Source organism: Rattus norvegicus, chromosome 19 (assembly GCF_036323735.1).
Source record: "Rattus norvegicus strain BN/NHsdMcwi chromosome 19, GRCr8, whole genome shotgun sequence".
Taxonomy (NCBI): Eukaryota; Metazoa; Chordata; class Mammalia; order Rodentia; family Muridae; genus Rattus; species Rattus norvegicus.
The window spans coordinates 49,636,093-49,780,271 of NC_086037.1; the positions used below are offsets into that span (position 1 = coordinate 49,636,093).

At 39.8% G+C, this 144,179-nt stretch overlaps 1 pseudogene; it reads left to right on the forward strand.

The window, feature by feature from the left end:
* The first annotated feature begins 100,971 nt into the window (after positions 1-100,971).
* Positions 100,972-101,588, forward strand: Myl6b-ps1 (myosin light chain 6B, pseudogene 1; annotated as a pseudogene).
* Positions 101,589-144,179: the final 42,591 nt, after the last annotated feature.

A 144,179-nucleotide genomic window follows, 5' to 3' on the forward strand; every position in this document is an offset into this window, starting at 1 on the left:
TGAATATTTTGTGGAGACAGTTGGGCTTGAGTCACATAATAATAGGTGGCTTTTGTCAAATCCAATCAAGAATATGACTCCAGCATACACTCAGTACACATGCAGGCAAGAAACATACACATTTTTTCAAACTTAAAATTTTTTAATTTTGAAAAGCAAAATGGCTCCAGGGAATGAAGCACTGAAAAGACACTGAAAAGGTCCATACTTCTCAGAGGAACCAAATATGGTTCCCATCATCTGTGTCAGGAGCTCATGACCACTCAGAACTCCATTCTAAGGGAGTTTGTCTGGTCTCCAAGGGCACCCGCATATAAATGGCAGAGAGAGAGAGAGAGAGAGAGAGAGAGAGAGAGAGAGAGAGAGAGAGAGAGAGAGAGAGAGCGCCACATGTAGACATATAAATAAAAAAAGCCCTCTTTTTTAAAAAAAGACTATGGCTTTATTTTAAGCCCTTGGCTTTAATTGAGGACTACATATTTATATTTCACACCAATCCATCCCACCCTAAATTGACTTTTTTCCCCTTCTTCACCCTATTTTATTTCTTATTGTGGTAAAATACTGTTAGGTTTGCCATTTTAACTATTTGAAGTGTGTGTTTCAATTGAATTAATTACTTTATGGTGTCATTATTATTCGTATGGTATCATCATAGCAGTGCCTAGGACTCCATCACCCTGTGTTGAATTGAATCTGGTATGCCCCTAGTTGGCTCAGACATTCAAACTCTTGGTCCCAGCCAGGAATAGGCCTTGAAGTGTGATCTAGCTGGAAGAAATGGGTTGCTGGGATAGACCTTACTTCCTGTCCTCTCTGTTTCCTCAGCTGCACATCAAATGTGACCAATCATCTCACTTTATGTTCCTTGGCCCTGCCTTCCCCACCATGATAGCCTGCATCCCCTCAAACTACCAAGATAAGCCCTTCTTTCCATAAATGGCTTCTTGTCCTGTCCGACAATACGAAAAGTAACTAATACGGAAGAAAAATAATACAGCTCAATTGAAAGCGGCATGTGATGAGAAACAAGTTCCCAGTACCGTTCTCAGAACTCCTATCTGTCTATTCTATTATCTTATATAAATGGAATCATACAATACAGACCTTTCTGTGCCAGGCTCATTTCACTTAATGTGTAGCATATATCAAAATTTCATTCCGTTTCACAACTGACTAATCTTCTGTAGTGTGCAGATATTACATTTTTCTGACACTCTTCATTATGGCCTCCTGTTGGTGCCTGATTCCTTGTTGCCACCTGCTGGCTATTATGAGTAATAACATGATGAATTACATTGGTGTACAAGAATCCAGTTGACTGTTTTCAATTTCTCCTATTTTCTGTATTGGGAGTTGTGGCTTTAACTCGTTCGAGGACCCAACAGACTTTTCAAGACACTGTACAGATGTACTATGTGTATGCCAGAAAGGGGTAAGGAACTAGCCTGTGTCTTGAGAAGCTAGACTTGGTCATCTTTAATTAACTTGTTACCTTGTCCCCTGACTCTGATAAACAGCCTACAAAATGGCCCCCATTTTCACACGTGGCTTTATGGCTTTGTTTTCTCTTTCTATTTCACAACCATGTTAAATTAAGTGCATATTTCTCCACTTAGTTCACTAGTCCATGTCATTTCCATTTTCCATGGCAGGCCTGCAGGAAAACATTACTTTGCTTGAATGGAAGGAAACATGTCTAGAGCCTATTATTAGTTGCATTTCATGTACACTGGGGATCACTGTCTACTCCCTGGAGCTATTTGACCTCATCAGACTGTGCTTACCCTTTCTAGTCTTCCTCCTTTTCTAACCAGTTCTCCCAGGTCATTTCCAAGAGCAATTGAAAACGCCGCTCCTGCATCTTACCAAGGGATTGTCTTGCTCATTGCCATGGTTTTGCTTTGCCTATAGGAAGAGTTCCTGATGTGTCAATCTTTTGCCTAAATTTTTAGAAATAACTCCACATTGTATACAATTCAATAGTTGAGAGGAACATAAATCGCATGTGACTACAATAAATGGTGCCTATGATAGCGTTTTGTAAAATCTCACAGGATACTAAATGTTTTCAGTTCATTGCATGCCTTCTTACATGTAGTCAGACAGTTGCGCCCATAAGGCACAAGAACCCCATGAAAAGACATATTCTTTTCTCATTGCTCACCCACACTTAGCCCACAGTGACCCTGTCACTACTGAATGGCTAGTAGTTCCAGGCTTAGAGATGTATGTGTTTGAAATACTATCTTTAGTGCAAATTTTAAAGTGTGTCAAAAATTGTGATAATTGTGATAAATAGTATTTTAGTGAAATATTTTTAAGGATGAAAACCAGTGCAAAAATATCTGTGACAAGAAACACATCAGATTTTTAAATAAAGATGGTATTAGTCCTACTGACTTTTCTGTTTTGTCTGACCCCATTATGGCTCAGCCCAGCACCCAGAGGTAGGAGGATATCCATCATAACAAAATAAAAACAGAATCAGTGTCACATATCTGTAACTACATAATTCTACTTTTTCAAATCTCTCGACTATGAGAACCACAGAACTCTGGGAAAACAGAACCAGCAAACATTTGCTTTATGTGGCTTCCATCTTTTTGGCAAATGCTCTCATGATGCCTCCTAATCTTTTAGGGCCTTCTACTTGGGCACCTTAATTAGACCTATTAACCCCTCCCAAAAAAGTGCCACTATGCAAAAAAGTACAAACTATCCTTTGTGGAATCTCAACCCACAAAAATTCTACCCAAAGGGGGAAAAAACTTAATATCAAGTTTAATTTTGTTTAATATCAGTGTATTTTGCTATTTCATATATTAAATTATCAAGCCATGTAGATTCTTCATAACAGGACTGTTGGCTGTTGATGTGGCATTTTTAGGAACAAGCAGAAAATGTCAAAAGCCAGTTTCATGATGTCCTATAAGCCTAGTGAGAGAAAAAGAAGACAGAAAAGTGAGTCATATGATCTCAAAATTAGGTCACAGATACCCATCAAGCCCAATTACTTTTATTTTTACTAATAAAGAGAACAGGCCAAATATTTAAAATAATCTGTGTGAGTAATTCCTAGACACATAGTCAAGACTAGAATTGCACCTCCCTATTCCACCCACCAGACAAAGCCAACAGCACTTAACCTTTACTCCAGATCTTGACATTTTTAGATGAATATTTTAAAATTCTAAGTACTGGGACATAGTATCTTTTGGTCTCCTAGAGCTTATGACATAGTTATCATAACTAGTTTATTTATCTAACCATTGAGGATGGATGAAAAGTCAAAAGCTAGGTCTATGAGGTGAAATTTCAAATAATTCATGAAAAATTTTAAGAAAAGTCCACAGTGAAAAGAAAATGAGGATACTGAAAAAAAACAGGCAGTGCATGAATATACCATAATCTTCATATTACAAAACAGTTGCAATATTGGTACACATAAGTGGGTTGTAAATTATGTGTACTACAGCCAACTGCAGAGCAGTCTTTCAACAATAAAGTGCCAAAGATGTCAAGACAAAACTATTCCTTATTTCATGGCTGAGATATATGTTAAATGTTAAATATATACATATCATAATATTAATATCATATATAACATAAATGTTAAAAATGACTCAACAGCTGTTTCTTCATAATCAATGTCCTCTGAACTACATTCTAGTATGCAAAAATTATAAGATCAAGACAAACAGACTTTAAATGACTCAAATTGCTGGATAATATAGAAATGCAGATAACATTGTAAATGACTGACATGCAAATTAATCTTTATTCAAATAAAATTTCCTGGAAACTTCTAAATACTTAGTTCATAAATCAAACATAGGAATTCTTGAGTGATATTTTCTGATAATATTGCTCCTGGTTAAATAAAACAAAGGTAGCTTCACTAATAAACTATAAAAGTGCTTGAACATAAAGCATTCTACTAATTTTCCGTCTTTGAATGGAAGAGAGTCATAGTAACACATTTACTCCAACAAGGCCACACTTACTTCAATAAGGCCATATGTCCCAATAGTGTCACTTCTCATGGGCCAAGCATTCAAACACATGAGTTTATGGGAAGCATACATATTCTAACCACCACAGTGGCATTCCTAATAGTCTTATATGATTTCCAAGAAGCTGAATGTGGCCTATTGCATATTGGTACCATACCATGATATCCATGTTTAAAGTGGTACTGACTAGAGCAAACAATTCTACTGTGCTGTGCCTAATATAAAAGCATCACACATTCAATCGTGTGCAGCACCTAGTACTTGATAAATTACTTAACCGCTGGTTTATGTATTTACCATCATTCTCAAGTGTACTCTTCCTTTAAAAGAAAGTGTCAGGCAGTGATAGTGCACACCTTTAATCCCAGCACTCCCAGACCTACACAGGGAAACCATGTCTCAAATAAAATAATAATAAATAAAATAAACAAAAAAGCGAGACCATTGACATAGCTCATCAGGTAAAGACTTTTGCCACCGAGCCTGATAACCTAAGTTCAGTCCCTGGAACCCATATGGTAGAAGGAAAGAACTGATTTCCTGAAGTTGTCTTCAACCTCCATATATACACCATGTTGCCCACTTTTCCCACAAAATAAATAAATAATAAATAAATAAATAAATGTTTTTTAAAAGTAAAGAAAACCATGTCATAGTGACAGCCTCAGACACCTTATATTCTTTCATCTCTTGAAAATTTCATTTTCTTTGTGATCTATTTTATCATTTGTTGTTTTGTGTGTTTCCCCTAAGCACACAGAAATAACCTCTAATTATTCCCACGAAGAGAGACACATCAAGCCATTGATCAATTGAGGACTGTAAAGACAGAAGGCAGCAACTCCTTACCAATCAGGCCTGCCCTATATCCAATCTATAATCTTGACAAAGAGAGCAAAGGAACAGAAGCTATTAGAATCTTCTGCATTGAAGGCAAGAAGACTAGCAACATTTGCCATGAATCTGTACCAGATATGAAGAACATTAAGCAGCAAAGATTGAAGATTAAACACTGAAGAATGTCTGTCTAAGCACTGTGATAATCACAGACAAAAGGACGGGAATGATTGGAGAAAGCAAAGTAATCAATGAATCTGCTAGGGCTGACATAAAGGCAACTGAGGAATTTTTGTAAAGTTTAAGAAAGTCATGAAGACATTCCCAGAACGAGTCTTCAATCTGGATAAAACCTGTTATAAAAACAGATATCTAAGAATTTTTATCAATAAGCCCACGTTAGTGTTACTGGGAAATTGGCCATTCTTCTTTGGGTTTTTGTTCTCATTAATCAGAGAGTTTAGAAACAGAGTTGGAAGAAAACTCAAGGACAATTTTATTGGAATTTGAGAAAAAAATAACAACTCAACTGGGGGGGTAAATTGCATACTTTGCTAGGAGAGAGATTGAGAAAGTTGCTAGGAGAGAGATGGAGAAGAGGAAAGAAAAAGAGTCACACCTTTACAACAGCAAGCAGGTTCAGTTGTGGGGAACAGCAAGCAGCTGCGTGGCAGACAAGCAGTGAGTGTGCCTTAGAGAAAAACAGAAAGCAAAAAGCATGCCCAAGCTGACCAAAATCTGAAAAAAATTAATAGGGAAAAAAGAGAAAAAGTTTGACTTCTGAGTAACTCAGGAGACTGAGCAAACCACTATTCTATATGGTGGAAGCTCTGGGAATAACTGCACTGAGGGAGGGAATTCTGAGAAAGATATTCTTTCATTATAAAGATACTCAGTCCTGCCCTCTCCTTAGCATGTGTCTCAGATTTATGTGTAAGATGATGAATACCTGGCCAATCAGTGACTGATCGGTCTAGAAAGAATGCACCAGGAACAAAGTGTGAAGAACAACTTTTGAAACCCCACTCTTAGTGTCCTCTTTTTACCAACCAAGACACAGTTTTTTCTTCTTTTTATTGAAAATAGATATTTATACAATATATTCTGGTTATGGTTTCTCCTCCTCCAACTCCTTCAAGATTCCCCACCTCCACTTCCATCAGAATCTACACCCTATCTACCTCTCATTTAGAAAACAAACATGCATCTAAAGAATAATAAGAAAATAAGGTAAACACTTCCTGTGTTTACCGGGAGTCCCGGACCCGCGGATCCCGGCCCGCAGCAGCTCTCTGCCCCCAGACCCCGTGGGAGAGAGACCTCACCACCTGGTCAGGTGGGCACTCCCGAGGCTGCAGAGCGGAAGAGACCACCAACACTGCCCACCCCTGCCCACATCCCTGGCCCAAGAGGAAACTGTATAAGGCCTCTAGGTTCCCATGGGGGAGGGCCCAGGAGCGGCAGGACCCCTGCGCCTGAGACACCGCTGGAACCTGAAGGAACAGACCGGATAAACAGTTCTCTGCACCCAAATCCCGTGGGAGGGAGAGCTAAACCTTCAGAGAGGCAGACACGCCTAGGAAACCAGAAGAGACTGCACTCTGCACACATCTCTGACGCCAGAGGAAAACACCAAACGCCATCTGGAACCCTGGTGCACTGAAGCTCCCGGAAAGGGCGGGGCAGATCTTCCTGGTTGCTGCCGCTGCAGAGAGCTCATGGGCAGCAAGGGCGAGCGAACTTGAGCCTCGGGACCACAGGTAAGACCAACTTTTCTGCTTCAAATGACCTGCCTGGTGAACTCAAGACACAGGCCCACAGGAACAGCTGAAGACCTGTAGAGAGGAAAAACTACACGCCCGAAAGCACTCTGTCCCCATAACTGGCTGAAAGAAAACAGGAAAACAGGTCTACAGCACTCCTGACACACAGGCTTATAGGACAGTCTAGCCACTGTCAGAAATAGCAGAACAAAGTAACACTAGAGATAATCTGATGGCGAGAGGCAAGCGCAGGAACACAAGCAACAGAAACCAAGACTACATGGCACCATCGGAGCCCAATTCTCCCATCAAAACAAACATGGAATATCCAAACACACCAGAAAAGCAAGATCTAGTTTCAAAATCATATTTGATCATGATGCTGGAGGACTTCAAGAAAGACGTGAAGAACTCCCTTAGAGAACAAGTAGAAGCCTACAGAGAGGAATCGCAAAAATGCCTGAAAGAATTCCAGGAAAGACCAAACCCCGTGGGAGAGAGACCTCACCGCCGGGTCAGGTGGGCACTCCTGAGGCTGCAGAGCAGAGGAGACCACCAACACTGCCCACCCCTGCCCACATCCCTGGCCCAAGAGGAAACTGTATAAGGCCTCTGGGCTCCCGTAGGGGAGGGCCCAGGAGCGGCAGGACCCCTGCGCCTGAGACACTGCCGGAACCTGAAGGAAAAAGACCAGATAAACAGTTCTCTGCACCCAAATCCTGTGGGAGGGAGAGCTAAACCTTCAGAGAGGCAGACACGCCTGGGAAGCCAGAAGAGACTGCACTCTGCGCACATCCAGAAGCCAGAGGAAAACACCAAACGCCGTCTGGAACCCTGGTGCACGGAGGCTCCCGGAAAGAGCGGCGCAGATCTTCCCGGTTGCTGCCGCCGCGGAGAGGACTTAGGCAGTACCCCACGAGCAAACTTGAGCCTTGGAACCACAGGTAGGACCAACTTTTCCCCTGCAAGAAACCTGCCTGGTGAACTCAAGACACAGGCCCACAGGAACAGCTGAAGACCTGTAGAGAGGAAAAACTACACGCCCAAAAGCAGAACACTCTGTCCCCATAACTGGCTGAAAGAAAACAGGAAAACAGGTCTACAGCACTCCTGACACACAGGCTTATAGGACAGTCTAGCCACTGTCAGAAATAGCAGAACAAAGTAACACTAGAGATAATCTGATGGCGAGAGGCAAGCGCAGGAACACAAGCAACAGAAACCAAGACTACATGGCATCATCAGAGCCCAATTCTTCCACCAAAATAAACATGAAATATCCAAACACACCAGAAAAGCAAGATCTAGTTTCAAAATCGTATTTGATCATGATGCTGGGGACTTCAAGAAAGACATGAAGAACTCCCTTAGAGAACAAGTAGAAGCCTACAGAGAGGAATCGCAAAAATCCCTGAAAGAATTCCAGGAAAACATAAATAAACAAGTAGAAACCCATAGAGAGAAGACACAAAAATCCCTGAAAAAATTCCAGGAAATCATAAATAAACAAGTAGAAGCCCATAGAGAGGAGTCACAAAAATCCCTGAAAGAATTCCAGGAAAACACAATCAAACAGTTGAAGGAATTAAAAACGGAAATAGAAGCAATCAAGAAAGAACACATGGAAACAACCCTGGATATAGAAAACCAAAAGAAGAGACAAGGAGCTGTAGATACAAGCTTCACCAACAGAATACAAGAGATGGAAGAGAGAATCTCGGGAGCAGAAGATTCCATAGAAATCATTGATTCAACTGTCAAAGATAATGTAAAGCAGGAAAAGCTACTGGTCAAAAACATACAGGAAATCCAGGACTCAATGAGAAGATCAAACCTAAGGATAATAGGTATAGAAGAGAGTGAAGACTCCCAGCTCAAAGGACCAGGAAATATCTTCAACAAAATCATAGAAGAAAACTTCCCTAACCTAAAAAAAGAGATACCCATAGGCATACAAGAAGCCTACAGAACTCCAAATAGATGGACCAGAAAAGAAACTCCTCATGTCACATAATAGTCAAAACACCAAATGCACAAAATAAAGAATATTAAAAGCAGTAAGGGAAAAAGGTCAAGTAACATATAAAGGCAGACCTATCAGAATCACACCAGACTTTTCGCCAGAAACTATGAAGGCCAGAAGATCCTGGACAGATGTCATACAGACACTAAGAGAACACAAATGCCAGCCCAGGGTACTGTATCCTGCAAAATTCTCAATTAACATAGATGTAGAAACCAAGTATTCCATGACAAAACCAAATTTACACAATATCTTTCTACAAATCCAGCACTACAAAGGATAATAAATGGTAAAGCCCAAGATAAGGAGGCAAGCTATACCCTAGAAGAAGCAAGAAACTAATCGTCTTGGCAACAAAACAAAGAGAAGAAAAGCACACAAACATAACCTCACATCCAAATATGAATATAACAGGAAGCACTAATCACTATTTCTTAATATCTCTCAACATCAATGGCCTCAACTCCCCAATAAAAAGACATAGATTAACAAATTGGATACGCAACGAGGACCCTGCATTCTGCTGCCTACAGGAAACACACCTCAGAGACAAAGACAGACACTACCTCAGAGTGAAAGGCTGGACAACAACTTTCCAAGCAAATGGTCTGAAGAAGCAAGCTGGAGTATCCATTCTAATACCAACTAAAATCAATTTTCAACTAAAAGTCATCAAAAAAGATAAGGAAGGACACTTCATATTCATCAACGGAAAAATCCACCAAGATGAACTCTCAATCCTAAATATCTGTGCCCCAAATACAAGTGCACCTACATACGTAAAAGAAACCTTACTAAAGCTCAAAACACACATTGCACCTCACACAATAATAGTAGGAGATTTCAACACCCCACTCTCATCAATGGACAGATCATGGAATCAGAAATTAAACAGAGACGTAGACAGACTCAGAGAAGTCATGAGCCAAATGGACTTAACGGATATTTATAGAACATTCTATCCTAAAGCAAAAGGATATACCTTCTTCTCAGCTCCTCATGGTACTTTCTCCAAAATTGACCATGTAATTGGTCAAAGAGGGGCCTCAACAGGTACAGAAAGATAGAAATGATCCCATGTGTGCTATCGGACCACCACGGCCTAAAACTGGTCTTCAATAACAATAAGGGAAGAATGCCCACATATACGTGGAAATTGAACAATGCTCTACTCAATGATAATCTGGTCAAGGAAGAAATAAAGAAAGAAATTAAAAACTTTTTAGAATTTAATGAAAATGAAGGTACAACATACCCAAACTTATGGGACACAATGAAAGCTGTGCTAAGAGGAAAACTCATAGCGCTGAGTGCCTGCAGAAAGAAACAGGAAAGAGCATATGTCAGAAGCTTGACAGCACACCTAAAAGCTCTAGAACAAAAAGAAGCAAATACAGCCAGGAGGAGTAGAAGGCAGGAAATAATCAAACTCAGAGCTGAAATCAACCAAGTAGAAACAAAAAGGACCATAGAAAGAATCAACAGAACCAAAAGTTGGTTCTTTGAGAAAATCAACAAGATAGATAAACCCTTAGCCAGATCAATGAGAAGACACAGAGAGTGTGTCCAAATCAACAAAATCAGAAATGAAAAGGGAGACATAACTACAGATTCAGAGGAAATTCAAAAAATCATCAGATCTTACTATAAAAACCTATATTCAACAAAACTTGAAAATCTTCAGGAAATGGACAATTTCCTAGACAGATACCAGGTACTGAAGTTAAATCAGGAACAGATAAACCAGTCAAACAACCCCATAACTCAGAAGGAAATAGAAGAAGTCACTAAAGGTCTCCCAACCAAAAAGAGCCCAGGTCCAGACGGGTTTAGTGCAGAATTCTAGCAGACCTTCATAGAAGACCTCATACCAATATTATCCAAACTATTCCACAAAACTGAAACAGATGGAGCACTACCGAATTCCTTCTATGAAGCCCCAATTACGCTTATACCTAAACCACACAAAGACACAACAAAGAAAGAGAACTTCAGACCAATTTCCCTTATGAATATAGACGCAAAAATACTCAATAAAATTCTGGCAAACAGAATCCAAGATCACATCAAAACAATCATCCACCATGATCAAGTAGGCTTCATCCCAGGCATGCAGGGATGGTTTAATATACGGAAAACCATCAACGTCATACATTATAAACAAACTGAAAGAACAAAACCAAATGATCATTTCATTAGATGCTGAGAAAGCATTTGACAAAATTCAACACCCCTTCATGATAAAAGTCCTGGAAAGAATAGGAATTCAAGGCCCATACCTAAACATAGTAAAAGCCATATACAGCAAACCAGTTGCTAACATTAAACTAAATGGAGAGAAACTTGAAGCAATCCCACTACAATCAGGGACTAGACAAGGCTGCCCACTCTCTCCCTACTTATTCAATATATTTCTTGAAGTTCTAGCCAGAGCAATCAGACAACAAAAGGAGGTCAAGGGGATACAGATCGGAAAAGAAGAAGTCAAAATATCACTATTTGCAGATGATATGATAGTATATTTAAGTGATCCCAAAAGTTCCACCAGAGAACTACTAAAGCTGATAAACAACTTCAGCAAAGTGGCTGGGTATAAAATTAACTCAAATAAATCAGTAGCCTTCCTCTATACAAAAGAGAAACAAGCCGAGAAAAAAATTAGGGAAACGACACCCTTCATAATAGACCCAAATAATATAAAGTACCTCGGTGTGACTTTAATCAAGCAAGTAAATGATCTGTACAATAAGAGCTTCAAGACACTGAAGAAAGAAATTGAAGAATACCTCAGAAGATGGAAAGATCTCCCATGCTCATGGATTGGCAGGATTAATATAGTAAAAATGGCCATTTTGCCAAAAGCGATCTACACATTCAATGCAATCCCCATCAAAATACCAATCCAATTCTTCAAAGAGTTAGACACAACAATTTGCAAATTCATCTGGAATAACAAAAAACCCAGGATAGCTAAAGCTCTCCTCAACAATAAAAGGACTTCGGGGGAATCACTATCCCTGAACTCAAGCAGTATTACAGAGCAATAGTGATAAAAACTGCATGGTATTGGTACAGAGACAGACAGATAGACCAATGGAATAGAATTGAAGACCCAGAAATGAACCCACACACCTATGGGCACTTGATTTTTGACAAAGGAGCCAAAACCATCCAATGGAAAAAAGATAGCATTTTCAGCAAATGGTGCTGGTTCAACTGGAGGTCAACATGTAGAAGAATGCAGATCGATCCATGCTTATCACCCTGTACAAAGCTTAAGTCCAAGTGGATCAAGGACCTCCACATCAAACCAGACACACTCAAACTAATAGAAGAAAAACTAGGGAAGCATCAGGAACACATGGGCACTGGAAAAAATTTCCTGAACAAAACACTAATGGCTTATGCTCTAAGATCAAGAATCGACAAATGGGATCTCATAAAACTGCAAAGCTTCTGTAAGGCAAAGGACACTCTGGTTAGGACAAATCGGCAACCAACAGATTGGGAAAAGATCTTTACCAATCCTACAACAGATAGAGGCCTTATATCCAAAATATACAAAGAACTCAAGAAGTTAGACCGCAGGGAGACAAATAACCCTATTAAAAAATGGGGTTCAGAGCTAAACAAAGAATTCACAGCTGAGGAATGCCGAATGGCTGAGAAACACCTAAAGAAATGTTCAACATCTTTAGTCATAAGGGAAATGCAAATCAAAACAACCCTGAGATTTCACCTCACACCAGTGAGAATGGCTAAGATCAAAAACTCAGGTGACAGCAGATGCTGGCGAGGATGCGGAGGTAGAGGAACACTACTCCATTGTTCGTGGATTTGCAGACTGGTAAAACCATTCTCGAAATCAGTCTGGAGGTTCCGCAGAAAATTGGACATTGAACTGCCTGAGGATCCAGCTATACCTCTCTTGGGCATATACCCAAAAGATGCCCCAACATACAAAAAAGACACGTGCTCCACTATGTTCATAGCAGCCTTATTTATAATAGCCAGAAGCTGGAAAGAACCCAGATGCCCTTCAACAGAGGAATGGATACAGAAGATGTGGCACATCTACACAATGGAATATTACTCAGCTATCAAAAACAATGACTTTATGAAATTCGTAGGCAAATGGTTGGAACTGGAAAATATCATCCTGAGTGAGGTAACCCAATCACAGAAAGACATACATGGTATGCACTCATTGATAAGTGGCTATTAGCCCAAATGCTTGAATTACCCTAGATGCCTAGAACAAATGAAACTCAAGACGGATGATCAAACTGTGAATGCTTCACTCCTTCTTTAAAAGGGGAACAAGAATACCCTTGGCAGGGAATAGAGAGGCAAAGATTAAAACAGAGACTGAAGGAACACCCATTCAGAGCCTGCCCCACATGTGGCCCATACATATACAGCCACCCAATTAGACAAGATGGATGAAGCAAAGAAGTGCAGACCGACAGGAGCCGGATGTAGATCGCTCCTGAGAGACACAGCCAGAATACAGCAAATACAGAGGCGAATGCCAGCAGCAAACCACTGAACTGAGAATAGGACCCCCGTTGAAGGAATCAGAGAAAGAACTGGAAGAGCTTGAAGGGGCTCGAGACCCCATATGTACAACAATGCCAAGCAACCAGAGCTTCCAGGGACTAAGCCACTACCTAAAGATTATACATGGACTGACCCTGGACTCTGACCTCATAGGTAGCAATGAATATCCTAGTAAGAGCACCAGTGGAAGGGGAAGCCCTGGGTCCTGCTAAGACTGAACCCCCAGTGAACTAGATTGTTGGGGGGAGGGCGGCAATGGGGGGAGGGTTAGGAGGGGAACACCCAGAAGGAAGGGGAGGGGGTAGGGGGATGTTTGCCTGGAAACCGGGAAAGGGAATAACACTCGAAGTGTATATAAGAAATACTCAAGTTAATAAAAAAAAAAAAAGAAAGAAAATAAGGTAAAACAATAACAAACTAACCAGAATAGAATAAAACAACCAAATAGAAGAAAAAAGCCAAAGGGGGAAAAAGCACAAAATATGCATGTGGACACATGCTCATACACACAGGAATTACTATAAACTTTAGTCTATTTGGGGTGAAGGCTCTAAGTGAAAGCAACACAACTCCATTATCAATGAGTTTCATGGGTGTTGTCTTCAGCGATGTGGCTTTACCAGCATTGTGTGGTAAGAAATTGTTTTGGCAATTTTCTGGGTTGCTGGAGGACTCCCATGGGACCCCTACAGCCAACAGCCCCATTAGGTATATCTCATTCCTGGTGAGGAAACTTATTTGGTGACGGGAGATGTACGGTTGGGCTCTGTCTTCCCTGGTATTTGGCAATTTCATTTAGATTAATTTCATATGTGCATATATTTTAGGAAACTTCTAGTCTATTAGGTTTCTATATGACCCCTCAAATGACCCTGGTTTTAGTTGTCCCTCCCCACACCCGTTCCCTTACCCGGTTGTCCCCTCTCCCTCCCCAATTGATCCTCCCAATCCCCTTCATATACCTCATCCATCCATAACTATTTTATTTCCTCTTCCTTGGGAGATACATCCCTCTCCCTTAGTCCCTTACTCTTTATACCTAACCTCAGTGGTTCTACAGATTGTAACTTTCTTATCAATAACTTAATTGCTAATATCCACTTATAAGTGAATATATATGTATATGTATGTATATATAATATATATATATATTTGTCTTTCTGGGTCTAGGTTACTCAGTATGATTATTTTTCTAGCCCCATCCATTTAACTGAGAATTTCATGATTTTAATTTTTTAACAGTTGAGCATACATTGTAGAAATGGACCACATATTCTTTATCCATTCATTGGTTAAGGAACATCCATGTCATTTTCAGTTTCTGGCTCTTATGAATAGAAAAGTAATGAGCACAGTTGAGGGCATGTATCTGTGGTAAAATAAATTGTATATGCCTGTAAGTATATGCCAAAGAGTGGATGGAACTTGAGGTAGATCAATTCCCATCTTCCTAAGGGATTTCCACACTGATTTTCATAGTGATTGTACAAGTTTTCAGTCTCACCAGCAGTGGATGATTGTTTCCCTAGCTCCACATACTCATCAGAATCAGATGTCATTAGTGTTACTGATCTTGGTCATTCTCACAGGTGTAAAATCAAAGTGGTTTTAATTTGCATTCCCTTGACAGCTAAGAATGTTGAGCAATTTTTTTAAGTGTTTCTCAGATATTTGAGTTTTTCTCTTTGAGAATTCCTACATAGATCTGTACCCCGTTTTTAAATTGGATTATTTGTCTTCTTGATGTCCAAATAATCTCTATCCAATACTACTGCCTATAATTTATATTCACTAAAACTGAAGATAATGGAGGATAAAGTTGGGAACAACTTTAGACTGAGCATTAATGAGGAATTTCAATGATCATTTATTCCCTGCCACAGGTAAATTTCATGGGCCTCTGGCTGTTCATAGATAAGTAAGCCCTGTCTTTTCTCCATTCTACCAGGACATCATTCTAAACTTCCATGTATATGAGTGAAGTTAGATAAAATAAATGGGAAAAGGCAAATGTAAAAATAGCTTATAATTTCACTAATAATTTCTTTGAATATGTGATGTCCTAAGTCTTGCATCTCCAAAACTTTCATCTTATTTAATATTACTAGTCAATACAATAAGTATATGTGTGGAGTTGTAAGATGAGGAATGCAAATGGTTAGTGTTTTTTTTTTTTTTTTTTGAGTTGGTTTGAGACAGTGAGTAGAGGAAACAACTTGTCTTCTCCCTATAATAGTTACTGATCTGCCCCAGCCAAGAAAGATGCAAGCCCCAAATCAATGGATTGTCTAACTTTGAAAGAGGATCTGGAAATCCACTGCATATACATCTAAGTTTAACTATTCTGGTGATTCTATTTTTTTTCAGTATTATATGGGCCACATGTAATCCATACACAGCACAAAGGTCAGCCATAGGCTTTTATTCCTTTATTACAGACTCTAGGGTTCTTCTATACTATGTGAAATGCCAGAATATTGTCTAAAATATCTGTTTTAAATATGAATTAGCAGTTTTTCTGCCTGCACCAAAAGCTAAAAGCCTGTCGCCTAGAGCACCTACACTAGAGAGCAAAGGTAAGACCAACTTTTCTGCTCCAAGTGACCTGCCAGGTGGACTCAGGACACACACATAAGTCCTCTGGGAGAGGGCACTTCCAGTTTCAGGCTGTGCCCAGAACTGAAGTTAATTGAACTGAATCCCCAAGTCCCCTGCACCCAAACCCATGGAAGAGAGAGTTAAATACCCAGACGTGCGGACCATCCTGAGACCGCAGGACAGACTGCCACTTCTGCCCACCCTTGCCCACATCCCTGGGCCAAGAGGAAACTGCATAGTGCTTCTGGACACAGGAATAATAGGAGCAGTCAGCTGCAGGAACCCACCTTCCAGGTCTGCACCCAGAACTGAACTGAACTGAACTGAACTGGTCAAACAGCTCCCTGCACCCAAATCCAATGAAGGAGAGAGTTGGAACCTCAGAAATGCGGACACTCCTGAGAAATCAAGGAAGACTACCCTCTGCCCACATTCCCGACCCAAGAGAAAATCATCTAGTGCCATCTGTGTCTCCTAGGGATCTAGGAGCAGTCAGGGAAAGGACCCTTCAGGTTTCTGCCTGTACTAAGAGCTGAAAGACAGGTGCCAGGAGCTCCTACACACCTGAGAGCAGAGCTCTCTGTTCCCAGATCCAGTTGAAAGAAAACAGGTCTATAGGAGTGCTGGCATACAGGTCTACAGGAGAGTTAGGCCACCTTCAGAGTCAGAAAGCTAACACCAGAGATGTTCTGGTGGCGAGAGGCAAGCACAAGAACGTAAGCAACAGAAACCAAGATTATTTGACATTATCAGAGCCCAGATCTCCCACCAAAGCAAATATTGGCTATCTAAACACACTAGAAAAGCAAGATTTGGACTTAAAATCAAAGTTTATGAAGATGATGGAGGACTTTAAGAAGGATATAAATAACTCCCTTAAAGAAATACAGGACAACACAAGTAAACAAGTAGAAGCCCTTAAAGAGGAAACACAAAAATCCCTTAAAGAATTACAAGGCAACACAACCAAACAGGTGAAGAAATTGAACAAAAACTTTCAGGATCTAAAAATGGAAATAGAAACAATAAAGAAATCACAAAGGGAGATAACCCTGGAGATAGAAAATGTAGGGAAGAAATCAGGAGTCATATATGCAAACATCACCAGCAGAATACAAGAGATATAAGAAAGAATCTCAGGGGCAGAAGATACCATAGAAAACATCAACACAGCAATCAAAGTTAATGTAAAACACAAAAAGCTCCTAGCCCAAAAACATCCAGGAAATACAGGACACGATGAGAAGATCAGACCTAAGGATAATGGGTATAGAAGAGAGTGAAAACTCCCAACTTAAAGAGCCGGTAAATATCTTCAACAAAATTATAGAAGGAAACTTACCTAACCTAAAGAAAGAGAGGCCCATAAACATACAGGAAGCTTACAGAACTCCGAATACATTGGACCAAAAAAGAAATTTCTCCAGTCACATAATAGTCAAACCCACAAATGCACAAAACAAAGAAAGAATGTTAAAAGCACTAAGGGAAAAAGGTCAAGTAGCATATAAAGGGAGACCTAACAGAATTATACCAGACTTCTCACCAGAGACTATGAAAGACAGAAGATCTTGGGCAGATGTTATGTAGACCCAAAGAGAATACAAGTGCCAGTCCAGGCTACTATATCCAGCAAAACTCTCAATTAACATAGATGGAGGAACCAAAATATTCGATGACAAAACAAAATTTACACAATATCTTTCTACAAATTCAGCCCCACAAAGGATAATACATGGAAAAATCCAAAACAAGAAGGGAAACTATACCTTTGACAAAGCAAAAAAGTAATCTCCTTGCAATGAAACCAAAAGAAGATAGACACACAAACATAACTGCACCTCTAATTACAAAAATAACAAGAAGCAACAATCACTATCCGTTAATATCTCTTAACATCAATGGACTCAATTCCCCTAATAAAAAGACATAGATTAAGAGACTGGATATGTAAAGAAGACCCAGCATTTTACTGCATACAAGAAACACACCTCAGAAAAAAGACAGACACTAACTTGGAGTAAAAGTCTGGAAAAAAACTTTCCAAGCAAATGGTCTAAAGAAACAAGCTGGAGTATCTATTCTAATATTGAAAAAAATTAACTTTCAACCAAAAGTCTTTTTCATCAAAAAAGAAAAAGAAGGGCACTTCATATTCATCAAATGAAAAATCTACCAAGATGAACTCTCAATTGTAAATGTCTGTGCTCCAAATGCAAGGGAACCTATATTCATAAAAGAAACCTTACTAAAGCTCAAATCACAAATTGCACCTTACACAATAATAGTAGGTGATTTCAACACCCTGTTCTCATCAATGGACAGATCGTGGAAACAGAAATTAAACAGAGACATAGAGAAACTAACAGAAGTTATGAACCAAATGGGCTTAACGTATTTATATAACTTTTGATCCTAAAACAAAAGGATACACCTTCTTCTCAGCACCTCATGGTACCTTCTCCAAAATTGACCATATAATCAGTCACAAAATAGGCCTCAATAGATACAGAAAGATAGAAATAATCTCATGCATCCTATCAGACCATCACAGTCTAAGGATGGTCTTCAATAACAACAAAAATGATAGGAAGTCCACATAGACATGGAAGTTGAAGAATGCTCTACTTAATGATAACTTGATCAAGGTTAAGAAAGAAAGAAAGAAATTAAAGACTTCTTAGAATTTAATGAAAACGCCACACCCGCGGATCCCGGCCCCCAGCAGCTCTCTGCTCCCAGACCCGGTGAGAGAGAGACCCAACCGCCTGGTCAGGTGGGCACTCCTGAGGCTGCAGAGCGGAAGAGACCACCAACACTGCTCACCCCTGCCCACATCCCTGGCCCAAGAGGAAACTGTATAAGGCCTCTGGGCTCCCGTGGGGGAGGACCCAGGAGCGGCAGGGCCCCTGCCTGAGACACCGCCGTAACCTGAAAGAAAAAGACCGGATAAACAGTTCTCTGCACCCAAATCCCGTGGGAGGGAGAGCTAAACCTTCAGAGAGGCAGACAAGCCTGGGCAACCAGAAGAGACTGCTCCCTGCACACACGTCTAGGACGCCAGAGGAAAAAGCCAAAGACCATCTGGAACCCTGGTGCACTGAAGCTCCCGGAAGGGGCGGCACAGGTCTTCCTGGTTGCTGCCGCTGCAGAGAGCCCGTGGGCACCACCCCACGAGCGAACTTGAGCCTCAGGACCACAGGTAAGACCAAATTTTCTGCTGCAAGAAAGCTGCCTGGTGAACTCAAGACACAGGCCCACAGGAACAGCTGAAGACCTGTAGAGAGGAAAAACTACACGCCCGAAAGCAGAACACTCTGTCCCCATAACTGGCTGAAAGAAAACAGGAAAACAGGTCTACAGCACTCCTGACACACAGGCTTATAGGACAGTCTAGCCACTGTCAGAAATAGCAGAACAAAGTAACACTAGAGATAATCTGATGGCGAGAGGCAAGCGCAGGAACACAAGCAACAGAAACCAAGATTACATGACATCATCGGAGCCCAATTCTCCCACCAAAGCAAACACGGAATATCCAAACACACCAGAAAAGCAAGATCTAGTTTCAAAATCATATTTGATCATGATGCTGGAGGACTTCAAGAAAGACATGAAGAACTCCCTTAGAGAACAAGTAGAAGCCTACAGAGAGGAATCGCAAAAATGCCTGAAAGAATCGCAAAAATCCCTGAAAGAATTCCAGGAAAACATAAATAAACAAGTAGAAGCCCATAGAGAGGAGACACAAAAATCCCTGAAAGAATTCCAGGAAAACACAATCAAACAGTTGAAGGAATTAAAAATGGAAATAGAAGCAATCAAGAAAGAACACATGGAAACAACCCTGGATATAGAAAACCAAAAGAAGAGACAAGGAGCTGTAGATACAAGTTTCACCAACAGAATACAAGAGATGGAAGAGAGAATCTCAGGAGCAGAAGATTCCATAGAAATCATTGACTCAACTGTCAAAGATAATGTAAAGCAGAAAAAGCTAATGGTCCAAAACATACAGGAAATCCAGGACTCAATGAGAAGATCAAACCTAAGGATAATAGGTATAGAAGAGAGTGAAGACTCCCAGCTCAAAGGACCAGGAAATATCTTCAACAAAATCATAGAAGAAAACTTCCCTAACCTAAAAAAAGAGATACCCATAGACATACAAGAAGCCTACAGAACTCCAAATAGATTGGACCAGAAAAGAAACACCTCCCGTCACATAATTGTCAAAACACCAAACTAACAAAATAAAGAAAGAATATTAAAAGCAGTAAGGGAAAAAGGTCAAGTAACATATAAAGGCAGACCTATCAGAATCACACCAGACTTCTCGCCAGAAACTATGAAGGCCAGAAGATCCTGGACAGATGTCATACAGACCCTAAGAGAACACAAATGCCAGCCCAGGTTATTGTATCCAGCAAAACTCTCAATTAACATTGATGGAGAAACCAAGATATTCCATGACAAAACCAAATTTACACAATATCTTTCCACAAATCCAGCACTACAAAGGACAATAAATGGTAAAGCCCAACATAAGGAGGCAAGCTATACCCTAGAAGAAGCAAGAAACTAATCGTCTTGGCAACAAAACAAAGAGAATGAAAGCACACAAATATAACCTCACATCCAAATATGAATATAAAGGGAAACAATAATCACTATTCCTTAATATCTCTCAATATCAATGGCCTCAACTCCCCAATAAAAAGACATAGATTAACAAACTGGATACGCAACGAGGACCCTGCATTCTGCTGCCTACAGGAAACACACCTCAGAGACAAAGACAGACACTACCTCAGAGTGAAAGGCTGGAAAACAACTTTCCAAGCAAATGGTCAGAAGAAGCAAGCTGGAGTAGCCATTCTAATATCAAATAAAATCAATTTCCAACTAAAAGTCATCAAAAAAGATAAGGAAGGACACTTCATATTCATCAAAGGAAAAATCCACCAAGATGAACTCTCAATCCTAAATATCTATGCCCCAAATACAAGGACACCTACATACGTAAAAGAAACCTTACTAAAGCTCAAAACACACATTGCACCTCACACAATAATAGTGGGAGATTTCAACACCCCACTCTCATCAATGGACAGATCATGGAAACAGAAATTAAACAGTGATGTCGACAGACTAAGAGAAGTCATGAGCCAAATGGACTTAACGGATATTTATAGAACATTCTATCCTAAAGCAAAAGGATATACCTTCTTCTCAGCTCCTCATGGTACTTTCTCCAAAATTGACCATATAATTGGTCAAAAAACGGGCGTCAACAGGTACAAAAAGATAGAAATAATCCCATGCGTGCTATCGGACCACCACGGCCTAAAACTGGTCTTCAATAACAATAAGGGAAGAATGCCCACATATACGTGGAAATTGAACAATGCTCTACTCAATGATAACCTGGTCAAGGAAGAAATAAAGAAAGAAATTAAAAACTTTTTAGAATTTAATGAAAATGAAGATACAACATACTCAAACTTATGGGACACAATGAAAGCTGTGCTAAGAGGAAAACTCATAGCGCTGAGTGCCTGCAGAAAGAAACAGGAAAGAGCATATGTCAGAAGCTTGACAGCACACCTAAAAGCTCTAGAACAAAAAGAAGCAAATACAGCCAGGAGGAGTAGAAGGCAGGAAATAATCAAACTCAGAGCTGAAATCAACCAAGTAGAAACAAAAAGGACCATAGAAAGAATCAACAGAACCAAAAGTTGGTTCTTTGAGAAAATCAACAAGATAGATAAACCCTTAGCCCGACTAACGAGAGGACACAGAGAGTGCGTCCAAATTAATAAAATCAGAAATGAAAAGGGAGACATAACTACAGATTCAGAGGAAATTCAAAAAATCATCAGATCTTACTATAAAAACCTATATTCAACAAAATTTGAAAATCTTCAGGAAATGGACAATTTCCTAGACAGATACCAGGTATCGATGTTAAATCAGGAACAGATAAACCAGTCAAACAACCCCATAACTCCTAAGGAAATAGAAGCAGTCATTAAAGGTCTCCCAACCAAAAAGAGCCCAGGTCCAGACGGGTTTAGTGCAGAATTCTATCAGACCTTCATAGAAGACCTCATACCAATATTATCCAAACTATTCCACAAAATTGAAACAGATGGAGCCCTACCGAATTCCTTCTACGAAGCCACAATTACTCTTATACCTAAACCACACAAAGACACAACAAAGAAAGAGAACTTCAGACCAATTTCCCTTATGAATATCGACGCAAAAATACTCAATAAAATTCTGGCAAACCGAATTCAAGAGCACATCAAAACAATCATCCACCATGATCAAGTAGGCTTCATCCCAGGCAGGCAGGGATGGTTTAATATACGGAAAACCATCAACGTCATACATTATAAACAAACTGAAAGAACAGAACCACATGGTCATTTCATTAGATGCTGAGAAAGCATTTGACAAAATTCAACACCCCTTCATTATAAAAGTCCTGGAAAGAATAGGAATTCAAGGCCCATACCTAAACATAGAAAAGCCATATACAGCAAACCAGTTGCTAACATTAAACTAAATGGAGAGAAACTTGAAACAATCCCACTAAAATCAGGGACTAGACAAGGCTGCCCACTCTCTCCCTACTTATTCAATATAGTTCTTCAAGTTCTAGCCAGAGCAATCAGACAACAAAAGGAGATCAAGGGGATACAGATCGGAATAGAAGAAGTCAAAATATCACTATTTGCAGATGACATGATAGTATATTTAAGTGATCCCAAAAGTTCCACCAGAGAACTACTAAAGCTGATAAACAACTTCAGCAAAGTGGCTGGGTATAAAATTAACTCAAATAAATCAGTTGCCTTCCTCTATACAAAAGAGAAACAAGCCGAGAAAGAAATTAGGGAAACGACACCCTTCATAATAGACCCAAATAATATAAAGTACCTCGGTGTGACTTTAACCAAGCAAGTAAAAGATCTGTACAATAAGAACTTCAAGACACTGAGGAAAGAAATTGAAGAAGACCTCAGAAGATGGAAAGATCTTCCATGCTCATGGATTGGCAGGATTAATTTAGTAAAAATGGCCATTTTACCAAAAGCAATCTACAGATTCAATGCAATCCCCATCAAAATACCAATCCAATTCTTCAAAGAGTTAGACAGAACAATTTGCAAATTCATCTGGAATAACAAAAAACCCAGGATAGCTAAAGCTATCCTCAACAATAAAAGGACTTCAGGGGGAATCACTATCCCTGAACTCAAGCAGTATTACAGAGCAATAGTGATAAAAACTGCATGGTATTGGTACAGAGACAGACAGATAGACCAATGGAATAGAATTGAAGACCCAGAAATGAACCCACACACCTATGGTCACTTGATTTTTGACAAAGGAGCCAAAACCATCCAATGGAAAAAAGATAGCATTTTCAGCAAATGGTGCTGGTTCAACTGGAGGGCAACATGTAGAAGAATGCAGATCGATCCATGCTTATCACCCTGTACAAAGCTTAAGTCCAAGTGGATCAAGGACCTCCACATCAAACCAGACACACTCAAACTAATAGAAGAAAAACTAGGGAAGCATCGGGAACACATGGGCACTGGAAAAAATTTCCTGAACAAAACACCAATGGCTTATGCTTTAAGATCAAGAATCGACAAATGGGATCTCATAAAACTGCAAAGCTTCTGTAAGGCAAAGGACACTGTGGTTAGGACAAAACGGCAACCAACAGATTGGGAAAAGATCTTTACCAATCCTACAACAGATAGAGGCCTTATATCCAAAATATACAAAGAACTCAAGAAGTTAGACCGCAGGGAAACAAATAACCCTATTAAAAAATGGGGTTCAGAGCTAAACAAAGAATTCACAGCTGAGGAATGCCGAATGGCTGAGAAACACCTAAAGAAATGTTCAACATCTTTAGTCATAAGGGAAATGCAAATCAAAACAACCCTGAGATTTCACCTCACACCAGTGAGAATGGCTAAGATCAAAAACTCAGGTGACAGCAGATGCTGGCGAGGATGTGGAGAAAGAGGAACACTCCTCCATTGTTGGTGGGATTGCAGACTGGTAAAACCAATCTGGAAATCAGTCTGGAGGTTCCTCAGAAAATTGGACATTGAACTGCCTGAGGATCCAGCTATACCTCTCTTGGGCATATACCCGAAAGATGCCTCAACATATAAAAGAGACACGTGCTCCACTATGTTCATCGCAGCCTTATTTATAATAGCCAGAAAATGGAAAGAACCCAGATGCCCTTCAACAGAGGAATGGATACAGAAAATGTGGTACATCTACACAATGGAATATTACTCAGCTATCAAAAACAACGAGTTTATGAAATTCGTAGGCAAATGGTTGGAACTGGAAAATATCATCCTGAGTGAGCTAACCCAATCACAGAAAGACATACATGGTATGCACTCATTGATAAGTGGCTATTAGCCCAAATGCTTGAATTACCCTAGATCCCTAGAACAAACGAAACTCAAGACGGATGATCAAAATGTGAATGCTTCACTCCTTCTTTAAATGAGGAAAAAGAATACCCTTGGCAGGGAAGGGAGAGGCAAAGATTAAAACAGAGACTGAAGGAACACCCATTCAGAGCCTGCCCCACATGTGGCCCATACATATATAGCCACCCAATTAGACAAGATGGATGAAGCAAAGAAGTGCAGACCGACAGGAGCCGGATGTAGATCGCTCCTGAGAGACACAGCCAGAATACAGCAAATACAGAGGCGAATGCCAGCAGCAAACCACTGAACTGAGAATAGGTCCCCTATTGAAGGAATCAGAGAAAGAACTGGAAGAGCTTGAAGGGGCTCGAGACCCCAAAAGTACAACAATACCAAGCAACCAGAGCTTCCAGGGACTAAGCCACTACCTAAAGACTATACATGGACTGACCCTGGACTCTGACCCCATAGGTAGCAATGAATATCCTAGTAAGAGCGCCAGTGGAAGGGGAAGCCCTGGGTCCTGCTAAGACTGAACCCCCAGTGAACTAGTCTATGGGGGGAGGGCGGCAATGGGGGGAGGGTTGGGAAGGGAACACCCACAAGGAAGGGGAGGGGGGAGGGGGATGTTTGCCCGGAAACCGGGAAAGGGAATAACACTCGAAATGTATATAAGAAATACTCAAGTTAATAAAAAAAAAAAAAAAAGAAATGTATATAAGAAATACTCAAGTTAATAAAAAAAAATTAAAAAAAAAAAAGAATTTAATGAAAACAAAGGCACAACATACCAAGCAGCCTGACAGCACACCTGAAAGCTCTAGAGGAGTAGAAGTCAGGAAATAATCAAATGTTGGGCTGAAATCAACCAAGTAGCAAAAAAAAAAAAAAAAAAAAAAAAAAAAAAGCTGGTTTTCTGAGAAAATCAACAGGATAGATAAACCCTTAGCTAGACTAACCAGAGGGCACAGAGAGTGTATCCAAGTTAATCAGAAATGAAAAGGGAGACATAGCAACAGAATCTGAGGAAATTCAAAAAATCATCAGAGACTAGTATAAAAGCTTATATTCAACAAAACTGGAAAATCTGGAGGAAATGGACCAGATGAAATTCAGTGCAGAATTCGTTCAGACCTTCATAGAAGGCCTCATACCAATACTGTCCAAACTACTCCACAATATAGAAACAGAGGACGCACTACCCAATTCCTTCTAAGAAGCCACAATTACACTTAAACCTAAACCATACAAAGACCCAAAAAAGAAAGAGAACTTTAGACCAATTTCCCTTATGGATATCTATGCAAGAATAGTCAATAAAATTCTTACAAACTGAATCCAAGAACGCATTAAAACAATCATCCATCATGATCAAGTAGGCTTGATCCCAGGGATGCAAGGATGGTTCGATATATTGAAATGTATCAATGTAATCCACTATATAAACAAAATCAAAGGAAAAAAAAGATCATTTCATTAGATGCTGAGAAAGCATTTGACAAAATTCAATAACCCTTCATGTTAAAAGTCCTGGAAAGATCAGGAATTCAAGGCCCATATGTAAACATAGAGTAAACCAGTAGCTAGCATTAAACTAAATGGGGAGAACCTTAAGCAATTCCAGTAAAATCAGGGACTACACAAGGATGCCCACTCCCTCCCTACTTATTCAATATAGTACTTGATGTTCTAGCCAGAGCAATCAGAAAATGAAAGGAGATCCAAGGGATAGAAATTGGAAAGGAAGAAGTCAAAATATCACTATTTGCAGATGATACGATAGCATACTTAAGTGACCACAAAAGTTCCATGAGAAAATTACTAAGCCTGATAAACAAATTCAGCAAAGTGGCTGGGTATAAAATTAACTCATACAAATCAGTAGCCTTTCTCCACTCAAAGAATAAACAGTCTGAGAAAGAAACTAGAGAAATGACATCCTTCACAACAGTCCCAAATAATATAAAATACCTTGGTGTGACTTTAACCAAGCAAGTAAAAGATATGCATGACAAGAACTTCAAGTGTCTGAAGAAAGAAATTGAAGAAAATTTCAGATGATGAAAAGACCTCCCATGATAATGGATTGGCAGGATTAATATGGTAAAAATGGTAAAAAAAAAAAAAAATGGCCATTTTACCAAAAGCAATCTACAGATTCAGAGCAATCCCCATCAAAATCCCAACTCAATTCTTCATAGAGTTAGAAAGAGCAATTTGCAAATTCATTTGTGTTGTGGTTTGCCCTGGAGTTATCTGTATTTTGATGCTAATTCCACTGCCCCATGGACAGCTGCCTAGTCAAGACTCAGGAATCAGATGACTTCACCAGAAACTTCTCCCCATTGAATTTGTAAAATACAGGCAGGTACTGGATAGAAGGAGGCCTGTCATTGGAGGAGAAGGAAGGATGGGTGGAGAGAAGTTTGAAGGAAGAGGAGGAGGAGACTGGAATGGAAAGGAGGAGAGGAGAGGAAGAGAGGGAAGCCCTGGCAGAACAATATGGCAGATGATGTTAAGATTCTACACTGTACATTTACAGGTTGTTACAAATGTTTTTAAGGGATGTATGGTACTGGGCTTTGTATGTTTAGGTGGGCAATTATATCTTTCCAATTGGGTCTAAGATTATTGTGTTGTGTGTTCTTTTATGTGACGATTTGAGTGTAACAAAGTGTGTGGCGGCAGGAGACACTGGGCCGCCAAGGAGTTGGGATGTGTTTGCACCAAGCTATCTAGCAGATATCTTGGGACACTGTGGTGTGGACCTAGCGAGGTAAACGAAAACATACATTTTATTTTTATATTTTTATAATATATAACACTTGGAATGACAAAAGAAAAACAGAATAGCAAATACTATACTCAACAATAAAAGAACTTCTGGGGGAAATCACCCACCCTGACCTCAAGCAGTACTACAGAGCAATAGTGATAAAAACTGTATGGTACTGGTAGATAGATCAGTGGCAGGTAGATCAGTGGAATAGAATTGAAGACCCAGAAATGAACCCACACACCTATGGTCACTTGATCTTTGACAAAGCAGCTAAAACCATCCAAAGGAAAAAAGCATTTTCAACAAATGGTGCTGATTAAACTGGAGGTCAGCATGTAAAAGAATGCAAGTCAATCCATTTTTACACCCTGTGAAAAAGCTTAAGTCCAAGTGGATCAAGGACCTCCACATCAAACCAGATACATTCAAACTAATAGAAGAAAAACTAGGGAAGAGTCTCGATCACATGGGCACTAGAAAAAATTTCTGAACAAACCACCAATGGCTTATGCTCTAACATCAAAAATGGACAAATTGGAAATCATAAAACTGTAAAGTTTTTGTAAGGCAAAGGACACTATCATTAGGACAAAACGGCAACCAACAGATTAAGAAAAGATCTTTACCAATAATACATCTGATAGAGGGTTAATATCCAAAATATGCAATGAACTCAAGTAGCTAGACACCAGAGAGACAAATAACGCTATTAAAAATGGCGTACAGAGCTAAACAAAGAATTCTCAGCTGAGGAATATCAAATGGCTGAGAATTACCTAAAGAAATGCTCAACATCCTTAGTCATCAGGGAAATTCAAATCAAAACGACCCTTAGATTCCACCTCACACCAGTCAGAATGGCTAAGATAAAAAACTCAGATGACGAAAAATGCTGGCTAGAAAGTGGAGAAAAAGGAACACTCCTCTATTATTGGTGGGATTGCAAACTGGTACAATCCCTCTGGATATCAGCCTTGAGGTTCCTCAGAAAAGTGGGCTTTCCACTACCTGAGGCCCCAGCTATACCTCTCCTGGACATATACCCAAAAGATGCTCCAACATAACAATAAAGACACATGCTCTGCTATGTTTATATGTTCATATAAAACTTATTTATAATAGCCAGAAGCTGAAAGGACCCAGATACCTTTCAACATCGAAATGGATACAGAAAATGTGGTACATCTACACAATTGAGTACTACTCAGTTATCAAAAACAATGACTTCATGAAATTCATAGGCAAATGGATTGAACTAGAAAATATCATCCTGAGTGAGCTAACCCAATCACAGAAAAATACACATGGTTTGTACTCAATGATAAGTGGATAGTAGCCCAAAAGCTCAAATTACCCATAATGCAATCCACAGACAATATGAAGCTCCAGAAGAAGGATGACCAAAATGTGGATGCTTCACTCCTTCTTAAAAGTGGGAACAAAAATATCCACAGGAGGGAATATGGATGCACAGTTTAGAGCAGAGACTGAAGGAACAGCCATTCAGAGCCTGCTCCACATGTGGCCAATATATATACAGCCACCAAACCTAGATAAGACTGATGAAGCTAAGAAGTGCATGCTGACAGGAACCAGATATAGATCTCTCCTGAGAGACACAGCCATAGCATATAAAATACAGAGGTGAATGCTAGCAGCAAACCACTGGACTGAGAACAGGACCCCCATTGGAGGAATTAGAGAAAGGATTGAAAGAGCAAAAGGGGCTAGTGACCCCATAAGAACAACAATGCCAACCAACCAGAGCTTCCAGGGACTAAACCACTACCCAAAGACTATACATGGACTGACCCATGGCTCCAGCTGCATATGTAGCAGAGGATGGCCTTATTGGGCACCAGTGGAAGGAAAGGGCCTTGGTCCTGCCAAGGTTGGACTCCCAGTGTAGTGGAATGTACCGGGGGCGGGGAGGTTGGATGGAGAGGGGAACACCCTTATAGAAGAAGGGAAAGGGGTATAGTGGGCTTATGTTTGGGAAATGGAGAAAGGGAACAATATTTGTAATGTAAATTTAAAAAGAATACTTACAAAGTAAAAAAAAAGGGAAAAAAGCAAACAAAAATTTAAATAAATAAATATTAATCAGCAAAATTTATCTTACAAAAGAATTATGAAATACATGTTTTATCAATAAAGTTATAAATACTATAAATAAAATTACAAACATATAAGATATATTTTATAAAATAAAATTAATCAATAAAGGTTTTATATGCATTTATATATGTGCACCATGTATGTATCTGGTGCCCAAAGAGGCCAGAAGATGGAATCAGATCCCCTGGGAGTGGAGTTACAGACAATTGGAAGCTACCCTATGGGTGACAGTATCAAACCTGGGTCCTCTGAAAGAGCAGCCACTTTTCCTAACTGCTGAGTCATCTTTCCTACACCTAAACACATCCTTTGAGAACCAAGCTGAGAAGTGAGGTTGAGTCTTAAGAACATTGAGTACAAGCATTTAAATTCCATCAAATTTTTCAACTGGTCAAGGGTTATTTTCTTAGCTACTTTCTGTATCCCTTTCTCCTTTCCTTCCCTTCATCACTCCCTGCCTGCCTCCCTTCCTCATAGTCTGAATATCTGCATGATATTCCAATTAAACAAAGCAGGAGTAAAGTAAAATAAATAATGAGAAGATAAGAGCTTGCAAAACCACCTGTTAGGAAACAACAAACTTTTAAAAATTGAATCATACATTTTTTTTACAATCCAGATCAAGTTGAGGTTCTCTTCAAGTCTCTGTTCACTACGTCCCTAAAACTCACCAGAGTATGCCCACACCTGATTCAGTCTTCTTTACTGGCCCTGGCTCTGATTACTCTCAGACCAATGGAAATTAGTTCACTGAAGACTGGGATATATTTTGCCTTTATTCCACCAAATACTCTTTTCCTAAGGCTCTGGTTCTAGCATAATACACTCATACTCTTTCTTTTTTTTCCGTCTTCTTGTTTGTAATTCGGTATGCTATTGAAGAACAAAATGAATCTCCAGTATAGCTCTCTTTGAGACTCTTGGTGGAGCAGAGTTGAGTTGTTTTCTCTTCAGCATGTCATTTACCACCCGATGATAATTTTCATCTTTAAATAAAGCTCTTCATCTAGATGGCCACTGGATGGTAATAGCTAAATATGGAATTGACAGTGCTGCCGAGCACAGGAGCACAGAAATTAAAAATGGTATCCGCCTAATAGAATATTATCTGGCTCTTAAATTAAATGAAACTCTATTATAGTGCAAAGTGGATGAAACTAAAGAACATCACATTGAGTGCAAAGTCAGACACAAAGGCAAGTACTCTCCATTCTCCATCATGTGTGGGCACCTTAACCCTAACCCTAACCCTAACCCTAACCTTAAACACAATAACCCTATAATCCACTACATCTTTCAGAAATAATTAAATGAGAGGAGCCCAAAGCTACAAACACAAAGTTATGGTAAGGATTAAGAACTATTGCCCTATCTGAATCAATACACTGCATATGCATATTGAATACAATACTGAACCTCATAAATAGGCACAACTTCTATTTGTTACTCAATAGTTTAAGTTTAAAAAAGCTATACATTTTGTTTTAATTAGGGTTTTACTACTGTGAAGAGACACCATGACCAAGGTAACTCATAAGGACAACATTTAATTGTAGCTGGCTTGCAGATTCAGAGGTTCAGTCCATTATCATCAAGGCAAGAACATCACATCATCTAGGCAGGCATGGTGCAAGAAGGGCTGAGAGTTCTACTTCTGCATCTGAAGGCTGCTACAATTCCAAACAGCTAGGAGTAGGGTCTTAAAGCCCACACCCACAGTGGCACACCTACTCCAACAAGCCCACACCTCCAAATAGTACCATTCCCTGGCCCAGGCATATACAAACCACCACACATTGTCAATACAAATTGTATAGAGTTGTTAATGTACTATAATGCACATGTATATGTATACATATTTCATCAATACATATTGTATAGATTTGATCACATACTATAATGAATTCCATAACTGTGAATAATATTTTGGTTGTGAGCCTAGCCTTTAACGGCTGAACCATCTCTCCAGCCCGTGAATAATAATTAATACAATCATTCAACGAAACTAAGGTGTTTGTCTTAGGATTTTTATTGCTGTGAAGAAACACCATGGCCATAGCAACTCTTCTAAAAAAATCATTTAACTGGGGCTGTGTGGTATTTTGAATAAAAATAGTCTCCATAGACCCATAGGGAGTGGCACTATTAGGAGGGATAATTTGTTAGAGTAGGTGTAGCTTTATTGAAGGAAGAATGTCATTGGTTTGAGGCCTAACATGCTCAAGTCAGGCTAGTGGCTCACGGTCTCTTCCTGCTGCCTGTAGAGTCAAACATAGAGCTCTCAGCTCCCTTTCCAGCACCTTGTCTACCTGTAGAGCAACATGCTTTCCTCTGTGATGATAATAGAATAAACCTCTAAAACTGAAAGCTAGCTCCAATTAAACATTTCCTTCATAAAAGTTGTGATCATTCTGTCTCTTTACAACAATAAAACTCAAACTGAGATAGGCTGTCTTAAACTTCAGAGGATTAATAGTCCATTATGAACATGGAAGCAAGCATGGTAGCATGCAGGCAGACATGGTGTTGGAAGGGATCTGGGAGCTCTACATCCGGATAAACAGGCAGCAGTAAGAGAAAGTGACACTGGACCTGGCTTGAGTGTCTAGATGCACACTCACACACAGTGACACACTTCCTCCAACAAGGCCACATCTCCTAAAAGTGCCAGTCCTGGTGGGACTATGAGGGCAATTTCCATTCAAACCACCACAGTATGAATGCAGTTGTGCCTCCCATGTACTTTTTACTATAAAAAGATAAAACCGGATGCCCTTTGAAGATTCATATAAACTATAAATGCAAGGTTGCATATGAAAAGGTAAGACAGCCATTCTGACTGGTGTAAGGTGGAATCTCAGGGTTGTTTTGATTTGTATGTCCCCGATGATGAAGAAGGTGGAACATTTCTCTAGGTGCTTCTCAGCCATTCAAGTTTCATTGGTTAAGAATTGTGTTATTGGCTAAGATCAAAAACTCAGGTGACAGCAGATGCTGGCGAGGATGCGGAGAAAGAGGAACACTCCTCCATTGTTGGTGGGATTGCAGACTGGTACAACCATTCTGGAAATCAGTCTGGAGGTTCCTCAGAAAACTGGACATTGAACTGCCTGAGGATCCAGCTATACCTCTCTTGGGCATATACCCAAAAGATGCCTCAACATATAAAAGAGACACGTGCTCCACTATGTTCATCGCAGCCTTATTTATAATAGCCAGAAAATGGAAAGAACCCAGATGCCCTTCAACAGAGGAATGGATACAGAAAATGTGGTACATCTACACAATGGAATATTACTCAGCTATCAAAAACAACGAGTTTATGAAATTCGTAGGCAAATGGTTGGAACTGGAAAATATCATCCTGAGTGAGCTAACCCAATCACAGAAAGACATACATGGTATGCACTCATTGATAAGTGGCTATTAGCCCAAATGCTTGAATTACCCTAGATTCCTAGAACAAACGAAACTCAAGACGGATGATCAAAATGTGAATGCTTCACTCCTTCTTTAAATGAGGAAAAAGAATACCCTTGGCAGGGAAGGGAGAGGCAAAGATTAAAACAGAGACTTAAGGAACACCCATTCAGAGCCTGCCCCACATGTGGCCCATACATATACAGCCACCCAATTAGACAAGATGGATGAAGCAAAGAAGTGCAGGCCGACAGGAGCCGGATGTAGATCGCTCCTAAGAGACACAGCCAGAATACAGCAAATATAGAGGCGAATGCCAGCAGCAAACCACTGAACTGAGAATAGGTCCCCTATTGAAGGAATCAGAGAAAGAACTGGAAGAGCTTGAAGGGGCTCGAGACCCCAAAAGTACAACAATGCCAAGCAACCAGAGCTTCCAGGGACTAAGTCACTACCTAAAGACTATACATGGACTGACCCTGGACTCTGACCCCATAGGTAGCAATGAATATCCTAGTAAGAGCACCAGTGGAAGGGGAAGCCCTGGGTCCTGCTAAGACTGAACCCACAGTGAACTAGTCTATGGGGGGAGGGCGGCAATGGGGGGAGGGTTGGGAGGGGAACACCCATAAGGAAGGGGAGGGGGGAGGGGGATGTTTGCCCGGAAACCGGGAAAGGGAATAACACTCGAAATGTATATAAGAAATACTCAAGTTAATAAAAAAAAAAAAAAAAAAGAATTGTGTTAGCTCTAAACAAAGAATTCACAGCTGAGGAATGCCGAATGGCTGAGAAACACCTAAAGAAATGTTCAACATCTTTAGTCATAAGGGAAATGCAAATCAAAACAACCCTGAGATTTCACCTCACACCAGTGCGATTGGCTAAGATCAAAAACTCAGGTGACAGCAGATGCTGGCGAGGATGTGGAGAAAGAGGAACACTCCTCCATTGTTGGTGGGATTGCAGACTGGTAAAACCATTCTGGAAATCAGTCTGGAGGTTCCTCAGAAAATTGGACATTGAACTGCCTGAGGATCCAGCTATACCTCTCTTGGGCATATACCCAAAAGATGCCTCAACATATAAAAGAGACACGTGCTCCACTATGTTCATCGCAGCCTTATTTATAATAGCCAGAAAATGGAAAGAACCCAGATGCCCTTCAACAGAGGAATGGATACAGAAAATGTGGTACATCTACACAATGGAATATTACTCAGCTATCAAAAACGAGTTTATGAAATTTGTAGGCAAATGGTTGGAACTGGAAAATATCATCCTGAGTGAGCTAACCCAATCACAGAAAGACATACATGGTATGCACTCATTGATAAGTGGCTATTAGCCCAAATGCTTGAATTACCCTAGATCCCTAGAACAAACGAAACTCAAGACAGATGATCAAAATCTGAATGCTTCACTCCTTCTTTAAATGAGGAAAAAGAATACCCTTGGCAGGGAAGGGAGAGGCAAAGATTAAAACAGAGACTGAAGGAACACCCATTCAGAGCCTGCCCCACATGTGGCCCATACATATACAGCCACCCAATTAGACAAGATGGATGACGCAAAGAAGTGCAGACCGACAGGAGCCGGATGTAGATCGCTCCTGAGAGACACAGCCAGATTACAGCAAATATAGAGGCGAATGCCAGCAGCAAACCACTGAACTGAGAATAGGTCCCCCGTTGAAGGAATCAGAGAAAGAACTGGAAGAGCTTGAAGGGGCTCGAGACCCCAAAAGTACAACAATGCCAAGCAACCAGAGCTTCCAGGGACTAAGCCACTACCTAAAGACTATACATGGACTGACCCTGGACTCTGACCCCATAGGTAGCAATGAATATCCTAGTAAAAGCACCAGTGGAAGGGGAAGCCCTGGGTCCTGCTAAGACTGAACCCCCAGTGAACTAGTCTATGGGGGGAGGGCGGCAATGGGGGGAGGGTTGGGAGGGGAACACCCATAAGGAAGGGGAGGGGGGAGGGGGAATGTTTGCCCGGAAACCGGGAAAGGGAATAACACTCGAAATGTATATAAGAAATACTCAAGTTAATAAAAAAAAAAAAAGCCATATAAAAAAAAAACAAATAGGCATCTGGGCAATCATTATGGAGATGATTTGAATGGCTTAAAATCTCATGACCTCCATTGTATCCAATGAATGATTTTCTTAATCACACCCCAATAAAAGCATGAATCTGAGGCTGTAAAAAAAAAAAAAAAAGAAAACGTTTCCAATAAAAATGTACACGGGAATTTTCATGTTTCACAAGATTCTCCTTTTCATATGAGGAAAATCTATTTTTAAAATGCCATAATGACATTTAATATCTGGCATGCTATTTTAAAAAGGAAACCCATGTCCAAGTGGTAATAAGCCTTTTGTCTTAAAATAGATTCATCAACTATTTGTTTTGAAACATTTCTGAAATTGTCAACAACAGAGAGTTAACTTGAATCAACTTAATAATTTAAAAATAAAACAATGTTATCGATGGTACAGAAAAAAAAAAAGAATTGTGTTAGCTCTCTTTCCCATTTTTTAAATAGGGTTATTTGGTTCTCTTGAATCCAGTCTGTTAGTTTATGTCTTTTTATTGGGGAATTGAGTCCATTGATGTTAAGAGATATTAAAGGATAGTGATTATTGTTTCCTATTATTTTGTTGTTAGAAGTGGAATTAAGTTTGTGTGGCTCTTTTCTTTTGGATATGTTACAAAAAGATTACTTTCTTGATTTTCTAGGGAGTAGTTTCTCTCCTTGTATTGGAGTTTTCCATTCATTATCCTTTGTAGGACTGGATTTGTGAAAAATATTGTGTAAATATGGTTTTATCATGGAATATCTTGGTTTCTCCATCTATGTTAATAGAGAGTTTTGCTGAATATAGTAGACTGGGCTGGCATTTTTGTTCTCTTAGGGTCTGTATGACATCTGCCCAGGATCTTCTGGCTTTCATAGTCTCTGGTTAGAAGTCTGGTGTAATTGTAATAGGTCTGCCTGTATATGTTACTTGACCTTTTTCCCTTACTGCTTTTAATATTCTTTTGTTTAGTTCATTTGGTGTTTTGACTATTATATGACTGGAAGAAGTTCTTTTCTGGCCTAATCTATTTGGAGTTCTGTAGGCTTCTTGTATGCTTATGGGAATCTCTTTTGTTAGGTTACAGAAGCTTTCTTCTATAATTTTGTTGAAGATATTTACTGGCCCATTAAGTTGGGAATCTTTGCTCTCTTCTACACCTATTATCCTCAGTTATGGTCTTCTCATTGTGTCCTGCATTTCCTAGATGTTTTGTGTTAGGAGCCTTTTGCATTTTGCATTTGCTTTGACTGTTGTGTCAATGGAATCTTCTGCCCCTAAGATTCTCTCTTCTGTCTCTTGTATTCTGTTGGTGATACTTGCATCTATGACTCTTGATCTCTTTCCTAGGTTTTCTGTCTCCAGGGTTGTATCCCTTTGTGATTCCTTTATTGTTTCTATCTCCATTTTTTTAGATCCTGGACGTTTTTGTTCAATTCCTTTACTGTTTGGTTCTGTTTTCTTTAACGGATTTTTGTGTTTCTTCTTAAGGGCTTCTACCTGTTTTCCTGTGTTGTCCTTTTATGTCCTTCTTAAATTACTCTACTGTCATGAGATGTGATTTTAAATCAGAATCTTGTTTTTCTGGTATGTTGGTGTATCCAGGACTTGCTGTGGTGAGGGAACTGAATTCTGATGATGCCGACTGGTCTTGGTTTCTGTTGCTTATGCTTTTGCACTTGCATCTTACCATCTGTTTATCTTTAGTGTTAACTGGTCTTGCTGTCTCTGACTGTGGCTTGTTTATCCTGTAAGCCTGTGTGTCAGCACTCCTGGGAGACTAGCTCTTTCTGGGCAGAATTTGGGTGTGGAGAGCTGTGGTACAGGGTCAGCTCCAGGGTTCAGACAAAAATCCAAAGGATCCTGTCCCCGCTGTTCCTTGGCTCAGAATGACTAAGATCAAAAACACAGGTGACAGCATATTTTGCTGAGGATGTAGAGAAAGATGAACATTCTTCCATTGCTGGTGGGATTGCAAGCTGGTACAACCACTCTGGAAATCAGTCTGGTGGTTCCTCAGAAAATTGGACATAGTCCTACTTGCTGACCCAGATATACCACTCCTGGGTATATACCCAAAAGATGCTCCAACATGTAATAAGGAAACATGCTCCACTATATTCATAGTAGCCGTATTTATAATAGCCAGAAACTGAAAAGAACCCAGATGTCCCTCAACAGAGGAATGTGTACAGAAAATGTGTTACAACGACACAATGACTTCATGAAATTCACAGGCAAATGGATGGAACTAGCATATATCACCCTATGAGAGGTAATCCAATCACAGAAAAACATACATCATAGTATGTACTCATTGATAAGTGGATATTAGACAGAAAGTTTGGAATACCCATGATACAACTCACAGACCACATGAAGCTCAAGAGGAAGGGAGACCAAAAAGTGGATGCTTCAGTCCTACTTAGAGGGGAGAACAAAATAATCAAGGGAAGTATAATGTGGGATGGACTTGAGAATAAGAAAGGAGTGGGAGGAAGAGGGACAGAATCAGGTATGGAAGGAGATGGAGGAGATGTACAGAGGGTCAGGGAATTGACAGAGGTGTACAGCAATGGGGGATGGGAAGTGGGCATTGCAACCAGAAAGCCCCAAATGCCAAGAAAGCAAGAGCCTCCCAGGACCCCATGGAGATGATAGTAGCTTAAATATCCCACAAAGGGGAGGGAGAACCTGTGAAGATCATATCCAGAGGTTAGGCATGGTCCCCCAGTTGAGGGATTGGACCACCCACCCATCTCCAAAATTTTAATCCAGAATTGCTCCTGTCTAAAGGAAATACAGGGACAAACAGTAGAATAGAGACTGAAGGAAAGGCCATCCAGAGGCTGCCCCACCTGGAGATCCATCCCACATGCAGTTAGCAAACCCAGACACTATTGATGATATCAAGAATTGCTTGCTGACAGGAGCCTGATATAGCTGTCCCCTGAGAGACTCTGCCAGAGCCTGACAAATATATATTCAGAACCTCGAAGCCAACTATCGGACTGATGGCAGGGACCCCAATAGAGGAGTTAGGGGAAGGACTGAAGGAGTTGAAGGGGCCTTATCTGGCATCAATAGGAGGGGAAGCCCTTGGTCTTGTGAAGGCTTGATGCCCCATTGTAGAAAAATGCTAGGGTGGTGAGGTGGGAGTAGGTGGGTAGGTAAGTGAGCACCCTCATAGAAGCATGGTAAGCGGGGTACAGTGGGGGTTTGCAGAGGGGAAACCAGGAAAGAGGATAACATTTGAAATGCAAATAAATATCCAATTTAAGAGAAAAAAAGTAAGACAGATTATATTCAATTACAACGTTCTACAGCTGAGACCTATAACACTGAAATAGTTTTAAGGATCCATAAAGTCTCTGCTTCCACTGCAAAGTTGCCTGGTTTTACTACACTGTGCTATATGCAGTTTGAAGATACACTCTTTCCCTTATTATGGCTGTTTTGTACAGTATAAAAACTAAACTGTTATGCATTAGTACTGTGTAGCGCACCTGGCTCAACTTTCATGTTTTTTCATTCAGACCTCAGCTCATGGCACAGGATCTCCTCATTTTATTCCAGCCTTCTGCATTAATTTTATGTTTCTTAACTGTCCTTGATGTTACTTCTGCCTTTAAAAAGAAGAGTTCAAAGGAACTTGTCTGAGAAGTAGGAGCCACTAAGTATTGGACCTTCACTTTTCCTTATGATCCCTTAAAATATTTATGAAAGATAAAGCTGTCTAACAGCAAAAGTGAAATTTTAAACCCTTTGTAAGCAGAAAGGTAAGAAATACAAAGATTTTTACACTCAATATTTCCAGGATTTTCCACACACAGTATGTTTCTCAAAGTTTACTGAACCTACATTTAGTAATAAAGTCCATGAGATGTCTGGCAGAAACTCCCTGCCACAACAGTTTACATGCCATCTGTGTCTCCAAGAAGCTTGCAGACATTCTGCCACCTGATTCACCATCCTGATGCTTCTCACATCTATTCACAGGCTTCTTTCAATTTCCAGTGTCTATATATCCACCCTAAGAGGAAGAAAATATTACCAAAACAATGTTACATATTTTAGCAACTAAAGTAAGGTTGAAAAGCTTTTAGCAACTAATTCCATTTGTAATGGAAGGACAAATGATTCAGAATAAATAAGCCAGAGGCTAGTAGGAGAATGGGCAGTGTGATGTCCATGGGCAGAGACTGACTCTCCACTGGTGTTTTCCCATCTGGACACTCAAATTCAGTCATCCTACATATCTCGTGATTTGCTCCATTCAGAGATTCAGAGGAGTCTCTCAATTTGCAACTCCCTGTAGAGAGTAGACATATAACCAGGAAGGAGCAAATAGCCAAGTGCCATAAAGGATGGCTGACCTTACAAGCTGCTTCACTGAATCCCTTTGCTAACCAGCACTCCATCCCTATAAGAAGGTAACCAAGGCAATCAGCTGATGAAGGAAGGTTTATTTTGACTCAGGAGTTTTCAAGGTGCAGGTCTATGATCACTCTGCCCCATACTTGTGCTCTGGGATATGCTGTCCATCAGTGCAGAGGCACATGGTGAAGTAAACTCATGTACTTCATAGCCAGAAACAAAAGAGGAACAAGAATTGCAGTCCACTGTTCCCGTCAAGCCACACTATCAGGAACTGAAAATTCTTCCACTGAGCTACACCTATTAAAAGCTCCATCATCTTCCTGTGGAGTTACCCTGATGACCAAAGGGCCAAAAGAAAATATTCAATATCCAAACCATCACACACCCAAAGTCCATTGTCTTTCTTTATAATGCAGTGAGATGACAGACACAAAGAATCCCCCTACATGCTTCTATTCCCTTCTTTCAAGAGGACCACAAGTTTGACCTGTGTGTCAAGGAAAAGTCTGATTAAATCATAAAAGACTATGTTTCTCCACCCTAATATGCAAAGGCTAGTTTACAGACTCCTTTCTCACAATTCACTACTCTCTGCCCCAGGATCCTTTTATCTAAAAGAAAAAGAATGAAGGCGGCCTCTGTGCCAAACAATGAGTCCCCATTACAATACTGCTCCTCTCTACGAAGTTGCAGAACAACTCAGTTAACCTGTTAACTTGTTCCATCTGTAACCTAATGTACCACGTTATTTTGAGGTTTTCCTGTAAGATGTTTTGAGTTCCATGCATGTAAAAAATATTAAGTCCGTTACTTCTTTGTATAATTAAAATTGAAGTTTAATCCAGAGCACACAAAGAAATAGTGAAGTCTTAAAAAAATAAATAAATAAACAGCTAAGTAACTGTAGGGATGCATGTCAGTTTTTAAGGAAAGCAATTTCAACTTCAGCTGCTATTGTCAACACTCCATCCAATTAAGACTGAACATTCCACCATAAGGTAGGTGGGTGCTTACAGGTAAGAGAAACAGGTAAAATTGAGAATATTGAGTGTCTGCTGCATGTGAGAGGCATATTAAACATTGTTTAGCACAGATATAATATCCTTTGAACTTTATAGGTTCTTGACTTTAGTGATTAAGATTTAGCTATGATGAAAATGTGGCAATGTTTTTAACAATTCGGAGTTAAATCGGTGCAAACACTGGAGAGAGAAGTGGGGACTAATGAATAATTTTATGAGGTGTCAAAAGCAGCTGACAAAAAATAGTCATATTAATTAATACCAACTGGCTTCTCAAAATATACCCAGAGCCCCCTCTTGGGGTACGTGATTACTGGGTCATGTCACACAGGCTTGTGTTGCATTTGGAGCTAGTTCTCTATCTCTGAGCATTCTGGACTGTGAAAAGCCCTCAGATAGAACAGCAATCTCACTTCACTTAAATCGTATCAAGCTCAGGTGACCTCTATCCTGTACTTTTTAGAGAGTTGTCACCTCCCAATGCTGTGTGATATAACACATTGATGTCTCATGAGATGGGAGGAGTGGAATTTTCTAAACAATGTTAAACTGAGTATGAGTTCAAACATCTAAATAAAGATAACTGGAACTCTTCAGGGAAATTCATCACTGTTTTTTTTTCTTTTCAATGACTTTTCTAATTGAAAAGATATTGTTTCTATATGGAAGTTGAAGATGATAGAAAAGCACCACTAGTAGTCCTTTCATCCTGAAAAGTTCAGTCATAATCTACTATGGATTATGAAATATAGAAGTTTAACTAGAAATATGATGATGAGATTAGTGACTGTCTTAGTTCGGATTTACTGCTGTAAACAGACACCATGACCAAGGCAACTCTTGTAAGGACATTTAATTGGGACTGGCTTACAGGTTCAGAGGTTCATGGTAGCATCTAGGCAGGAATGGTGCAAAAAGAGCTGAGCGTTCTACGTCTTTAACTGCAGGCAGATAATGGAAGACTGACTTCCTGGCTGCTAGGATGAGGATCTTAAAGCCCATGCCCACAGTGACTCACCTACTCCAACAAGGCCACACCTCCAAATAGTGCCATTCCCTGAGACAATCATATACAAACCATGACAGTAACCAAGGAGAAACTGGCTCAGACAGATGCATGATGCTCAGGGCAGAACAAAGGAAGTAAAAAGTGGTTCTTTTTTATTTTTCATGTATGTACGTGGAGGTATGCATATGCATATGAATTTTTGGTACACATGTTGTTTGCATATGCACATGAATATATGTTCATGTGGATGTCCATAATTAATGTCAGAAATCTTCCTTGTTCATTGAGCCAAGTTCTCTTGATCATATCCAGTACTCTTCAGTATGGCCAGTATATCAATCAAATCCAGTGCTCACCAGTATGGCCAGTCTATCAAACTAGCCTGCTAATCCCCTTCTGTGGCTAGATTTCCAAGAAGACTTCTGTGACTACACAGCACTTTCTATGAATTTAAAGGAATCTAAACTCAAACTTAAATTGCAAACACTTTAACAATTAAGTCATCCATTAAGCACCAAAAGTAAAAACAAAAACAAAAACAACAACAACAAAAAACATGCTTTAAGAAAGCAATGAAATGATCTGTGCCCAGAATTGACCCTGTGCCACAGGTCTGTATGGTGATCTTTAGAGCAATAGAATGATAACTAAAATACTTATAATAAATATAATAAACCCCTATCTAAAAATCCCTATATTCTTTTTGGCTTAAAATATTTATAATTTTTATTTTTGTGTGTGAGACAAGAACCCACAGCTACCAACTCAGTAGAAGTTGTGTGCGACTGTGAGTTCTTAGCACCCTAACTCCTGAGTTAGGCTCCCCTGAGGCTATGAAGCCTTCATTGTACTCAGGAGCCCACTCCTCCCAGTTTTGACACTGGGTGTGGACTTCTTAGACGTTTATTATCCTCCTAGGCTCCTGGCACTATATGTGCCAGTGGTAGAAAGAGTAGCAAGTGAGGTCTCAGAACTGCTGTCAGGAATGTTGTTCCATGATTTTAAGGGTACTTTCTTGTTTCCTTGTACTTACTTATCTATCCTAATATCCTAATACAGAGCAGTAGATTGAACATACCCCTGTTTCCTCTGCTAAACAGAAGTTGTATGGCGGTTGCAAATTTTCCTAATCTCTGTATTCTGTTTTTCCTTTTGATTACAATGTTGTCATTCTCTCATTTCTTTTCACATATTGTTATAAGCAGTGACAGGAAGCCAAGCAGTTCTCATCACTTCTCTCCCATAACTATCTTGCTAGTCCCAAACTGTGAGCAAATCATGAGTGGGAACATACCTGCCACCAGTGAAAGCCAGGGCTTCCTTCCTTCCTTCCTTCCTTCCTCCCTTCCTTCCTTCCTTCCTTCCATCCTCGGTCCCTTCCCCTCCCTCCTTCCAAACCTTCCTCTCTTACTTTCTGGTGAGCTAAGCACAAAAGGTACAAAGCTGAATAGCATGGCCTCTGCCCCTGTGAGCTGATTTCTTATGGAAGTTAGGATATGAAAATCCTAACTCAGTCTACCTAGTTTTCGCAAGAATAACATAATTCATTGTTTTCTTTATTATTTAATTTTTGAATTTTTTATTTTTTTCTTTTATTGGATTTTTTTTAGAGATATGTCAAATGTTATCCCCTTTCCCGGTTTCTAATTGGATAGTTTAAGCTTCTTTGTCAAAGATCAAGTGAACATACATGTGTGGGTTCATTTCTGGGTCATCAATTCTATTCCATTGATCTACCTGTCTGTCTCTGTGCCAAAACCATACAGTTTTTTATTATGATTGGTCTGTAATACAGCTTGAAGTCAGGAATAGTTATTCCCACCCAGTAGAAAAAAAGATAACATTTTCAGCAAATGGTGTTGGTTTAAGTGTTGGCCAGTATGTAGAAGAATGCAAATTGATCCATTCTTCTCACCTTCTACAAAACTCAAGTCCAAGGGGATCAAGGACCTCCACATAAAACCAGATCCACTAAAACTAATAGAAAAGAAAGTGGGTAAAAGCCTCAAACAAATGGACACAGGGGGAATTTTCCTGAACCAATGGCTTATGCTGTAAGATCAAGAATCAGCAAATGGGACTTAATAAAATTGCAAAGCTTCTATAAGGCAAAGGACACTGTCAATAGGACAAAACAGCAACCAACAGATTGGGAAAAGATTTTTACCAATCTTACATCCATTAGAGGGCTAATATCCAATATATACAAAGAACTCAGGAAATTAGACTCCAGAGTATCAAATAACCCTTTTTAAATATGGGCTACAGAACTGAACAAAGAATTCTCAACTGAGGAATATCAAATGGCTGAGAAGCACCTAAAGAAATTTTCAACATCCTTAGTCATCAGGGAAATGCAAATCAAAACAACTCTGAGATTCCATCTCATACCAGTCAGAATGGCTAAGATCAAAAACTCAGGTGACAATAGATGCTGGTGAGGATGTGGAGAAAGAGGAACACTCTTCCATTGTTGATGGGATTGCAAGCTGATACAACCACTCTGGCAATAAATCTGTCAGTTCCTTAGAAAATTGAACATAGTTGATACCTGAGGACCCAGTTATACCACTCTTGGGCATATACCCAAAAGATGCTCTAACATACAGCAACATATAACATGTTCCACTATGTTCTTAGCAGCCTTATTTGTAATAGCCAGAGGCTAGAAAGAACTCATATGTCCTTCAACAGAAGAAGGAAAACAGAAAATATTGTTCATTTACACAATGGACTGATAGTCAACTATTGAAAACAATGACTTCATGAAATTCTTAGGCAAATGGATGGAACTAGAAAATATCATCCTGAGTAATCTGATCACTAAAAACATACATGGTATGCACTAACTGATAAGAGGATGTTAGCCCAAAATCTTGGATTTCTCAATATACAATTACATGAAGCTCAAGAAGAAGAAAGACCAAAGTGTGGCTGCTTCAGACCTTCTTAGAAAGGGGAACAAAAATACTCACAGGAGGAATTATGGAGACAAGGTATGGAGCAGAGACTGAAGGAAAGGCCATCCATAGACTGCCCCACCTGGAGATTCATCCCATATATAGCCACCAAACCCAGACAATATTGCTGATGCCAAGAAGTGCTTGCTGACAGGAGCCTGATATAGCTGTCTCCTGATAGGTTATGCCAAAGCCTGACAAATACAGAGGCAGATGCTCACCGTCAACTACTGAACTGAGAATAGGATCCCCAATTTAGGAGTTAGAGAAATAACTGAAGGAGCTGAAGTGCTTTGCAACCCCATAAGAAGAACAATATAAACCAACCAGACACTGCAGAGCCCCCAGGGACTAAACCACCAACCAAAGAGTACACATGTATGGCTCCATGGCTCCAGCCACATATGTAGCAGAGGTTGGCCTTGTTGAACATTAATGGGAGGAAAGGCCCTTGGTCCTGTAAAGGCTTGATGCCTCCGTGTAAAGAAATGTCAGGGTGGGGAGGTGGGAAAAAGTGGATGGGTAGATGGGTAGGTGGGAGAGCACCCTCACAGAGGCAGGGGGTGGGAAGCAAGGATGGTATAGCAGATTTCTGGAGGGAAACTGTTAACATTTGAAATGTCAATAAAAGCATCCAATAAAAGAAAAAAAATAAATGTTTTAAAAATTAAATAAAAAAGGAAACAATGAAATATGCTATTCTTGTAAAAACTAGGTAGACTGAGGTAGGATTTTCATATCCTAACTTCCATAAGAAATCAGCTCACAGGGGCAGAGGTCATGCTATTCAGCTTTGTACCTTTTGTGCTTAGCTCACCAGAAAGTAAGAGAGGAAGGTTTGGAAGGAGGGAGGGGAAGGGACCGAGGATGGAAGGAAGGAAGGAAGGAAGGAAGGAAGGAAGGAAGGAAGGAAGGAAGGAAGCCCTGGCTTTCACTGGTGGCAGGTATGTTCCCACTCATGATTTGCTCACAGTTTGGGACTAGCAAGATAGTTATGGGAGAGAAGTGATGAGAACTGCTTGGCTTCCTGTCACTGCTTATAACAATATGTGAAAAGAAATGAGAGAAAGACAACATTGTAATCAAAAGGAAAAACAGAACACAGAGATTAGGAAAATTTGCAACCGCCATACAACTTCTGTTTAGCAGAGGAAACAGGGGTATGTTCAATCTACTGCTCTGTATTAGGATATTAGGATAGATAAGTAAGTACAAGGAAACAAGAAAGTACCCTTAAAATCATGGAACAACATTTCTGACAGCAGTTCTGAGACCTCACTTGCTACTCTTTCTACCACTGGCACATATAGTGCCAGGAGCCTAGGAGGATAATAAATGTCTAAGAAGTCCACACCCAGTGTCAAAACTGAGTACAATGACGGCTTCATAGCCTCAGGGGAGCCTAACTCAGGAGTTAGGGTGCTAAGAACTCACAGTTGCACACAACTTCTACTGAGTTGGTAGCTGTGGGTTCTTGTCTCACACACAAAAATACTAATAATAAATTTTATAAACTAAAAAGAATGTGGGGATTTTTAGAAATGAGGTTATTGTATGTATCTCAGTTATCATTCTATTTCTCTAATGAAATATAATGGCCGAGGCAGCTTATAAAAGGAAAGAAACATTTATATTGAGGTCTTATAAAAGGTAGAAGTATACTTTAGTCCCAGCATTTGGGAGATAGAAGCAGGGGGATCTCTATGAGTTCAAGGCCAGCTGATCTACAAAATGAGTTTCAGAACAGCAAGCAATACACAGAGAAACCCTCACTCAAAACACACACACACACACACACACACACACATACACACACACACAATGGGGACTTGCTTACAGCTTTGGGGATGTAAGTCATGATAATCATGGTAGGAAGAATGATTGGACAGCAGGCAAGTAGGTATGGGACTGGAATAGTTGCTAACAGCTCAGCTCAATCCGGCTGGATTGGAGGGTCTGGTATACACCCATGCCTCTGGCTAGAACATTTCTGGCATGCCTAACCTCTACCCAAGGCAAACCTAAAACCAGATTATGAAGCAGTATCTCAGTCAGAACTGATCACTTGAAAGACCTGAACCAATCACCATGGCAAGTATCTATCTCCTCAATGCCATAATCAATGGGGAAAAACTGAAAGGTGTTTGATTCAGAATAAAACAAGAATGCCAACTCTCAAACTTCTCCACTTCTGTTCAACTTATCATTAAATAATAGCTATAAGATAAGAATTGGAAATAAAAACTATTCAAGTTGGAAAGGAAAAACAATATTATATATACCTGTTTGGGTTGCCACCATCCCATATACTAACAGTCAATGACTCAAACCCTTATAGTCCCCAAAATTAGAAAAACATAATAATTCATTAATTTGCTGGATTCAAAATCAACATAAAAATCAATTGTAGTTTATGCTTATAACTTCCTATCAGAAAAGGAAACTCAGGAAACAATGTGATTTAAACTATAATTAAAAGAATAGAATACTTTAAAGATGTAGAAGTTGAGACAGATAGCTGACCTCAAATAACAAATCTATGAAAATGATAAAGTTAATATTCAAATCCTGGTCTCTCTCAAGAAATTCGCTCTCTACTCTCAGTGTGATGGCTCATGGCTACTGATTGTACCCAACTGCTATTAAATGTATATTGCTGTAAAATTATTAAAAAAAAAAAAAGCTTTCTTTTACCGCCACTAGATCCGTCACCACAGTGCTCCAAGATATCTGGTAAATATCTTAATCTTAATCAGCAAAGCCTGTCACCCACTTTGCTCCATTCTATATCACACTGCCGATGGCCTGTCTCTGAGCCTAACAACAATCTCTCTACCTATCCAGTTCCCAAGGAAGGCTGCCACCATGACAGGAATACATATCTCAATTCTGTTGTTGGTTTCTTTCATACTCTCTTAAACTTAATTAGCCATAAGAAAGAACACCCAACACAATAACCTCTGATCCAATTGATAAGATATAATTGCCCACCTGAACATACAAAGCCCTATACATGTCCGTCCTTTAACAAAATTAATAACACCCGCGGATCCCGGCCAGCAGCAGCTCTCTGCTCCCAAACCCCGTGGGAGAGAGACCTCACCGCCTAGTCAGGTGGGCACTCCTGAGGCTACAGAGCAGAAGAGACCACCAACACTGCCCACCCCTGCCCACATCCCTGGCCCAAGAGGAAACTGTATACGGCCTCTGGGTTCCCCTGGGGGAGGGCCCAGGAGCAGCAGGACCCCTGCGCCTGAGACACCGCCGGAACCTGAAGGAACAGACCGGATAAACAGTTCTCTGCACCCAAATCCCGTGGGAGGGAGAGTTAAAACTTCAGAGAGGCAAACACGCCTGGGAAACCAGAAGAGACTGCACTCTGCACACATCTCAGACGCCAGAGGAAAACACCAAACGCCATCTGGAACCCTGGGGCACGGAGGCTCCCGGAAAGAGCAGCGCAGATCTTCCTGGTTGCTGCCTCCGCAGAGACATTGTAGGCAGCACCCCACGAGCAAACTTGAGCCTCGGGACCACAGGTAAGCCCAACCTTTCTGCTGCAAGAGACCTGCCTGGTGAACACCAGACACAGGCCCACAGGAACAGCTGAAGACCTGTAGATAGGAAAAACTACACGCCCGAAAGCAGAACACTCTGTCCCCATAACTGGCTGAAAGAAAACAGGAAAACAGGTCTACAGCACTCCTGACACACAAGCTTATAGGACAGTCTAGCCACTGTCAGAAATAGCAGAACAAACTAACACTAGAGATAGTCTGATGGCGAGAGGCAAGCGCAGGAACCCAAGCAACAGAAACCAAGAATACCTGGCATCATCGGAGCCCAATTCTCCCACCAAAGCAAACACGGAATATCCAAACACACCAGAAAAGCAAGATCTAGTTTCAAAATTATATGTGATCATGATGCTGGAGGACTTCAAGAAAGACGTGAAGAACTCCCTTAGAGAACAAGTAGAAGCCTACATAGAGGAATCGCAAAAATCCCTGAAAGAATTCCAGGAAATCATAATTAAACAAGTAGAACCCATAGAGAGGAGTCACAAAAATCCCTGAAAGAATTCCAGAAAAACACAATCAAACAGTTAAAGGAATTAAAAATGGAAATAGAAGTAATCAAGAAAGAACACATGGAAACAACCCTGGATATAGAAAACCAAAAGAAGAGACAAGGAGCTGTAGATACGAGCTTCACCAACAGAATACAAGAGATGGAAGAGAGAAACTCAGGAGCAGAAGATTCCATAGAAATCATTGACTCAACTGTCAAAGATAATGTAAAGCAGAAAAAGCTACTGGTCCAAAATATACAGGAAATCCAGGACTCACTGAGATAATAGGTATAGAAGAGAGTGAAGACTCCCAGCTCAAAGGACCAGTAAATATCTTCAACAAAATCATAGAAGAAAACTTCCCTAACCTAAAAAAAGAGATACCCATAGGCATACAAGAAGCCTACAGAACTCCAAATAGATTGGACCAGAAAAGAAACACGTCCTGTCACATAATAGTCAAAACACCAAACGCACAAAATAAAGAAAGAATATTAAAAGCAGTAAGGGAAAAAGGTCAAGTAACATATAAAGGCAGACCTATCAGAATTACACCAGACTTTTCGCCAGAAAATATGAAGGCCAGAAGATCCTGGACAGATGTCATACAGACCCTAAGAGAACACAAATGCCAGCCCAGGTTACTGTATCCTGCAAAACTCTCAATTAACATAGATGGAGAAACCAAGATATTCCATGACAAAACCAAATTTACACAATATCTTTCTACAAATCCAGCACTACAAAGGATAATAAATGGTAAAGCCCAACATAAGGAGGCAAGCTATACCCTAGAAGAAGCAAGAAACTAATCATCTTGGCAACAAAACAAAGAAAAGAAAAGCACACAACCATAACCTCACATCCAAATATGAATATAACAGGAAGCAATAATCACTATTCCTTAATATCTCTCAACATCAATGGCCTCAACTCCCCAATAAAAAGACATAGATTAACAAACTAGATACGCAACGAGGACCCTGCATTCTGCTGCCTACAGGAAACACACCTCAGAGACAAAGACAGAAACTACCTCAGAGTGAAAGGCTGGAAAACAACTTTCCAAGCAAATGGTCAGAAGAAGCAAGCTGGAGTAGCCGTTCTAATATCAAATAAAATCAATTTCCAACTAAAATTCATCAAAAAAGATAAGGAAGGACACTTCATATTCATCAAAGGAAAAATCCAGAAGATGAACTCTCAATCCTAAATATCTATGCCCCAAATACAAGGGCACCTACATACGTAAAAGAAACCTTACTAAAGCTCAAAAGACACATTGCACCTCACACAATAATAGTAGGAGACTTCAACACCCCACTCTCATCAATGGACAGATCATGGAAACAGAAATTAAACAGAGACGTAGACAGACTAAGAGAAGTCATGAGCCAAATGGACTTAACAGATATTTACAGAACATTCTATCCTAAAGCAAAAGGATATACCTTCTTGTCAGCTCCTCATGGTACTTTCTCCAAAATTGACCATATAATTGGTCAAAAAACGGGCCTCAACAGGTACAGAAAGATAGAAATAATCCCATGCGTGCTATCAGACCACCACGGCCTAAAACTGGTCTTCAATATCAATAAGGGAAGATTGCCCACATATACGTAGAAATTGAACAGTGCTCTACTCAATGATAACCTGGTCAAGGAAGAAATAAAGAAAGAAATTAAAGACTTTTTAGAATTTAATGAAAATGAAGGTACAACATACCCAAACTTATGGGACACAATGAAAGCTGTGCTAAGAGGAAAACTCATAGCGCTGAGTGCCTGCAGAAAGAAACAAGAAAGAGCATATGTCAGCAGCTTGACAGCACACCTAAGATCTCGAGAACAAAAAGAAGCAAATACACCCAGGAGGAGTAGAAGGCAGGAAATAATCAAACTCAGAGCTGAAATCAACCAAGTAGAAACAAAAAGGACCATAGAAAGAATCAACAGAACCAAAAGTTGGTTCTTTGAGAAACTCAACAAGATAGATAAACCCTTAGCCAAACTAACGAGAGGACACAGAGAGTGTATCCAAATTAACAAAATCAGAAATGAAAAGGGAGACATAACTACAGATTCAGAGGAAATTCAAAAAATCATCAGATCTTACTATAAAAGCCTATATTCAACAAAACTTGAAAATCTGCAGGAAATGGACAATTTCCTAGACAGATACCAGGTACCGAAGTTAAATCAGGAACAGATAAACCAGATAAACAACCCCATAACTCCTAAGGAAATAGAAGCAGTCATTAAAGGTCTCCCAACCAAAAAGAGCCCAGGTCCAGACGGGTTTAGTGCAGAATTCTATTAGACCTTCATAGAAGACCTCATATCAATATTATCCAAACTATTCCACAAAATTGAAACAGATGGAGCACTACCAAATTCCTTCTATGAAGCCACAATTACTCTTATACCTAAACCACACAAAGACCCAACAAAGAAAGAGAACTTCAGACCAATTTCCCTTATGAATATCGACGGAAAAATACTCAATAAAATTCTGGCAAACCGAATTCAAGAGCACATCAAAACAATCATCCACCATGACCAAGTAGGCTTCATCCCAGGCATGCAGGGATGGTTTAATATACGGAAAATCATCAACGTGATCCATTATATAAACAAACTGAAAGAACAAAACCACATGATCATTTCATTAGATGCTGAGAAAGCATTTGACAAAATTCAACACCCCTTCATGATAAAAGTCCTGGAAAGAATAGGAATTCAAGGCCCATACCTGAACATAGTAAAAGCCATATACAGCAAACCAGTTGCTAACATTAAACTAAATGGAGAAAAACTTGAAGCAATCCCACTAAAATCAGGGACTAGACAAGGCTGCCCACTCTCTCCCTACTTATTCAATATAGTTCTTGAAGTTCTAGCCAGAGCAATCAGACAACAAAAGGAGGTCAAGGGGATACAGATCGGAAAAGAAGAAGTCAAAATATCAGTATTTATTGTTGAGGATAGCTTTAGCTATCCTGGGTTTTTTGTTATTCCAGATGAATTTGCAAATTGTTCTGTCTAACTCTCTGAATAAATGGATTGGTATTTTGATGGGGATTACATTGAATCTGTCGATCACTTTTGGTAAAATGGCCATTTTTACTATATTAATCCTGCCAATCCATGAGCATGGCAAATCTTTCCATCTTCTGAGGTCTCTTTCAATTTCTTTCTTTAGAGGCTTGAAGTTCTTATCATACAGATCTTTCACTTGCTTGGTTAAAGTCACACTGGGGTATTTTATATTATTTGGGACTATTATGAAGGGTGTCATTTCCCTAATTTCTTTTTCGGCTTGTTTCTCTTCTGTGTAGAGGAAGGCTACTAATTTATTAGAGTTAATTTTATTCCCAGCCACTTTGCTGAAGGTGTTTATCAGGTTTAGTTCTCTGGTGGAACTTTTGGGATCACTTAAATATACTATCATATGATCTGCAAATAGTGATACTTTGACTTCTTCTTTTCCAATCTGTATCCCTTTGATGTCCTTTTGTTTTCTGATTGCTCTGTCTAGAACTTCCAGAGCTATATTGAATAAGGAGGGAGAGAGTAGGCAGCCTTGTCTTGTCCCTGATTTTAGTGGGATTGCTTCAAGTTTCTCTCGATTTAGTTTAGTGTTAGCTACTGGTTTGCTGTATATGGCTTTTACTATGTTTACTTATGGGCCTTGAATTCCTATTTTTCCAGGACTTTTATCATGAAGGGGTGTTGAATTTTGTCAAATGCTTTCTAAGCTCTAAAGAAATAATCCTGTGGTTTTGTTCTTTCAGTTTATTTATATAATGTATTACATTGATGGTTTTCCATATATTAAACCATCCCTGCATGCCTGGGATGAAGCCTACTTGGTCATGGTGGATGATTGTTTTGATGTGCTCTTGGATTCGGTTTGCCAGAATTTTATTGAGTATATTTGCATCGATGTTCATAAGGGTAATTGGTCTGGTTTTCTTTCTTTGTTGGGTCTTTGTCTGGTTCAGGTATAAGAGTAATTGTGGCTTTATAGAACGAATTTGGTAGCGCTCCATCTGTTTGAATTTTGGGGAATAGTTTGAATAGTATTGGTATGAGGTGTTCTATGAAGGTCTGATAGAATTCTGCACTGAACCCAACTGGACTTGGGCTTTTTTTGGTTGGGAGACCTTTAATGACTGCCTTTATTTCGTTAGGAGTTGTGCGGTTGTTTAAATGGATTATCTGTTCCTGATTTAACTTCGGTACCTGATATCTGTCTAGGAAATTGTCCATTTCCCACAGATTTTCAAGTTTTGTTGAATATACGTTTTTATAGTAGGATCTGATGATTTTTTGAATTTCATCTGATTCTGTAGTTATGTCTCCCTTTTCATTTCTGATTTTGTTACCTTGGACAGACTCTCTGTGTCCTCTTGTTAGTCTGGCTAAGGGTTTATCTATTTTGTTGACTTTCTCAAAAAACCAACTTTTGGTTCTGTTGATTCTTTCTATGGTCCTTTTTGTTTCCACTTGCTTGATTTCAGCTCTGAGTTTGATTATTTCCTGCCTTCTACTCCTCCTGGGTGTATTTGCTTCTTTTTGTTCTAGAGCTTTTAGGTGTGCAGTCAAGCTGCTGATATATGCTCTCTCCTGTTTCTTTCTGCAGGCACTCAGAGCTATTTGTTTTCCTCTTAGCACAACTTTCATTGTGTCCCATAAGTTTGGATATGTTGTACCTTCATTTTCATTAAATTCTAAGAAGTCTTTAATTTCTTTCTATTTCTTCCTTGACCAGGTTATCATTGAGTAGAGCATTGTTCAACTTTCATGTATATGTGGGTGTTGTTCCCTTATTTTTATTGAAGACCAGCTTTAGCTCGTGGTGGTCTGATAGGACACATGGAATTATTTCTATCTTTCTCTATCTATTGAGGCCTGTTTTATGACCAATTATATCGTCATTTTGGAGAAAGTACCATGAGGTGGTGAGGAGAAGTTATATCCTTTTGTTTTAGGACAGAAAGTTCTATATATATATTTGTTAAGTTCATTTGGTTCATGATTTCTCTTAGTCTGTCTATGTCTCTGTTTAATTTCTGTTTCCATGATCTGTCCATTGATGAGAGTGGGGTGTTGAAATCTCCTACTATTATTGTCTGAGGTGCAATGTGTGCTTTGAGCTTTAGTAAGGTTTCTTTTATATATGTAGGTGCCCTTCTATTTGGAGCATAGATATTTAGGTTTGAGAGTTCATCTTGGTGGATTTTCCCTTTGATGAATATGAAGTGTCCTTCCTTATCTTTTTTGATGACTTTTAGTTAAAAATTGATTTTATTCGATATTAGAATGGTGACTCCAGCTTGCTTCTTCAGGCCATTTGCTTGGAAAGTTGTTTTCCAGCCTTTCACTCTGAGGTAATGTCTATCTTTGTCTCTGAGTTGTGTTTCCTATAGGCAGCAGAATTGAGGGTCCTCATTGCATATCCAGTTTGTCAATCTGTGTCTTTTTATTGGGGAGTTGAGACCATTGATGTTGAGAGATATTAAGGAATAGTGATTATTGCTTCCTTTTATATTCATATTTGGATGTGAGATTATGTTTGTGTGCTTTTCTTTTCTTTGTTTTGTTGCCAAGATGATTAGTTTCTTACTTTTTCTAGGGTGTAGCTTGCCTCCTTATGTTGGGCTTTACCGTTTATTATCCTTTGTAGGGCTGGATTTGTAGAAAGATATTGTGTATATTTGGTTTTGTCATGGAATACCTTGGTTTCTCCATCTATGTCAATTGAGAGTTTTGCTTCATACAATAACCTGGGCTGGCATCTGTGTTCTCTTAGGGTCTGTATGACATCTGTCCAGGATCTTCTGGCTTTCATAGTCTCTGGTGAGAAGTCTGGTGTGATTCTGATAGGTCTGCCTTTATATGTTACTTGACCTTTTTCCCTTACTGCTTTTAATATTCTTTCTTTATTTTGTGCATTTGGTGTTTTGACTATTATGTGACATGAGGAGTTTCTTTTCTGGTCCAATCCATTTGAAGTTCTGTAGGCTTCTTATATGTTTATAGGCATCTCTTTCTTTAGGTTAGGGAAGTTTTCTTCTATGATTTTGTTGAAGATATTTACTGGTCCTTTGAGCTGGGAGTCTTCACTCTCTTCTATACCTATTATCCTTAGGTTTGATCTCAGTGAGTCCTGGATTTCCTGTATATTTTGGACCAGTAGCTTTTTCCGTTTTACATTATCTTTGACCATTGTGTCAGTGATTGCTATGGAATCTTCTGCTCCTGAGATTCTCTCTTCCATCTCTTGTATTCTGTTGGTGATGCTTGTATTTATGGCTCCTTGTCTCTTCCTTTGGTTTTCTATATCCAGGGTTGTTTCCCTTCGTGCTTTCTTTGTTGCTTTTATTTCCATTTTTAATTCCTTCACCTGTTTGATTGTGTTTTCCTGGAATTCTTTCAGGGATATTTGTCATTCCTCTCTATAGGCTTCTACTTGTTTATTTATGTTTTCCTGCATTTCTTTAAGAGAGTTCTTCATGTCTTTCTTGAAGTCCTCCAGCATCATGATCAAATGTGATTTTAAATCTAGATCTTGCTTTTCTGGTGTGTTTGGATATTCAGTGTTTGCTTTGGTGGGAGAATTGGGCTCCAATGATCCCATGTAGTCTTGGTTTCTGTTGCTTGGGTTCCTGCACTTGCCTCGCCATCAGGTTGTCTCTGGTGTTACCTTGTTCTGCTATTTCTGACAGAGGCTAGACCGTCCTATATGCCTGTGTGTCAGGAGTGCTGTAGACCTGTTTTCCTGTTTTCTTTCAGCCTATTATGGGAACAGAGTGTTCTGCTTTCAGGCGTGTAGTCTTTCCTGTCTACTGGTCTTCAGCTGTTCCTGTGGGCGTGTGTCCTGAGTCCACCAGGCAGGTCGCTTGGAGCAGAAAAGTTGGTCTTACCTGTGATCCTGCGGCTCAAGTTGCTCGTGGGTGGCTTCTTTTGAGCTCTCTGTGAAAGCAGCAAACAGGATGGCCTGTGCTGCCTTTTCCCTGAGTCCCCGTGCACCGGGGTCCCATATGGCGTTAGGTGTTTTCCTCTGGAGTCAGAAATGTGGGCAGAGTGTAGTCTCTTCTGACTTTCCAGAAGTGTCTGCCCCTGTGAAGGTTTGGCTCTCCCTCCCACAGGATTTGGGTACAGAGAACTGTTGACCAGGTCCCTTCAGGTCCAGATCCTGGTGGTTTCTGGATCACAGGGGACCTGCTGCTCGAGTGCCCCTATCTTCCGGTACTCAGCGACCCTATACAGTTTTCTCTTGGGCCAGGGATGTGGGCAGGGGTGGGCAGTATTGTTGGTCTCTCCTGCTCTGCAGTCTCAGGTGTGCCCACCTGTCCGGGCAGTGAGCTCTCTCTTCCAAGGGGTTTGGGAGCAGTGAGCTATAGGCCGGGACCAGCGAGGTTGGGGCTCCAGCTAAAAACTGGAAGTGTCCGGTCCCAGAGGAATTTTGCTTCTGTGTGTCCTGAGTTCACCAGGCAGGTCGCTTGGAGCAGAAAAGTTGGTCTTACCTGTGATCCTTCGGCTGAAGTTGCTCGTGGGTGGCTGCTTTTGAGCTCTCCGTGAGGGTGGCAACCAGGAGGGCCTGCGCCGCCTTTGCCAGGAGCCCCCGTGCACCAGGGTCCCAGATGGCGTTAGGTGATTTCCTCTGGAGTCAGAAATGTGGGTAGAGTGTAGTCTCTTCTGGCTTCCCAGGCGTGTCTGCCTCTCTGAAGGTTTAGCTCTCCCTCCCATGGGATTTGGGTGCAGAGAACTGTTGACCGGGTCCCTTCAGGTCTATGCTGTGTCTGGATCGCAGGGGACCTGCCGCTCAAGTGCCTGGATACAATATTTTAATCCTTAAATTCTCAGTTACATTTATCTCGGCTCCAAACTAAAAAGAAAAAAGTTGACACAGTACTGCTACACAGCTGTAAGTCAAGAACAGAAGGCAAGGGAAAGAGATAATTGTGAGCTCAGGAACATGGTAAACTCAAGGTTAGCCTAGGTTATGAAAGTGAGAGTCTGTCAGAGAGAGAAAGAGACAAACACAGAGCAACAGAAGGCAGGCAGAGACAGAAGCAAAGAGTAAATTTACTGAAAATTCTATTTTGTTGTATTGTGGGTTCAGATTAAAATAAATCTTAAAATCAAATATAATGACATAACTTTTGTATAGGACAGAAATTACAATCCAGTTTTGATTTATTTTAATTGCATTTTAGAAAATCCATCTACATGTAATATAGAGTTAGAAGATACAAATTATCAAAATTGACTAAGTTATATTTTTAGAACAAGAGCTTACCATTCTTGTTGCATATTTTAGCACCTATGAGAATGATATGTGAGAACATTTTTCTTAAAATCCATTTTCAACAGTTCAGATAAGAAAATACTTTACTGAGATATTTGTTAGCCATATTTTCTGTCTCTGTTAGCAAGAAAGTAAATTAGATCACCAAGAAGATGCCCGAGAAAGGGACCCGATGAGCAAAAGAAGAGCCTTGAACTTTTAGGAGATACAGAGTCATTTCCGAATCCCTTTGTTTCTTCTGAGCATCCATGATGCTGCATAGCAACAGACCTGGAGTTTGTCAGTCCAAAAGAGATGGATGGAAATGTTGAAATTTACTTCGTAACCAAAATGTAAATGTTGTACAAATGCATCAGAAAAGGAAGCAAGCCAGAGAGTGGGTGAGTGCAAAAAAAATCTGAAAATGAAAAGGAAACTATTCAGGCTACAGCTACTCTTTAACTCACATTGAACTCAATCTCTCTTCAGCTCCCTTTTCTGTCCTCTAAGCGTGTTGCATGTATCACTACATTTTACAGTTACTTAAATGGCTGTATCAGGCTGTATTACTATACTCCCTTCACAATTAAGGGATTACAGCACAATAAAACAAAACAAAATGCCCAGAATTACATAACTAGCTGATAAAGAAATCAGGAATCAGGGCATATAACTCCAGACTCTAATTTCTCCAGAATGCTTTCTTTTGCTACACTTAAATGTCAACCTCCCTGGTTAACAAGAAAAAGGACAGAAGAAAACACTAGGGGTAAACTACCCCAGAAACACCAGAAGAACATAAGCACATGTCTCCAAATGGAGTGAGCATCTTCGAAGTAGAAAACTCATGTATGGGGAGCCTCCTGGACAGAGTGTAAAAAAGATTGTTTTGACTGATGATCCCAATAAGAAGACAGCCTGGCCAGCCCAAAGGTCTAAACCTCAGCCCTGACTCCTCCATGGTACATATGCTCCACCAAAAATGGGAGAAGAAATTTCTTCTTCAAGCTCCTTAGTGATTTCAAATGCACAGCCACTGGAGCTGTTTTAGCTGCCACATTGTATAAAGCAAGGTATGGTGACAGTTATAAGAAAAGAACACGTGAAGATAACCCACTATACCAAAGATCCAGTAAAGACTGTGACCAACACACTCGATGCCATCAATAAAATATCAAAGGACCCACAAAGACTTCTTCAAAGTAAGAATTTGAAGCAAAGGCACAAGAGTCAACATGCTATCAAGAGGTCCTTACAGATTACTTATTCTTGGAAAAGAAAGAGTATATAGGTCAGTTTCAGGATCTTCCTGTTGTTTATATTGAAGGAGCTCCCTGCATAGTAGTCTGTTCTGTATCCCTTTAGAACATCTCATTGTTTCGCTTCCTTTGTAATATCTTATGTGTCTTAACCAGCTTCCTTCCAATATGAAAGGTTTTAATCTTGAATGAAGATGTTATACAACAACCCAGAGACAAGTTTATTACATCAGAGAAATATTTAATTTTACCGGTTTGCCTTCTTTTTTTTTTTTACCAGTTTGTCAATAAAAGGCATGTTACATTCTTATATTGAATTCTTTTCTTCTTCCATTTCTATTAAACTGTGTATTTCTTATTTACATTTCAAATGTTACTCCCGTTCCCAGTTTCCTGTCCATCAGCTCCCAGCCCCTCCTCCTCCCCTTCTATATGGATGTTCCACTCTCAATCCACACCCAATTACAGCCCCCCCAAAAAAATCCCCTACACTGGGGGTCCAGCCCTGGCAAGACCAAGGACTTCCCTCTCCACTGGTGCCCCAACAAGGCTATTCACTGCTACTTATGGAGTTGGAGCCCAGAGTCAGTCCATTTATAGTCGTTGGGTAGTGGTTTAGTTCCTGGGAGCTCTGATTGGTTGGCATTGTTGTTGTTATAGGGTTACAAGCACCTTCAGCTCTTTCAGTCCTTTCTTTGATTCCTCCAACGGGGGTCCCATTCTCAGTTCAGTGGTTTGCTATGGTATTTGACTCTGTATTTGACATGTTCTGGCTGAGTCGCTCTGGAGAGATCTATATCCCGTTCCTGTCAGCATGTACTTCTTGGCTTTCTCCATCTTATCAAGTATTGGTGACTGTATATGTATGGGTCACATAGGGGGGCAGGCTCTGAATGGATGTTCCTTCAGTCTCTGCTTTAAACTTTGCCTCCCTATACCTTCCTATGGATATTTTTGTTCCCCTTTTAAAGGAGTGAAGCACCCACATTTTGGTCATCCTTCTTGAGTTTCATGTGGTCTGTGCATCTTGGGTAATTTGAACATTTAGGCTAATATCCACTTACCAATGAGTGCATACCATGTGTGTTTTTCTGTGATTTGGTTACCTCACTCAGTATGATATTTTCTAATTCCATCCATTTGCATATGAATTTTATGAAGTCATTGTTTTTGATAGCTGGAGTAGTACTCCATTGTGTAGATGTACTACATTTTCTGTATCCATTACTCTGTTGAAGGGCATCTGGTATCTGTCCAGCTTCTGGCTATTATAAGTAAGGCTTCTTTGAACATAGTAGAGCATGTGTCTTTGCTGTATGTTGGAGCATCTTTGGATGTATGCCCAGGAAATGTATAGATGGGTCCTCAGGCAGTCCGTTGTCCAATTTTCTGAGGAACCTGCAGATTGATTTCCAGAGAGATTGTACCAGTTTTCAATAACACCAACAATGAAGGAGTGTTCTTCTTTCTCCATATCCTCACCAGCATCTGCTATTGTATGGCTGGTGTGAGGTAGAATCTTAGGGTTGTTTTGATTTTTATTTCCCTGATGACTAAGGATGTTGAACATTTCTTTAGGTGCTTCTCAGCCATTTGATATTCCTCAGGTGTGAATTCTTTCTTTAGATCTGTACACCATTTTTAATAGGGTTTTTTGACTCTCTGGAGTCTAACTTCATGAGTTCTTTGTATATTTTGGATATAAGCCCTCTATCAGTTGTAGGATTGGTAAAGATCTTTACCCAATCTGTTGGTTGCCGTTTTGTCCTAATGACAGTGTCCTTTGACTTACAAAAGATTTGCAGCTTTATGAGGTCCAATTTGTCCATTCTTGATCATAGAGCATAAGCCATTGGTATTCTGCTCAGGAAATTTTCTCTAGTGTCCATATGTTCGAGATTCTTCCCCACTTTTTCTTCTATTAGTTTGAGTGTGTCTGGTTTGATGTGGAGGTCCTTGATCCACTTGGACTTAAGCTTTGTACAGGGTGATAAGAATGGATCGATCTGCATTCTTCTACATGCTGACCTCCAGTTGAACCAGCACCATTTGTTAAAAATGTTTTCTTTTTTCCATTGGATGGTTTTGGCTCTTTTGTCAAAAATCAAGTGACCATAGGTGTGTGGGTTCATTTCTGGGTCTTCAATTCTATTCCACTGGTTGATTTGCCTGACTCTGTATCAATGCCATGCAGTTTTTTATCACTATTTCTCTCTTGTACTGCTTGAGATCAGGGATGGTGATTTCCTCCAGAAGTCCTTTTATTGTTGAGTATAGTTTTAGCTATCCTGGGTTTTATGTTATTCCAGATGAATTTGCAAATTGTTCTTTCTAACTCTAAGAAAAATTGGATTGGAATTTTGATGGGGATTGCATTGAATCTGTATATTGCTTTTGCTATAATGGCCATTTTTACTATATTAATCCTGCCAACCAATGAGCATGGGAGATCTTTCAATCTTCTGAGATCTTCAATTTCTTTCTTCAGAGACTTGAAGATTGTATCATACAAATCTTTCACTTGCTTGGTTAAAGTCACACTGAGGTATTTTATATTATTTGGGACTACTATAAAGGGTTCCATTTCCCTAATTTCTTTTTCAGCCTGTTTATCTTTTCTGTAGAGAAAGGCTACTGATTTCTTAATTTTATACCCAGCCACTTTGCTGAAGGTGTTTATCAGGTTTATCAGGAGGAACATTTGGGGTCACTTAAGTATACTATCTTATTATTTGCAAATAGTGATATTTTGACTTCTTCCTTTCCAATTTCTATCCCTTTGATCTCCTTTCATTTTCTGATAGCTCTGACTAGGACTTCGAGTACTATATTGAATAAGTAGGGAGAGAGTGGGCATCCTCGTGTAGTCCCTGATTTTAGTGGGATTGCTTCAAGTTTCTCTACACTTAATTTATTGTTAGCTATTGGTTTGCAGTATGTTGCTTTTACTATGTTTAGGTATGGGCCTTGAATTCCTGTTCTTTCCAGGACTTTTATCTTGAAGGGATGATGAATTCTGTTAAATGCTTTCTCAGCATCTAATGCAATGATCATGTAGTTTTTATCTTTGAGTTTGTTTATATCATGGATTATGTTGACAGTTTTCCATATATTGAACCATCCCTGCATACCTGGGATGAAGACTACTTGATCATGATGGATGATCGTTTTGATGTGTTCTTGGATTCTATTTGCAAGAATTTTATTGAGTATTTTTGCATCAATATTCATAAGGGAAATTGCTCTGAAGTTCTCTTTATTTGTTGGATCTTTGTGTGGTTTTGGTATAAGAGTAAATGTGGCTTCATATACGGAATTTGTTAGTGCTATGTCTGTTTCAATTTTGTGAGATAGTATTTGGACAGTATTGATATGATGTCTTCTATGAAGGTCTGATAGAACTCTGCACTAAATCCATCTGGTTCTGGGCTCTCTTTGGTTGGGAGAGTTTTAATGACTGCTTCTATTTATTTAGGAATAATGGGGCTGTTTAAATGGTTTATCTGTTCCTGATTTAACTTTGGTACCTGGTGTTTGTCTAGAAAATTGTCAATTTCTTGCAGATTTTCAAGTTTTGTTGAAGATTGGCTTTTGTACTAGGATCTCATGGTTTTTTTAATTTCCTCTGATTCTGTTATTATGTCTCCCCTTTCATTTCTGATTTTGTTAATTTGGACATACCTTCTGTGCCCTCTGGTTAGTCTAGCTAAGTGTTTATCTATCTTGTTGATTTTCTCAAAGAACCAACTTTTGGTTCTGTTGATTCTTTCTATGGTCCTTTTTGTTTCTACTTGGTTGATTTCATCCCTGAGTTTGATAATTTCCTGCCTTCTACTCCTCCTGGGTGTATTTGCTTCTTTTTGTTCTAGAGCTTTTAGTTGTGCTGTCAAACTGCTAGTGTATGCTCTCTCCAGTTTCTTTCTGCAGGCACGCAGAGCTATGAGTTTTCTTCTTAGCATAGCTTTCATTGTGTCCCATAAGTTTGGGTAAGTTGTACCTTCATTTTCATTAAATTCTAAGAAGTCTTTAATTTCTTTCTTCATTTCTTCCTTGGCCAAGTTATCATTGAGTAGAGCATTGTTCAACTTCCATGAATATGTGGGCATTCTTTCCTTATTGTTGTTACTGGAGACCAGCCTTAGTCCATGGTAGTCTGATAGGAGGGATGGGACTATTTCTATCTTTCTGTATCTGTTGAGGCCTGTTTTGTGACAGATAATATGGTCAGTTTTGGAGAATGTACCATAAGGTGCTGAGAAAAAAGTGTATCCTTTTGTTTTAGGATGGAGTATTCTATAAATATCTCTTACATTTATTTGGCTCATAGCTTCTATTAGTCTTTCTATGTCTCTATTTAATTTCTGTTTCCATGATCTGTCCCTTGATGATAGTGGGGTGTTGAAATTTCCTACTATTATTGTGTGAGATGCAATGTGTGCTTTGAGCTTAATAAAGTTTCTTCTATGAATGTAGTTGCCCTTGTATTTGGAGCATAAATATTTATGCTTGAGAGTTCATATTGGTGGATTTCTTATTAATATGAAGTGTCATTCCTTATCTTTTTTGATGACTTTTGGTTGAATGTCTATTTGATATTAGAATGGCTACTCCAGCTTGCTTCTTCAGACCATTGATTGGAAAGTCATTTTTCTGCCTTTTACTCTGGGGTAGTGTCTGTCTTTATATCTGAGGTGTGTTACCTGTAGGCAGCAAAATGCTGGGTCCTCTTTATGTATCCAGTCTCTTAATCTGTGGTTTGAGTCCATTGATGTTGAGAGATATTAAGGAATAGTGAATGTTGTTTCCTGTAATTTTTGTATTTGGAAGTGGGATTATGTTTGTGTGCTTCTCTTCTTTTGGTTTTGTTGCCAAGATGATTACTTTCTTGCTTTGTCTAGGGTGTACCTTGCCTCCTTGTGTTGGGCTTTATCATTTATTATCCTTTGTAGGGCTGGATTTGTAGAAAGATATTGTGTAAATTTGGTTTTGTCATGGAATACCTTGGTTTCTCCATCTATGTCAATTGAGAGTTTTGCTTCATACAATAACCTGGGCTGGCATTTGTGTTCTCTTAGGGTCTGTATGACATCTGTCCAGGATCTTCTGGCTTTCATAGTCTCTGGTGAGAAGTCTGGTGTAATTCTGATAGGTCTGCCTTTATATGCTACTTGATCTTTTTCCCTTACTGCTTTTAATATTCTTTGTTTTGTACATTTGGTATTTTGACTATTATGCGACAGGAGGAGTTTCTTCTCTGGTCCAATCTATTTGGAGTTCTGTAGGCTTCTTGTATGTTTATAGGCATCTCTTTCTTTATGTTAGGGAAGATTTCTTCTATGATTTTGAAAATATTTACTGGTCCTTTGAGCTGGGAGTCTTCACTCTCTTCTATACCTATTATCCTTAGGTTTGATCTTCTCATTGTGTCTTGGATTTCCTGTATGACAGGAACTTTTTCCATTTTCCATTATCTTTGACAGTTGTGTCGATGTTTTCTATGGTATCTTCTGCTCCTGAGAGTCTCTCTTCTATCTTTTCTGTTCTGTTGGTGATGCTCACATCTATCACTGCTGATCTCTTCTCTAGGTTTTTTACCTCCAGGGTTGTCTCCCTTTGTGCTTTCTTTACTTTTTCTATTTCCATTTTTAACTCCTGGATGGTTTTGTTCATTTCCTTCTCCTGTTTGGTTGTTTTTTCCAGTAGTTCTTTAAGGGATTTTTGTGTGTCTTCTTTAAGGGCTTCTACTTGTTTACTTGTGTTGTTTTATATTTCCTTAAGGGAGGTATTTATGATCTTCTTAATGTCCTCCATCGTCATGATAAAATGTGATTTTAAATCTAGATCTTGCTTTTCTGGTGTGTTTGGATATCCTGTGTTTGCTTTGTTGGGAGAATTGGGCTCTGATGGTGCCATGTAGTCTTGCTTTATGTTGCTTGGTTTTCTGTGCTTGCCTCTAGCCATCAGGTTGTCTTTGATGTTAGCTTGTCTTCATGTTTCTGATGTTGGCTTGATCCTCCTGTGGCCCTGTGTGTCCTGAAGACCTGTTTTCCTGTTTTCTTTTAGCCAGTTATGGGAACAGAGTGTTCTGCTCTCAGGCATGTAGTCACTCCTTGCGGCTGGATTTCAGCTCTCCATGAGGGCAGCAACCAGAAGGGTCCTGCCCCTACTGCTCCTAGGTTCCTGTGTGCTGGGGGCCCGAATGACACTAAGTGTTGTTCTCATGAGTATCTGCCCCTCTGATGGTCTAGCTCTCACCACCATGACATTTGGGTGCAGGGAGCTGTTTGACTAGTTCAGTTCAGATCCAGGCACAGATCTTGTCCTTAGGGCTCCTGCAGTTGACTCTTCCTATATTCCTATGTCCAGAGGCACTATGCAGTTTCCTCTTGGGATGGAGATGTGGACAAAGGTGGGCAGAAGTAGCAGTCCATCCTATTCTGCAGTCTCAGGATTGCCTGCACTTCTGGGTGTTCAGCTCTCTCTCCCCTAGGATTTCTTATTTTGAATTCTGATTTTCTCACTTTTTATTTGTTCCTTAGAATTCCATGTGTGTAATGAAGAATTTTATTTTGAAGAAAATTGGTTCTGTGACTACATATAAACCACCAACAAACAGTTATAAAGGTCTGGGTAAGATGGTGCAGACCTTTCATCCCAGGATGTGGAAGACAAAGGCATGCAGAGGCCAGTTTGCTCTACAAAATGAGTTCCAGGACAGCTAGGGTTACCCAGTGAGTCCTGTTTCATATACAAAAATTAATTAATAAAATTAATAATAAAATTAAATCAAATTTTTAAAATCCAACATGGAGAAAGAAAGTGGACACAAGGTCCCACCCATAATTAAGAGGTTATTTGAAAATGACAGTTGCTGGGAGAGGAAAAATCAGACTACAGAGCAGGTCCAGTGTTCAAGAGTATTTGCTGATATGAATCAGACTTTTTGCAATTTTGTGAATCTTGTTTGGTTTTGTTTTGATTTGGTTTTCAGGTTTTGTTTTACCCATGCTCTTGTTTTAAGAAAGAGAAATAGCATGCAGTTAGGTGGGCAAGGAAGTTGGTAGGATCTGGAGTTGGGAAGGAAAAATAACATGATCAAAGTATAATGTATAAAATTCTAAAAGTAAATAAATTAAAACATAATTTTTAAGAACAAGGTCTTGCTGGGGAGAGAATGAGTATAGCATCTTCTGTACACATAGAGTTTGAAGCCAGCCCTGCCAGCATGTAACATAGTCATCAACCCTGATGCTTCCTGAAGCCTGTATTTCACATGAAGTAGAATAAAGTTTTAAAAATTATGATATACTGATTTTTTGGTTTATTGTTTTATTTGGTGATTTATTTAAAGCATTGCTTGTACTGTCCATTTGCTAAGCATGGCTTCCCTTGTTACCTGAGACAGACTGACCAAGAGAAATAGCTAAGACAATGAGCTGTTGCCCTTAACAACCTACTGCCTCCAGTGTTCCCTTTTGTAAAATATTTGCCTGCTCTACCTGTAGTGTTAGAGTACAATGGAACCCGAGACCAAGACCTTTGAGGAACTCTTCTGGTTTCAGTCCACTAGTGACATCTCCTCTCCTCCACTCTCAACAGTGTTGGATGCTTATTAAAGAAAGATCCCCCACAACACAAGGATTTTATGGTTGGATTCTCATTAAGCATAATTAACCACTCCATTTCTGCTCTTGTCTCCAGAGACTAGAGATTGAAGCTGAAAGTTCCAAGCTTATAACCACAGCTTGGTTTTTCTGGTTACCAACTCCCACCTAGGCAATTAAGATTGGGTTCACTAGAACAAGAGATGCTACTGTTGCCCAGAAAAACATTATTTGCTCATTTATTTTAAGACAACAGGTCTCACTATATAAACAAAGCTTTCCTCTAGCTCATAGAGATCTACCTGCCTCTGACCCGTGAGTATGGGGACTAAAGGTGTACACCACCATATCTAACTTGCTCAGGAAATTCTAATGCTATGTTTCAGAAACCAAAATCAAAGACTATATAAGAGAATAAAAAATTCTCCTAACACCTCTGTTGCCTAGGAAATCAGTAAGAGTTTCAAGAGCTCTGTACCAGACATGGAAAGCAGAGACCAGATATATTAGTTCATAGTATTCAAGAATAGTTATTATTTCACAGTTATCCAATGGTTTAACCCCTGCCCCAAATCAAAAAGAAGCCTCAGATGTAAAAGTTTTATTAAAACTTCACTGACTTTCTAAAAAAAGTCAAGTTAAAGAGCATATTTCTTCCTGAGTCTTTCTGGAAGATACTGTTAGAGAACAAACTTCCCAGTGGAGGGAAGAACAGAGAGCAGTTAGTAAAAATGAATTTAGAGCAGGCATGGACTTTGTTAGAAAGCCCAGAAGTCACATGGGCAAGAAAGTTCAGAGTGGAGCTAGCATTCATGCCCACAGGCAGAAATCCAAACAGAGCATTGAAATTGAATGAGTCAGGTACACAGCTCCCTACTCACCTGGGAAGATGGAGCCAAAGTCAGCCAGTGGATGCATGGAAGTATGCCCAGTATTGAGTACTGAGGCCTGCATTGCAACACAATGTTTTTGTGTACATGCATTCAGTTAGAGCACTTTCTGCCCATGTTTTCCACTTCAAATGGGATGCCTGTTCCATGTTAGCTAAGTAGTAATGCACTGTGATGATAACTTTCACAAGCTGAATGTACAATAAGAATAACCACAATAACAAAAACAAAAACCTGAAGTTTCTCTCTTCATTCTTCAAAATTTTATGGATAAATTTGATAAACTTAGCAACCTCAGCACAAGATCTTTATTCTTTGTTAAACAGAAACATTTACCTTTCTACTTTTCAATTTTCTTTGGCATATACAAACCAACAGCATCAGTTCTCTTGAATTTGGAACCATGCTTGACTGCAAGCACTGTGGTATAGTGACATTAGAAGAGACACAAATAGAACACCACAGTGTGAATGCTTCCCAGGAGCTCCACTGCATGCAGGGTAATAGGTAAGGGACTCTTCCAAATAAACTCAGAAGCTGGGAACCCTGAGAAACCAGGCAGACTCAGAACCTATCACTCCCCAAGTTTTCTTCCCCCAACTGCTGGGGCAGATCACCAGCTTGTCTGCTCCTTTGAAGACCCCACAGTCTGAAGGCCTCCCAAGAGATCTGCTGCAGCCAGTACAACAGATAAGCAGCTGGGCTGCCTGTCTGATGACCCCATAGTCTGAAGGTTTCACAGGAGTTCTGCTACAGACAGGGCCACAGGCCTCCCAGGAGACCTACAGCAACCCAGGGATATAGAAAGTAGGTTCCAGACAGAAACTCCCAGACCAGCTGTATTAGGGTTTTACTGTGGTGCTGTGAAGAGACACCATGATCAAAGCAAATTTAATAAAAGACAACATTCAATTGGGGCTGGCTTAGTAGTTGAGAGATTCAGCTCATTATCAAGATGATAGCATCCAGGTAGGCATGGTGCAGGAAGAGCTGAGGGTTTGACATCTAAGAGCTGCTAGAATACTGAATTCCAGGCAGATAGGATGAGAGTCTTAAGGTCAATACTCATAGTGGCATACCTATTCCAACAAGGCCTCACCTCCAAATAGTGCCTCCAAATCACTCCCTGGGTAAAGCATATTCAAACCACCACACCAGCTAACACTAGAGATAACCAGATGTCAAGAGGTAAAAGCAAGACCATAAGAAATAGAACCCAATATACTTTGGCATCACCAGAACTCAGTTCTTCCACCATAGCAAGTCCTGGATACGCCAACACACTTGAAAATCATGAAGTTGACCTAAAATTCTAGCTCATGAAGATACTAGAGTCCTTTAAGGATGATATAAATAACTTACTGAAAGAAATATAGGAGAACATAGGAAACAAATAAATCCCTTAAAGAAATACAGGAAAGCACAACCAAACAGGTGAAGGAATTGAACAAAGTTCTCCAAGACCTATCAGTGGAAATAAAGAAAACACAAATGGAGGCAGTCCTTGAAATGGAAAACCTAGGAAAGAGGTCAGAAATTGCAGATGTAAGCTTCACCAACAGAATAGAAGAGAGAATCACAGGTATAGAAGGTATCTTAGAAGATATTGACACAACTGTCAAAGAAAACTCAAAACAAAAAACTCCTAACCCAACACATGCAGGAAGTTCAGGATACAATGAAATTACTAAATCTAAGAATGATTGGAACAGAGGAGAGCAAAGATTACCAGCACAAAGGACTCAAAAACATCTTCAAAATCATAGAAGAAAACGTCTCCAATCTAAAGAAAGAGATGGCCATAAATGTACAAGAAACCTGTAGAAAACCAAATATATTGGACCAAAAAGGAAAATCTACTTGTCACATAATAAGCAAAACACTAAATTCACAGAACAAAGAAAGAATATTAAACGCTGTAGGGAAAGATGGCCAAGTAACATATAAAGAGAGACCTATCAGAAATTACACCAAACTTCTCAACAGAGACACTAAAAGCCAGAAGAGCATGGACAGAGGTCATGCAGACCCTAAGAGAACACAAATGCTAGACCAGGCTACTATACTCAGCAAAACTCTCAACATACATGAAGAAACTAAAATATTTCAGAACAAAACCAAATTTAAACAATATCTTCCAATTGAGTACTTCAGAGAATTTTAGAAGAAAAACTCCAACACTAGGAGGGTACCTATACCAAAGAATAAAACAAAATATTAATCACTTTACAAAAAAGCAAAAAGGAGAGAATCACATGCACTTAATGCCACCTGCAACAACAAACTTAAGAAACTAACAATCATCTGTCTTTAATATCTCTCAATGTCAGTGGACTCAATTCCCCAGTAAAAAGACATAAGGTAATAAACTGGATTCACAAACAGGATCCAACATTTTGCTGTATACAAGAAACACACCTCAATAACAAAAACAGACACTACCTCAGAATAAAAAGCCAGAAAAAAATGTCTTCAAAGCAAATGGTGCCAAGAAACAAGCTGGAGTTGCCATCCAAAGATCCAATAAAATAGACTTTCAACCAAAAGTTATCAAGTGAGATAAGGAAGGATACTTCATATTCATTCAAGGAAAAAGCCATTAAGAGAAAGTCTCAATTCTGAATATCTGTGCCCCAAAACCAAGGGCACCCACATTTATAAAAGAAACTTTAAAGCTCAAAACACATATCTAATCCCACACATAATAATGGAAGACTTCAAAACCCCATTCTTACTAATGGACAGGTCACTGAAACAGAAACTATACAAAGACACACTGTAACTAATAGAGGTTATGAACTAAATAGATTTAATAGATATCTACAGAGCATTTCATCCTAAAACAAAAGCACATATCTTATTCTCAGCACATCATGGTATCTTCTCCAAAATTGACCATATAATTAGTTACAAAAGAAGCCTCAACAAATATAAGAAGATTGAAATAATTTCATGCATCCCATCAGATCAGTACAGCCTATGACTGGTCTTCAATAACAACAAAACCAACAGAAAACCCACATACCCATGGAAACTGAACAATTCTCCACTCAATGATAACTTGGTCAGGGAAGAAAGAAAAAAATTAAAGACTTCCTGGAGTTCAATGAAAATGTTGGCACATCATACCCAAACTTATGGGACACAATGAAAGCAGTGCTAAGAGGAAAATTTATAGCACTTAGTAATTATATAATGCCACAATTACTCTGATACCTAAACACAAAGACCAACAGAGATCTTCAGTCATATTTTGCTTATGAATATTGATGCAAAAATACTCAATAAAATTCTAGTAAACTGAATCTAAGAACACATCAAAATGATCATTCACCATCATCAAGCATGCTTCATCCCAGTTATGCAAGGTTGGTTCAATACACAAAAATCCATTAACATAGTCCACTGTATAAACAAAGAAAAAAATCACATGATTATCTTATTAGATGCTGAAAGAGCATTTGACAAAATACAATACAAATACAAGTACACAAATACAAAAGTATTGGAGAGATCAGGAATTCAAGGGATATACCTAAATATAATAAAAGCAATATATAGCAAGCCAACAGCCAATATCAAATGAAATGGAGAGATAATTGAAATAATCCCACTAAAATCAGGGACAAGACAAGGATGCCTACTCTCTCCATATCTATTCAATATAGTACTTGAAGTTCTAGCTAGAGCAATAAGACAACAAAAGGAGATCAAGAGGATACAAATTGGCAAAGAAGTAGTCAAGACAACACTATTTGTAGATGATATGATAAGCAACCCCAAAATTTCTACCAGAGAATTTCTATAGCTTCAGCAAAGTGGCTGGATATAAAAGTAACTCAAATAAATTAGTAGCCTTTCTCTATGCAAATGATAAACGGGCTGAGAAAAAAATTAGGGAAACAATACCCTTCACAATAGTCACAAATAATATAAAATATCTTGGGGTAACTCTAACCAACAAGTGAAAGATCTGTATTACAAGAATATCAAGTCTCACAAGAAAAAAATTGAAGAAAACCTCAGAAATTGGAGAGACCTCCCATGTTCTTGATTGATAGAATTAACATAGTAAAAATGGCTATCCTTCTAAAAGCAATCTATAGATTCAATGCAACCTCCATCTTCCTCAAAGACATGGAAAGAGCAATTCTCAAATTCATCTGGAAAAAAAACCCATAATAGTGAAAACAATAATTAACAATAAAAGAACTGGGGAAATCACCATCCCTGACTGTAGGGTTGTCCGCTCCACCACAGGGCACCTCTGCTGCAGGTTGGACATGGAGAGGTTGACTGCACTTATCCCATGTGGTCACTGGGAGGATGCCCTGCTTTAGGGAAGCCCCAGACAGTGCTCTAGGGATGGGAAAGTTCCAGTCTGAGGTGCAGGATCAGTAGGAGGCTGGGGACATCTGGTTCTCAGGCTTTCAGACACCCAGGAAACACTAGATGCCATGGAAGATCTGAGAACAAAGTGAGGGTCCGCAGGCTGAATCTTCCAGGGCTGAGGGGAAAAGGAAGGGAGCTCCAGGTGGTCTACCTGGGAGAAGTCCTTGGCTTCCCTGGTGCCCTCTATTGACTTGAGTTTGAGCTTAAGTTTGGTGGCAGTCATGGCTGGGCACACAGAGAGGCTTTCTACAGGAGATTAGACAGCAGTGGCTCTATAGGTGAAGGCCTTCGCCATGACTTCCCACCATCACAGTGAAAAGAGACGGTCCATGGCTTTAAGGCATTTATTGTCAAGGCAGAAAGTGGATGTGTAGAACCATATTAAATACCCTTTGTAGGAAGGAATGTCTGGGAAGGAAAGCTTATCAGTTAAGCTTCAAGGTGTTTAGATACTTCATTAAAAAGGAGATCTGTCTTGAGCCTAAGTGACCACAGATCATGTCCTCTACCTGTGGAGGAGCTTGGGGCGTTGCCCTTATGTGATTAATGACCGCAAATCTATGAAGGGCCGTGGCTAGTGACAGAAGACTGGTGCCCAGGTATCAGGCAAAGTGTCTACCATCCTGTCAGGGTCACCAGTATTTCTAGCCTTAGTTCAACCAGGAACCAGGCTGCCTTTCATAGTACTACATCAGACTTCAAGTTATACTACAGAGCAATAGTAATAAAAAAAACTGTATGGTATTAATACAGAGACAGACTGGTTGGTAAATGGAATAGAATTGAAGGCCCAGAAATAAAATCACACACTTATGGACACTTGATCTTTGACAAAGAAGGCAAAAATATACATTTCAAAAAAGGAAACATCGTCAATAAATGGTGCTGGTCTAACTGGCAGTCTGTAATGTAGAAAAAAATGAAAATAGATCCATATTTTTCATCTTGCTCAAAGCTCAGGTCTAAGTGGATCAATAACCTCAACGTGAAATCAGATACACTGAATCTAATAGAAGAGAAAGTCAAACATGCCTTAAACTCATTGGGGATGGGGAGGTTGCGGGAGGGTGTGGGGGCTGTAAATGGAACTCCAATGGCTCAGGCTCTAAGATCAAGAATTGATAAATGGGACCTCATGAAACTGAAAAGCTTCTGTACAATAAAAGAACATTGTCAATAGGGCAAATTGGCATCAGTTCCTGCATATACCAATCAGTACTTTCTCTCCCGGGCTCCCTCTGACCTAGACGGTCCTTGAGCCATTTACTCACAGTTTCCTTGGTGGGTTGCCTCCACTCCAGGCATACACATCTCAATTCCATGGCAGGCCAGGTGTGTCCAGCCACCATCCACTCTCTTGAACACAATTAAGTCACCACATGAAAGAACACGCCACACAATAACCTCTGATCCAATTGATAAGAATTTGCCCATCTAGACAGAACAAAATCCTCTATACACTCATCCCTTAAAAATATTCATAAGGAAGGGGAGGGGGGAGGGGGATGTTTGCCCGGAAACCGGGAAAGGGAATAACACTCGAAATGTATATAAGAAATACTCAAGTTAATAAAAAAAAAAAGAAAAAAAATATTCATATCAACCTGTATTTATGCACAGAAAAGCTGTGCTGTGTTCTCCCAGCTCCTTCTCCTAGATCCGGTCCCTTCTCTCTGCTTCTCCCTCCCTTTTCCAATCTCTGTTCCCACCTCCCTTCCTTCTCATTTAATAACAGGCTTCATTTTATCTTGTTTGCTTTCATGTGCATAATGGCATCAACCTACAAGGACTAATATCCAAAATATATAAAGAACTCAAGAAGCTAATCACCAAAAAACAAACAAACCCAGTCATAAAATTCACAACATAGAATTCACAACAGAAAAGTCTCAAATGGCCAGGATGCACTTAAAGAAGTGTTTACAAAGTCCTTAGTGATCAGGAAAATGCAAATCAAAACAATTCTGAGATTCCACCTTACATTAATCAGAATGGCTAAAATCAAAAACACAGGTGACAACACATTTTGGTGGGGATGCAGAAAAAAAGGAACACTCCCAATTGGTGGGATTGCAAACTGGTACAACCACTGTGAAATAAATCTGGAGGTTCCTCAGAAAATTGGAAATAGATCTACCTGAAGACCCAGCTATATCACTCTTGTGCATATACCAAAACAATGCCCCACCATGCCACAGGGGCACGTGTTCCACTATGTTCATAGAAGACTTACTTAAGATAGCCAGAAGAGAGGTTGGGAATTTAGCTCAGTGGTAGAGCACTTGCCTAGCAAGTGCAAGGCCCTGGGTTCGGTTCTCAGCTCTGAAAAAAAAAAAGAGACAAAATAACAAAAAGATAGCCAGAAGCTGGAAATAACCCAGATGTCCCAAAATGGAAGAATGAATACAGAAAAAAAATTCATTTACACAATGGAATACTACTCAGCTACTAAGAATGAGGACATCATGAGTTTTGCAAGCAAATGAACAGAATTGGAAAATATCATCCTGAGTGAGGTAATCCAGACCTACAAGGCCATGCATGGTATGTAGTCACTAATAAGTATATAATAGCCAAAAAAGTACAGAATACCCAGGATACAATCCACCAAAGTCAAGAATGTTAATAAGCCGAAGGGCCCAAGTAAGGATGCCTCAATCTACTTAGAAGAGAGAAGAAATCAATCATGGAGTGTAGAGGGAGGGAGGGAGGGACCAGGCTTGGAGAGGGAACAGGGAGGGGAAAAGGGGAACATAATCAGGTATTAGGGGAAAATAGGACTGTAGACCTGAGGGTCAGCAGAAAGAATAGAAACAGGCAACCTTGGAAAATACAAGGTGGGGGGGGGGGTGTCCACTAGAATGTACTAGAGACCTGGGAGGTGAACGACTCTCAGGACTCAAAGAGAAGGACCTTAGATGAAATGTACCGTGGTGGGGAGAAGGAACTTGTATTGTCTACCTCCAATAGAAAGGCAGGGCATTCCAGAGTCAAAAACACTGACCCATAATTGTTCCTGTCTAAAATAGCTGCAGGGACAAAAATAGAGAAGAGACTGAGGGAAATGAGGTCCAGTGGCTGGCTCAGATTGGAATACAGCTCACGGGGAGGACCCAAGGCCTGACACCATTACCAATGCCTTGGTGTGCTTACAGATAGGAGCCTAGCATTGCTGCCCTCTGGGAGGCCCAACAAGGAGCTGAAAGAGTCAGATGCAGATACTTAAACCCAACCAATGGACAGAAGCCGGGGACCCCTGTGAATGATTTAGGGAAAAGCTGGAAGAAACTGAGGAGAACCACAATCCCATAGGAAAGCCAGCAGTCTCAACTAACCAGGACTTCAGAGATCTCTTGGAAACTGACACACCAATCAGGCAGCATACACCAGCTAAGATGAGGCCCCTGACACTTATACAGCAGAGGACTGCCTGACCTGTTCTTAGTGAAAGAAGACACACCTAACCCTAAAGAGTCTTAAGGCCTCAAGGAGCAGGGAAGGTATGGTGGGGTTGATGGAACAACATCTTGGAGATGGGGAGGCACAAGAGGGGGAAGAGGTATGGGATAAAGAACAGTCAGAAGGCAGACCGGGAGGGGGATAACAACTGAAAAGTTTAAAAAAAGAGTTAATAATAATAATAATAATAATAATAATAATAATAATTTAATATAATTTATTACTATCGTTATAGAAAAAAGACACCAACACAGCCGCTAAGTGACTAATGGTCAGGAAGCATACACGGCTAGGATGAAGTGGATAATACTGGAATGATTTACACACGGGTGGGCAAAGAAGGGCACTGTGTCAGTTCACTACACTCGTTAGAATGCCATCAAGGGGATACAGATCAGAAAAGAAGAAGTCAAAATATCACTATTTGCAGATGATATGATAGTATATTTAAGTGATCCCAAAAGTTCCACCAGAGAACTACTAAACCACTTCAGCAAAGTGGCTGGGTATAAAATTAACTCAAATAAGTCAGTAGCCTTCCTCTACACAAAAGAGAAACAAGCTGAGAAAGAAATTAGGGAAATGAAACCCTTCATAATAGACCCAAATAATATAAAATACCTCGGTGTGACTTTAACCAAGCAAGTAAAAGATCTGTACAATAAGAACGTCAAGCCTCTGAAGAAAAAAATTGGAGAAGACCTCAGAAGATGGAAAGATCTCCCATGCTCATGGATTGGCAGGATTAATATAGTAAAAATGGCCATTTTACCAAAAGCGATCTACAGATTCAATGCAATCCCCATCAAAATACCAATCCAGTTCTTCAAAGAGTTAGACAGAACAATTTGCAAATTCATCTGGAATAACAAAAAACCCAGGATAGCTAAAACTATCCTCAACAATAAAAGGACTTCTGGGGGAATCACTATCCCTGAACTCAAGCAGTATCACAGAGCAATAGTAATAAAAACTGCATGATACTGGTACAGAGACATACAGATAGACCAGTGGAATAGAATTGAAGACCCAGAAATGAACCACACACGTATGGTCACTTGATTTTGACAAAGGAGCCAAAACCATCCAATGGAAAAAAGATAGCATTTTCATCAAATGGTGCTGGTTCAACTGGAGGTCAACATGTAGAAGAATGTAGATCAATCCATGCTTATCACCCTGTACAAAGCTTAAGTCCAAGTGGATCAAGGACCTCCACATCAAACCAGACACACTCAAACTAATAGAAGAAAAAAAAGTGGGGAAGCATCTGGAACACATGGGCACTGGAGAAAATTTCCTGAACAAAACACCAATGGCTTACGCTCTAAGATCAAGAATCGACAAATGGGATCTCATAAAACTGCAAAGCTTCTGTAAGGCAAAGGACACTGTGGTTAGGACAAAATGGCAACCAACAGATTGGGAAAAGATCTTTACCAATCCTACAACAGATAGAGGCCTTATATCCAAAATATACAAAGAACTCAAGAAGTTAGACCGCAGGGAGACAAATAACCCTATTAAAAAATGGGGTTCAGAGCTAAACAAAGAATTCACAGCTGAGGAATGCCGAATGGCTGAGAAACACCTAAAGAAATGTTTAACATCTTTAGTCATAAGGGAAATGCAAATCAAAACAACTCTAAGATTCTACCTCACACCAATGAGAATGGCTTAGATCAAAAATTCAGGTGACAGCAGATGCTGGCCAGAATGTGGAGAAAGAGAAACACTCCTCCATTGTTGGTGGGATTGCAGACTGGTACAACCACTCTGGAAATCAGTCTGGAGGTTCCTCAAAAAATTGGACATTGCACTGAGGACCCAGCTATACCTCTCTTGGGCATATACCCAAAAGATGCCCCAACATAAAACAAAGACACATGCTCCACTATGTTCATACCAGCCTTATTTATAATAGCCAGAAGCTGGAAAGAACCCAGATGCCCTTCAACAGAGGAATGGATACAGAAAATGTGGTACATCTACACAATGGAATATTACTCAGCTATCAAAAACAATGATTTTATGAAATTCACAGGCAAATGGAGGAAACTGGAAAATATCATTCTGAGTGAGGTAACCCAATCACAGAAAAACACACATGGTATGCACTCATTGATAAGTGACTATTAGCCCAAATGCTTGAATTGCCCTAGGTGCACAGAACACATGAAACTCAAGACGGATGATCAAAATGCGAATGCTTCACTCCTTCTTTAAAAGGGGAACAAGAATACCCTTGGCAGGGAATAGGGAGGCAAAGATTAAAACAGAGGCAGAAGGAACACCCATTCAGAGCCTGCCCCATATGTGGCCCATACATATACAGCCATCCAATTAGACAAGATGGATGAAGCAAAGAAGTGCAGGCCGACAGGAGCCAGATGTAGATCGCTCCTGAGAGACACAGCCAGAATACAGCAAATACATAGGCAAATGCCAGCAGCAAACCACTGAACTGAGAACGGGAGCCCCGTTGAAGGAATCAGAGAAAGGACTGGAAGAGCTTGAAGGGGCTCGAGACCCCATATGTACAACAATGCCAACCAACCAGAGCTTCCAAGGACTAAGCCACTACCTAAAGACTATACATGGACTGACCCTGGACTCTGACCTCATAGGTAGCAATGAATATTCTAGTAAGAGCACCAGTGGAAGGAGAAGCCCTCGGTCCTGCTAAGACTGAACCCCCAGTGAACCTGATTTTTGGAGGGAGTGCGGTAATGGGGGGAGGATCAGGAGGGGGAGGGGTTAGGGGGATGTTGGCCTGGAAACCGGGAAAGGGAATAACAATCGAAATGTAAATAAGAAATACTCAAGTTAATAAAGAAAAAAAAAAGAATGCCATGTATTTTGAAACTTACAAATTATTTATTGAATTTTTCATTGATGTTTCTGCCTACATTTGTTGAATATAACAAACCACAAAAAATGAGGTTACAGATAGTAAAACTATAGATATATAGTGAAATCATAGAATAAAAAGAATTACTAAAACACTTAAAATATAAACAGAAACCAAGAGGTGGGCTACAAGTAATCATCACAAGTCCACATAAATCTACACTCATTCTGCCATTGTGTATGTGTCAAGAATCGGTTCCTGAAAAAATAGATTGTTAAGAGGTGAAGCACAACAAAAGACTGAAGTGTCTAGCATGTGCATTGTCCTGAGTTCAGTATACAGAGCACAAACACACACACACACACACACACACACACACACACACACACACAAACTTTACTTTGATAGTTTCAATAAAACTATAGCAATCAAGCAAAATATCAATCTTTAAATTTATAAAAAGAATTATTTAAGTGCCAAGCAAAAGCATGTTATTTATGAGGCTTTTTCTTTTTTAGTTATATTTTTATTATTTAAAACAACTTTAAATTTTAAATACCTTTTGATCATATTCTTTCCCTCTCCCAAGTCCTTCCAGATCCTCTCCCTTTCCTACCACCCAACTTTAAGTTCTTTTGTTATGCCCAGATCAAGAGCACTCCAATCATCATCAGAGACCACCAAGATTACAACTCATATGCAAAAGCAAAGATTTTTCCAGCTCAAGCTTGGACCTCCAAGCCTCACCAATGCAGTGGATGGGTGTGCAAGGTTCTCAGCTGGTAGAGCTGTACCTTTTTTATTATGTTTACAAGCAGGGTGAAGAACTTTCCAAATTGGCAGTTACATGATTGGTTGACATTTAAAGGATATAACCTTGGTGCAAACCTATTGATTGGGTAGTAACAATTTCAACTGGCTATGAACAGTGAGAGTCAGCTTGAGTAATCATATCTGGAATGTTAGATACTATCCTGTTTGATGGTGACTGGTCATAGCTAGGGTGTTATGACTGTTGCTTGGGTCTGAATAAGGATGGAGTGGTTCCTGAAATAAGTTATGGTTTTTCTAGTAAGTGAGTTCAAACTATGGGCAAGCTAGACATAAGATGGAGTCTAGGTACAAAATGGAGTCTATTATTAAAGCTAGAACAGTAACACTGGGCTCTTCCTCAAAAAACAAACAAACAAAACCTCAATACACCCAAACCCCTAAATCCAAACAAACAAACAAATAAATAAAAACACGCCCCAAAATAAACAAAACAACAAACAAAACCCATTAAACTGTAACTTAAAAAATAGTACAAACACACACACACACACACACACACACTGTAGACTCCATTATATATTGGTGAACTACTGCTGAACATGAGGCCTGACCTAGAGGTAAGGTACCCAGTGTCACACTATTGGAGAAAAATGATTTTCCCTCTCCTAGCAGGTATAAATGACTACTCAATTGTTAACCTTTACCCTAGTGTCTAAGATTTCACTAATTTATTCATTCATTTGTGAGTTAAACTACACAAACAGGAAACAAAAATAATAAACAGAACTATACTGATGGTTTGAAGTCAAATGTCCCCTATTAGTTCATGTACTTGAATGCTTGGTCTCAAGCTGGTGCCAAGGTGGAGAGAGGTAATGGAACTTTTAGGAGGTGGGCTGTGGGTATAGGAAGTGCATCACTGGAGGGCGGGATTTGAGAGCTGCTAGACGCATCCCTCTTCCTGCTTCCTTTCTGCTTCCTGTGTATAGTTGAGATGTGATCTCTCAGCCTCTTACTCTGACCACGAGCTGCCATGCCTATCTATCTCTCTATAGACTCCCTTTTGGAACTGTAAGACAAAATAATTTATTCTTCCTTACATTGATTTTGGTCATAGTGTTTATCACAACAGGAAAAGAGCCAATATAACTAAAAATAGATAAAGAAATTATTTTTTTCCATGCAGACAGAAAAAGAAACTCATAGACCAGAAGAGATATAGAAAAAGAGTGATAAAAACCTCTGACATCACTTAAGTGAAATAAATGTTGGGCAAAAAATGTGCCAGACATGTGCATATGTATAGATAAAACTGTAGTAGTTATTTTAATGATCAGATATACTTGAATTCAAGGATAAACTGCTTATCTAAAACAATGAGAATATTTTATCATAATAAAGAGCATATTCTACACTGAGTATAGAATGTAGTATGAAACTAATATTTGTCTGAGCACAAAGTAACCAATAATCCACAAGCATTAAGTAAAGATAAGAGGATTCTCAAGAAGAAATATACATGGCTCTCTTGGCTCAAAAGGCCATGTATCAATTTCATAACAAAAGTCATAACAGTAGAACTTTTAAATTCATCTTTTCTAGATGATGATGAAAGACAAAGTAAATAAAAATAGCAATAATTTGAAAACATGCCTTAAAAGATGCTTTTGTCCATTTTTAAAAGTCTAAGCATGGTGGCAGTCCAAGCTAAGGAGACAGCAGCAGAGCACATGGAATTTAAGACTAGCCTGGACACAGTCTCAAAACAAAAATAAAAAACTAAATCACTTGTATATCCCAGAGAGACACAATACAGAATTGTTATAAGAGGCTACCATGGTTCATTTTTAAACTCCTGGTCTCACTTTTTTCCATTCCTCATGGGCTGACACAGCACAAGAGCCCTGACCAGATGTCAGCACTGTAGTCTTTGTGCTCCCAGGCTCCAGAAATATATAAGCCAAATAAATTTCTAATTATAATAAATTATCCAATCTATTCTAACTGAAAAAATATAGAATTAAACATGAGACATCAAATTCATGAATAAAATCTTAAAATCCATAAATTAATATTCATATATTATCTAGTCAAATTGTTTATTTAATCAGATTTACTAAACTAGAAACAGTCACATAATGAAAAAGATAAAAATTATAATCTATAATGTCTAGTTATACATATCATCCTAATATTAGCTTTCAAACCTTCAATAGGGATGCCACAATCCATGTATCTACAGAGGATAGGTATAAAGCAAGGGTTTATGGGGTTGGATAGGATCTCTCATAGAAGAGGAAATGGGAAATATAGTTATAGAGAGACAAGAAGAAACATCAAGATTAAATGGAGAGAAGGGAATGGGGGTTAAGGGAAGGAGTATGAGAGAGACAGAAAACACTAAGGGCCATCTGAGGGGTCATACGAAACCTAAAACAGTAGAATCTTCTTAAAATATATACATATATGAAACAAAGCTAAATGGAGTCACCAAGTAATGGGGGAGACAAAGCCCCAACTAGACATTTTACATTACCAAAAAATGAAACTTCCAGTGCTAGGAATGGTTTACATCTAATTGGCCAATGGGGCCCCATAGCAAACCACAGACAACTTGGGCCATTGATTGCTTTCTACAAACTGATGGTAAGGCTCTACTGCTGAAGACAGTACTCATGTAATTTATTGAATAAGTAGAAGCCAAACTAGTGCCTAACTAGAATCTTTACCCCTCCTGACTAGTGTTCATAGTACTGGAAAGCGCTCTACATACCAATGAAGAAAGTAAACACCAACCCAGCTACAAGCCCTTTGATCGGCAATGGTGATCTGCTTGCATGATACACTGGAGCAGCAGTGACACAAAAATTCTAAGAGGAAACAAATCATTATCTGGATTTAACATCTACTCCACAAGATGGAGCCCATGCCTAGCACTGCTCTGATGGTCAAGAACTTAAGACTAGCTGGACCATGGCCCTAGGAGAACACCAAATACTATTAGGAAAATAGTAAAAAAAAAAAATGACTAACAACATTCTGCTATACTCCTAGATACTGCCTTGCTCAGACATCTTCAGAGAACTTCCTCCTGCAGATGGGAACTAACACAGAGACCCACAGCTGGACAGTGTGCACTGAATGAGCAATCTTGAAACACTGAATTCTAAATGAGATGTCTCCTTCAAAACCCTCCCCTGAGGACTCAGAAAACTATGTGGAAGAGGAGACTGAACGATTATAAGAGCCATAATGAATAGAAGGTACCAAGGAAACAATGTCTTCCAGATACAAAAGGACAGACGTACACATGAACTCACAGAAACTGTGGTTGTGTACTGAAGCATGTATAAGTCCAGGAAAGAAGGGGTCTCAGCTCTGAGATGAGGAAATGGACATGATCTCCCATCACTAACCAAGAAGCTTTTTCCCAATAGAAAACTGCTCACAAAAGAAAAATTTAAAAGATATTTAGTATCAGGGGACATTTGAAACAGAAGTTGACTCTCCAATGGAGTCTCACAAACCACACTTAAGGGCAGGCCCCCATGCCCAGGAGTAAACAGCCAATATAAAACTAATTCAATATTATTTTTGTGGATTTTTTTCTCAATTGATTTGTTTGGGCTTTTTTTTTTTGTTACTGTTTGGGTCTTTTGCTCATATATTGTGGCTTAAATTTTTGAGATCTTTATGATGTGTGTGTATGCGTGTGTGTGTGTGTGTGTGTGTGTGTCTGTGTGTGTGTGTGTGTGTGTGTGTGTGTGTGTGTGTGTTTCCTGTGCTTTTTCTTTGGTTTTGTTTTATTCTAGTTAGTCTGTTACTTTCTTGTTTGTTTTCTAAAAAGAAGGCACACTGTTGGATGGATGGGAGGTGGGAAGATCCGGAGGAGATAAGAGAGGGAAAACTGTAATAAGAATATATTGTATGAAAAAATACTTTCAATAAAAGAATAAATGTATAGTCCCAGAATAATAAACATTTTTATTATTTAGTGCCAGGATACATTTGAAACAAAAGTTGAAAGGCTTAAATTCCATAATGATATACAGTGTTGTTGATTAGACCAATGTTAAAATAATTTATTATAATTGGAATCTGACATAAAGATGATGGTACTTTGTTTCAACAGTTTTGTCCTTTCATTTAAGGAAAATTAATAAACTCCTTAAGAAATGAACTCCCCAGAAATGAACCCACACACCTATGGTCACTTGATTTTTGACAAAGGAGCCAAAACCATCCAATGGAAAAAAGATAGCATTTTCAGCAAATGGTGCTGGTTCAACTGGAGGTCAACATGTAGAAGAATGCAGATCGATCCATGCTTATCACCCTGTACAAAGCTTAAGTTCAAGTGGATCAAGGACCTCCACATCAAACCAGACACACTCAAACTAATAGAAGAAAAACTAGGGAAGCATCTGGAACACATGGGCACTGGAAAAAATTTCCTGAACAAAACACCAATGGCTTATGCTCTAAGATCAAGAATCGACAAATGGGATCTCATAAAACTGCAAAGCTTCTGTAAAAGAAAGGACAATGTGGTTAGGACAAAACGGCAACCAACAGATTGGGAAAAGATCTTTACCAATCCTACAACAGATAGAGGCCTTATATCCAAAATATACAAAGAACTCAAGAAGTTAGACCGCAGGGAGACAAATAACCCTATTAAAAAATGGGGTTCAGAGCTAAACAAACAATTCACAGCTGAGGAATGCCGATTGGCTGAGAAACACCTAAAGAAATGTTCAACATCTTTAGTCATAAGGGAAATGCAAATCAAAACAACCCTGAGATTTCACCTCACACCAGTGAGAATGGCTAAGTTCAAAAACTCAGGTGACAGCAAATGCTGGCGAGGATGCGGAGAAAGAGGAACACTCCTCCATTGTTGGTGGGGTTGCAGACTGGTACAACCATTCTGGAAATCAGTCTGGAGGTTCCTCAGAAAATTGGACATTGAACTGCCTGAGGATCCAGCTATACCTCTCCTGGGCATATACCCAAAAGATGCCCCAACATATAAAAAAGACACGTGCTCCACTACGTTCATAGCGGCCTTATTTATAATAGCCAGAAGCTGGAAAGAACCCAGATGCCCTTCAACAGAGGAATGGATACAGAAAATGTGGTACATCTACACAATGGAATATTACTCAGCTATCAAAAACAATGACTTTATGAAATTCGTAGGCAAATGTTTGGAACTGGAAAATATCATCCTGCGTGAGCTAACCCAATCACAGAAAGACATACATGGTATGCACTCATTGATAAGTGGCTATTAGCCCAAATGCTTGAATTACCCTAAATGCCTAGAACAAATGAAACTCAAGACGGATGATCAAAATGTGAATGCTTCACTCCTTCTTTAAAAGGGGAACAAGAATACCCTTGACAGGGAAGAGAGAGGCAAAAATTAAAACAGAGACTGAAGGAACACCCATTCAGAGCCTGCCCCACATGTGGCCTATATATATATATATATATATACAGCCACCCAATTAGACAAGATGGATGAAGCAAAGAAGTGCAGACCGACAGGAGCCGGATGTAGATCGCTCCTGAGAGACACAGCCAGAATACAGCAAACACAGAGGCGAATGCCAGCAGCAAACCACTGAACTGAGAATAGGACCCCCATTGAAGGAATCAGAGAAAGAACTGGAAGAGCTTGAAGGGGCTCGAGACCCCATATGTACAACAATGCCAAGCAACCAGAGCTTCCAGGGACTAAGCCACTACCTAAAGACTATACATGGACTGACCCTGGACTCTGACCTCATAGGTAGCAATGAATAGCCTAGTAAGAGCACCAGTGGAAGGGGAAGCCCTGGGTCCTGCTAAGACTGAACCCCCAGTGAACTAGATTGTTGTGGAGAGGGCGACAATGGGGGGAGGGTTGGGAGGGGAACACCCATAAGGAAGGGGAGGGAGGAGGGGGATGTTTGCCCGGAAACCGGGAAAGGGAATAACACTCGAAATGTATATAAGAAATACTCAAGTTACTAAAAAAAATTTAGAAATAAAAAAAAATGGATTCTTCTTCTTAATCTTTATCTCCAGAACCTACGTTTTATTTTACCTATCTGAAGTAGATAGTCACAAAAAATAAAGAGCAAATTAGAATTATAAACTAAAAGAAATAGCAAAAGGAAGAAAGGAACAAAGAAGGAAGGAAGGAAAGGAAGAAGGAAGGAAGGAAGGGAGGGAGAAAGGGAGAAAGAAAGAAAGAAAGAAAGAAAGAAAGAAAGAAAGAAGGAAGGAAGGAAAGAAAGAAAGAAAGAAAGAAAGAAAGAAAGAAAGAGAAAGAAAGGAAGGAAGGATCAAAGGAAGGAAGGAAGGAAGGAAGGAAGGAAGGAAGGAAGGAAGGAAGGGAGAACTGGCCTTGAGGTCATGAGAGCAGAAGAGCTGTCCTTCACCAGCTACAGCACTCAGGAGGGCTGGACTACACCTTGCCTGGGCAGCACAGGTGAGCTAACCCTGATAGCACAGGTATATGTGAGGGGCTCCAATAGCATGAGAGCTGGAGAACTAGCCATGTCCCTTACAGGCTGAGCACTGGGTAAGCTAACTAGAGTAGTGCTGGAGAGCTCGCCCTGGTTGTAAGAGTACAGGAGAGTTGGTGGGCTGACTAGCTCAGCTATTACCCAAGCCCAGATCCAGAGCTTTGAGTTGGCCCACCCGAGCATCTACTCCAACTTCTGGAACTTGTTAAGAGACCAGTTCTGCAGATCCAAAACTGCAGGATCTACATAAGGCAGGGCAACAACAGGATATCTGAGAGGAACCCTATATAACAGAGGCCAGAGGTCAGTGACTCATTGTCATGAACATTTGCAAGTAAAGATGTGTGAACAAAAGTGTATACTTTGTGACACACTACAGCTTCCATAATGAGATTTTTTTTTAGGTTTTTTGAGGGGAGGGGTGGGTGTTGCAAAGGCAGAGGGCTGATGAGATGTGGATGATGGGGAAAGATAGGGAGATGAGTGAGATTGGGGTACATGATGTGAAATTCACAAAGAATCAACAAGTTTTTTAAAGGTATGCCACAATGTGTCTTTGAAATCCATTATAAACCATTTTGCATACTAATCCAACTGCTTTTCTAATTTTCATGATGTCTGGTTCTTACGGCCTCTTTACCTGGTGCATTAACTGTACCAGTATCTCTGATGAAAAGACGGTTAGGTTTCAGTTTGCTTGGGAAAATTATAATGCTGTAGCACTTGGTCTCTTACACACACACACACACACACACACACACACACACACACACACACACACACTTCTCATTTACACATTACCAGGCTGCTCACTTCCCATACCAGCTGCTCTTCCCACCTGTTCCACAAAAACATAATGTAAAGGCTCCATCTGATGCACAGGAATCTCTGAGATTTATTCTTGACTGAGACAGAGGGTGTTGAAAGGGCCCAGAGACTAGGTAGCAAGCAGATGTTATTTCAGTTCAGTCATGAAAACAGCAACACTTGGGAATCTCTCAAAAGTCAGAGAAATAAGGATCTAGAACAGAAGGACAGAATCCTAAAACCCCTGCTGAGAACAAAAAACATTTAGTTATGAAGACTTGAATGTCTTCTGAAAAAGTCACCAATCTCCCATTAAGAATTCTTCCCTTAATTTCTGTCTTGGGTTCCAAATAGTAGTTGAGGTTTTATAAGATCATTTTAGGTATATTTCTCATATATAAATTGATTTGAGAATTTAGACATACTGAGTTTCTTGAAGGTTACAATGTGAATTTATTTTTTTCCTGGAGCTTGAGAAATGTCTCATCAGTAAAGAATACAGGATGTTCTTGCAGAAGACCCAGATTCTATTCCCATCACCCATATAATGTGTCACAACCATTTTTAACTCCAATTCCAGGGGACTTGAAACCCTCTCCTGGCCTCCACAGTTACCAAGCGCACGCACACAGTGCACAGACATGCATGCCAGCAAAACATATAAAGCAAAAACTAAAGAATAGAAATTTAATTTTTTCTGTAAAAACATCTGTGTTACTCACAATAAAGTAGATTTGTGAAGCCTTAACAATTAGAATATGGAATTAAAATACACATCAAAGCATTCTGGACGACAGTGTTTAGTTTCCATATGATTGTCGCTCCCTGCATTTCCAATGTTGCAATCACTGTCACTTTCAGGAGTCATGCCTGTGAAACAAAAACCACTGCCCCATTGGCTCCAAGGGATATTACCATCTTCTGTACTTCTCTGAACCAAATGACACTCCAGGAAACAGAAAAGGGACACAGTGTTGGAGGCCACCTGTTCATCACACCACCACTGGCTGTCATGGATGCCTCTTCTACAAGTGACTCCTTTAGGCCAAGAAGCATTGGTCACAGAGTGAAAAGGTCGCATCTCTGAGGCCCATGCATTCAGCAGGAAGAATGGAGTCTATGAAATGATCTCTGCCTCTTGGTTAATGTTGGCAAAGTCCTCACTATCCTTGGTTCAAATGTTCATGACCTTTGCCCAACATTATTTCCTTCTGGATAGAAAGCCACATCTTGTCCCAGTAAGATAACATTCTAGTAAAGAGAGCCAATTCCTTACTTTTAACTGAACTTTAACTTCTCCATAATGATAAAGAAACCTTTTTTGCCCCTTACACGTGGACCTGAAGCAGGGTGAACAGGGGTGGGTGGGGGTGGGGAGGGATGTTGCAGCTATCACTACATGCAGGTAACCTTTACTGTGGTACATAGCTACTATTGTGTAACAAAGGAGGCTAGCTCTGTGCCATCCTATGGAAGATGGGTAAGGAAGTAACATGTTTCCAGGGCATGAGTGTGCAATTTCGGGTCTAATGTTGTACTTATCACTGCTTTCCCATAGTTTAACATCTCGGCTTCAGTGAACGCCAGTTCTAGTCTCTGCTCACAACTTCTTGCTTTCAGGTTATTTAACCTACCCTGAATCTCAGTCTCCTTATATCATGATAATAATAGGACCTTAAGGACATCAATCGTGTATGGTGCCCAGAAACAAAGGGCTATCCCAGAGTAAGCACAGGACTCACAGACAAGAATTTGAAAAGCAACCGACCCCTTGTTTGTGTGTCAAGTTCACAAGGGGTTGATTGTACTGGCTGATTTTGTGTGTCAACTTGACACAGATGGAGTTAACAAAGAGAAAGGAGCCTCCCTTGAGAAAATGCCTCTATGAGATCCAGCTGTAAGGCATTTTAACAACTATTGATCAACGTAGAAGGGTCCATTGTGGATGGTGCCATCCCTGGGCTGATAGTCCTGGGTTCTATAAGAAAACCTGAGCAAGCCCAGGGAAGCAAGCCAGCAAGCCGAGTCCCTCCATGGCTTCTGCATCAGCTCCTGCCTCCTAGTTCCTGGCCTGTGTGAGTTCCTATCCTGACTTCCTTCCTGTTGAACAATGTGAATATGGGACCAGACCTCCCAACTAAGCAAAGCTAGAGCCCTGCCCTAAGCAGATTCCTGAGAAGGGCTTGACCTTTTCAAAGAACTTGTCCCCGGAAGACTGTTGCCTCTTTGTCTAAGGAGGATATCTTGCAGTTTAATGATTCACCTTATATCCTTGGGCACTTCCCAGTACTCCCCCCACCCCCACCCTAAGCTTCAGTTCCTGCTTCAGAGCTTTAAATGCTGTACATTCCTCTCAATAAACAGACCTTGACAAGGACACTGCTTGGTCTTGCTCCTCTTTCTCGCCCTTTCTCCCGCAGGTATGGGTCCCCCTTGACCCCCACAAATAACTGGGTCCCTGCTGGCGGGGGGCATGGAAGTATAAGCTGAGTTAACCCTTTCCTCCCCAACTTGCTTCTTGGTCATGATGCTTTGTGCAGGAATAGAAACCCTAAGACAAAAATTAACTGTTTTCAAGTGCTCACTTGGTATGAGGCCTAGAATTTAGCATATCATATGTTTGTTTTCTCTCAGCTCGTCTTTGTAATTTGCATAGAAAAAAAACATTTGTTTCCTCATCCTAACATGTGGAAAGTAAGACCGGAAAAGGGAAGTAACTTTCTCAAGGTAAAGGCTAAAGCCACAGTCCTATGTGCAACGTCTCCATGGACTCACAGTAGTTTGTTTGTACATGAGCCTAGCTTTTCTCTAGGAGCCATGATCAACCTCAGAAACCAGAGTTCTTTTACTTCCAAACTTTGTTTCCTTTACTTCTGCCTCTTTGGTCCTCTATTAGCCCTCCCCTACCTGTTTGTCTCCCTATCTGGCCCCCCATCTAACAAATCTTTTCTGAATATTCACCAACCAATTCAGGATTTTCTCCTCCAAGGCCTGAAAGCCTACTTTATAAGGGTGATGCCCAAAATTCCTACTGCCAGTAAATCACTCTTAAAAACGTTCAAAGTCATTGTTTTTATCTTCCCCCTTTATCACCGGGATGTAGACAGACTCTCGGACTCAACGGTCAAAAGGAAATCATTTTTAGCTTTGCCATGATGTATTTACTGTTCCAGAATCTTATTACTTTTGTATTGGTACAATTTTATTTGGATTCTAATATGACTTTGGGGAACTGTGGAACCTGTAACGCATATTTATGCTACTGCAAAATAATTGAAAAAGCTACAAAGGGGTCAGAAAGAATGAAACATCAAAAGGTGGCTGGAGTTTTACCATGAACACTCTATCTGCATCTTGGAGGGAATTGGTCCAGAACCTATTTTCTAAAGCATATAGATAAAAACTGAAAAACCAAAATATAATTTCAGCCGAGAATAAAACTGCGAGAAGTGTTCCTTTACATTTTTTCTGTCCTAGGCAGATGACATGTGAGTTTAAGAGAACAATGCTTTCCAAGATCAAGGGCATCTCCTTAAAGCAACTTTAGATTTTCACTCCACTACAAAACATAAAGGCATAATTTATCTTTTTGAGAACTATTTTTTAATTTTAATTTCATCAAATATATTATTTTATACCTTTTTCTTACTATTCTGTCTAATTAATATTCCCTAAAGCTTTCTGTTGTTGGTTAGTTGATTAATTTTTTGGGGGGTATATGTTTTTATTTTTTAGACAGGGTTTTACTATGTAGCTCTAACTCTCTTGGAGCCCCCATGTAGACCAGGCTGGTCTTGAACTAATGAACTCACAGAGATCCACCTGCTTCTGACTCTGCCTTCCAAGTGTAGGGTTCTAAGGCATGCACTACCACACCCAGCCTTACTCTGCAAAGTTTTATAGAAAAGGTTTATGGATTTTAATGTTTCGTGTTAAACTTAAACCTTTAATAAAACAGTTGTATACAGAATATGTGTTAACATGATGAAGCCTCTACCTCCCAGTTCTGATGCACTGCTCTCCAACATAATGAGTAAGGGTAAACCCAGAGAGCAAATAAGTCAAGAAAGAAGAACCCAAACATGCCAAATACCACTATGTTCCTGGATGACCAAGAAATACTGAGTAGAGAATTTCTCATAGAAGCTGAAGAGATTGCTCAGGAGTTTAAAGCAAACTCCTTGTGGAAGATCCAGGTTCAGTTCCCGGCACCCACATAGTGACTCACAGACATCTTTAACTCCAGTTACAGAGAATCTGACTCCCTCTTCTGACCTGCAGTGACACCAGGCTCAGGCATAGTGCACAGATATACATGCAAGCAAGCATGAATAATCATAAAATAAAATAAATATTAAAAAATAATTTTTTCAAAAAAGCATTTGTGAACAAGTAAAAGTTAAAGTGAGAGAGCTAAATAATGAACTATGATAGATGGTTCTTATCTATAAAAAGAGTAAGTGAGCAAACTAATAAGGACCCAGAAACGGATAGTTCTTATCTATAAAAAGAGTAAGTGAGCAAAATAATGAGAACCCTGAAATGAATGGTTCTTATCTATAAAAAGAGTAAGTAGGAAATGCATCCACTTTTTACCACAGAAACATTGCCAAATGCACGAGATCTGATAAGAAATATTTTAATTATTTAAGACCTGAAATTTTGAAAGAGAGAATACTTAAACAACTAGAAAGGCATCATATTCTTTAAAAGGAGTACTATGTTTCATGACAATAACATGTATATAAACTTAATATACTATTAAAATATTCAAATAATTTTGAAGTACTCGAGTCATTTCTAAAGTTCACATAAGAAAGACAATGCACAAAAATAATGAGAAAAATTCTGCAAAAGATGATGGAAAAGGAAAGATAGCCTAAAAGCAAACCTAATATATATATATGTAATATACATATGTGTATGTAATATATGTAATATATATGTAATAGTAATTAAAAATGAGATATTGAAGGACATATACAGTAACTGATCAGATTAGAAATGTCAAAATAAAGTTTGAACACATGCAAGAATTTGTTGTAAAGTAATATATCCCTTAAAATGGCAACCAACAAGACTAAATACATATAAGAAATACAAATTTAAATTTATCCTCTATCATAAAATCTATATGAATGCTATCAAGGCAGAAAAATAGAACTGAAAAGTATTTAAAGAACATGTAAAATTTATTCTTGAAATAGTGTATGAAAAACCATTTTTTAAAAGTATAAACCAAAAGTAATTTTTTAAAGGCTGAAAGGTCCAACTTCTAAAAATCAGAAGCATTCAATGTCAGGCTCTACCCATACCCTAAAACAATAAAATAAAATGAAAGATATATTTGTTGGGAAAAGAGATGAAATTGCCGGTTTTCGTACGTAACAAGAGTATCTAAACACAAAAGTTGAAGTAACAGAAAACACTAATCTCCACAATTAAAAAACAATTATAGAAAATTGCCTGATACAAAGTTAACATGCAAAAACTATTCATTTTCTTATTTATGGGCCATGAACAAGTGGATCAAAACTTAGTAGCAAACTGCTAAGTGCTAGTGTTGGAAATAAAACTAAAGAGGTGAAAATTCAGCCATTTGTAGTATACCATCCTGCAGGAAAAGACACCAGCAGGGAGAAAAAGGAAAAAATGGCTGGCACGTTGATCTGACAAAAGACAATGGTTTTTAAGGTCCTGGGAAATTCCTGTCCTTTTCTCCTATAAACCAGCAGTACTTGCTGACTTCCCAGATTACCTCTCACTGGTTTAGGACACACAGTTTTATCTGGTGATTTGGGGGTTAGGACTGCCCCCTTTTCCTAATGGTGGGCCCAGCCACTTGGCACACTCTCTGTAACATTTCATCTATCTGATTTCTGAAACAAGCAAGCAGGCACCAGCCACCAGCTAGGTAGAATGGGGCAGAGCATACCTGAAAATGGATCATATCAATCTATTTATCACAATTAGAATACACTTTTTAAAAAAAAAAAAAAAACAGTTAACTAAGCAAAATATATCTAAATTATTCAAGGGAAAAACAATAAAACTCTCATTTCAAAAATGAAAAGAAAAATTCTCCACATTCGTGGATTGAAAGAATCAGTATCAGGGCTGGAGAGATGGCTCAGCAGTGAAGGGCACTGGCTTCCCTGCCAGAGGACCAGGGTTCAATTCCCAGCACCCAAATAATGGCTCGACACTGTGTGTAACTCCAGTTCCAGGGCTTCTGACCCCTCCCACAGACATACATGCAGGCAAAACACCAATCAGTGCTTATAACATTTAAATAAATAAATAAATAAATAAATAAATAAATAAATAAATAAATAAATAAATAAATATTTTTAAAAGACTCAGTATTGACAAGAAGACATACATGCAGGCAAAACACCAATCAGTGCTTATAACATTTAAATAAATAAATAAATAAATAAATAAATAAATAAATAAATAAATAAAATTTTTAAAAGACTCAGTATTGACAAGATGGAGTTAAAACAACCCCAGTTATCTTCACAACAACGTATTGTGTAGATATTAGCAAGATAACTGTGAAAATCAGACAGGGGAATGTAAATAGAAGCAAAGAACAATAAAGTTAGAGGGGAGTTAAATAAAGGCAGAATGAAGCAAAACAGGTAAAAAAAAAAAACAAATACAGTCAGATGGACTTAGGAGACAAAGGCAGAGAGAATCCTGGCTCCAGACCAGCCTATATTCTTTTGGAAAGAGCATCCAATATCCAAAAGAAAAATAAACAAACAATCCTAAATGAACAGAACAGGAGAAAGCTGCTTCATAAAACTGCCACTAGATATTAAATCAGAGAAGTGGGGGCCTAAGAGAAAACCAAATACTAGTATTCTGCTAAAAGAATGTAGCAATAAAGCAGTTTCCACTGACATCCTGCTATAGTTACGGATCAGTGCCTTGCTCAGCCATCATCAGAGAAGCTTCCTCCTGTAGGAGAAAGGAGTGGATACAGACACCCACAGTCAGACATTGTGCAGAGAATGAGAAGACTTAGTCATAAATAGGAGGTCTCTATTAAATCCCTCCTCTCAGGGATCGGGGAACATTGCAGAAGATGAGCAAGAAGATTCTAAGAGCCAGAGGCGATGGAAGACAGACCACATGAACTTGCAGAGACTGTAGCAGCATGCACGGGCCCTGCCAGAGTCGGCATTACATTGAGTCCCATCACTGAGAGGAGAAATAGACACAAACCTTCATCCCTGAACCAGAGCTATGTCCAACTGATAACTACTCACAAAGAAAAATTTGATTTTCTCCAACAGGGTCTTTCTGGGTATATCAACTATTCTTAAGAGGCCTGTTAATAGACAGCCAACACAAAAAGAATTTGACGGTATCTTTAGAGGCTCTATGTTTCATACTGTTTAGTCTGGGCACTTTTTAACTTATATTTTCTTTTGTTTTTCTTTTTTAAAACTTACAGGTCCTTTGCATTGATAGTTTCAGGTTTGCTGTTTTATGGGATTCTCCTATGTGTGAGCGTATGTCTCGATGTCTATATTTGTTTCTGGTCCTTTTTCTTTGACCCTTTTTCAACTGTTTGCTTTGTCCTATTCCAGTCTATTTGTTTTGTTTTTACCCTTATTTTATTGTCATTCTTTAAATGCCTGTTTAATTTCTAGTGAGAGACAGAAAAGGGATAGATTCAGACGGTAAGGAAGTGGGAAAGTCTGAGAGGAGTTGGGGGAAGGGAAACCACAATCAGAATATGATCTATGTAAAAAATAGAAAAACAACAAATTTTTAATCAAAACTGCTTACAAACTCTAGCCCTCAAATTCCTTAGGAAAAAAAAAGAAATATTTGTTGATCAAACAAAATTTCAGAGAATTCTGAATTCTCTTTTTCCTTAAAAAGAAAAATGAATAAACTACTGAACCACTATGCTCAATTCATCAACAATTTAACATTAAAATAATCTGAGAGAAATGTCCTACAGTCTTCAAAAGTGCCCACGGTGCAGACTAGACTTGACCACAGTGGTACTTCACACTCAATACTGCTATTATATTTGTAAGATGCAGATAATAAAAACTGTTGAAAATGTGGAGAATCTGGGGCTCTTAGACATTGTTGGTGGAGAGGCTACTGTGGAAATTTTCGAGTTTCTGAAAAACATGAAAACCAAAACTATCATTGCATTCAGGAACTCTGCCTCTGGAAATAATTGCTGCAAACTAAAAGCCAAGACTCAAATATGTGGATATCACCACCCACAGAGCATCCTTCAAGAAGTGGCAAATTTCTTGATATTTTCCACCACCTCTGGCTCTTACAAAACTGAAAATGCCCATCAACAAATAGCTTAGTAAAAAGTAAAAATATTTTATTCAGTTTTTAAAAGGAAAGGAATCCAGATACATGCTACCACCTGTATAAGAGTGGAGTCAGCCAGCTGCATGCATATGTAGCAGAGGATGGCCTTGTTGGGCACCAATGAGAGGAGAAGCCCTTGGTCCTGCCAAGGCTAGACCCTCCAGTGTAGGTCAATGTCAGGGCAGGGAGGCAGGAAGAGGGGGTGGTTGTGGAGGGGGAACACCCTTATAGAAGAAGGGGGAGAAGAATGGGATAGAGGGCTTATGGACGGGAAACCAGAGAAGGGAATAACATTTGAAATGTAAATAAAAATATCCAATAAAAATTTTTTAAAAAGAAAATAAAATACTATCAACTCCACATGGAAAAAAAAAAGAGTGGAGTCAGATCCAAAAGGACAAGTATTTAATGTTATCTAGCAGATGTGAATTCAGAGACAGTTGATGCTGGGATAAGACAGAAGAGACATAGACTCCTGCATGTAAGATGCAGAAAAGCTACTGCAGATGGTGAAGGCTCTAGAGCTAGTTAGCAGTGATGGCTTACAACACTGCAAACACACCTAAGGCTAGTGAGTTTTTAAGTGAACACAGTCAAATGGCAAGACCCGCACCATGTCTGTTTTACTATCAAATGACACCTGAACTAAAGAACATTAACAAAGTAAGCTGATTTTCTGGTATTCCCCTCTTGTCCACTTACTATATATACCTTCAGATGAAGTTCAGAAAACCTATACCTATTTTGTTAAACAGTTTGGACTGGATTCATGCTTATGTCTTTTTGAGTGTTGCATAAAAACAAAACGTCACTTTGACTGTGCTAGAATACAGTTTCTTTCAGGGGTGTTTCAGGAGCATTGCATACCTTCTCAATCTTGGAATAGCCTCTTTTACTCTTATTTCCCTTCATATTAAAGTCTAGGATGATGAAAACACCACATGAGAACCCAGTCAATCCTCAGAAGACATGAGAGATTAGCAATTACAACATCCCTTACCTTACTCTTGTCAGAATTTTAAGAAGTGTAGCTCAGCAAGTAAGGTGACAGTATTTAATTTTCTAGTGTTATTCTTGTCCAAATGTCCACAATTAATTTCATTTAGTCATAAGCTGGATTCACTCTATAAATAAACACTACATATCTCTGGTTTTTACAGGTAAATTATGCTTATTTGTGACTGGATATATATACAAACTAATGAAGAGATGGAGAGATATTTGACTAGAGCTAATATATGAAAATATTAATTTCAGGGTCTAGGTAGCAGATTTATAAGTGTTTAAAATTCTTTAAACTTTTTTGTGTAAAAGTGTTTATAAGAAATTGTTCACAGAAAAGGAGGAAGTCCACTGTTTTACATAGGGTTTTCACTGCTGTGAAGAGGCACTAGGACCATGGCAATTCTCGTAAAAGAAAGCATTTGACTGGAGGCTGTTCAGAGGTTCAGTTCACTGTCATCATGGAAGGAACCATAGTGGCATGCAGGTAGACATTGTACTGGAGAAGAAGGTGAGAGGTGTAAATATTGTAAAAGTAACTTTTATTTTCATGGCATAGTTGTTATCTCTAGGGCTTACTGCCTCCATCTAGTAACCTAGGCCTAGTCCTGGAAGTGTCTAGCCTCCATACAATCTAATCTAATCCTAGAATGTTTTCAGCCTCTGAGATTTACTGAAGAATAAACTCACCCTTTCTAGTTCTTTCTGAGCTCTGGGTGCTGGTTCTGTTCAGCTGTTCTGGCTCAAAATCCTCTCCAATCTGAGTGATTCAATCTGGCTTCTCTCTCAGCTTCTGACTAAATTGCTCTGCTTGACCTCAAACCAATCTGTTCTAATCTTTGGTCCTTGTCATTCTTTAACTCATTCTGTCTTCACCTATGTCTACTTTGTTCTCCCTTCAACCTATCTCTATAAAACTGTCCTGGTAAAAAAAACTACCTCTGAACTCCACCAACTGAACTGCCACAAACTCAACTCCACTGCATTGCCTCTCCAATGCCTCCCAGCTAACTGACTGAACTGAACTCCCCAAACTGCACTGACTAAACTCAACTGACTCCACTCAGTGAACTGCCCTCCAATTAGACATCACTTTCAAACATGACTTTTCCTTCTACAAACTAACCTTACCTACACTGCTTGAGATTAAAGGTGTGTACTAAAAGTCTGTATTCCAACCAGAGTAGTCATGTTGCTAGATTAAAATTCCTCTACACCATCTGGAACAGCAGGCAGCAGGAAGAGACAGTGAACCACTGAGTCTGGCTTGAGCTTTTGCAATCCCAGGCCCCACCAGTAACATATTTCCTCCAACTAGGCTACAGCTATTCCAGCAAGGCCATATCTCCTAATAGTGCTACTCTCTATGAGTGGCTATTTTCATTGAAATCATCACATTCCACTCCCTGGCCCTGATAAGCTGGTAGCCATGTCATAGACCAAAACTGCATTCAGTCCAACTTCAAAAGGCTCCATAGTCTAGCACAGTCTCAATAATGTTTAAAAATCTAGTCTCTTCTGAAACTCATACAATCTCTTAACTGCAATCCCCTTTCAAATTAATATCAAAAAGCAGATAGCAGATCACATACTTCCAATATGCAATGGCACAGGATTATATATTTCCATTCCATAAGGGAGGAAATATTGGACCAAATCAAAACTTAAAAACAGCTGAGCAAAGTTCAAACTCTGCATCCCCCTGTCTATTGTCAAATAGGTCTCCAGATCTCTAGCTCCTTCCAGCTTTGTGGATTGCAACATACTTCCTTTTTCTTGGGCTGATTCCCCTCTTTGTCAACAGTTTTCCTAAGCAGGTATCTCACAGCTCTGGTATCTCCAAAATTTTGGCGTCTCCAAGGCAATCCAGACTTTACCATCAGAGTTTCACACAATGGCCTCTCTAGGCCTCTATGTAGGGACATCCCTGACACATGCCTGGCCTCAGCAGGTTTTCATTACTCACAGGAGATAGCATAACCCCTTCCTTCTGTCCCTGACTCTAAAGCCAGAACTACATGGACAAAGCTGCAAAGTTCTGCTGCTTGGTGCAGCTGGAAGATGGCCCCTTCGTCCAATTACATCTTCACCAGCTTTCTGTTTCTGGTGGTTTCCTTCATTGCCCAAGCTTCACTATACTGGAACTTGCTCTGTAGAGACTGGCTTTGAACTCTGAAATCTACCTACATTTGCCTCCCAAGTGCTGTGATTATGTGTGCCACTATGCCTAGCCCTAAATTTTTTTTTGTTCATTTTCACAAGTTGGAAGCTTAGCCGGGTGGGGTCTTTCACTGAGGTCTCAACTCCCTTTATTCCACATTGCACCAGGTTTTCCCTTCTATATTTATACTTCCTGGTGCTCATTCCCACCCCATCTGGACATTTTGTATCTTTCCTTACTCATTACAGGTCTACACAAGACTGAACATCAATAGCCACAAAACACAGTCAAGGATAGGTTGTTTGGAAATGTAGTCTACCAAAGTTGGTAATCTATAACTCTTCGATTTAGCCTCAGGCATATTTTTTTATGCAAGGACAGAAGCAGACACATTCTTCACCAAAATATAACAAGAAGGATCTATAGGTCACATATTAATGTTATTTTCCTCTGGAACTTCTTAGCCAAGCCCCCACAGTTCAAATCACCTCCATTAAGGCCCGTGTAAAATAAAGTATCCAATTGCTTCTTTAGTTCAAAGCCTCAAAGTGTTCCATATTCCTCCAAACAAAAGCATGGTCCAGCCTAGCACACCAATACTCCATTCCTGGTACCAACTCCTGTCTTTGTTAGGGTTTCTATTTCTGTGAAGAGACATTTTGACAAAGGCAAGTCTTATAAAGAAAACATTTAATTGGGGGCTGGCTTACAGTTCAAAGGTTCAGTCCGTCGTTAATATGGCAGGAAGCAGTGGTGTGCAGACATGGTACTGGAGAAGTAGCCAAGACTGTTACATCCAGATCCAAAGGCATCAGGAAAAGACACTGAGCCACTAGGCCTGGCTTGAACTTCTGAAACCTCGAAGCCACTTCCCAGTAACATACTTTTTCCAATGAACCAATGGGAGGCATCTGTTGCTGTAAAAATATAAAAATAAAAAATATGATTGTCTTTTACCCCGCTAGGTCCTGCACCATGGTGCCCCAAGATATCTGCTACATATCTTGGCAGAAACACATCCCCACTCCTCAGCGGCCCAGTGTCTCTTGCTGCCACACACTTTCTTATACTCAAACCCTCACATAAAAGAACACACAACACAATAATCTTAAACCCAACTGATAAGATATAATTGCCCACTTAAACATACAAAGCCCGGTACCATCCATCCCTTAGGAACCTTGATAACAACCTGTAAATACACAGAGCAGAATCTTAACATCACGTGCCATGGCTTCTCCCCTCTCTCCCTCCTGTCTCTCCATTCTCTCTGTCTCCTCCTCTTCCTTCAAACTTCTCTCCCACCCATCCTTCCTTCTCCTCCAATGACAAGCCTCCTTCTATCCTGTACCTACCCCTCACCTGTACTTTACAAATTCAATGGAGAGATGGTTCTGGTGAAGTCACCTTTGTCCTGAGTACTGGCTAGGCAACTGTCCTTGGGGCAGTGGAATTAGCATCAAAATACAGATAGTTTCAGGGCAAACCACAACAGGCATTTTCATTCAAACCACCACATCCAACATGATTTACTTTAAAGCAATGTGTATGGGTTTCAATTTTCTGAAGTTAAGCTAAGACCCACACAAATGACAAAATTAATGATCAAAATTATTATTTTATTAGAGACAATCATCTCTGGCTTAAAAGAAACCCTATTCTAAAAGGAGAGATTCCAGATATTCATCAATAAATGTTTTTCAATCATTGTGCTAGACTGAAAAGTTGAATGTAGGAGACAGGTTCTCTCTCACATAAAGGTTACAATTTATGACTAACATTCAACATTTTACAAATGTACCACATATTTAATTTATGAAAGTCAAACACCTGCCTCTATCAAAGAAAGGCAACAGTTTAAAAAATGGCAATCCAACCAAATAAATTGGACTGACAAAAAACATAAATGTGAGACTAATCAATTTAAGATATTTGTCCTGACATACACAACTCATATTTCAAGGAAGAAAACTGAGTAACCAATAGTCCAGGGTTATGTGCAGTCATTAATTTTTGATCTATTTTATTGGGTTATTTCTCTACCTCCCTTCCAACCCTTACTCCACCCTAATCCCTTCCAGCCCCCAACACTAGGTAAGAGAGAAAGAATATTAGAGGGAAAGGGGAGTATAGACCTCTTTAGGCTGCTGACTAGGGATGCGGAGTGCAATCTTCATTTTAAGAATATCTCCGGGGTTGGGGATTTAGCTCAGTGGTAGAGCGCTTGCCTAGGAAGTGCAAGGCCCTGGGTTTGGTCCCCAGCTCTGAAAAAAAGAACCAAAAAAAAAAAAAAGAATATCGCCAACTTATTCTCATCAAACCACAATAACAACAGGAAGAGCAGCGGCCACCATAGGCCCTCTCCAGAGTCCCCAGAATTAAACTATGTGTGACTGGCAAAAATCATGCCCCTGTTAGTAAAAGAGGCAAATCATAGTCACCTATTGTAGGAAGCAGTCTTTTATCCTGCTCCTGGGATTAAAACAAAAAAAATTGAACATATTCACATGACATAAGTGGGTTTGTTAAGAAACCAAAACTCTTTCTACAGTTATGAGAAGCATATTTTAAAGTATAGAGAATATTTATTATTGATGGGCATTATTGCTCTGTCCTTGCCACTACACCTACTGAGCGTCTACCTTCTAAAACACTTTGTGAAAGCTAGTCTTAGGTCATTAATTAATTTACCTCATATTCCATGTCAAAATAACAAAGCTATTTGTACTCATAATACATTACACCAGAAACATAGCCAAGCATAAAAATACAAAAATAGTTAAAACCTTTACTTAATGTAGGTATATATTATTTTTGTAAAATCATTCCTTAAAACTCATGAGCAAAAAACAATCCCAATGCAAAAGTAAAGTGATATATAAATAATAGTATATATTAAAAGTGAACATATTTTAAATGTATAAGCAGAATACTAAAAAGTATATAGAAAAGGTCTTTCTGTGAACACTTTTAGAGTTTTTATATAACGAGCATGTTTTTAATATAAAATATGATATATAACATTACTTAATGAATACTAATCACATCTAAAATTTCCATTTTGTTTTGTTCTTTGTGGAAAGTCACCATGCTGCCTGAGTTTGACTCATGGTAGCCCTCATTCACCCTCACCCTTCAGAGCACTGGTGTTACAGGTATGGATCCACTACGACCAGTATAAAGTATAATTTTTCATAGCTGCAAAACACTCTGTATAGATGTACAAGTCACCACAGTGGTGTTTGTTAGATATTTAAAATATTTGCATTTTATATACACATTTTAATACTCAGCTCAATAAACACTTATCAGAATTTCTATCCTAAAATAAGTTAGCAAGCAAAAGGCTGTGAATAATGTTAAAGTGCTCAACACACAGAGACAACCAATTTACACACCCACAGCAGTACAGAAAATGAGCATATTTTCAACAAGACAGGAATTTGAATTCTTTTTAAAAGCCTTAATTTCAAGAAGTAAATAAGTAAAGCATAAGTTGAACTTCAATTTGCAGTGAAGATTTAAATTGCAAATCTTTGGTTTACCTGTTCAACTGTGGCCACTTGGGTGTGAGGTTTTTAGAACCAGCTTCCCAGGCAAACAACCTGAGACCAAGGCTCTGGGAGCCAAATAACACCCATGCAAAGCTAATGTACTGCTTCCTGAATTGTTTTTAATGTTATCCTTGAGCTTGTAGAGAGTTTGGTGAAGCCATGGAATACACACTGAGGCAGAACTGATATATGCAAGAAGCATATTCTTTGAGTTTATCTGCATAATGTATTCCTAGTGTCCCAACAGCACAGTTTTCAGAGTTCAGTTATACTTGCAGTTAGTGCAAGCAAGCATTTTACATCCACAAGTGAGTAATGCTCACAACCCTAGAGAGCCATAGGAACTTTCTTTAAGTGCAGAAAAAGGGTAAACCTGTCTTAGATGCACAAGCAACCAAGGAACCCACCATTGAGTCCTTTCTTCCTGTGTTACTTCCCAATATTAGCTAACCACTATCATGAAAATGGCATAAAGGAAAAATGTCAAAGCCTGCTCCTTTTAACGTAACTGTAGCCATTTTGTATTCAGTCTCCATTTTATTCATAAGGTCAAATTAAGTTCATGTTCTCAGACTCCACTTCCCAGAAGTAATTATCTACAGCTGACACTGAAAAACTCCCCCCAAATAGTACTCGTATAGTTGTAATACTCATGCTCTGTAATACTCCACACTCTGAAACTCCCCTGTTTACCACCTGTTCACCTCTTCACTTAGGACCAATCACCTTAAAGGTTAGCTGATAATACTTTTTCTAGTTAGCAAAAAATGAAGTACTGCCTCCACCCTTACCTTCTGCATTTCTGAACCTGCTTTTTCCAATAAAAAGCCTGCCCTACTCCCACCTGCCCCTTCCTCGGACTCGGAAAGAGATGGGTGCCCCTATCAGCATACTGTTTTTTTTGGCCACCTGACATCATGCCTCCCAAGAGGGAAGCTCCTGTGAAGAAAACAGCAGGGCCCTCCATCTCGAAGCCTGCTGCTAGGTCTACAGTAGGGACCCCTTTAGCCAAGATCAAGGCTGAGGCAGCTATACCCCCCAGATCCCTGCAAAAAAGCCAGGAGCGCCCAATGGATCTCTCCAAAGTGGTGATCAAGTTTATCAAGGACCAGCTGGAGGAGATCAGAGAGACCTTTGAGCTGTTTGACTGAGTAGAAGACAAAAAGATCCTGTACGGCCAATATGGCCACCTGATGAGGGCCCTGGGCCAGAACCCTAACAACACTTAAGTGCTCAAGGTCCTATGGAACCCCGAAGTCCCCACGTGTAGACTTTGAGACGTTCCTGCCCATGCTGCAGGCAGTGGCCAAGAACTGTGACCAAGGCACATATGAGGACTACCTAGAGGGGCTTCGTGTATTTGACAAAGAGGGCAACAGCAAAGTCATGGGAGCAGAGCTCAGACATGTTCTTCAGAAAGATGATGACTGAGGAAGAAGTAGAGACTGTTCTGGCAGGTCACAAGGACAGCAATGTCGGCATCAACTATGAGGCCTTCCTGAAGCACATTCTCCAACCCCTAGTATCATCTTGAGAGGCAAGGGTCCTCGATCAACCAGACAGAAGCACAGGCAGTGCGTTTCTGTCCAAAGGGCTGGACAACTCCGCCCCCACCCCAGAACACCCCTTTCCCCCAACCCTACAGTATCAGAAATTTGCCTCACCCCCTAAGTGGCCAGAAGCATGTTCCTGCCACTAAGAGGCACTTACAATTTTGAAATAAAAACATGGTAACCGCTTTGGAAAAAGAAAAAAGAAAGAAAAAAGCTTGCCCTAAGAACAAACTGGCATCACAGCTTGGTTTCCAAGTCCTCTGTGATCTTGACTGATCAGTTTTGGGGTGTATGTTCAATAAACTTCTTGATGAAGTGAGATCGGTGTTTGTATGGTTTATGTGTTGAATCCTGAACCCCCCCCAAAAAAGAGAAAGAAAAACCCTGCTAGAATCATATCTGGACTGAGAGAGTTGACCAGCCAAATGTGAGTAAATTAAAGCAATGAGCAGATGTGTCAGGGTTTCCATCACTGTGAACAGTCACTATGATCAAGGCAATTCCCATAAAGGACAACAGTTAATTGGGTCTGGCTTACTGATTCGGAGGTTCAGTCTTATCATAAAACCCAACAAAATATAACTAAGAAACAAAAGATAAAAGGTAAAAAAAAATCTTGAAAGAAGCCATCACCTTCAAAGGTTAAAGAAGCAACAGCACAATGAAGAAATATATGAAACCTTGAAGAAGACAAGTGAAAATGCTTTTAAAACCTTAGCTATTTTACTGTAACATTCAGGGGTTCAAAATAAACCAAGGATGGAAACATTCTCATTTCTCTGATGTTACTGAAAGAAACACTGCATTCAAAAACTTGGGAGATGATGGCTACATTTACTACATTGACTGTGGGAGGGCTTTGTGAGCTTAACACTTGAATTCACTGTGTTAATCTCACTTTATAAAACTGGATCAACAGAAAGTGTGGAATACAATAACTGTGCTTCAGAGCAGAGTTTAGGGAGCCAGACAAAGCTTGGTGGCATAGTTTAGCACTAGTGAGGCCCTGGGTTCAAAACTGAAGCACCAGAAAAATGTATAATCTTAAAGATAAATGTCATGAATGCTTCCCAGGTTCTAAAGTGATCATGACCTAGAATGTGAAACACTGTGGAAAAGGGGACCAGTTTTACTCTGCATGGGAGAATGGAAATGGGTGGCAAGTGGTTGATAATGAGTTTGATTTAGACAAGCTGAGCCTCAGGATTAAGATAAAAATGAAAAGATTGTTACCATTGCTTATACATGCAAATACTGAAGGCTATATCTAAGGCTAGAGATGATGTCAATATACAGATTATATTTGTTGTTTAAAGTGGTATAAATAATATACCTCTGTGGGTTTTTGTGGTGGTGGTGGTTTGGTTTTGTGTTTGTTTGCTTATTTGTTTTGTTTGTCCTAATTTGTGCTGAAGATCAGAAAGTTAGTACCAATCTGTCCCCCTACTAGACATTTAGTAGATGAAGACCTCATTATTCATGTCTCTGATTATTCCAGCCCACTGGGCTGCAAAAGTCATAATGGAAATAGTTACTGAAGGATCCAGGGATGTAGCTCAGTGTATAGCACTATGCATGGGTGAGATCTCCTCAGCTTAGGCTCCAGCACTTTTGGTGGGGTTGGGGAGGATGATAATGGTTACTGATGAATCAATTTTATAAAATTAGTAATGGCCCAAAGTTTCTGTGTGTTCAAAATCATCTAGTATCTCTGCCCACTTTCTCAGTCTTTCTGAGAATATATATATATATATGCTAATAACAAGGCAAATGTGAGCAAATTAAATTCATAATTCTAACGAAGAATACTATAAGACTTTCTGATGTTTAGAAAGGGGATGTCTAAGAACCATTTAAGCCAGTAGTTCTCAACCTCCAGGAGTTGAGCAACACTTTTACAGGGGTCTCCAAAGACCATCGGTTCCTGAAACCATGTTTCCCAATGGTCTTAGGAACTGGGACACCACTCTGCTATCCATCTACATGTGAATGTGCCCACATGCAAATATACCCACATATGAGTTCCTGATGTGATGATATCATCATTGTGTCAACCCCATCATATGCATCCTGAACAAATCCTGGTGTATATGACAGAGTTGGTACCATAATGTAGACCAGTCACACATGTATAGAAAGCGGCAACTGTGTTAAAAGCAGCAGTGTTGGAGGTAAAATGATGCTTCATGAATTATAATTACTGGGTAAACATAAAATCATGTTCTGCAAAATCCTCAACTACTGATATATATATACATATATAATGAGAACTTAATCTGGATACCAATTGGTCTTTTTACAGTCAGCTGTGGTTGATGTGACTACTGCTCTCTTGTGACAGTAACAGGTGATATTGAATAAGAAAACAGAAAATAGTAAGTCAGAAAACGTTAATGAACTGAATTGACTAAGTCATGTGTCATCTTTTGTATTATTAAAGCTATTGTTCTATATTATTTTCATTAGAAAACCATCCCATGACAGTGGATGGTGTAGAGAAGAATATTAAGTAAAAATAATATAGTGACTTTTTTTTACAGTTTCATTTCACCTCAGTAAATACAGCATAAAGTGAGAAACTGCAATGTTTCTTGTCATAAAGTTCTATCAGCAGAATCTATGAAGCCAAACAAACTAAAACACCATTTTGGTAGCAAACATCTGAGCTTTGCCAAGAAGGATACCGACTACTTTAGAAGCAAAGCCAATAGATTCAAAAACTCCAGACTTGACATTGGTCACAAGAACCACAAACAAACACAGCAGCCATTAAACCTTCATATTTGGTAGCACTCGATCACCAGAGCTATGAAACCTCACAGTGTTGCTGGAGATTTACTGTTGCCAGCAGCCAAAGGAGTTATGATTAAAGCTGATTTGTTATGCAGTTGAATATAGCCTCCTTATTGTTAGACACTGTCCACAGAAGAATAGATGACATATCTGTTGATACTCTTAATCAGGTTCAAATTTTATTATTCAGCTCCATGAGTATACAGGTGTGAACTGTTCACAGTTACTGGTTTACATAATGTATGTTAATGATGGTGACTTAAAGTTTCTTCCCTGAAATCCTCCTGAGATGGCAATTACTGCACCTGATATATTTGGCACACTTAGTTCATTCCTGAAAGATCCTAAGATCTCTTAGGGAAAGGTTGGTGGTGTTTGCAGAGGCAGTGCTCCAGCTATGCTGGATTTCAGAGTTTGGTACTGAATGAGTCACCAAAAGTCACCGGAACTTACTGTAAGATTTGTCAGCAAATGTTAACGATGAAGATGCTGCAATAAGAGTTACAAGAAGTGAAAAGTGTCATAAGTTCTGTACATTTTGTAAAGGTGGATACTTGAAGTAGTTTTTACATCTGTGCAACAAGTCAGACAGCAAACAAAGCTGTGCTACTTCACATTGAAGTGAGACAGTGGTCAACAGGAAATGTTTCAAAACATGTTTTTGAACTCATAGTGAACTATTTGGGTTTTGGCGTTTTTTGTTTGCTTTGGGTTTTTTTGTTTTGGGGGGCATTTTTCTTTTATTGGATATTTTTTATTTATATTCGAAATGTTGTTCCCTTTCCCAGTTTCCCCTCCAGAAACCTGCTATGCCATTCCTGTTCCCCTTGCTTCTATGAGGGTGCTTCCCCACCCAACCTCCCAGTCCCTACCACGTCACTGCCATGACATTCCCCTAAGCTGGAGGTTCCAGTCTTGGCAGGACCAAGGGCCTCTCCTCCCATTGACGCCTGACAAGGCCATCCTCTGCTACATATGCAGCTGGATCATAGGTCCATCCATGTGTACTCTTAGATGGTGGTTTAGTCCCTGGGAGCACCGGGGTGTCTAGTTAGGTGATATTATTGTTCTTCTTAAGGTGTTGCAAACCCCTTAAGCTCCTTCAGTCCTTTCTCTAACTCCTCCATTGGGGACTCGATTCTCAGTCCAAGAGTTGGCTGTGAGCATATGCATGTGTCTTTATCAGACTCTGGTAGAACTTCTCAGGAGACAGCTATATCAGGCTCCTGTCAGCATGCACTTCTTCTACACAATATTGTCTGGGTTTGGTGACTGTATATGGGATACATCTCCATGTGGGACAGATTCTGGAAGGCCTTTTAGTCTCCGCCTCACACTTTATCTCTGAAATTCCTCCTGTACGTATATTTGTGCCCCCTTCTAAAAAGGTCTGAAGCATCCACACTTTGGTCTTCCTGCCTCTTGAGCTTCATGTGGTTTGTAAACTGTATCTTGGGTATTCCAAACTTTTGGAGTAATATCCACTTATTGGTGAGTGCATACCATGTATGTCTTTCTGTGATTGGCTTACCTCACTGAGGATGATATTTTCTAGTTCCATCCACTTGCGTAAGAATTTCACAAAGTCATTGTGATAATAGCTGAGTAGTACCCCATTGTGTAAATATACCACATTTTCTGTATCCATTCCTCTGTTGAAGAATATCTAGGTTTTCCTAGCTTCTGGCTATTATAAATAAGGCTGCTATGCACATAGTGAAGTATGTTTCCTTGTTGTATGTTGGAGAATATTTTGGGTATATGCCCAGGAGTGGTATAGATGGGCCCTCAGATAGTAAAATATTCAGTTTTCTAAGGAACCTCCAGACTGCTTTCCAGAGTGGTTGTACCAGCTTGCACCTCCACCAACCACCAATGGAGGAGTGTTCCTCTTTCTCCACATCCTTGCCAGCATCTGCTGTCATCTGAGTTTTTGATCTTAGCCATTCTGACTGGTGTGAAGTGGCATCTCAGGGTTGTTTTGATTACATTTCCCTATAACTAGGGATATTGAACATTTCTTAAAGTTCTTCACAGCCACTAAATATTCCTCGGTTGAAAATTCTTTTTTTTTTAGCAACCTACCCCATTTTTAAACAGGGTTATTTGATTCTCTGTAATCTAATTTCTTGAATTCTTTGTACATATTGGATATTAGCCCTCTATTGGATATAAGGTTGGTAAAGATCTTTTTCCTAATCTGTTGTTTGCCGTTTTGTCCTAATGACAACATCCTTTGCCTTATAGAAGCTTTGCAATTTTATGAAGTCCCATTTGTGATTCTAGATCTTAGAGCATAAGCCATTGGTGTTCTGTTCAGGAAATTTTCCCCAGTGTTCCAGGATATTGCCCACTTTCTCTTCTACTAGTTTGAGTGTATCTGGATTTATGTGGAGGTCCTTGGTCTACTTGGAACTGAGCTTTGTACAAGGTGATAAGAATGGATCAATTTGCATTCTTCCACATGCTGGCCTGCAATTGAACCAACACCATTTTTTGAAAATGCTATCTTTTTTTCCATTGGATAGTTTTAGTTCCTTTGTCAAAGATCAAGTGACCATAGGTGTGTGGATTCATATCTGAATCTACATTTCTATTCCATTGATCTATCTGCCTGACTCTGTACCAATACCATAGTTTTTTATCATTATTGCTCTGTAATGAATGTTAAGAATGGTGATTTCCCCAAGAATTTCTTTTATTGTTCAGAATACTTTTCACTATCCTGAGTTTTTTTGTTATTCCAAATGAATTTGCAAATTGCTCATTCTAACTGTAAAGAATTGAGTTGGAATTTTGATAGGGAATGCACTGAATCTGTACTGCACTGCTTTTGGCAAGATGGCCATTTTTATAATATTAACCCAATTCATGAGCATGGGAGCTCTTTCCACCTTCTAAGATCTTCAAGTTCTTGCTTCAGAGACTTGAAGTTCTTGTCACACATATCTTTCACTTGCTTGGTTAGAGTTACATTGAAGTGTTTTAGGTTATCTGTGACCATTGTGAAGGGTGTCATTTCCCAAATTTCTTTCTCAGCTTCTTTATCCTTTGAGTATAGGAAGGTTACTGAGTTGTTTGAGTTAATATTGTACCCAGCCACTTTGCTGAAGTTGTTTATTAGGTGAAGGAGTTCTCTGGTGGAACTTTTGGAGTCACTTAAGTATACTATCACACCATCTGCAAATAGTGATATTTTGACTTCTTCCTTTCCAATTTGTATCCATTTGACCTCCTTTTGTTGTCTGATTATTCTGACAAGGACTTTGAGTACTATATTGAATAAGTAGAGAGAGAGTTGGCAGCCTTGTCTAGTTCCTGATTTTAGTGGGATTGCTTCAAGTTTCTCTCCATTGAGTTTGATGTTAACTACTGGTTTGCTGTATATTACTTTTACTATGGTTAGGTATGGGCCTTGAATTCCTGATCTTTTCAGGACTTTATCATGAAGGGGTGTTGAACTTTGTCAAATGCTTTCTCAGCATCAAACGAGATGATGATGTGGTTCTTTTTACTTTGAGTTCTTTTATCTAGTGGATTACATTAATGGATTCTGTATATTGAACCATGACTACATCCCAGAGATGAAGCCTACTTGATCATGATGGATGATTGTTTTGATATGTTCTTGGATTCAGTTTGCAAGAATTTCATTGAGTATATTTGCATCGATATTCATAATGGAAATTGGTCTGAAGCTCTCTTTCTTTGTTGGGTCTTTGTGTTGTTTAGTTATAAGTGTAATTGTGGCTTCATAGAAGGAATTGGGTAGTGTTCATTCTGTTTCTGTTTTCTGGAATAGTTTGGACAGTATTGGTATTAGGTCTTCTATGATTGTCTGATAAAATTCTGCACTAAACCCATCTGGCCCTAAGCTTTATTTGGTTGGGAGACTGTTAATAGCTGCTTCTATTTTTTTAGGGGTTATGGGACTGTTTAAATGGTTTATCTGATCCTGATTTAACTTTGATACCTGGTATCTGTCTAGAAAATTGTCCATTTCATCCAGATTTTCCAGTTTTGTTGAGTATAAGCTTTTGTAGTAGAATCTGACCATTTTTTTTAATTTCTTCAGTTTCTATTGTTATGTCTCCCTTTTCATTTCTGATTTTGTTAATTTGGATACTCTCTCTGTTCTCTCTGGTTAGTCTGGCTAAGGGTTTATCTATCTTGTTGGTTTTCTCAAAGAACCAGTTCTTCCTTTGTTGATTCTTTTTATATTCCTTTTTGTTTCTAAGTGGTTGATTTCAACCCTGAGTTTGATTATTTCCTGTTGTCTACTCCTCTTGGGTGTATTTTCTTCTTTATATTCTAGACCTGTCAAGCTGCTAGTGTATGCTCTCTCCAATTTCTTTTTGGAGGCATTCAGAGATATGATTTTTCTCTTAGCACTGCGTTCATTGTGTTCCATAAGTTTTGGTACATTGTGCCTTCATTATCATTAAATTGTCAAAAGTTTTTAATTTTTTTCTTCATTTCTTCCTTGGCCAAGGAGACCATTGTTCAGCTTCCATGTACATGTGGGCTTTTGGTTCTCTGTGATGTTATCCAAGACCAGCCTTATTCCATAGTGATCTGATAGGATGCATGGGATTATCTCTATCTTCTTATACCTGTTGAAGCCTGTTTTGTGACCGATTGTATGGTTATTTTTGGAGAAGGTACCATAAGGTGCTGAGAAGAGGATATACAATGATGAAATGTCATATATATATATATATTCCATTTGGTTCATAACTTCTGTTAGTTTTTTCTCTGTCTCTGTTGAGTTTCTGTTTTCACAATTCATTGATAAGAGTGGGGTGTTGAAGTTGCCCACTAGGATTGTGTGAGATGCAATATGTGCTTTGAGCTTTAGTAAAGTTTCTTTTATGAGTGTGTGTGCCCTTGCATTTGGAGTATAGGTAATCAGAACTGAGTTCATCTTGGTGGATTTTACCTTTGATGAGTATGAAATGTCCTTCCTTATCTTTTTTGATAACTTTTGGTTGAAAGTCGATTTTATTTGATATTAGAATGGCTAATCCAGATTCTTTCTTGGGACCATTTGCTTGGAAAAAATTTTCCCAGTCTTTTACTGTGAGGAAGTGTCTGTCTTTGTCAGTGAAGTACATTTTCTATATGCAGCAAAATGCTGGGTCATGTTTATATATCCAGTCTGTTAGCCTATGTCTTTTTATTGGGGAATTGAGTCTATTGGTGTTAAGAGATATTAAAGAATAGGGACTGTTGCTTCCTATTATTTTTTGTTGTTAGAGTTGGAATTATGTTTGTGTGACTCTTTTCTTTTGGTTTAGTTGAAAGATGATTATTTTCTTTCTTTATTCTAGGTTATTTTTTCCCTCCTTGTACTGGAGTTTTTCATCTATTATCCTTTGTAGGGCTAGATTTGTGGAAGGATACTGTGTAAATTTCATTTTGTCATGGAATATCTTGGTAATTAATTACCTTTATGGTAATGGAGAGTTTTGCTTGGATATAATAGCCTGGGCTGGCATTTATGTTCTCTTAGGTTCTATATGACATCTGCCCAGGATCTTCTAGCTTTCATGGTATCTGTTGAGAAGTCTGGTGTAATTCTGATAAGTATGCCTTTGTATGTAACTTGATCTTTTTCCCCTACTTCTTTTAATATTTTTTCTTTGTTTTGCGTATTTGGTGTTTTGACTGTTATGTGATGGAAGGAATTTCTTTTCTGATCAAATTTATTTGGAGTTCTGTAGGCTTCTTTTATGTTCATAGTCATCTCTTTCTTTAGGTTAGGGAAGTTTTCTTCTATAATTTTGTTGAAGATATTTACTGACCCTTTAGGTTGGGAATCTTCACTCTCTTATATATCTATAATCCTTAGGTTTGATCTTATTGTGTCCTGGATTTCCTGGATGTTTTGAGTTAGGATCTTTTTGCTTTTTGGATTGTCTTTGATGGTTGTGTCAATGTTTTCTATGGTAACTTCTGCCCCTGAGATTCTCTCTTCTACCTATTGTATTCTGTTGGTGATGCTTGCGTCTATGATGCCTGATCTCTTTCCTAGGTTTTCTATCTCCAGGGTTTTCTCTCTTTGTGATTTCTTTTTGTTTATATTTTCATTTTTAGATCCTGGATGGTTTTTTCAATTCCTTCACCTGCTTGATTGTGTTTACCTGCAATTCTTTAAGGAATTTTTCTGTTTCCTCTTTAAGGGCTTCTACCTGTTTATTTGTGTTGTCCTGTGTTTCTTTAAGGGAGTTACTTATGTCCTTCTTAAAGTCCTCTAATATCATTATGTGATGTGATTTTAAAGCAGAATCTTGCTTTTCCATTCTCTTGGGGTATCCAGGACTTGCTCTGGTGGGAAAACTGGGTTCTGAAGATGCCAAGTGGCCTTGATTTCTGTTGATCAAGTTCTTGCCCTTGCCTTTTGCCATCTGGTTATCTCTGGAGTTAGCTGGTCTTGCTGTATCTGCCAGTGTTTTGACCCTCCTGTAAGCCTGTGTGTCAGCACTCCTGGGAGACCAGTTCACTCCTAGTTGGATCTGGGTACAGATAACTGTGGCTACAGGGTCAGCTCTGAGCACAGATGGAAACCAGAAGAATCCTACCCAGACTGCTCCTCAGTTCCTGTGTCCTAAGTACTCTGGACGGGTCACTCAGAGCAGAAGTGGTTGCCTTACCTGTGCTCTCAGGTGTGTCAGCACTCCTGTGAGACCAGCTCTCTCCCAGTGGGATCTGGGTACAGAACTTAAAAATGTTTTTAGTCCAAAAGCATGACCATAGTTCAAAGAACTTTTCAGCAAGAAAAGTGTTGCAGAAGATGGGGAGGAAGGATTGTAGGAGTCTGCTGAGTCAGGGACACCAAGAGAAAACAACCCATGGAATCAATTAAACAGGGCTCATAGAGGCTCACAGAGACTGAAGCAGCAATCACATAGCGTGTCTGATCTGTGAATATGTATATGCTAGGGTTGTGTAATGAGATTTTTGTGGACTTCTAACAATATGAGTGGGGGATGCGGAGTCTATGACTCTTTTGTTTGCTCTTGGGACACTTTTCCTACTGAGTTACTCATCTACCCTGGATATTACAGTTTGTGATTGATCTTTTTGCATCTTGTTATGTCATGTTTGATTATATCACTTGGAAGCCTGCTCTTTTATGAAAGGCAACAGGGGATCAGTGAATCTGAGAGGGAAGAAGGTGGAAGGGGTATGGAAGGAATAGAAGAGGGAAGGCTGCAGACAGGATATATTGTATGAGAAAAGAATAAATAAAATGAATTCCAGAAAATAACTTAATTGGTTGACATCTTTGCCATCTTGAATGAGTTAAATTTATTGCTGCAAGGACAAATACAATATGCCTCAATTTGTCTGAATATATATATATATGTATATATATATAGTCATTCCAAATGAAACTTCAGGTTTGGCAAAGAAAATGAATTGGATGAAAATAAAATTTATATGTTGCCTACTTTTTCTGCTATCTTTGAGGAACATGACACTGACCACATGAAAGGATTATGATGATAATTTCTGAGAATGAACACTTGCACATGCTTGCAGATGAAATTCCATTGAATTTTCCAAAATACCGGACTTTGCACTTGCCAAAAGCCCATTCACACACAAAGTAAAGATGTTCCTGAGACAGCCCAAGAGTTCACTAAACTTATTAACAGTGATGCAGCAAGAACTTCTTTCTCTGCAATGCCAGTCATACAGTTTTTTTTTAATTAACTTGAGTATTTCTTATATACATTTCCAGTGTTATTCCCTTTCCCAGTTTCCGGGCAAACATCCCCCTCCCCCTCCCCTTCCTTATGGGTGTTCCCCTCCCTACCCTCCCCCCATTGCCGCCCTCCCCCCCATAGTCTAGTTCACTGGGGGTTCAGTCTTAGCAGGACCCAGGGCCTCCCCTTCCACTGGTGCTCTTACTAAGATATTCATTGCTACCTATGAGGTCAGAGTCCAGGGTCAGTCCATGTATAGTCTTTAGGTAGTGGCTTAGTCCCTGGAAGCTCTGGTTGCTTGACATTGTTGTACATATGGGGTCTCGAGCTCCTTCAAGCTCTTCCAGTTCTTTCTCTGATTCCTTCAACGGGGGAGTCATACAGTTTTGGATCAAGCCTTTGCAGTCATTTCCTGTGTTCTATCTGAGACTACGCTCTGTTCTGTCTGAGACCATGTTGTACCTTCTTCTTCCATTACTGTGAAACAAGTTTCACCAGCCTGTTGGTTATCAAGTCTAAATTCAGAAGCAGACTTGTCCTGGAAGATAATGATCTTCTTTATGTGCTTGAAAAACACTGCCTGAGAATTTCTGACTTGGTGAGAAAGAAGCAATCTCAACCTTGGTATTGACATTAACATTCCATGTTGAAAATAATAGCAATAATTTGATGTTGTTATATTAAGACTGTTACTCAGGCTACACCATGCTTCAAGACAATATTTCACTTATTTGTAATTAGGAAAAATATTTCACAATATATAATTACATTTGGTTGTTATATAATCTGTTTTAATTATGTTCAATTTGAAAATACACACTGCATATCAAATATTTACATTATGACTCATAAGAGTAGCAAAATCACAGTTATGGAGTAGAAACAAAAATATTTTATGATTGTGGACACTACAAAATGGGAAACGATATTAAAGGGTCCCAGTTTTAGAAAGGTTGAGAACCATTGATTTAAATACTTCATATTTGAAAATCTAGCAATCTATACTTTGACAAGGAAGAAAAACCATAACCACAAAGCACAGTTAGAGCTTCTAAGTGTGGTATAAATATCAGAGAGCTAAGACAGGCTCCTGGAAAGCCAGCTAGGCTGGCTCACACCTATAATTTAAGCTCTCAGGGTGTTGAAGCAGGTGGATTGCTATAAATTCAAAGCTAGCCTGGACTATGGAGTAAGACTTTGCCCCAACAAACAAAATGTAATAAAGATGTCAATAATTTGTGTGGTCAGGGCATTCTCTTTACAATCAAGTTGTAAACATCATATAAAAATTTTTTTCTTTCTCAATTTGTATCCCCTTGACTTCCTTTTGTTGTCTTATTGCTCTGGCTAGAATTTCAAGTACTATATTGAATAGATATGGAGAGAGTGGACATCCTTGTCTTGTCACTGACTTTAGCGAGATTGCTTCAAGTATCTCTCCATTTAATTTGGTCTTGGATGTTGGTTTCCTATATATTGCTTTTATTATGTTTAAGTATGGGATTTGAGTTGCTGATCTCTCCAATACTTTTAACGTGAAGGGGTGTTGTATTTTGTCAAATGCTTTTTCATCATTTAATGAGATGATCATGTAATTTTTCTTCTTTGAGTTTGTTATATAGTGGATTACGTTAATGGATTTTTGTGTACTGAACCAACCTTGCATCCCTGGGATGAAGCGTACTTGATCATGGTGAATGATCATTTTAATGTGTTCTTGGATTCAGTTTGCTTTTTCTTAATTTGTAATAAAAACTTGCTACATATTTTACACATTAAATGATGATTGTGACCCTCAGCTCACTAAATCCTTATGGCATTTACAGAGCTGATTATCTGCCCAACACTATTAGTCCCTTATCACACGTAGGTTTATGGTAAGGGCTTCACTCAAAACACACCTGACCAGAAAAGGCAGACTGCAACTTCTAGCAGATGATGCCTGTTTGTGACAGAACACTTAAAAAAAAAAAACCTGAAACAACTACACAGAGTGTCCATTATTCACACATGTCCTGATACATCCGGATTTGTTTGAGGTAATTTTATATCCAGCCACTCCGCTGAAGTTGTTCATCAGCTGTAGGAGTTCTCTGGTGGAACTTTTGGGGTCGCATAAGTATACTACCATATCATCTGCAAATAGTGATATGTTGACTTCTTCTTTTTCGAATTTGTAGCCCTTTGACCTCCTTTCGCTGTCTGATTGCTCTGGCTAGGACTTCAAGTACTATATTGAATAAGTAGGGAGAGAGTCAGCAGCCTTGTTTAGTCCCTGATTTCAGTGGGATTGTTTCAAGTTTCTCTCCATTTAGCTTGAGTTTGGCTACTGGTTTGATGTATATTGCTTTTACTATGCCTAGGTATGACCTTAAATTCTTGATCTTTCCAAGATTTTTATCATGAAGGGGTATTGAATTTTGTCAAATGCTTTCTCAGCATCTAATGAGATGATGATGATTTGGGTTTTTTTTCTTTGAATTTGTTTATATAGTGGATTACATTAATGGATTTCCGTATATTGAACCATCCCTGCATCCCTGGGATGAAGTCTACTTGATCATTTTCATGTTGACGTAACAATTCCACTTCTTTGTAGTCTCTCTGAAGGAACTCTTATACAGCATATAAAGGGGCATCATCCAATGGAAGACTACATATTTGATGTGTGACTACTCATGTTCTACTACATACTTGATTAAAGTAGTGTGTGCTAGACATGTAAGAGCACACAGTCTAAAGGGGGAAAGTAGAGGAGAAGAATAGAGGCAAACAGGAGCTGTGGCTTCACCTGTATGCCTGAACTTTTACAGCAAAACTAGCTCACTTAACAAATTAAAATTCTCTAGATCAAGCCCATCATTTCAAAGGCTCGCCTGCAGATGTTATACCTCATCTATGATAAGCTTCCAATCTGTCAGATCTTCCTTCCCACGCCAGCACTGACTGCATATTAGTGTGTACATACCTCTTTACCATACAGGTAAAGGCTCTTTATCTTTATCCACAATGTTGTTCTCATGATGGAATTCATAACCAAGACATTTTACTCTTCTAGTTTTGGGGAACTTTTGAACTGTGTAAAGAATATATACTGCTTGAGGGAAAAGGATGGTGACCTTTAGATTTCACAACAGATATGATCAGGAGTCCTTAGTTAATGGTAAGTTCTATTAACTGCTCAATCACTGTTTCAATAGCACTGACCCCCTTTCTTATGTCGTTTGTTCTGTTGTGCTTAGAGCACTTCAAGAGTTTCACCGGCAACATGAGAGAAGTACACAGACTGCCACTCCCAGGGTTGCCGATAATCCAGAAAGAGACAGAGCTTGGTCCTCAGGCACTGTCCATTTTATTTTAATACAGGGTCTCACTGGCCTTGAACTCACCAAACACAGCTGTCTAGTTGGTGTGAATCTCAGTGATCTGCTTGTCTCTGCCTCCACAGTGCTTCTACTAGTGTGGTATCATGCCCAGTTGTTTGTGGGAGCTAAGGCAGGTCCTTGTGCTCACATGCCAAGCATGTTACTGACTAAGCCATCTCCCCAGACCTAAATTTATTTTCCATGACCAGCGTCATATTTAAGGTTTTCATGAATTATAAAATGACATTTATGGCTCCATAAAAGTTCCACTTTGAAAGGTATGGGCTTTTTAATAATAATAATTTAAAATATTTGAAATAAATAAGCTTTTTTAAATTTACAAAAGTATTGATTTATTTCTAACATAAGATTTTTAGGTTGAGTCTTCCTAATTGGGAAGTTCAAATTTTTAATATCGATAAACTCTGAAGAGCTCGTGGGATGTCCTGCACTACTGAGTGCCCACAGGGATCCTCAGGGCACAGAAGAGCTGTTGGGAGGGAGGCTGGTTCAAGGCTTTCTCAGAGGCCCTGATGAATGGATTACAGGAACACTGCCTCTGTACCCTTGCCCAACAACAGACCTGGCAGGTCGATCTAGGGCTAAGACCAGAGCCTTGAAGGATTTAAGGTTTCAGATCCTAAGAATCTGACTTTTTCCCCCTGAAGAAACTGGAGTTTTCAGTCCCAAAGCTACCAAGCACTCGGTCTGTGGCACATGTTAGATATCCTGTGTTCCTTTGTACAACACTGCTTAATTAACTTTCTGCTGACACTGTACCATGTTTTCCCTATAAACTGTATATAAGATGCTGCACTTACTTCTTGGCACAAGGCATAGCTTGTGCAATACCTGACCCCAACTTTCCTGCCTTCTTTATTACTTCTGATCCCCTGATCATCCCCCTCAAGAACCTGTCACTGAGAACAACCTGCTGGTCCAGATCCAACAGCACAGGTGAAATAATAGGTAAGTTGATAAAAGCTTCATAAACATTGGCCAGTAAACATTCCTCAGACTGCAGTTTAGAATCATATACAACTACTGTTAAAAGCAGTTGGTGTAGCTTGCTGACCAGTAGGTCCAAGCTAATTTCAATGATCTTGAGGAAATCATAGAATCCCTGCAAACCACTAGTGTACAAAGAAAGCAAGAGCAGAAATGGGATATTTTCCAAAAATTTTTATATGGACTTTGGAAAATTTACTTAAAAGTGTGATTTCTTGTGTCTTCTGTCAAATTATCACTTTCCCAAAGTATTTTCTCATCCTTAGAAGAAATAATTTCTTCTACCAAAATGTCTGATGTAAGACTGAAAAGTTCCAACTTTTCCTGTTGTGCTACAGGAAAACCAATTAGTCACATACAAAGCCTAAACTCGGGGTTGGGGATTTAGCTCAGTGGTAGAGCGCTTGCCTAGGAAGTGCAAGGCCCTGGGTTCGGTCCCCAGCTCCGAAAAAAAAAAAAAAAAAGAACCAAAAACAAAAAAAAACAAAAAACAAAAAACAAAAAACAAAGCCTAAACTCCTGTATGCAAAGAATTCTGCCCCAGCTTGCAAGGCTCTTGATTGTTATTTTCAGAAGTTAAACTGCTGAAAGGCCCAGGACAAAATCCAAAAACAAAGACGAAGATCAGAGGTGCTGAGTACTTTTTGTTCAACAGCTATCTTCAGCAAAAAAACGGCACTCAGGTCTTCTATTTGCACATGACTGAATTACTGTCTAACCCTCACATAAAATTTACTGTATGGAATGCTATAAAAATTATGGAGAGAAAGTCAAGAGGAAGCACAAAATGAGAACAGCAACCACGTGGTCATCTCACTCAATGCAGAACATGTTTCAATAAAATTCAACATCCCTTCATGCTAAAAGCCATGAAGAAACTAGAGCATTACAAAGGATACATATACAACAAACCTATATCCAACTATGTTAAACAGTGGAAAATTGAGACAAAGTTGTCCTCTGTTCACTCAGATTCAATATAGTGCTAGAAGTCTGAGCTAGACCCATAAGAGAAAGAAAGAATAGGGGTACACCTAGAGAAAAACTCCACTAGGAAATTCTTAGACCTAATAAACAACTTCAGCAAAATGACAGAATACAAGAACAACATCCAAACATCAGGAGCTTTTCTGTATGCTACTAATGAAGTAGCAGAGAAAGAAATCAGAAGAAAAAAGAATCTTTTTCATGGCAAATGAATAGAACAACCAGATCTCAAAAGAAAAAGAAAAACAACTAAAAATCTGGAAAAATATATTTAATATCCTTAGCTGAAGAAAAGTAAAAATTAACATTTCTTTTGGGTACGTACCCAGGAGTAGGACAGCTAGGTCATCATAGGAAGTTCTATTTGCTGTAGTTGTTCCTGTTGCTGTTGTTGCTGCTGTTGTTACTGTTGTCATGTTGCCATCCACATTACTACCAACAATGAACTATGGCTTCTCTCTCCCCTCATCAACCTTTGACCTCCACAGGCATGGCACAGGCCAAGACACCAGAACAAATATGTAAACACAAACACACACACACACACACACACACACACACACACACACACACCATCCTCCAACACACAGAGAATAACTGATAAAGTCTGTTTATCTGGGACTCTTCTGCTTCCCAACAACAGAGACCAACATGCCTTTAAGAACAGAATACACAGGGTAAATTTAGAAGCTAACTCAGCGGGTTGGGGATTTAGCTCAGTGGTAGAGCGCTTGCCTAGGAAGCGCAAGGCCCTGGGTTCGGTCCCCAGCTCTGAAAAAAAGAACCAAAAAAAAAAAAAAAAGCTAACCCAGATGCTATTTTCACAGAATGATCTTCTGCCCCAAAGTATCAATGATTTCTTTTTCACTGGGTTTCTTAATTACATAGATGGTGTTATCTTACAAGTGAATAGGGCTTATGAGGTGGTATTAGGATAGCATCTGTGGGTCCACAGACCTCTAAAGTCAAAAGCAGTTGCTTCCTATTCACAGGATTACTCATACCACCACTGACAGGAAGCAAGCAAGCTCTTAGGAAAAGGAGTAATAAGCAACAGACATGACATGTTTGTTTGAAGATAAAATAAAATTACATTATTTCAAAATAATGGAATTAAAAATAAAGTCCTTTCTTTTTCATTGGTTATTTGTTTTGCTAGCTTCATACAAAGTACATAAACTAATTTACTAGGTATTTTGGGGGGAAGTATTCCTATGCTGTAAATATCTATTTTTAATCACTTGTATTGGTGATATATTCCTCCATAATTGGAAATAAAAGTTAAAAGATAATTTCCTATGTTCAGAAACACAAATTAACACAATGAAAAGGAAGGAAAAAAAGAATGGAGAGAAACATGCTGTCACATAACACTTTTTGCCAGAAAACAGATGTTCTACACTCTTTTACTACTTAGTCCTAATTAGCATAATTTTCACAACGAAGTAAACTTATTTGGGTCATATGAGCCTCACTTTACAGAGATAGAAGCTAATGAGCAGAAGTTTGGGTTAAGTGAGAGAATAGGGAGATAGGTTTAAATAGTCTTCTGGAACCCAATCTTTGAATATAACCCTTATACCATGCTTAGCAAAAACAGTCAAGGAACTAGATCAAGGAAAATTTAATTGCAAGTTCATAAAACATGAAGTTTCCTACTCAAGGAAGTTGGACAAAGTGACTTAGTCAGATTGCAAGTAAACATTTTCTTTTTATAAATTCCAAGTACACATCCTACCAATTTTTAGACTGCTACACCCTAGTTGAGGAATTAGAGTAAGGGAAGGACTCCTCCTATCTTCATTTTGATGTTTATGGTCTAGTCTAGACAGCAAAAGTGGCCCACTCCCTCACCACTTGCAGCACCTGGGAAGGTACACACATTACCTTGCCAGCTTAGTAGAGCTGGCCCTGGTGAAATGGACATGGGAGAGAAGCAGGCAGGCTTTAAGTTGGCCCACCACAACATCAATCCTATCTACGAACTGCTGGAGCACATGAAGGAACAGGTCCTAGAAATCCAAAGCTACAGGATCTCCAAGACACTGGGCAACAACAGGATATTTGAGAGAAACTCTGGTGAGGATCTAATATTGATAGTGTAGCAGAAGCCAGAGGCCTAGAACCAGACCAATGACTCATTGCAATGAACATTGCAACTAAACCTTTTTAGGCAAAAGGGTATACTGTGTGACACACTGAGGCATACCACAGCTTCCACAGTGAGATTTTTTTGTTGTTGGTTTGGTTTGGTTGATTTTAGTTTTTAATTATTATCTTTTATTTTCTTTTGGTGAGAAGATTGCAAAGACAAGGCAAGTTATGGAGGGCTGGTGAGAGATGAATGGGATCTGGGTGCATAATGTGCGATTCACAAAGAATCAATAAAGACTTAAAAATAACCCCTATCCAATGTTAACATATGTTAACGTAATTTATCACCAATTATTTCTAAATCGTATTGTTTGTGTGTCCATGTCCATGTATGTATATGTATATATGTGTGTCTGTTTCTGTGTGTTTTTGTGTTTGTCTCTAGGGTCTCTCTATGTAGCTCTGGCTGCCCTGGAACTCACAATATAGACCAGGCTGGACTTGAACTCAGATATTTGCCCACCTCTATATCCTGAAAGCTGGTATCAAAGTTGTGTGCAACCATGCCCAGCAAAATTCTCTTTCATAGAGGCCAACTGTGCACAAGCACACAAAATACATAATAAACTCACTACTAATATATTACACTAAGCAACATAAAATTTATTCTCTCATCACTTTACCAAGGATCTCAATACTGTTTTCCGTTGAAATATCAAAATAATTTGTTTATATTTGGCTACCATTACAAAAACATTTCCATTTGTCTAACCCTGAGTCAGAAACACAAAGTGTCTCTTCCTACTCTTAGGCACTCAACACAACCAGATAGAGAATACCTGCAACCAGTTCTTGAAAGAGTCTCTGTGGCAAGGACCTTACCCTAATGAATAAAGATTTCAGAGGACCAATCGCTGGTCAAGGAGTAGGCAGGACTTCCAGGTCTGAGGAGTGAAGAGAGAAGGAGAGAAGGGACTTGAGGCTTTTGGGACAGAGCTGGGGATAGAGGATGTAATGAATTAGAAACTCCCAGTTATATGGTGGATCCATTAGGATCCTCCATAGAAAGATTTAACTTAGTATGGCTAATAATAATATGCAGATGTTAGTAGTTGCGCCCAGTGATTGAGTTACCTGTTAATTCTAAACTAAGTTAGTGTGGTGTTTCCCTTTATGCGGTGGCTCAACTGAGTTCAAGCGAAAGGTATGAGGCTGGAGGAACTTGGATGTGTGGGGCTGGAGTGGTAGTGACCCGTCATGGGAACTTAGTGAGTCCGGTGGAGACATTTCGAGAGCTCTGGGCAAGAGAGTCTGCGTGTCTGGCTGACCAAGTTGAGAACACTCCACTGGCGTCATGTGGCCCAGCAGTGGCATAGCATGAGATGGAAAATCATTTTTTAATACTTCCCACTACAATTCTCTAGCAGACCCACCTGAGTGACCTCTCATAATCCTCTAGTTGAAGTCAATTGATTTCAATTCAGTCTAACAGTAGCTACCTAGTAAGAGTGTCCCATCCCACAGACTAAGAGCTCAATCCTGAAAGCCCGGCCCCTATTTCAGATGCTAGTGTCAGCAGAAAGCAATCACCCACACTTCTGACACAACAGCTGTAACTGATTTCCTGAGATTCCCACCTCAGGTTCTATTAATTAATTTACTAGAGCAGTTCACAGGGTTCATGCAAATACTGCTCATGCCCACACTTTGATTATACAAGGTACTACAAGGCTAGGGATGAAATCAGATGGGAGAGACACAGCATAAAGCTGTGGGAGTGCAACGAGTCACTGCCCTCTCTGAGGACACCTTCCTGCAGTAACCCCCCACATGCTCCAATATCCAGACGCTCTCAAATGTGTCTTTTTATATATAAAGGCATATTCATACTCAGGGATGACTAAATGCTTCATGAGCCCCTGGAGACATCCCCTACAGTCTCCTGTGTTTGCAGACCTCATCCCTCTTGGATGGCAGTATTTGTGGAGGTTATGATTTTATTAACCAAGCTGACAAATGGCTAGGAGAGGTGGGGCCTGTGGTTTGTAGGCCCACCCAGCTGCTTCTCAAATCATGTCCTATCACTGAGATGACCATCCTCTTCACATGCCCATCATGTTATGATGAATTTTAGTTTCTAAATTGTGAGAAAAATATAATAATAATAATTTCCTTCCTCCTTATTCTGTCTCACTGATGATAAAAGTAATACAGTCAGACATGAGAGGCCCGTCTACTACATGGCCTGCCCACAGTGGAGCCACTCTAGTGTAAAAGTATATGGTAGAGAGATTGGAGATAAAGAGAAGCAGAAAAGTTTGAGCATTGTGAAAAGAGGCAGAACTGGAGACTCAGAACTAGAGGTGGAGTGGAATGTCAATAGCCTGCCCTGTCACCTGAGGCCATGGTGAAGTCCTGGCCCTTGCTGCAAGTGAGAGCCACATCTGGGTCCTTGGCCCTGATGCAGAAGGGGTTGGTGTTGATGTCTATGGTCCATGTTACAACCAAAGGCCATGTAGGTATCCTTGGTCTAGGGATACTGCCTGGAACCAAGTTGATGTCCAAGGGCTATGCAGAGCTGGCCCAACTCCTTACCAGCTGTGGCACTCAGGAAAGAAAGCCTTGCACCATGCCTGGGCACCACAGTAGAGCTGGCCCTGGTGATGAAGGAGCAAGTGAGGTGCATAAGCATGGGAAAGCTGGAGTGGTCACAGGAGAAAAGCCCTCCCCCTCAACACTCAGGAGAGCAGGCACTGCACCTTGACTGGGCAGCACAGTAGAACTGCCCCTGGTAGCATGAGCATTTGGGTGAGCCAGGCTCGAAGGCATGAAAGTAGTGGAAATAGCTCTGCCCCTTGCCAGCTGAAGCAGTGGGTGAGCTAGCCAGAGCAGTGCTAGAGAACTCAACCCAGTGGTGAGGATGAGGGAGAACAAGTACCGATCAACTCAGCTACCAACCAGGCCTACACCCAGGGCTTTGAGTTGGTCCATCTAAATATCTACTCCGTCTATGAGCTGCTGGAACTCATGAAAGAAGCTGATCCTGCAGAACCAAAGCTACAGGATCTCCATAACACAGGGCAACAACAGGCTATCTGAGAAGAGTCCCAGTGAGCCTCCAGTATGGATAATGTAGCAGAGCCAAAGGCCTGGAACTGGACCAGTGACTCTTGCAAGTAAAGCTGTGTGGACAAAAGGATATATGTAGGAAACACCATGACATAATGGAGCTACCACAGTAAGACGTTTTTGTAGTTTTTGCTGTTCTTGCTTTTTTTTGAAACCTCACAGTCTCATCTCATTTAATTATAGTGGAATATATTTTTTTTCTTTTTTTCTTTTTTTTTTATTAACTTGAATATTTCTTATATACATTTCGAGTGTTATTCCCTTTCCCGGTTTCCAGGCAAACATCCCCCTAATCCCTCCCCCTCCCCTTCTTTACGGGTGTTCCCCTCCCCATCCTCCCCCCATTGTCACCCTCCCCCCAACAGTCTAGTTCACTGGGGGTTCAGTCTTACCAGGACCCAGGGCTTCCCCTTCCACTGGTGCTCTTACTAGGATATTCATTGCTACCTATGAGGTCAGAGTTCAGGGTCAGTCCATGTATAGTCTTTGGGTAGTGGCTTAGTCCCTGGAAGCTCTGGTTGCTTGGCATTGTTGTACATATGGGGTCTCGAGCCCCTTCAAGCTCTTCCAGTTCTTTCTCTGATTCCTTCAACGGGGGTCCTATTCTCAGTTCAGTACTTTGCTGCTGGCATTCGCCTCTGTATTTGCTGTATTCTGGCTGTGTCTCTCAGGAGAGATCTACATCCGGCTCCTGTCGGCCTGCAATTCTTTGCTTCATCCATCTTGTCTAATTGGGTGGCTGTATATATATGGGCCACATGTGGGGCAGGCTCTGAATGGGTGTTCCTTCTGTGTCTGTTTTAATCTTTGCCTCTCTATTCCCTGCCAAGAGTATTCTTTTTTTTTTTTTTTATTAACTTGAGTATTTCTTATATACATTTCGAGTGTTATTCCCTTTCCCAGTTTCCGGGCAAACATCCCCCTCCCCCCTCCCCTTTCTTATCGGTGTTCCCCTCCCCAACTTCCCCGCATTGTCCCCCTGCCCCCAACAGTCTAGTTCACTGGGGGTTCAGTCTTAGCAGGACCCAGGGCTTCCACTTCCACTGGTGCTCTTACTAGGATATTCATTGCTACCTATGAGGTCAGAGTCCAGGGTCAGTCCATGTATAGTCTTTAGGTAGTGGCTTAGTCCCTGGAAGCTCTGGTTGCTTGGCATTGTTGTACATATGGGGTCTCGAGCCCCTTCAAGCTCTTCCAGTTCTTTCTCTGATTCCTTCAACGGGGGTCCCGTTCTCAGTTCAGTTGTTTGCTGCTGGTATTCGCCTCTGTATTTGCTGTATTCTGGCTGTGTCTCTCAGGAGCGATCTACATCCGGCTCCTGTTGGTCTGCACTTCTTTGCTTCATCCATCTTGTCTAATTGGATGGCTGTATATGCATGGGCCACATGTGGGGCAGGCTCTGAATGGGTGTTCCTTCAGTCTCTGTTTTAATCTTTGCCTCTCTCTTCCCTGCCAAGGGTATTCTTGTTCCCCTTTTAAAGAAGGAGTGAAGAATTCACATTTTGATCATCCGTCTTGAGTTTCATTTGTTCTAGGCATCTAGGGTAATTCAAGCATTTGGGCTAATAGCCACTTATCAATGAGTGCATACCATGTGTGTTTTTCTGTGATTGGATTACCTCACTCAGGATGATATTTTCCAGTTCCAACCATTTGCCTACAAATTTCATAAAGTCATTGTTTTTGATAGCTGAGTAATATTCCATTGTGTAGATGTACCACATTTTCTGTATCCATTCCTCTGTTGAAGGGCATCTGGGTTCTTTCCAGCTTCTGGCTATTATAAATAAGGCTGCTATGAACATAGTGGAGCACGTGTCTTTTTTATATGTTGGGGCATCTTTTGGGTATATGCCCAGGAGAGGTATAGCTGGATCCTCAGGCAGTTCAATGTCCAATTATCTGAGGAACCTCCAGACTGATTTCCAGAATGGTTGTACCAGTTTGCAATCCCACCAACAATGGAGGAGTGTTCCTCTTTCTCCGCATCCTCGCCAGCATTTGCTGTCACCTAGGTTTTTGATCTTAACCATTCTCACTGGTGTGAGGTGAAATCTCAAGGTTGTTTTGATTTGCATTTCCCTTATGACTAAAGATGTTGAACATTTCTTTAGGTGTTTCTCAGCCATTCGGCATTCCTCAGCTGTGAATTCTTCGTTTAGCTCTGAACCCCATTTTTTAATAGGGTTATTTGTCTCCCTGCGGTCTAACTTCTTGAGTTCTTTGTATATTTTGGATATAAGGCCTCTATCTGTTGTAGGATTGGTAAAGATCTTTTCCCAATCTGTTGGTTGCCGTTTTGTCCTAACCACAGTGTCCTTTGCCTTACGAAGCTTTGCAGTTTTATGAGATCCCATTTGTCGATTCTTGATCTTAGAGCATAAGCCATTGGTGTTTTGTTCAGGAAATTTTTTCCAGTGCCCATGTGTTCGAGATGCTGCCCTAGTCTTTCTTCTGTTAGTTTGAGTGTATCTGGTTTGATGTGGAGGTCCTTGATCCACTTGGACTTAAGCTTTATACAGGGTGATAAGCATGGATCGATCTGCATTCTTCTACATGTTGACCTCCAGGTGGACCAGCACCATTTGCTGAAAATGCTTTTTTTTTCCATTTCAAGGTTTTTGCTCCTTTGTCAAAAATCAAGTGCCCATAGGTGTGTGGGTTCATTTCTGGGTCTTCAATTCTATTCCATTGGTCTATCTGTCTGTCTCTGTACCAATACCATGCAGTTTTTATCACTATTGCTCTGTAATACTGCTTGAGTTCAGGGATAGTGATTCCCCCTGAAGTCCTTTTATTGTTGAAGATAGTTTTAGCTATCCTGGGTTTTTTGTTATTCCAGATGAATTTGCAAATTGTTCTGTCTAACTCTTTGAAGAATTGGATTGGTATTTTGATGGGGATTGCATTGAATCTGTAGATCGCTTTTGGTAAAATGGCCATTTTTACTATATTAATCCTGCCAATCCATGAGCATGGGAGATCTTTCCGTCTTCTGAGGTCTTCTTCAATTTCTTTCTTCAGAGTCTTGAAGTTCTTAATGTACAAACCTTTACTTGCTTGGTTAAAGTCACACCGAGGTACTTTATATTATTTGGCTCTATAATGAAGGGAGTCATTTCCCTAATTTCTTTCTCGGCTTGTTTCTCTTTTGTGTAGAGGAAGGCTACTGATTTATTTGAGTTAATTTTATACCCAGCCACTTTGCTGAAGTTGTTTATCACCTTTAGTAGTTCTCTGGTGGAACTTTTGGGATCACTTAAATATACTATCATATCATCTGCAAATAGTGATATTTTGACTTCTTCTTTTCCGATCTGTATCCCCTTGACCTCCTTTTGTTGTCTGATTGCTCTGGCTAGAACTTCAAGAACTATATTGAATAAGTAGGGAGAGAGTGGGCAGCCTTGTCTAGTCCCTGATTTTAGTGGGATTGCTTCAAGTTTCTCTCCATTTAGTTTAAACTTAGCAACTGGTTTGCTGTATATGGCTTTTACTATGTTTAGGTATGGGCCTTGAATTCCTATTTTTTCCAGGACTTTTATCGTGAAGGGGTGTTGAATTTTGTCAAATGCTTTCTCAGCATCTAATGAAATGATCATGTGGTTCTGTTCTTTCAGTTTCCTTATATAATGGATCACGTTGATGGTTTTCCGTATATTAAACCATCCCTTAATGCCTGGGAGGAAGCCTACTTGATCATGGTGGATGATTGTTTTGATGTGCTCTTGGATTCGGTTTGCCAGAATTTTATTGAGTATTTTTGCGTTGATATTCATAAGGGAAATTGGTCTGAAGTTCTCTTTCTTTGTTGTGTCTTTGTGTGGTTTAGGTATAAGAGTAATTGTGGCTTCATAGAAGGAATTCGGTAGTGCTCCATCTGTTTCAATTTTGTGGAACAGTTTGGATAATATTGGTACGAGGTCTTCTATGAAGGTCTGATAGAATTCTGCACTAAACCCGTCTGGACCTGGGCTCTTTTGGTTGGGAGACCTTTAATGACTGCTTCTATTTCCTTAGGAGTTATGGGGTTGTTTAACTGGTTTATCTGTTCCTCATTTAACTTCGGTACCTGGTATCTGTCTAGGAAATTGTCCATTTCCTGCAGATTTTCAAGTTTTGTTGAATATAACCTTTTTTTTAATTTTTTTATTAACTTGAGTATTTCTTATATACATTTCGAGTGTTATTCCCTTTCCCGGTTTCCGGGCCAGCATCCCCCTAACCCCTCCCCCTCCCCTTCGTTATGGGTGTTCCCCTCCCTACCCTTCCCCCATTGCCGCCCTCCCCCCAACAATCACGTTCACTGGGGTTTCAGTCTTAGCAGGACCCAGGGCTTCCCCTTCCACTGGTGCTCTTACTAGGATATTCATTGCTACCTATGAGGTCAGAGTCCAGGGTCAGTCCGTGCATAGTCTTTAGGTAGTGGCTTAGTCCCTGGAAGCTCTGGTTGCTTGGCATTGTTGTTCATATGGGGTCTCGAGCCCCTTCAAGCTCTTCCAGTTCTTTCTCTGATTCCTTCAACGGGGGTCCTATTCTCAGTTCAGTGGTTTGATGCTGGCATTCGCCTTTGTATTTGCTGTGTTCTGGCTGTGTCTCTCAGGAGAGATCTACATCCAGCTCCTGTCGGCCTGCAATTCTTTGCTTCATCCATCCTGTCTAATTGGGTGGCTGTATATGTATGGGCCACATGTGGGGCAGGCTCTGAATGGGTGTTCCTTCTGTGTCTGTTTTAATCTCTGCCTCTCTATTCCCTGCCAAGGGTATTCTTGTTCCCCTTTTAAAGTAGGAGTGAAGCATTCACATTTTGATCATCTGTCTTGAGTTTCATTTGTTCTAGGCATCTAGGGTAATTCAAGCATTTGGGCTAATAGCCACTTATCAATGAGTGCATGCCATGTATGTCTTTCTGTGATTGGGTTAGCTCACTCAGGATGATATTTTCCAGTTCCAACCATTTGCCCACGAATTTCATAAAGTCATTGTTTTTGATAGCTGAGTAATATTCCATTGTGTAGATGTACCACATTTTCTGTATCCATTCCTCTGTTGAAGGGCATCTGGGTTCTTTCCACCTTCTGGCTATTATAAATAAGGCTGCGATGAACATAGTGGAGCACGTATCTTTTTTATATGTTGGGGCATCTTTTGGGTATATGCCCAGGAGAGGTATACCTGGATCCTCAGGCAGTTCAATGTCCAATTTTCTGAGGAACCTCCAGACTGATTTCCAGAATGGTTGTACCAGTCTGCAATCCCACCAACAATGGAGGAGTGTTCCTCTTTCTCCGCATCCTCGCCAGCATTTGCTGTCACCTGAGTTTTTGATCTTAGCCATTCTCACTGGTGTGAGGTGAAATCTCAGGGTTGCATTTCCCTTATGACTAAAGATGTTGAACATTTCTTTAGGTGTTTCTCAGCCATTCAGCATTCCTCAGCTGTGAATCTTTGTTTAGCTCTGTACCCCATTTTTTAATAGGGTTATTTTTCTCCCTGCGGTCTAACTTCTTGAGTTCTTTGTATATTTTGGATATAAGGCCTCTATCTGTTGTAGGATTGGTAAAGATCTTTTCCCAATCTGTTGGTTGCCGTTTTGTCCTAACCACAGTGTCCTTTGCCTTACGAAGCTTTGCAGTTTTATGAGATCCCATTTGTCGATTCTTGATCTTAGAGCATAAGCCATTGGTGTTTTGTTCAGGAAATTTTTTCCAGTGCCCATGTGTTCGAGATGCTGCCCTAGTTTTTCTTCTATTAGTTTGAGTGTGTCTGGTTTGATGTAGAGGTCCTTGATCCACTTGGACTTAAGCTTTATACAGGGTGATAAGCATGGATCGATCTGCATTCTTCTACATGTTGACCTCCAGGTGGACCAGCACCATTTGCTGAAAATGCTTTTTTTTTTCCATTTCAAGGTTTTGGCTCCTTTGTCAAAAATCAAGTGCCCATATGTGTGTGGGTTCATTTCTGGGTCTTCAATTCTGTTCCATTGGTCTATCTGTGTGTCTCTGTACCAATACCTTGCAGTTTTTATCACTATTGCTCTGTAATACTGCTTGAGTTCAGGGATAGTGATTCCCCCTGAAGTCCTTTTATTGTTGAAGATAGTTTTAGCTATCCTGGGTTTTTTGTTATTCCAGATGAATTTGCAAATTGTTCTGTCTAACTCTTTGAAGAATTGGATTGGTATTTTGATGGGGATTGCATTGAATCTGTAGATTGCTTTTGGTAAAATGGCCATTTTTACTATATTAATCCTGCCAATCCATGAGCATGGGAGATCTTTCCATCTTCTGAGGTCTTCTTCAGTTTCCTTCTTCAGTGTCTTGAAGTTCTTACTGTACAGATCTTTTACTTGCTTGGTTAAAGTCACACCGAGGTACTTTATATTATTTGGCTCTATTATGAAGGGTTTCATTTCCCTAATTTCTTTCTCGGCTTGTGTCTCTTTTGTGTAGAGGAAGGCTACTGATTTATTTGAGTTAATTTTATATCCAGCCACTTTGCTGAAGTTGTTTATCAGCTTTAGTAGTTCTCTGGTGGAACCTTCGGGATCACTTAAATATACTATCATATCATCTGCAAATAGTGATATTTTGACTTCTTCTTTTCCAATCTGTATCCCCTTGACCTCCTTTTGTTGTCTGATTGCTCTGGCTAGAACTTCAAGAACTATATTGAATAAGTAGGGAGAGAGTGGGCAGCCTTGTCTAGTCCCTGATTTTAGTGGAATTGCTTCAAGTTTCTCTCCATTTAGTTTAAACTTAGCAACTGGTTTGCTGTATATGGCTTTTACTATGTTTAGGTATGGGCCTTGAATTCCTATTTTTTCCAGGACTTTTATCGTGAAGGGGTGTTGAATTTTGTCAAATGCTTTCTCAGCATCTAATGAAATGATCATGTGGTTCTGTTCTTTCAGTTTCCTTATATAATGGATCACGTTGATGGTTTTCCGTATATTAAACCATCCCTTAATGCCTGGGAGGAAGCCTACTTGATCATGGTGGATGATTGTTTTGATGTGCTCTTGGATTCGGTTTGCCAGAATTTTATTGAGTATTTTTGCGTTGATATTCATAAGGGAAATTGGTCTGAAGTTCTCTTTCTTTGTTGTGTCTTTGTGTGGTTTAGGTATAAGAGTAATTGTGGCTTCATAGAAGGAATTCGGTAGTGCTCCATCTGTTTCAATTTTGTGGAACAGTTTGGATAATATTGGTACGAGGTCTTCTATGAAGGTCTGATAGAATTCTGCACTAAACCCGTCTGGACCTGGGCTCTTTTGGTTGGGAGACCTTTAATGACTGCTTCTATTTCCTTAGGAGTTATGGGGTTGTTTAACTGGTTTATCTGTTCCTCATTTAACTTCGGTACCTGGTATCTGTCTAGGAAATTGTCCATTTCCTGCAGATTTTCAAGTTTTGTTGAATATAACCTTTTTTTTAATTTTTTTATTAACTTGAGTATTTCTTATATACATTTCGAGTGTTATTCCCTTTCCCGGTTTCCGGGCCAGCATCCCCCTAACCCCTCCCCCTCCCCTTCGTTATGGGTGTTCCCCTCCCTACCCTTCCCCCATTGCCGCCCTCCCCCCAACAATCACGTTCACTGGGGTTTCAGTCTTAGCAGGACCCAGGGCTTCCCCTTCCACTGGTGCTCTTACTAGGATATTCATTGCTACCTATGAGGTCAGAGTCCAGGGTCAGTCCGTGCATAGTCTTTAGGTAGTGGCTTAGTCCCTGGAAGCTCTGGTTGCTTGGCATTGTTGTTCATATGGGGTCTCGAGCCCCTTCAAGCTCTTCCAGTTCTTTCTCTGATTCCTTCAACGGGGGTCCTATTCTCAGTTCAGTGGTTTGATGCTGGCATTCGCCTTTGTATTTGCTGTGTTCTGGCTGTGTCTCTCAGGAGAGATCTACATCCAGCTCCTGTCGGCCTGCAATTCTTTGCTTCATCCATCCTGTCTAATTGGGTGGCTGTATATGTATGGGCCACATGTGGGGCAGGCTCTGAATGGGTGTTCCTTCTGTGTCTGTTTTAATCTCTGCCTCTCTATTCCCTGCCAAGGGTATTCTTGTTCCCCTTTTAAAGTAGGAGTGAAGCATTCACATTTTGATCATCTGTCTTGAGTTTCATTTGTTCTAGGCATCTAGGGTAATTCAAGCATTTGGGCTAATAGCCACTTATCAATGAGTGCATGCCATGTATGTCTTTCTGTGATTGGGTTAGCTCACTCAGGATGATATTTTCCAGTTCCAACCATTTGCCCACGAATTTCATAAAGTCATTGTTTTTGATAGCTGAGTAATATTCCATTGTGTAGATGTACCACATTTTCTGTATCCATTCCTCTGTTGAAGGGCATCTGGGTTCTTTCCACCTTCTGGCTATTATAAATAAGGCTGCGATGAACATAGTGGAGCACGTATCTTTTTTATATGTTGGGGCATCTTTTGGGTATATGCCCAGGAGAGGTATACCTGGATCCTCAGGCAGTTCAATGTCCAATTTTCTGAGGAACCTCCAGACTGATTTCCAGAATGGTTGTACCAGTCTGCAATCCCACCAACAATGGAGGAGTGTTCCTCTTTCTCCGCATCCTCGCCAGCATTTGCTGTCACCTGAGTTTTTGATCTTAGCCATTCTCACTGGTGTGAGGTGAAATCTCAGGGTTGCATTTCCCTTATGACTAAAGATGTTGAACATTTCTTTAGGTGTTTCTCAGCCATTCAGCATTCCTCAGCTGTGAATCTTTGTTTAGCTCTGTACCCCATTTTTTAATAGGGTTATTTTTCTCCCTGCGGTCTAACTTCTTGAGTTCTTTGTATATTTTGGATATAAGGCCTCTATCTGTTGTAGGATTGGTAAAGATCTTTTCCCAATCTGTTGGTTGCCGTTTTGTCCTAACCACAGTGTCCTTTGCCTTACGAAGCTTTGCAGTTTTATGAGATCCCATTTGTCGATTCTTGATCTTAGAGCATAAGCCATTGGTGTTTTGTTCAGGAAATTTTTTCCAGTGCCCATGTGTTCGAGATGCTGCCCTAGTTTTTCTTCTATTAGTTTGAGTGTGTCTGGTTTGATGTAGAGGTCCTTGATCCACTTGGACTTAAGCTTTATACAGGGTGATAAGCATGGATCGATCTGCATTCTTCTACATGTTGACCTCCAGGTGGACCAGCACCATTTGCTGAAAATGCTTTTTTTTTTCCATTTCAAGGTTTTGGCTCCTTTGTCAAAAATCAAGTGCCCATATGTGTGTGGGTTCATTTCTGGGTCTTCAATTCTGTTCCATTGGTCTATCTGTGTGTCTCTGTACCAATACCTTGCAGTTTTTATCACTATTGCTCTGTAATACTGCTTGAGTTCAGGGATAGTGATTCCCCCTGAAGTCCTTTTATTGTTGAAGATAGTTTTAGCTATCCTGGGTTTTTTGTTATTCCAGATGAATTTGCAAATTGTTCTGTCTAACTCTTTGAAGAATTGGATTGGTATTTTGATGGGGATTGCATTGAATCTGTAGATTGCTTTTGGTAAAATGGCCATTTTTACTATATTAATCCTGCCAATCCATGAGCATGGGAGATCTTTCCATCTTCTGAGGTCTTCTTCAGTTTCCTTCTTCAGTGTCTTGAAGTTCTTACTGTACAGATCTTTTACTTGCTTGGTTAAAGTCACACCGAGGTACTTTATATTATTTGGCTCTATTATGAAGGGTTTCATTTCCCTAATTTCTTTCTCGGCTTGTGTCTCTTTTGTGTAGAGGAAGGCTACTGATTTATTTGAGTTAATTTTATATCCAGCCACTTTGCTGAAGTTGTTTATCAGCTTTAGTAGTTCTCTGGTGGAACCTTCGGGATCACTTAAATATACTATCATATCATCTGCAAATAGTGATATTTTGACTTCTTCTTTTCCAATCTGTATCCCCTTGACCTCCTTTTGTTGTCTGATTGCTCTGGCTAGAACTTCAAGAACTATATTGAATAAGTAGGGAGAGAGTGGGCAGCCTTGTCTAGTCCCTGATTTTAGTGGAATTGCTTCAAGTTTCTCTCCATTTAGTTTAATGTTAGCAACTGGTCTGCTGTATATGGCTTTTACTATGTTTAGGTATGGGCCTTGAATTCCTATTCTCTCCAGGACTTTTATCATGAAGGGGTGTTGAATTTTGTCAAATGCTTTCTCAGCGTCTAATGAAATGATCATGTGGTTTTGTTCTTTCAGTTTGTTTATATAATGGATCACGTTGATGGTTTTCCGTATATTAAACCATCCCTGCATGCCTGGGATGAAGCCTACTTGGTCATGGTGGATGATTGTTTTGATGTGCTCTTGGATTCGGTTTGCCAGAATTTTGTTGAGTATTTTTGCATCGATATTCATAAGGGAAATTGCTCTGAAGTTCTCTTTCTTTGTTGTGTCTTTGTGTGGTTTAGGTATAAGAGTAATTGTGGCTTCATAGAAGGAATTCGGTAGTGCTCCATCTGTTTCAATTTTGTGGAATAGTTTGGATAATATTGGTATGAGGTCTTCTATGAAGGTCTGATAGAATTCTGTACTAAACCCGTCTGGACCTGGGCTCTTTTTGGTTGGGAGACCTTTAATGACTGCTTCTATTTCCTTAGGAGTTATGGGGTTGTTTAACTGCTTTATCTGTTCCTGATTTAACTTCAGCACCTGGTATCTGTCTAGGAAATTGTCCATTTCCTGCAGATTTTCAAGTTTTATTGGATATAGGCTTTTATAGTAAGATCTGATGATTTTTTAATTTCCTCTGAATCTGTAGTTATGTCTCCCTTTTCATTTCTGATTTTGTTAATTTGGACACACTCTCTGTGTCCTCTCGTTAGTCTGGCTAAGGGTTTATCTATCTTGTTGATTTTCTCAAAGAACCAATTTTTGGTTCTGTTGATTCTTTCTTTGGTCCTTTTTGTTTCTACTTGGTTGATTTCAGCTCTGAGTTTGATTATTTCCTGCCTTCTACTCCTCCTGGGTGTATTTGCTTCTTTTTGTTCTAGAGCTTTTAGGTGTGCTGTCAAGCTACTGACATATGCTCTTTCCTGTTTCTTTCTGCAGGCACTCAGCGCTATGAGTTTTCCTCTTAGCACAGCTTTCATTGTGTCCCATAAGTTTGGGTATGTTGTACCTTCATTTTCATTAAATTCTAAAAAGTCTTTAATTTCTTTCTTTATTTCTTCCTTGACCAGGTTATCATTGAGTAGAGCATTGCTCAATTTCCACGTATATGTGGGCATTCTTCCCTTATTGTTATTGAAGACCAGTTTTAGGCCGTGGTGGTCCGATAGCACGCATGGGATTATTTCTATCTTTCTGTACCTGTTGAGGCCCGTTTTTTTACCAACTATATGGTCAATTTTGGAGAAAGTACCATGAGGAGCTGAGAAGAAGGTGTATCCTTTTGCTTTAGGAATGAATGTTCTATAAATATCTGTTAAGTCCATTTGGCTCATGACTTCTCTTAGTCTGTCTACGTCTCTGTTTAATTTCTGTTTCCATGATCTGTCCATTGATGAGAGTGGGGTGTTGAAATCTCCCACTATTATTGTGTGAGGTGCAATGTGTGTTTTGAGCTTTAGTAAGGTTTCTTTTACGTATGTAGGTACCCTTGTATTTGGGGCATAGATATTTAGGATTGAGAGTTCATCTTGGTGGATTTTCCCTTTGATGAATATGAAGTGTCCTTCCTTATCTTTTTTGATGAATTTTAGTTGAAAATTGATTTTATTTGATATTAGAATGGCTACTCCAGCTTGCTTCTTCCGACCATTTGCTTGGAAAGTTGTTTTCCAGCCTTTCACTCTGAGGTAGTGTCTGTCTTTGTCTCTGAGGTGCGTTTCCTGTAGGCAGCAGAATGCAGGGTCCTCGTTGCGTATCCAGTTTGTTAATCTATGTCTTTTTATTGGGGAGTTGAGACCATTGATGTTGAGAGATATTAAGAAATAGTGATTATTGCTTCCTGTCATATTCATATTGGATATGAGGTTATTTTTGTGTGCTTTTCTTCTCTTTGTTTTGTTGCCAAGACGATTAGTTTCTTGCTTCTTCTAGGGTATAGCTTGCCTCCTTATGTTGAGCTTTACCATTTATTATCCTTTGTAGTGCTGGATTTGTAGAAAGATATTGTGTAAATTTGGTTTTGTCATGGAATATCTTGGTTTCTCCATCTATGTTAATTGAGAGTTTTGCAGGATACAGTAACCTGGGCTGGCATTTGTTTTCTCTTAGGGTCTGTATGACATCTGTCCAGGATCTTCTGGCCTTCATAGTTTCTGGCGAAAAGTCTGGTGTGATTCTGATAGGTCTGCCTTTATATGTTACTTGACCTTTTTCCCTTACTGCTTTTAATATTCTTTCTTTATTTTGTGCGTTTTCACTATTATGTGACGGGAGATGTTTCTTTTCTGGTCCAATCTATTTGGAGTTCTGTAGGCTTCTTGTATGCCTATGGGTATCTCCTTTTTTAGGTTAGGGAAGTTTTCTTCTATGATTTTGTTGAAGATATTTACTGGTCCTTTGAGCTGGTAGTCTTCTCTCTTCTATACCTATTATCCTTAGGTTTGATCTTCTCATTGAGTCCTGGATTTCCTGTATGTTTTGGACCAGTAGCTTTTCCTGCTTTACATTATCTTTGACAGTTGAGTCAATGATTTCTATGGAATCTTCTGCTCCTGAGTTTCTCTCTTCCATCTCTTGTATTCTGTTGAAGCTCATGTCTACAGCTCCTTGTCTCTTCTTTTGGTTTTCTATATCCAGGGTTGTTTCTATGTGTTCTTTCTTGATTGCTTCTATTTCCATTTTTAATTCCTTCAACTGTTTGATTGTGTTTTCCTGGAATTCTTTCAGGGATTTTCGTGACTCCTCTCTATGGGTTTCTACTTGTTTATTTATGTTTTCCTGGAATTCTTTCAGGGATTTTTGTGATTCCTCTCTGTAGGCTTCTACTTGTTTGTTTATGTTTTCCTGTGTTTCTCTAAGGGAGTTCTTCACGTCTTTCTTGATGTCCTCCAGCATCATAATCAAATATGATTTTGAAACTAGATCTTGCTTTTCTGGTGTGTTTGGATATTCTGTGTTTGCTTTGGTGGGAGAATTGGGCTCCGATGATGCCATGTAGTCTTGGTTTCTGTTGCTTGGGTTCCTGCGCTTGCCTCTCGCCATCAGATTATCTCTAGTGTTACTTTGTTCTGCTCTTTCTGACAGTGGCTAGACTGTCCTATAAGCCTATGTGTCACGAGTGCTGTAGACCTGTTTTCCTGTTTTCTTTCAGCCAGTTATGGGGACAGAGTGTTCTGCTTTCGGGCGTGTAGTTTTTCCTCTCTACAGGTCTTCAGCTGTTCCTGTGGGCCTGTGTCTTGAGTTCACCAGGCAGGTCACTTGCAGCAGAAAAGTTGGTCTTACCTGTGGTCCCGAGGCTCAAGTTTGCTCGTGGGGTGCTGCCTATGAGCTCTCCATGGTGGCAGCAACCAGGAAGATCTGCGCTGCCCTTTCCGGGAGCTTCCGTGCACCAGGGTTCCAGATGGCGTTTGGTGTTTTCCTCTGGCGTCAGAGATGTGTGTAGAGTGCAGTCTCTTCTGGTGTCCCAGGCGTGTCTGCCTCTCTGAAGGTTTAGCTCTCCCTCCCACGGGATTTGGGTGCAGAGAACTGTTTATCCGGTAGGTCCCTTCGGGTTCTGGCAGTGTCTCAGACGCAGTGGTCCTGCCGCTCCTGGGCCTTCCTCTACGGGAACCCAGAGGCCGTATACAGTTTCCTCTTGGGCCAGGGATATGAGCAGGGGTGGGCAGTGTTGGTGGTCTCTTCCGCTCTGCAGCCTCAGGAGTGCCCACCTGACCAGGCCGGAAAATATTTTATATCGTATAATCAAAGTACTTTGAAACATTGAAATGGTAAGAAAAGAAAAGCCAGGTGTAGTGGCACATCCCTTTAATTCCCTTGGGAGACAGAGGTAGTCAGATCTCTATGAATTCAATGGTACTCTGGTCTACAGAGCAAGTTTCAGGACATCCAGGGCTCATAGGAAGACCCTGTCTAAAAAAAAAAAAAAAGGAAGAGGAAGAGAAGAAGGAAGAGGAGAAGAAGAAAGATTATCTGTAAATATGTTTGGTCAACGGGAAGTGCTATAGAGGGTGTGACCTTGGTATTGGAAGTGTGTCACTGTGGGGCTGGGCTTTGGAGCTTTCTTCCTATGCTCAGGCTCCACCCATTGTGGAAGAGAGCTTCTGCCTAGCCGCCTGAGGATGCCAGTCTCTCCCGTTTACCTTCCATTTGAGATGCAGCATTCTCAGCTCCTCCTCCAGCATCATGTCTGCCTGGAAGCTGCCGTGCTCTTATCATGACGATAATGAACTGAAACTCTGAATCTGTAAGGCAGCCCCAATTAAACATTTGCCTTTATAAGAGTTGCCTTGGTCATGGTGTCCCTTCACAGCAATGGAAACCCTAACTAAGATAGATTATATTAGGATATAGAAAAAATTCAACTATTTACTAGTTTATATTATGATGGTTAACATTACATTTAAAATGCAAGCATAGTATGCTTGAGAGACCAGAAAGTAAAAACAGCCTCTAACATGTAAGCCTCTACCTTTTATAGAGCAGCTCACATCCCATTTTTTCTCTAGCATTGAAAACTATTCTTAAATTGACTGATCTTCTAAAATGGCTGTTCTTCCAAGATCCTAAGACAACAACTGCTATTTCTGCTTCTGTAATCAAACTTGCTTACTCTGCCTAATGACTGCAAGACATATATCTTAAAAATATGTGTTAGCAACCAGAGCTTCCAGGGACTAAGCCACTACCCAAAGACTATACATGGACTGACCCTGGACTCTGACCTCATAGGTAGCAATGAATAGCCTAGTAAGAGCACCAGTGGAAGGGGAAGCCCTGGGTCCTGCTAAGACTGAACCCCCAGTGAATGTGATTGTTGGGGGGGAGGGCGGTAATGGGGGGGAGGATGGGGAGGGGAACACCCATATAGAAGGGGAGGAGGAGGGATTAGGGGGATTTTGGCCTGGAAACCGGGAAAGGGTATAACAGTCAAAATGTAAATAAGAAATACTCAAGTTAATAAAGAAAAAATAAAAATAAAAAATATGTGTTAGACCCTGCCTACACATAGACAGATAACATGTAATCTTATAGCTTTTTTTTCTTTTTTTACTTTATAAGCCCTGGGCTGATATGCCTAGGGGCTGCATCTTGGGAGTGCTCTAAAAAACAGACCTGGTCCCAATCACTCTGGGTACCAGTATCTAAAAACAAAAAAAAGTCTCTCTTTAAAACTCATTTATGGCCATGATTAATCTCTGGGTGACTCCAATCCTATAACAATATTAAGAGACATTAACCTCTCAAGATGTTAGTTTTCTAGCTTAGAGAATTAAACATAATAAATATATAATGTTAAATTTGCTTTGTCAACTGAAAAAATCTATGTGATGTTATTATTAATATACAGGCAGCATGCTCTAGGTGAAAGCATAACAATACAAGGAATTCAAGGTACAGACGAGGCTACCACACAAATAGAAAGCTAGCAGAACCTACACATATATATTCAATATGAATGCAACACATCACTAAACAATCACACCTTTTAGCTATACTTCAAAGTATTAATATAATATCTTAATATATTAGCAGGTACATTCAAGTAAATATAACATTCACCTGAGTGTCTTCATGTTTCAGTAAAAAGCCTGGCTTTATTGTCTGTCCTTAAGGACTTCTCCATTTTATTGAGTTTCAGATCACCTTTATGATTGATATTTATTGTGATTCTGTAAAGAAAACATATAAATCTTAAAACTCCTGAAGGAACAATTGTAATGTTAATTATATATTCTATAGTTTATAAAATGTCTGTGATATTTAAAACAACTTTAGTTTCCTTTTCAATAATCTAGAAAGGTAAAAAAAATAAAAACATAGAAAACTTCAGAACATAACACAATTCAAGATGATTCATCTGTTACCTTAAGTCCTCCACAGCGATGGTGGAAATGGATACCACAGACACTGCATGCCCAGGAAATATACAGAAGGAATAAATGAATGTTGGTAAGTAAGCATATCTGTCTACTATGGCCTCAGTGCCCTGAGCATATGCTGTAAAACACTTCATGGCTTTGTGCATGATTTTAACTTAGCTGAGTAAAAGAAACACACACTAACCAATGAGACACTATGATGTAACTTCATATGACTAACTGCTAATAGTATTGCTACTGCTTGTGGCATAACTAAAGATCAAAACACAAGCTCGATGTTAACTGGAAGAGTTGGGAGGATTTCAAACTAGAAGGATCAGAACACCATAGACTCATTTTAAAACAAGGTATTCAGTGAGCTATAAAGAGTAAAGGGAAGACAGAAGTGTCCAGTAGTGAAATACAGGCATAACTTGAGGGTGATCAACTGTGTTGTTCTTATTGTTGCTGTTGCTGTTGCTGTTGTTCTGTTTTGAGACAGGATTCCATGTATTCCAGGCTAGCCTCCAACTTACTAGAAGGCTGAGGATGAGCTTGAACTTCTGGTACTCCTGCCCTCTACCTCTTAAGTGCTGGCATTACAGGTGTGTGTCCACATGCCCAGTTTGCAATTTTTTTTTCCTTTTTTTTTTTTTTTTTTTTTTTTTGTCATTAAGACAGTCTCTCACCATGCAGGCCTCACTGACCTCAGACTTACAACATTTATCCTGCCTCGGCCTTTGTGTGCTGAGATCACAAATATGCACCACCATGCCCAGCTGGCACAAATTTTTTATTGCAATAAATGTTCACTGATCCTCCAGTCCAATGCTGCCTACTTTAAATTTAACAAGTGAAATAACTTAAGTAAAATTGTATTTCAAAATAATTGGGGCACAATCAAAACTCAAATTACTAGTCATAATTTAGGGATAGAAGAAAAATAGCATTAGTTCAGTTAGCTAGCACACAGAGCACGTTTGGAGATACGTAAGCCAGAATGGTCGGACAGCAGGGTAGCATGGTGAATAGTGAGAAGCCCTCTGATCCACCCACGGCAAGCAGAAATACTGACCTGATTTACACTGGAGGTATACAAGGAAAAGAAAGGAGCAGGAAAGGATTAAAGAAAAATTTGCATGGTATTGGTAGGCCTTGGTGATTACTCACACATGAAAAAGGGAGGAATCAGTGCACTGTTGCTTGGAATGCATCTGCCATGTGACATAAGTAAGATCGCTATTTACTGGGATGGAAGCCATGGCAGTATTCCAGTTAGCCCAGCCTAGGCACGTTGTCTTGGTAAGGGGAGCATGGAGATATAAAGGCTTGGCTACTGGCTAACTCTCAATACATCGTGTTAAATAGAAGAACCACAAGCAGCAATCGTGCTGTGTCCATGCCTGAATCAGAAAACAGAGCGCTGGGGCTGGAGAGATCGCTCAGTGGTTAGAAGCACTGACGTTCTTCCAGGGGACCTGGGTTCAAGTCCTACCACCCACATGATAGCACACAACCATTCATTAACTATAGCTCCAGGGAATCTGGCTCCCTCTTCTGTCCTCTTTGGACACCACAGATGCAGGTGGTCCACAGACACGCATGCAGGCAATATACCCATACACATAAAATAAAAATAATCATTATTTTAAAAAAAAGAAAACAGAGCAGATGAAGCAACACAGGTAAAGTAATTATTATCTTTATTAAAGTGACTATTAATTTATTTAAAAAGATAGAAAGAATATATACATACATACATATATATTTTAATACGAGAAATCAAGTGATACAAGTGTTACGTTTCAAAAACTGGAACAAATGGCTGAGATGCCTATTTAATATGTCAAAATGAACCTAACTTTCAGGTTCTCCCAGCATCCCTCAGTCCCTACCTGTCACAGAGTACGGCTGGCATATTCTTCCTCTTCCCTAGGGGCTGAGCTGCTCTTTCCCCGAAAAACTCTTATATAATCCAGACATTTTGGTTACCCACCGTCTTTGTACCTTTTGCCTCCTCCACCTGGTTCCCCTCTCCTTCTCCCTTCCCCTCCTCCATATTGTGGACTCAGAAAGAAGACTCATCTACTTGAGGTCACAGTCTTGCATGCCTAGTATACAGCTGGAGCAAATGTTCAATGAAATTGATCAAAACCACAGGCAGACATCATCCCACCCCAAATGCAGGATTGATCAAAAAAGGGTAGGGAGACTTGCAGTTGAACTGCCACAGATATGCCTGTTTCACGGAATTGACACGGGCTGAAAAGTCTTAAAAGCAAGTGCCCATCTCCAACCTCAAAAAGGGCAGCTGACACAGACAGTCCCAGGCTCCCATCCCCTGCCAGACACAAGGACAAGAGACTGGACCAGGGTTCCCAGTGACCCAATACCCTGCGACCCACTGACTGCACCCTGCACGATCTGGGTCGCTTCTTGCTGGCCAGGACAGCAGGCAAGGAGCTAATGGGAGAAAGTTTGCTACCTGCTGCCCTCGTCAAAAACAGGCCGCGCCACAGGAGAAGTTTTCCCTTCCGAGGTGCTCTCTACCACCAGCCTGACCTGAAACAACCCAGAGAGCTAGGCAAGTGCTCTCGCGCTCCCTCACCTGGGCTCCGCGATGCTGCAGACAATCGCACTACATTTCCCATGAGCCTGCGGAGCTACCACTGCGCTCCCACAACCACCTTCGGCGCTCAAGTTCTTTGTAGACCCCTTCTGGGCCAATTGTCCTCCAACTGTTTTGTGCAACTGAAAAGTCGGCTACTTTATGTGAGTGGATAGTAATGGTTGGGAGTGCAGGATGGTGTTATTATTTGCTCCCCAAAGGGACAAGGACAAACAGGATGTGGTCTTAGTTGGCACATCAATCATAGACACACACACACACACACACACACACACACTCCTTCCCTGTATCTTTGGACAAGGACAAACAGGATGTGGTCTTAGTTGGCACATCAATCATAGACACACACACACACACACACACACACACACACACACACACACACACCACACTCCTTCCCTGTATCTTTGGTCTTGACTGTTACTAAATGAATGCCAGATGAACCTGCCACAGGAATGGTACCACAGACAAATGGGAAGTGGAAGGAGGGAACCTAGAGTGTGGGAAATTTGTTAGGTGACCTAACTACATTCTATTATGTTAGCCAAAAGCCTAAAGGAGTTTGGGAACGGTTAAGGAAATAAAATGACAGGACCATAGATTCTAATGGACGGTGGGGATAAAGATTAGAAGCAAAAGGACTCCTGTAGTGAAGGGAAAGGTAAAGAAATAGTTAATTAGCACAAGGCTGGCAGAAAGGAAAGACTATCTTAGTCAAGAAGATAAGAAGGCAAGGGGAGATTGATAATCCCTTCCTGCCCTGGGGTTATTTGTGATGTAAATGGGCTGCAATAACTCTGGGAGGAACCACCTTCCTAGAGTGTCCTATTAGCACAAACTTAAGAATGGAAGACTGGAAAAGTGGAGCTCACTGTCCGTAACGCAGATAGAGCAGAAGGTAGATGGCTGATAGACAGTGTTGGTGTCCAGGAGTCACCGTGCAAACCAGGGGAACGCCAACTCAGTCAGACAGGGATGGTTTATTGAACACACACCCTAAAGAATGATCAGGGGTTGGGGATTTAGCTCAGTGGTAGAGCGCTTGCCTAGGAAGCGCAAGGCCCTGGGTTCAGTCCCCAGCTCCAAAAAAAAGAACCCAAAAAAAAAAAAAAAATGATCAACCAGGGCAACAAAGCTGCTCAAAGTTCAGGCTCAAAGCTGCTCACTGGACACTTCTCAGTCCAGCTTCTAAAGGCTAAAACCACAAAAAAACCCACAATAAGCTCATATGCAGGTGCTGGAAGTGCTGCCTGGTGGTTGGCCCTGACTCAAGCCATTTTAGACCTAACAATTCACATTGACTTTTAATTTGATGGGTCCTATGTAAAGCATGCAGTTATGGAATTTCTTAAGATTAACAAACCTCATAACATACACAATATAACAGGATATGCGGTTAAAATGACCCTACTCTGAATGACTGTGAGGCATATTATAGCAACAATGAAATAGCTGGTGGGCATGGAACGAAATGACTACAGCTATGCTGAAGGAGCCAGGGAGTGGTGGTAAACAGACACTAGTGAAGTAAAGAAAGCTTGTGATGAAAACTAAATAGAAAGAGCAAAGAGGGGCCCACAGGATAAGAGCCCACACTACTCTTGCAGAGACAGTACTTCAGTTCCCCCAACTCCCTCTTGTGTCCAGGAGTATATTCACATACTTATATTCCTACAGTGACACAAATGCATATAAATAAATATAAATTTTAAGATGAGAAGAGGCAAACTAGAGAGGTCAAACCAACAAGGCTATATTACAGTTACTGTTGCTGTGGTGAAATATCATGACCAAAGAAACTTAGGGAGGAAAGTGTTTATTCAGCTTCTACTTCTACATCACAGCTCATTATCAAAGGAAGTCAGAACAGGAACTCAAGCAGGTCAGAAACCTGGAGGCAGGACCTGATTCACAGGCCATGGAGGAGGACTGCTTACTGGCTTGATCAGCCTGCTTTCTTACAGAACCAGGACCAGCAGCCCAGGGGTGGCACCACCCTCAATGAGATGGAGCATCCCACATCAATTACTAATTTTAAAAATGCCCTAAAGGCTTGCCAACAGCCAATCTCATGGTGGCATTCCTCCCACCTCTCTGATGATTTTAACTTGTGTCACATTAGTGTAAAATGGTCCAGCATAAAATAAATGAATAAATAAATAAATAAAAACTATCCAGCACACAGACAAGAGGGTTCCATGGCTTCTGCATTCTCGGGACACTTTCAAAACTGTATACCAGAAGTCCCATGAGGAGAGAGAGCTGGATCCTCAGACGTGCAGACACTCCTGAAAAATCAGAGGAAACTACCCTCTGCCCACATTACAGGCCCATGAGGAAATCGTCTAGTGCCATCTGTGACCCCTGGGCATAGGGACCTAGGAGCAGTCAGGGGTAGGACACCTCCCATTCCTGCCTGTGCTGGCAGATGAAAGCCAGTCACCAGGAGTGCCTACACACCTGAGAGCAGAGAGAGCACTCTGTTCCAAAAACTGGCTGAAAGAAAACAGGCAAACAGGTCTGCAGTAGGGTTAAGCCACTGTCAGATATAGCAAGACAACACCAGAGTGAACCTGAGGGCAAGAGGCAAGAACAGGAACCTAAGCAACAGAAACCAAGACTACTCGGCATCATCAGAGCCCAGTTCTCCCACCAAAGCAAATACTGGATATTCAAACACATAGGAAAAGCAAGATTTAGATTTAAAATCACACTTTATGATGATGATGGAAGACTTTAAAAAGGATATATATAACTCCCTTAAAGAAATACAGGACAGCACAAGTAAACAAGTAGAAGTCTTTAAGAGGATACATAAAAATCCCTTAAAGAGTTAGAGGAAAATTTTACCAAAAGCGATCTACAGATTCAA